The following is a 144,179-nucleotide window of genomic DNA, read 5'->3' as shown; positions in this document are numbered from 1 at the left end:
CACATCTTTTTCTCTATCTTCTTGTTATAGGGCAGACTGGCTCGTACATGCACATGCATCCCTCGCTGTTGCCATTTCCAATACAAATTAGCTTTTAGTTCTAACTTATGTCAGTAGACTCGCTATGGAAGCACTAAAAACTAGAACATGACTGACAGGGAGAAGCTGCAATCGAAGTGGAGGCACGTGAACAAGACCACAAAACTGTGCATCCTTAAAGTCCTACTGAAAGCCACTACTAGCGACCACGCAGTCTGATAGTTTATATATCAATGATGAAATATTAACATTGCAACACATGCCAATACGGCCGCTTCAGTTGACTAAATTGCAATTTTAAATTTCCCGCAAGGTATCTTGTTGAAAACGTTGCGGAATGATGACGCTTATGTTGACGCGTGCTTGTGACGTTATTGGTTGTAGCGGACATGTTCTCCCAGCACAACTCACGGCTAAATGTAGTCTGTTTCATCGCATAAATACTCAGTATTTTGGACATCTGTGTTGCTGAATCTTTTGCAATTTGTTCAATTAATAATGGAGACGTCAAAGAAGAATGCTGTTGGTGGAAAGCGGTGGATTGCAGCTGCTTTTAGCACCGAAACACAGCCGGTGTTTCTTTGTTTGTTGTGAAGCTTTAACACAGAGCGGTCAAGCGAACATGTTTCTCTACGTCAACCAGCAAGTTTTTGGATGGGAAAATTGTGATATTAAGTCGGCTCTTACCGGAGACTTGAGCGGATTATGCGACCTCCTCCTGTAGCTGTCAAAAAGGCAGCTGTGATCTTGGCTCCTATCAGAGACACTGGCCTTCACAGCAGCCCTCCGACTTTCAGGTATGACTTTATAATCTCACTAAAACGCTATTAACACAATAAGCAGGTAAGGGATTTTCCAGAATTATCTTTGTAAATGTGTTTAATAGTATCTGAATCCCTCCCACTGCGGTCGCCTGGAGCCGTCGTCTTTTCTTTTCTTTCTTTTTTTTTTTTTTGTGCTTCACTCTAAATTTCCTCATCCAGAAGTCTTTCATCTTCGCTCAAATTAATGGGGAAATCGTCCCTTTCTCGGTCCGAATCGCTCTTACTGCTGGTGGCTATGATTGTAAAGGATGTGAGGAGCCCTACAACCCGTGACGTCACGTGCACATCGTCTGCTACTTCCGGTACAGGCAAGGCTTTTGTATTAGCGACAAAAAGTTGCGAACTTTATCGTCGATGTTCTCTACTAAATCCTTTCAGCAAAAATATGGCAATATCGCGAAATGATCAAGTATGACACATAGAATGGACCTGCTATCCCCGTTTAAATAAGAACATCTCATTTCATTAGGCTTTTAAGAGATGGTCAGAAAGTAGCTTGAAGATGGTCTGCAAAATTTTGACCAAAGAATCACCAGTAAACTTTATGTTCACCACAGGAAAATTTTTTAAATGTACAAAAACAAAAATCTTAATGTGACTCTTTTAAATGCAGATTTATTAGAATTATCATCATAAAAAAGTAGAAATACTGATGCTTAGCATAGAAGAGGACACCTGTGTAGTTTTTTTTTTAGCACAAATCTGGAAAAAAACTTTAATTTCTAACATGCACCTGCTTCAGGTAAAACCTGTTATTTTAATTGTATTGCACTTTGGAAAAAGTGTAGTTCTGTGTTAGGTAAGGACTTTGTTTACATGTGATAAATGTTTGTGATGAATTCTGTTTGTGTGTGATAGTGTTTGTGTTAGTTAACCCACACATCCAATCATAACTAACTTTTTCCTTAGCATAGCAACTTAGCTGCACTTCCGATTGGAATATTTTTTTTCACGGTTTTGCTTGTAAATGTTGATGGTTGCAATAATAACATTTGTGCGTAATTTTCCTCAACATTTGATGCTTTTAAAAGTCCTTAGAAATACAATTTTCTTTGGATGCAGGTTTTAGCACATGCTGCAAGAAAGGGGGATAATGGGACTGTTTCGCTACTAAAATAAAGATTGATTTGTGCCTTCCTCGATGGTTACCTGCAGTGAACCTTGTACAAACCATGTCGCATACAAAATAAATCGAAATAATCATTTCTTGAATTATCACAAACACAAAGGACAGAGCTTCAGCTGCATTTAAGAAGCTTGCAAAATAATTTCAGCACACTTTTGCCAAATGAAGCTACGGGGTGCTTGGTATAACCACGTGTTGTATTCTGGTGCAATTTGATCTCACTCTTTTCTTCCACTTCCTGCACAAGACTTCCTTGGATGTTCATTCTTTTTGAGCTCTCAGTCGTTGAGCTTGTCCTGAATTTAGCTTGTCTTTTAATACTTTATGTAGGACTTATTGCAATCAATACATTTTTACAACAACACTCAAGAATTATTTTATTTAAATGTACACATTTTCTACAGAAACAGCCAGATATTGTAATTCCTCCGATAGTTGCTATTGCTTCAATGGTGCTCAGTCTCTCTAGGGGGACTTTATTATAGTCACACAGCTTATTCTCTATTATTATAGTCACACACCTTATTCTCTACTATTATAGTCACACACCTTATTCTCTATTATTATAGTCACACACCTTATTCTCTATTATTATAGTCACACACCTTATTCTCTATTATTATAGTCACACACCTTATTCTATATTATTATAGTCACACACCTTATTCTCTATTATTATAGTCACACACCTTATTCTCTATTAGCTTGCTGTACATTCTAAAAATAAAATAATTACAATATTGCACTTATTTGCTATGACACCTAGAATTCCAAACCTACGAAGTTAATGTTTTATTCAGATAGCTTAAGACCTACATTAGATTGATTTGGTTATGCACAAAATGTATTAAAGTGCGCAACTTTTACTGTATGTGAAGCTGTGAATTTAAGGAATTATCCACTTCAACTAATAAACACATCGTATTAGATAAAAACCCTTTTGAGACACTGGTGATTTAAGGCTATATAAATAAACATTGATTGATTGATTGATTGATTGATATGTGGACATCAACCTTCGTACGGACAAAAGACGGAAATAGGGCTGTGGCTACAATGTGACATATTGAGGTATCAAGCAAACTAACCTGTACAAATGTACTGTACATACAGTATATAACATTAGATTAGATCAGATTAGATAGTACTTTATTTATTCCGTCAGGAGAGTTCCTTCAGGAAAATTACAATTTTCAGCACAATCCCATTCAAGATCAGACAAACATTACAGGGAGACAGAACAGGATCGCTGACGGGTCTGCCGGCCTCCAGCGCCCCTTACAAAAAGAAAGATGAGATACAGGTAAACGGGGCTAGGGGTAATGGGAGAAAAAAATACAAGATTAAAAGAAAATTAAAAAATCGGTCTTAGCCTGGGCCCTGGAGAGGGGGTGCGGACTGAGGCCAAGGGGAAAAAACAACTCATAGCCATAGAACACATCCCTCTTCCATGTGTGTAAGAGGGAAACATCAAACATCAAAGAACGCAGAGGACATTAAAGACATCAAAGCAGCAGATACAAGCAGACACTTCTACATACAGCTATGAATAAAAAGTAAAAGAAACATATCCACTGTGGTGGCCTCTGCGGTGTTCCACGCCATCGTCCGCTGGGGTGGAGGGAGCATGGCCAGAGACAGGAGCAGACCCAACAAAGCAATCAAGACAGCCAACTCCACTCTCGGCCAGTGTCCAGTCCGCATGGATGAGCGAGGATACGTCCAAGGTGACTGAGGTGTCCGACACCTGCTCACCCAGCCAAGACACCGCGAAGCCTCTCCGTCCCGGCGCTCAGTGCTAGCTCCGCAGTCCTGTCCCCCTCATCCAGTCTCTCCAAACAGACTCTGGTGTAGCAGAGACCCAGCAGCTGGTCTCCATGGCCTAAAGGCTCCCAGGAGGCAGATCCAGAAGTTAACAAAAAAGCACCACAGAGGTCACGAAAGTGCCACCCCTTGTCACACAGTCCCAAAGGGTCCCGGACCAAAAGGCAAAAAAATATATATATTTAATAACGCATGAAAACAAGAGGGAAACACAAAAGGATGACACAAGAGCACAGAGCTCCTGCCAACAGCTTGTTTGATCATTTCACTGAGTTCTGTTAGAAAAAAAACAACAACAAAAAACATGACGTTGGCAAAACCAATGTCAATCAATCAATCAATCAATGTTTACTTATATAGCCCTAAATCACTAGTGTCTCAAAGGGCTGCACAAACCACTACGACATCCTCGGTAGGCCCACATAAGGGCAAGGAAAACTCACACCCAGTGGGACGTCGGTGACAATGATGACCATGAGAACCTTGGAGAGGAGGAAAGCAATGGATGTCGAGCGGGTCTAACATGATACTGTGAAAGTTCAATCCATAATGGATCCAACACAGTCGCGAGAGTCCAGTCCAAAGCGGATCCAACACAGCAGCGAGAGTCCCGTTCACAGCGGAGCCAGCAGGAAACCATCCCAAGCGGAGGCGGATCAGCATCGCAGAGATGTTCCCAGCCGATACACAGGCAAGCAGTACATGGCCACCGGATCGGACCGGACCCCCTCCACAAGGGAGAGTGGGACATAGAAGAAAAAGAAAAGAAACGGCAGATCAACTGGTCTAAAAAGGGAGTCTATTTAAAGGCTAGAGTATACAAATGAGTTTTAAGGTGAGACTTAAATGCTTCTACTGAGGTGGCATCTCGAACTGTTACCGGGAGGGCATTCCAGAGTACTGGAGCCCGAACGGAAAACGCTCTATAGCCCGCAGACTTTTTTTGGGCTTTGGGAATCACTAATAAGCCGGAGTCCTTTGAAGGCAGATTTCTTGCCGGGACATATGGTACAATACAATGGGCAAGATAGGATGGAGCTAGACCGTGTAGTATTTGTCCAATTAAACCTCAGTCATTTGGTCACATTTTCCACACACCTCTTGAAAAGGCTTGCAGGCTTTCTCTTCCTGGCTTCACGGTGGCAGAGGGGTTAGTGCGTCTGCCTCACAATACGAAGGTCCTGCAGTCCTGGGTTCAAATCCAGGCTCGGGATCTTTCTGTGTGGAGTTTGCATGTTCTCCCCGTGACTGCGTGGGTTCCCTCCGGGTACTCCGGCTTCCTCCCACTTCCAAAGACATGCACCTGGGGATAGGTTGATTGGCAACACTAAATGGTCCCTAGTGTGTGAATGTTGTCTGTCTATCTGTGTTGGCCCTGCCATGAGGTGGCGACTTGTCCAGGGTGTACCCCGCCTTCCGCCCGATTGTACCTGAGATAGGCGCCGGCGCCCCCCGCGACCCCAAAAGGGAATAAGCGGTAGAAAATGGATGGAAGGGCTTTCTCTTCCTGGTCTGTGCCTGCCGACAACACATTTAAATTGAATTATAGAACAAGCAAAATGTTTAGTTGAGATGTTTGAGGACTCTGTGGTCTACTTGCCATGCTTGGATTTGAGCAGCACACAGAGGGGACAATGAGCATCTGCGGGAGGATTGTTAATGTCATCCACCAGAGGGAGCACTTGTCGTCTTTTTGGCACATTTGTGACTGTTACAGCTCTCCCGTCCAAAGGCAAAACCTAGTAACTCACTTCTAGCTGATTTTGAGAAAACAAAGGAAAAGCAATCTATCTTGATGCTGTCTTACAAAGATCTACAAAGTCATCAAACGTATAGGATAGGATAGGTTTTTATTGTCGTTGCATAAGTACAACCAAACTTTGTTTTCAGCACAAACCCGTTCAAGATTAGACAAACAAATAGTGTACAGGGTTACAGAACAAGAACACAAAAGGTAAAAGACTGGGGAAGGATGAGTAAAAAAATACAATCCAAACTGGACTCCTAAGGGGGCCCAGTTCGGAGTGAGAAAAAAACCTCCATAGCAAAGCACATATACATATTACAACATACATCTACAGATATCTAGCAACAGTGGGAATGTAGTTCAAGGTCATGGTGGTAGGTCGGTATAGATGTTTTCTTGAGCTTTCATTTTCTTGCCGATTGAATCTGCTCTCATGAACCTGTGCCCTTTCTCCAGATATTTTATCACAATCTCGGGTGGGCCCCATTCTGCGTTTGCACATTGGGCAAGAGCCGTGTACAGCGTCCAGTTTTTATTTTGACCTCCACAGTTATCTGCCCAAAAGAGTATGCAAGGGGAAGAATCAAGAACAATACATTTAATGAAGGTGCTTGCAACGGCCTGGGCCAATCTCCCAAATATCACATAATCAGGTTGACCGTCGGCCCCCATTCGTGCAAATGTCTCATTAAAGACAATAAGGCGACTGACAAAGAAGCTCCCATTGGTCCCTTGAGATACTAGGTTTTTCTGTTGTATCTACGCGGTTATGTGGTAGTTGCTAGGTCCTGCCATGCGCGTAACAGCTTACTTCCATCCATCCATCCATCCATCCATCATCTTCCACTTATCCGAGGTCGGGTCGCGGGGGCAGCAGCCTAAGCAGGGAAGCCCAGACTTCCCTCTCCCCAGCCACTTCGTTTAGCTCAATGGTTCCCAAACTTTTGCAGGCTGGCGCCCCCTTGGCTCCCCAGTGAATTCCTAGCGCCCCCCCCCCACAGACACATATGGAAACAAACACCTCTTTCATAAATAGGCCTACTTTAAGACAAAAATGACAACATTGAAGGTATGAAAAGCAATTTACCCTCTCACGTATTCATTTTCTTCCATTTACTCACAGAAAATGGTGGCGGACGTGATCTACCACACAATGACACATGCGCGAACACGCATATATGCACACACACACACACACACACACATGCACACACAGGTACAAAGTCATATACATTGGTAACAATATATATGAGTGAATGCACCACCCTAACCAGCTCAACACAACACAACACGGCGCGTTCCGGCGAGTCCCCAATTTCATGTTGACTTGAACTCAAGATGATGTTGACCGCCAGAATGCGGTTTTTATTATAAGATAAATTTCTGAACATTACAAGCTTTAAATTACAAACCTGAGTTTTTGCTTTTGTAGTCTATGCTGTCGGATCTGACTGGGCCGGAGCGGCGTGTGGTAACCGGACCCTGATGCGTCGTCCACTGACTCGTCCTGCTGCACGTGTTGTGTGCAAATCGTCAAACAAACGTTCGAACTTCTGACTTCGACTTCGGACTGCCGCCCCCCTACCGCCCCCTTCTTCCTCACCGCCCCCCCAGATCTTTCCACCGCCCCCAGGGGGGCGGTACCGCCCACTTTGGGAACCACTGGTCTAGCTCTTCCCGGGTGATCCTGAGGCGTTCCCAGGCCAGCCGGGAGACATAGTCTTCCCAACGTGTCCTGGGTCTTCCCCGTGGCCTCCTACCGGTTGGACGTGCCCTAAACACCTCCCTAGGGAGGCGTTCGGGTGGCATCCTGACCAGATGCCCGAACCACCTCATCTGGCTCCTCTCCATGTGGAGGAGCAGCGGCTTTACTTTGAGTTCCTCCCGGATGGCAGGGCTTCTCACCCTATCTCTAAGGGAGAGACCCGCCACACGGCGGAGGAAACTCATTTGGGCCGCTTGTACCCGTGATCTTATCCTTTCGGTCATGACCCAAAGCTCATGACCATAGGTGAGGATGCTTACTTACGGAACAAATTACAATATCGCATACACTAATGTAAAGCATGTCACCTAGGAACTCCAAAATTATTGTCAGCTCAGTTTTGACCAAAATTGAGTTACTGGGTTTTGCCTTTGGACGGGAGAGCTGGTAGTTCTTCACAACACTACAATCACATTAGAGCAGGCCTGGGCAATTACTGTAGTTTGACTCGGGGAGCAAATTTAGAAACACACACACGTATATGTATGTATGTATGTATATGTGTGCTTGGATCCTATTTTTAGGAACACTAATAAAAAACCTTCCAATTACGTCTGATTGAATGCTAAAAACGTTATGACAAACCGCTTTAAAATAACGGAATGGAATTTTAATTTTTTTAAGGGAATGTACAAGAAAATAAGGAATGTGGGATTCATAATATTAACTATGAAGGATAAAACACTGAATATTGACAACATAGGAACGTCACACCCCGTCTCGATCGACATATCTTACAATCAAGCGAAACGCAACAAAAATGCAACAAACACAGTGAAATATGAACTCCAAGGGTAAAATAACCCCACCTACAATCTGATGTATCACTAAGCTTTAAAACTTTCTTGAAAAAATCTTCTTCCGCGTCTGTCCCTGACACCCAGATTTCAGATACAACAATGAAATAAAAGTACCCTCGGTTCTCCTTGCTTTTATAGCTGTGGTTTATTTACAGTCAATTCTACGTTATTTAACCCCTCGTCCTGTCTTTCAAGCCTTCCTACCTTCTTAAACTATATAGGCCCCGGCGAGTCCGAAAGAAAAACTTCTTCTCCTATGACAAACCCTGTTTCCACATGAGTTAGGAAATTGTGTTAGATGTAAATATAAACAGAATACAATGATTTGCAAATCCCTTTCAACCCATATTCAGTTGAATATGCTACAAAAACAAGATATTTGATGTTCAAACTCATAAACTTTATTTTTTTTTGCAAATAATAATTAACTTAGAATTTCATGGCTGCAACACGTGCCAAAGTAGTTGGGAAAGGGCATGTTCACCACTGTGTTACATCACCTTTTCTTTTAACAACACTCAATAAACGTTTGGGAACTGAGGAAACTAATTGTTGAAGCTTTGAAAGTGGAATTCTTTCTCATTCTTGTTTTATGTAGAGCTTTTAAGTTGTTTAACAGTCCGGGGTCTCAGTTGTCGTATTTTAGGCTTCAAAATTTTCAGTGGGAGACAGGTCAGGACTACAGGCAGGCCAGTGTAGTACCGGGACTCTTTTACTATGAAGCCACGTTGTTGTAACACATGGTGTGGCATTGTCTTGCTGAAATAAGCAGGGGCGTCCATGATAACGTTGCTTGAATGGCAATACATGTTGTTCCAAAACTTGCATGTTCCTTTCAGCATGAATGGTGCCTTCACAGTTGTCAGCACGGCGGCATGCAGCAGGACGGATGTTAAAATAAAAATATTGGATGTTTGCATCTGGAAGGACAAGAGAGACATGCATTACAGTTAACACATCACTGTGCAATGTACAGTGCTCATATTTACACACATCGATATTTTGTCTTTCAACTGGGATGGCGTGGCAGAGTGGCTATGCCAGCAACCTGAGAGTTCCTGGTTCAATCCCCACCTTCTACCTCGTCACGTCCGTTGTGTTCTTGAGCAAGACACTTCGACCTTGCTCCTGATGGGTCCTGGTTAGGGCTTTGCATGGCAGCTCCCGCCATCAGTGTGTGAATGTGTGTGTGAATGTGGGAATAGTGTCAAAGCACTTTGAGTACTTTGAAGGTAGAAAAGCGCTATACAAGTGTGACGGTCCACAACTGTATGTGGCAAAATGCAGCTCCACACTGCTGTCGCTTCAACATATCACTGGCACCAGGTGGATTATGAATTTCTTTTATTTAAGTGTCCTGCAAAACAGTGCAAATTGTGAGACTGTGAGTCCACTTGGGTCACGGGATTCTCAAAAAACGGAAATGCTGATTATCGGTCCTACTTGACACCGACCTCTATTTAATAATACAACTCTAACATTTGACAACCAAACAATTAAACAAGGCGACACGGTAAAGAATCTGGGTGTTATCTTCCACCCAACTCTCTCCTTTGAGGCACACATTAAAAGCGTTACTAAAACGGCCTTCTTTCATCTCCGTAATATCGCTAAAATTCGCTCCATTCTGTCCACTAAAGACGCCGAGATCATTATTCATGCGTTTGTTACATCTCGCCTCGATTACTGTAACGTATTATTTTCGGGTCTCCCCATGTCTAGCATTAAAAGATTACAGTTGGTACAAAATGCGGCTGCTAGACTTTTGACAAGAACAAGAAAGTTTGATCACATTACGCCTGTACTGTATATACCTTTATATACATATATACATACATATATACCTATACTGTATATACCTTTATATACATATATACATACATATATACCTATACTGTATATACCTTTATATACATATATACATACATATATACCTATACTGTATATACCTTTATATACATATATACATACATATATACCTATACTGGCTCACCTGCACTGGCTTCCTGTGCACTTAAGATGTGACTTTAAGGTTTTACTACTTACATATAAAATACTACACGGTCTAGCTCCATCCTATCTTGCCGATTGTATTGTACCATATGTCCCGGCAAGAAATCTGCCTTCAAAGGACTCCGGCTTATTAGTGATTCTTAAAGCCCAAAAAAAGTCTGCGGGCTATAGAGCGTTTTCATTTCGGGCTCCAGTACTCTGGAATGCCCTCCCGGTAAAAGTTCGAGATGCTACCTCAGTAGAAGCATTTAAGTCTCACCTTAAAACTCATTTGTATACTCTAGCCTTTAAATAGACTCCCTTTTTAGACCAGTTGATCTGCCGTTTCTTTTCTTTTCCTCCTATGTCCCACTCTCCCTTGTGGAGGGGGTCCGGTCCGATCCGGTGGCCATGTACTGCTCGCCTGTGTACCGGCTGGGGACATCTCTGTGCTGCTGATCCGCCTCCGCTTGGGATGGTTTCCTGCTGGCTCCGCTGTGAACAGGACTCTCGGTGCTGTGTTGGATCCGCTTTGGACTGGACTCTTGCGACTGTGTTGGATCCATTATGGATTGAACTTTCACAGTATCATGTTAGACCCGCTCGACATCCATTGCTTTCGTCCTCTCCAAGGTTCTCATAGTCATCATTGTCACCGACGAGTTTTCCTTGCCCTTATGTGGGCCTACCGAGGATGTCGTAGTGGTTTGTGTTGTGGTTTGTGCAGCCCTTTGAGACACTAGTGATTTAGGGCTATATAAGTAAACATTGATTGATTGATTGATTGATAAATAACACATCAACAATCACCAATTAGTTTACACAGTAAAAGTGTTATTGTCTTTGAAATATCACTCTAGGATACAGTTTTGGTCAATACCAATTAGCGAACTTTTTTATGTGTCTGTTACTAAGTACTAATCAAAATATAAACAGTCAATATTCACTAATTAGTAATCAATCCCGGACAATACAAAAACGTGTCTCACCAGTTTGGAGGCGTCACAGTTCTGAGCACTTCCCACAGGTGACCGTACATACCACTTCTCGCCAGCAACAGGCGCTGTTGCAACACTTCAATCAATCAATCAATCAATCAATGTTTATTTATATAGCCCCAAATCACAAATGTCTCAAAGGACTGCACAAATCATTACGACTACAACATCCTCGGAAGAACCCACAAAAGGGCAAGGAAAACTCACACCCAGTGGGCAGGGAGAATTCACATCCAGTGGGACGCCAGTGACAATGCTGACTATGAGAAACCTTGGAGAGGACCTCAGATGTGGGCAACCCCCCCCACCTCTAGGGGACCGAAAGCAATGGATGTCGAGCGGGTCTAACATGATACTGTGAAAGTTCAATCCATAGTGGCTCCAAGACAGCAGCGAGAGTCCCGTCCACAGGAAACCATCTCAAGCGGATCAGCAGCGTAGAGATGTCCCCAACCGATACAGGCGAGCGGTCCATCCTGGGTCCCGACGAGCGGTCCATCCTGGGTCCTGACGAGCGGTCCATCCTGGGTCTCGACTCTGGACAGCCAGTACTTCATCCATGGTCATCTGACCGGACCCCCTCCACAAGGGAGGGGGGGACATAGGAAAAAGAAAAGAAGCGGCAGATCAACTGGTCTAAAAAGGAGGTATATTTAAAGGCTAGAGTATACAGATGAGTTTTAAGGTGAGACTTAAATGCTTCATTCATATTTTAATCAAGCATAAGGGTATTCTGTTTTCTACACCGTTACACAAGTTTAATCCATTTACCATTTATTTCACTACTACTGTACTCACCGCGGATGAGGAGCAGAGACAAAATGCTACCTGAGTCCCCTGTTGTTGCTGTCAAACTCAAATGGGGGGATACTGTCATAGGAGCAGTGACTCATTCAGAAAACCAGGCATTTTGTTTCTCAAATCGCAGACCACCTTCCTCTCTGCAACGACTCTGTCTTCCAAGAAGTTACTTCTTCTGATAAATGTTTGAGAAACTACCCAACTCTTTGATTGATTGATTGATTGATACTTTTATTAGTAGATTGCACAGTACAGTACATATTCCGTACAATTGACCACTAAATGGTAACACCCCAATAAGTTTTTCAACTTGTTTAAGTCGGGGTCCACGTTAATCAATTCATGGTAAAAGTTGTGTCACACTGCGTCGGTAATGCCTTTAAACTGGCCTCTGCTCAGTAGTTTTGGCACAAAAACCAGCACAGGATAGATGTAGACCCAAGAGAAAGCGTCACACTATTGACTCAGGTCAGCAAATACAGGCTGGGGTGGAAAAAGGCCAGGATGAGGCAACATGTTGCTGTTCAGATAAAAACAACTGGGGGATCAATATATATTTTAGTTGGCTGCCCACAGTACCGAGTGAGGATCTGTGGCACTGCCTTAAGTTGATCTAAGTCCTATCTAGCAAACTTTCTGTGTAAATGTTGCGGGTGTAGGATCCTGTACTGCTCCTCGGTCATGCAGGGTCTCGCAGGGCTTCATTTAAGGACAGAATCAGAAGTACTTTATTAATACCTGAGGGGAAATTAAAAATTTTCAGCACAATCCCATTCAAGATCAGACAAACATTACAGGGAGACAGAACAGGATCACTGACGGGTCTGCCAACTTCCAGCGCCCCTTGCAAAAAAGTTGAGAAACAGGTAAACGCTGGGGATGGGGGGAGGAGGGGTTAAGTAAGAAGAAAAACGTGTTCAGTCTAAGCCTGGGCCCCTGGAGAGTCATATAGAGCAGTGGTTCTCAAACGGGGGTACGCGTACCCCTGGGGGTACTTGAAGGTATGCCAAGGGGTACGTGAGATTTTTTTTTAATTTTCTAAAAATAGCAACAATTCAAAAATCCTTTATAAATATATTTATTGAATAATACTTCAAAAAAATATGAATGTAAAATGCAAAAATACAATATTCAGTGTTGTCAGCTAGATTTTTTGTGGACATGTTCCATAAATATTGATGTTAAAGATGTCTTTTTTTGTGAAGAAATGTTTAGAATTAAGTTCCCAAGTTTTTAGTTATTTGTATATGTATTTTTCCAATAGTTGAAGAAAGACCACTACTAATAAATCAGAAACTGATGACATAGTGCTGTATTTTACTTCTTTATCTCTTTTTTTCAACCAAAAATGCTTTGCTCTGATTAGGGGGTACTTGAATTAAAAAAAATTTCACAGGGGGGTAGAAAAAAGTTTGAGAATCACTGATATAGAGGAGTGGTCCTCATGGTCATGACTGAGAACAGCTATCATATCATCCAGACTGGTATCTCTCCAGGGATTATCTTTAAAAGCTAGAGCAGGGGTCGAGAACATTTTTGGCTGAGAGAGCCATAGAAGCCAAATATTTTTTCCATTCATTTATTTTTTAACACTGAATACAACTACATGCGTGCATTTTTGAGAAAGCCCAACATTTTTAGAGTATCATATGTCTCTTCTTCTTTTTAATAACATTGTTATTCTGAGGCTAAGCAAAAATAAATAAAATACTTCTTACCATTAATGCAATTTCTTGAACAGGTGCGGTAAAAACCGGATGGTTGGATGAAAATTATTGAGAATGTTTTATATTTTGAACGTTATTTCTGACACTGTGATTACCAGCAGAATTATTCATTACTTATCGTGTTAAGCAATGTCAGCTAAGATTTATCTGAGAGCCAGGTGCAGTCATCAAAAGAGCCACATCTGGCTCTAGAGCCATAGGTTCCCTACCCCTGTCCTAGAGGATATAGACAGGGGCTTTCATAATGACTGTTAATGAGGAAAAATTAAAAAAAAAGTGCACTTCCCCTTTAGGGCTTCACGGTGGCAGAGGGGTTAGTGCGTCTGCCTCACAATACGAAGGTCCTGCAGTCCTGGGTTCAAATCCAGGCTCGGGATCTTTCTGTGTGGAGTTTGCATGTTCTCCCCGTGACTGCGTGGGTTCCCTCCGGGTACTCCGGCTTCCTCCCACTTCCAAAGACATGCACCTGGGGATAGGTTGATTGGCAACACTAAATTGGCCCTAGTGTGTGAATGTTGTCTATCTGTGTTGGCCCTGCGATGAGGTGGCGACTTGTCCAGGGTGTACCCCGCCTTCCGCCCGATTGTAGCTGAGATAGGCGCCAGCGCCCCCCGCGACCCCGGAAGGGAATAAGCGGTAGAAAATGGATGGATGGACTTCCCCTTTAAGGATTGTGCATAGTATAGGGCCACTACTAGCTAGTAATTACTGGTTCAACACTACTACAACAACAAAAATACAGTATATTATAGTTGTTTTCTGCAACACTTTGTACAATGCATTTTGGGGAGGATGGTACAACTAGTTAGTAGCGTTGCCTCGATACCAATAATTTGGTACCGTTACTGGTAAAAAAAAATGTATATCGATACTTTTCAATGCTTTTCGATACTTTTCCAAATAAAGGGAACTTTGAAAAAGTGTACATTTTGGCTGTAGTTTAACAGAAAATATTGCAATACAATACTCTAGCCTTTAAATAGACTCCCTTTTTAGACCAGTTGATCTGCCGTTTCTTTTCTTTTTCTTCTATGTCCCACTCTCCCTTGTGGAGGGGGTCCGGTCCGATCCGGTGGCCATGTACTGCTCGCCTGTGTATCGGCTAGGGACATCTCTGCGCTGCTGATCCGCCTCCGCTTGGGATGGTTTCCTGCTGGCTCCGCTGTGAACGGGACTCTCGCTGCTGTGTTGGATCCGCTTTAGACTGGACTCTCGCGACTGTGTTGGATCCATTATGGATTGAACTTTCACAGTATCATGTTAGACCCGCTCGACATCCATTGCTTTCCTCCTCTCCAAGGTTCTCATAGTCATCATTGTCACCGATGTCCCACTGGGTGTGAGTTTTCCTTGCCCTTATGTGGGCCTACCGAGGATGTGGTAGTGGTTTGTGCAGCCCTTTGAGACACTAGTGATTTAGGGCTATATAAGTAAACATTGATTGATTGATTGATATGTTTCATATTGCACTCAAAGAACAAGTTTAGAATGTTAAAATATAAATTAAAGGGCATTCAATCAATCAATGTTTATTTATATAGCCCTAAATCACAAACTTCTCAAAGGGCTGCACAAACTACTACGACTACGACATCCTCGGAAGAACCCGCATAAGGGCAAGGAAAACTCACATCCAGTGGGACGCCAGTGACAATGATGACTATGAGAAACCTTGGAGAGGACCTCAGATGTGGGCAACCCCCCCCCCCCTCTAGGGGACCGAAAGCAATGGATGTTGAGCGGGTCTAACATGATACTGTGAAAGTTCAATCCATAATGGATCCAACACAGTCGTGAGAGTCCAGTCCAAAGCGGATCCAAGACAGCAGCGAGAGTCCCGTCCACAGGAAACCATCCCAAGCGGAGGCGGAACAGCATAGTAGAGGTGTCCCCAACCGATACACAGGCGAGCGGTCCATCCTGGGTCCCGATGAGCGGTCCATCCTGGGTCTCGACTCTGGACAGCCAGTACTTCATCCATGGTCATCAGACCGGACCCCCTCCACAAGGGAGGGGGGGACAGAGGAGAAAAAGAAAAGAAAATTAAAAAAAATCGGTCTTAGCCTAGGCCCTGGAGTGGGGGTGCAGACTGAGGCCAAGGGGGGAAAAAAAATTCATAAGTATCAAATCAAAAGTATATCATCAGTGGTCACTCGAAGCCAGTATGACGATCCTCCTGGTGGGAGGGTGAGGGGGGGGGGCGGACAGACAGTCACCACACGATCCTTGACAGATCCGGGTCAGGGTCCAGTGGCATGGAGTCCAAGACGACTGGGGACCCTTTTCTGCTGCAGCCTTCAACTGCCATCCCAGCCCTTGTGACGCTCCACAGGGTTAGCAATTATCCTCCGCCTGTTCTACCGTTGAGGTCTTGGGTTGTTATTTCCCCATAACTGGGCCCTCATGGATGCGGGGGTGCCTTCTTCCGCCATCGCAGCCGTTGTGGTAGTTCTTACATCTACCATCTTCCGCCTGCTCCGCCGTTGAGGTCTTCACCGTATCCCTGACTAGGGGGCAGTCAGGTACTAGGCCTTTGCCAAGGGCCACCTCGGGTAACAGTAGTAAAGGGGTTGACCTCTTAGTGCCCCAAGACCCCATAGAGGAGCCCCCACTGCTGGATGCACTTTAACGTCATGCCCAGGACATAGCTAGCATATAGTAGCAGTATGTGGTCCTTTAAAGGCCTACTGAAATGAGATTTTCTTATTTAAACGGGGATAGCAGGTCCATTCTATGTGTCATACTTGATCATTTCGCGATATTGCCATATTTTTGCTGAAAGGATTTAGTAGAGAACATCCACGATAAAGTTGGCAACTTTTGGAAAAGCCCTGCCTTTACCGGAAGTATGTGCGCGTGACGTCACGAGTTGCAGGGCTCCAAACATATTCACATTGTTTTTAATGGGAGTCACCAGCAGTAAGAGCAATTCGGACCGAGAAAGCGACAATTTCCCCATAAATTTGAGGGAGGATGAAAGATTCGTGAATTAGGATATTGATAGTGAAGGACTAGAAAGAAAAAAAAAGAAGCTGCGGCAGTGTGAGCGTCCATCCATCCATCCATTTTGTACCGCTTATTCCCTTTCGGGGTCGCGGGGGCCGCTGGCGCCTATCTCAGCTACAATCGGGCGGAAGGCAGTGTACACCATGGACAAGCCACCACCTCATCACAGGGCCAACACAGACAGACAACATTCACACACTAGGGCCAATTTAGTGTTGCCAATCAACCTATCCCCAGGTGCATGTCTTTGGAAGTGGGAGGAAGCCGGAGTACCCGGAGGGAACCCGGGTCGGGTTAGGACGGCGTGGCGCAGTGGCAGAGTGGTCGTGCGCAACCCGAGGGTCCCTGGTTCAATCCCCACTTAGTACCAACCTCGTCACGTCCGTTGTGTCCTGAGCAAGACACTTCACCCTTGCTCCTGATGGGTGCTGGTTGGCGCCTTGCATGGCAGCTCCCTCCATCAGTGTGTGAATGTGTGTGTGAATGGGTAAATGTGGAAGTAGTGTCAAAGCGCTTTGAGTACCTTGAAGGTAGAAAAGCGCTATATAAGTACAACCCATTTATCATTTAACCCACGCATTCACGGGGAGAACATGCAAACTCCACACAGAAAGATCCCAAGCCTGGATTTGAACCCAGGACTGCAGGAACTTCGTATTGTGAGGCAGACGCACTAACCCCTCCGCCACCGTGAAGCCCGCAGTGTGAGCGTTTCAGATGTAATTAGTCACATTTACTAGGATAATTCTGGAAGATGCCTTATCTGCTTATTGTTTTAATAGTGTTTTAGTGAGATTTTAAAGATTGTAAAGACATACCTCGAAGTGGGATGGCTGCGGTGAACACGAAGTGTCTCACTGAGACAGTCTCAGAGAGAAGCCGAGAAGCCAAGCTCACAGCTGCCTTTTAAACAGCTGCTGCAGGACGACGAGTATTCCAATGATTTCTGCTGTGAGAAATGTATCACAATTTCCCCATCCAAAAACATGCTGGTTGACTTCGAGAAAACATGTTCGCTTGACCGTTCCGCTTCACAACAAACAAAGAAAGACAGGCTGTGTCTCGGTGCTACAGACAGCTGCAATACACCGCTTTCCACCAACAGCATTCTTCTTTGATGTCTCCATTATTCAATGAACAAATTGCACAAGATACAGCAAAACAGATGTCCAAAATACTTTGTAATTATGCGGTTCAAGCGGACGACTTTGTGGTGCAGCGCTAATATTTCCTGACAGTCCGTGACGTCACGCGTACGCGTCATCATTCCGCGACGTTTTCAACAAGAAACTAGCGGGAAATTTAAAATTGCAATTTAGTAAACTAAAGCGGCCGTATTGGCATGTGTTGCAATGTTAATATTTCATCATTGATATATAAACTATCAGACTGCGTGGTCGCTAGTAGTGGCTTTCAGTAGGCCTTTAACAGCATTCGTTTTCTTATGCCCCTACCATGAATTGATTAACGTGGACCCCGACTTAAACAAGTTGAAAAACGTATTGGGGTGTTACCATTTAGTGGTCAATTGTACGGAATATGTACTGTACTGTGCAATCTACTAATAAAAGTATCAATCAATCAATCAATCAAACCCTACAAAGTTGTTATCTTGGTTAAGGCAGTTTTGAAACAGATGGTATATTAGATGTTACTACTAGATAGTGCAAGTGTACTGATGTTGTCACAAGTGGTTACAGTAAGTCGCACGTTTGATAAACTTCACTTTTTACACTTTGTTGTTTCAAACCACAACTTGGCCGTGTTCGAGTCGTGCCGCTTTGTTCGAGAACGACGCCGTGTTTTATTCATTTCTTTAGTCTTTTAGTGCGTTAACTTGTGTAGCTGCTCTTGCTGCTAACATGTTGGAAATAGCTACCAAAAATGTTCCTCACTGCTTTTTAAAACAACATCCTCTACTTAAACTACACATTTAAATTCCCCCAGCACAGGAAATGGCTAAAATATAGTTTTTATAGGAAATAAATACGTACAAAAATTATAGTAAAATGTCACCAATATTTATTCAACACAACCGAAATCACAGTGGCTGATAAACACAAACGCAACAACTTTTTATTATCCAGCCACCCATTTCCTACCGCTTGTCCCTTTTGGGGCGGCGGGGGGGTGCTGGAGCCTATCTCAGCTGCATTCGGGCGGAAGGCGTCGTACACCCTGGACAAGTCGTCACCTCATCACATTGCCAACACAGATAGACAGGCAACATTCACACTCTTGTTGTGTTTATTTTTCAAATGTTTTTATTGAACAACAAACATACATTTATAACACACATAAGTCAAATAACTTTCAACATCAAGGAAAGAAAATGCAGATAGTTACTAATGTATATATGTGTGTGTGTGTGTGTGTGTATATATATATATATATATATATATATATATATATATATATATGTATATATATATATATATATATATATATATATATATATATATATATATATATATATATAGTGTGTGTGTCTGCCTCACAATACGAAGGTCCTGCAGTCCTGGGTTCAAATCCAGGCTCGGGATCTTTCTGTGTGGAGTTTGCATGTTCTCCCCGTGACTGCGTGGGTTCCCTCCGGGTACTCCGGCTTCCTCCCACTTCCAAAGACATGCACCTGGGGATAGGTTGATTGGCAACACTAAATTGGCCCTAGTGTGTGAATGTTGTCTGTCTATCTGTGTTGGCCCTGTGATGAGGTGGCGACTTGTCCAGGGTGTACCCCGCCTTCTGCCCAATTGTAGCTAAGATAGGCGCCAGCGCCCCCCACAACCCCGAAAGGGAATGAGCGGTAGAAAATGGATGGATGGATGGTGTGTGTAGGGGGGGGGTGTATATGTAAGCAACCCGAGCGTTCCCTGGTTCAATCCCCACCTAGTACCAACCTCATCACGTCCGTTGTGTCCTTGAGCAAGACACTTCACCCTTGCTCCTGATGGGTGGTGTTTAGCGCCTTGCATGGCAGCTCCCTCCATCAGTGTGTGAATGTGGAAGTAGTGTCAAAGCGCTTTGAGTACCTTGAAGGCAGAAAAGCGCTACACAAGTACAACCCATTTATCATTTTACAGATAGAGCGGTGGTGTTTGGGGAAGGTCCAGCGTGACTTCATCTTGGGTGATCTTTCGGTGGGGAAAACAACACAGAGAAAGACCTTTGGCGTGTGTTTCGTTAGTCAGTCTCACTCATCTCATTGACTTCTCGTCGACTGTGATACACTGAGCGGTCCACCGCTAAGCACCCTCTGTTTGAACTAGTTTAGTATTTAGCCACAAAACGTGACTTGTGAAACAGGAAGTGTGGAACAGAGAGTTGACATGATGATTCAACACAATGACTTACTGCCATGTCTGAGATGTTCGTGAGAGAAATGCCCGCTGGGAATTTGTTGACTTTTCTGTGCTCACCTACTAAACTTAGGACTTTGTGTTTTTTTTCAGGTTACATTCCATTTGGATACAATATACACAGTATCCATCCATCCATCCATCCATCCATCCATTGTGCTTTGCAAAAGTAGTGAAGGGGTGAGTACTTCTTTTAATTTACTTTACCTTATAAGATTATTAATTGACACCAATACAAAAAAAAAACACACTTTCACATGTAATGAAAAATTTATTTTTTGCAAATTCTCGCCAAAAAGGCAAATTCAATTGACATTGATTGTATTTTCTAAAAAAAAAAACAATAAAATAATGAAATACAGTATACAAAGTGGATGAGGACTATTGCAAGGCGTTCATATTAATCTAAATTAGGCCTGTCTGTCACGATTGTTTGGTGACAAATCCCAAGATACAGAGATGGAGGCAGGCATGGAATGTGAAAACATGATTTAATTAAATACTAAGACAAAAACAAAACCAGTGAGGATGAAAGATTCGTGGATGAGGAAAGTTAGAGTGAAGCACTGAAAGAAAGAAAAAATAAGGCGGCAGTGGGAGCGTTTCAGATGTAATTAGACACATTTACTAGGCTAATTCTGGAAAATCCCTTATATGCTTATTGTGTTAATAGTATTTTAGTGAGATTATAAAGTCATACCTGAAAGTCGGATGGCTGCGGTGAACGCCAGTGTCTCTGAGAGAAGCCGAGGAGCCAAGATCACAGCTGCCTTTTTGAGCTGCAGGATGAGGTCGCGTAATCCACTCAAGTCTCCGGTAAGAGCCGACTTAATATCACAATCTTCCCATCCAAAAACTTGCTGGTTGGCGTAGAGCAGTGGTTCTCAAATTTTTTTTTGTCATCCCCCACTTTGGACAAGGTGGAGTTTTCGAGCCCCACCTGCCCCCATCGACCCAACAGAACGCTAATGCCAAGCTTAACATTTTCAAATTTATTGAACATCTGGTAACATTCAAGTTGTATACATTCAAACTCAATAACATCAAGTTCAATAATAAATAAAATAACTACTCTGCCAGTTTTCTTTGAAAGAAATCAAGTGGCTTATTGACGTGATTGGGGTGTGTGGTCTCAAAATGTATTTTTAATTTGTTGGGTCTCATGGTGTCTGCTGCTAGCGGTTTTATACACAGAACACACGGGGGTCTCTCCTCTGCCCCCGCCACCGTTGCCGTGAATCTAAGAGCAAGATACCCTTCGTCATATTTTCTTTTCGGTTGGCTTTTTGCTTGATGAAGCCCGTCAGATTTTTGTTTCTCTGCAGGCGCTGGCTCTGGCTCTGGCTCTGGCTCGACCACCTTTGAGGTGCGAGTCAAAAATGTATCCATTTTGTGTAATTGTGGTCCACACATTAGCCTGCTACCCATCCGCGTGAAAGATTGTTCCACTTAGCCCCGCCCCATTAGTTACTGTTGCTATGTCTGTCAAACTTTCGCTCCTACCTAGAAATGTAAAGCCTAGATGAAAAATAAGTAATTTACATTTATTTATATAGCGGATTTCACAGACAGAATCACAGTGATTTACAGTGTGTATAGAAAATGAAAGCATAGTAAAAAAAAAAAAAATCTAAGAATATAATAAAAAATAAAAATAACAATAAATTCTAGTGAAATTGCCTCCCGTTTCTTGCGCCCCACCTGTCATGTCTCTATTCCCCACCAGAGAAATGCTACATGTTCGCTTGACCGCTCTGTGTTAAAGCTTCACAACAAAAAGAAACACCGGCTGTGTTTCGGTCCTTAAGGCAGCTGCAATCCACCGCTTTCCACCAACAGCATTCTTCTTTGACGTCTCCATTATTAATTGAACAAATTGCAAAAGATTCAGCAACACAGATGTCCAAAATACTGTGTAATTATGCGATGAAAAGAGACGACTTTTGGCCGTGAGTGGTGCTGGGCTAATATGTCCCCTCCAACCAATAACCTCACAAACACGCGTCATCATTCCGCGACGTTTTCAACAAGAAACTTCACGGGAAATTTAAAATTGCAATTTAGTAAACTAAAGCGGCCGTATTGGCATGTGTTGCAATGTTAATATTTCATCATTGATATATAAACTATCAGACTGCGTGGTCGCTAGTAGTGGCTTTCAGTAGGCCTTTAAAAGCTAGCCACATCTGAGGTCCTCTCCAAGGTTTCTCATAGTCAGCATTGTCACTGGCGTCCCACTGGATGTGAATTCTCCCTGCCCACTGGGTGTGAGTTTTCCTTGCCCTTTTGTGGGTTCTTCCGAGGATGTTGTTGTCGTAATGATTTGTGCAGTCCTTTGAGACATTTGTGATTTGGGGCTATATAAATAAACATTGATTGATTGATAGAGTATACAGTACAGACAGGGTTGTAAGAACAATTTGACAAATTCCGTGGTCAAAAAATGGTAGCCCAAAAGGATCTTTGAAAGGCTGAAATCGTGGGTATCACAGCACCATATAACTATTACGATGGATGTCCTTGTGGCTTGTGCAGCCCTTTGAGACATTTGTGATTAAGGGCTATACAGGTAAACTTTGATTAATTACCTTTAACACTTTTTAAAATGACTATGAGTTAGAGTGTTTGGCCTATTATAACATCATTAAAACACACATTTAAAAACTTTAACTGCAACCTGGGTTTAAACTCCCGACATTCTGTTTTAAAATAAAGTCCTAGTCACACGCTCTACAAAATGTGGAGAGAAATGTATCTTAATATTCTGATCAGTGACATAGCGTGAAGTGTCCAGGAATACGTTTGGGTAAAATTTCAAATGAAGTTACATAACTTTTATGGACAGAATTTCTAGGCGCAGTCAAGGCGTTGAGGGGTTCCGGTTTGGTGACCGCAGGATTAGGTCTCTGCTTTTTGCAGATGATGTGGTCCTGATGGCTTCATCTGACCGGGATCTTCAGCTCTCACTGGATCGGTTTGCAGCCGAGTGTGAAGCGACTGGTGTGAGAATCAGCACCTCCAAGTCCGTGTCCATGGTTCTCGCCCGGAAAAGGGTGGAATGCCGTCTCCGGGTTGGGGAGGAGACCCTGCCCCAAGTGGAGGAGTTCAAGTACCTAGGAGTCTTGTTCACGAGTGGGGGAAGAGTGGATCGTGAGATCGACAGGCGGATCGGTGCGGCGTCTTCAGTAATGCGGACGTTGTACCGATCCGTTGTGGTGAAGAAGGAGCTGAGCCGGAAGGCAAAGCTCTCAATTTACCGGTCGATCTACGTTCCCATCCTCACCTATGGTCATGAGCTTTGGGTCATGACCGAAAAGATAAGATCACGGGTACAAGCGGCCAAAATGAGTTTCCTCCGCCGTGTGGCGGGTCTCTCCCTTAGAGATAGGGTGAGAAGCTCTGTCATCCGGGAGGAACTCAAAGTAAAGCCGCTGCTCCTCCACATGGAGAGGAGCCAGATGAGGTGGTTCGGGCATCTGGTCAGGATGCCACCCGAACGCCTCCCTAGGGATGTGTTTAGGGCACGTCCAGCTGGTAGGAGGCCACGGGGAAGACCCAGGACACGTTGGGAAGACTATGTCTCCCGGCTGGCCTGGGAACGCCTCGGGATCCCCCGGGAAGAGCTAGACGAAGTGGCTGGGGAGAGGGAAGTCTGGGTTTCCCTGCTTAGGCTGCTGCCCCTGCGACCCGACCTCGGATAAGCGAAGATGATGGATGGATGGATGGATGGATGGATGGTCTAGCTCCATCCTATCTTGCCGATTGTATTGTACCATATGTCCCGGCAAGAAATCTGCCTTCAAAAGACTCCGGCTTATTAGTGATTCCCAAAGCCCAAAAAAAGTCTGCGGGCTATAGAGCGTTTTCATTTCGGGCTCCAGTACTCTGGAATGCCCTCCCGTTAAAAGTTCGAGATTCCACCACAGTAGAAGCATTTAAGTCTCACCTTAAAACTCATTTGTATACTCTAGCCTTTAAATAGACTCCCTTTTTAGACCAGTTGATCTGCCGTTTCTTTTCTTTTTCTCCTATGTCCCATTCTCCCTTGTGGAGGGGGTCCAGTCCGATCCGTTGGCCATGTATTGCTTGCCTGTGTATCGGCTGGGGACATCTCTGCGCTGCTGATCCGCCTCCGCTTGGGATGGTTTCCTGCTGGCTCCGCTGTGAACGGGACTCTCGCTGCTGTGTTGGATCCGCTTTGGACTGGACTCTCGCGACTGTGTTGGATCCATTATGGATTGAACTCTCACAGTATCATGTTAGACCCGCTCGACATCCATTGCTTTCCTCCTCTCCAAGGTTCTCATAGTCATCATTGTCACCGACGTCCCACTGGGTGTGAGTTTTCCTTGCCCTTATGTGGGCCTACCGAGGATGTCGTGGTGGTTTGTGCAGCCCTTTGAGACACTAGTGATTTAGGGCTATATAAGTAAACATTGATTGATTGATTGAAAGTATATTTGCGATCAGTAATATCATCTTCTGTCACTTAAAAAATACAGAGGACCAGACCTCAGTGTCCTCAATAGTAGTTACGGCCATGTATGTGTAAATGTAGATTAGTTTCAATGTGGGACTTAAATGCTTCTGACCAAAGCTAACTGCTCAGTGGTTTTGTGGTTCCAGCGTCCGTCCTGAGATCAGTAGGTCGTGAGATCAAAGCCCGGCCGAGTCAAAGAGTATACAAATGAGACCCATGACCTCCCTGCTTGGCACTCAGCATGAAGGGTTGGAATTGGGGCTTAAATCACCAAAATGATTCCAGAGCGCAGCCACCGCTGCTGCTCACTGCTCCCCTCACCTCCCAGGGAATGGAACAAGGGGATGGGTCAAATGCAGAGAGTAATTTCACCACACCTAGTTAACCTTTAACTTCAACCAAGGTGGCATTTTTAACTGTTGTCGGTAGGCATTCCATTCCAAAGAAAACGCTCCAGAGCCTGCAGACTTATTTTGGGCTCTGGCAATCACTAATAAGCCGGCGTTCATGGAACGTATGTTTGTAGAAAAACTGTTGAAATATTTAATTGTGATTAATCGCATTGTCCGTACTTAACTCATAATTTATCCGGATTATTCACGTACAGATGATAATATAGGTAAAATATTTTAAGTATCTCAGACGGATCATTTTCAAGTTTGTATTGCCATCAACTTATAAGTGAAGAATTAGTTTATTAAACTACATTAAACTTTATGCTTTTTTGATTAGCTCAACACAAAATGAAAATAAACCCTGTGTTAAAGACACTCTATTGCTCATACCAGCACACATACTCTCTTACACTTGCTTGCCACTTCTGACAAAGACATACTTAAATAATGTACCTATTATGAATGACAATTAAAATAATTGCCTGGGTGTGCATGTTGGCGGGCTGCCTCTTCAGTTTTCAGGAAATCCAGGGCATGCAAATTATTAAGGACGGCCCATTGTACTAAACGCTATTGATAGGTTGCAGAATATGGGCTCTTGGCACCCAATAGGCAATTGTTTGGTTGACGTTGTTTGTTTCGCCCTTTCCGGCGTGGCGGTGGGGATGGGAAAGTGATGTACTGTGGCTGCGGCACCGGTGCATTTTCCCTCATACAATTTGGGCCCATTATTTTTGCATTAAGCTTGACAGCCCTAATCTAAATCTATCCATCCATCCATCCACTTCCGCTTATCCGAGGTAGGGTCGCGGGGGCAGCAGCCTAAGCAGGGAAGCCCAGACTTCCCTCTCCCCAGCCACTTCGTCTAGCTCTTCCCGGGGGATCCCGAGGCGTTCCCAGGCCAGCCGGGAGACATAGTCTTCCCAACGTGTCCTGGGTCTTCCCCGTGGCCTCCTACCCGTTGGACGTGCCCTAAACACCTCCCTAGGGAGGCGTTCGGGTGGCATCCTGACCAGATGCCCGAACCACCTCATCTGGCTCCTCTCCATGTGGAGGAGCAGCGGCTTTACTTTGAGTTCCTCCCGGATGGCAGAGCTTCTCACCCTATCTCTAAGGGAGAGACCCGCCACACGGCGGAGGAAACTCATTTCGGCCGCTTGTACCCGTGATCTTATCCTTTCGGTCATGACCCAAAGCTCATGACCATAGGTGAGGATGGGAACGTAGATCGACCGGTAAATTGAGAGCTTTGCCTTCCGGCTCAGCTCCTTCTTCACCACAACGGATCGATACAGCGTCCGCATTACTGAAGACGCCGCACCGATCCGCCTGTCGATCTCACGATCCACTCTTCCCTCACTCGTGAACAAGACTCCTAGGTACTTGAACTCCTCCACTTGGGGCAGGGTCTCCTCCCCAACCCGGAGATGGCACTCCACCCTTTTCCGGGAGAGAACCATGGACTCGGACTTGGAGGTGCTGATTCTCATTCCGGCCGCTTCACACTCGGCTGCGAACCGGTCCAGTGAGAGCTGAAGATCCCGGCCAGATGAAGCCATCAGGACCACATCATCTGCAAAAAGCAGAGACCTAATCCTGCGGTCACCAAACCGGAACCCCTCAACGCCTTGACTGCGCCTAGAAATTCTGTCCATAAAAGTTATGAACAGAATCGGTGACAAAGGCCAACCTAAATCTAAATTAATAAATAAATCTAAATAATAAATAAATTAAAAAAAAATATATATATCCTATTGTTTCTTATTTTTCATTACATTTTTTTGTATTTTTGCCAAATAAATAAATAGGCAGAAATAAAAATGTCAATAATAACAACAATTAGTTAATGCTTTACACCACCATTAATAATAACATGTAATATTTACATATTTTTGTCATTGTAAGCAAATTAATTTCACAGGTGCATCATTGGCTTTTTCCTTCAACAACAGCAGCAACACTACGAATCTTGGCAGACTTCACGAGAGATAACAAATACTACTTTGGGACAAGTGATGATCCAGAACTTCATGTTTTTAGCCAAGGTTTAGGATCTTTGTGCTAAGCAGATCCACCTTAAAACTTCTTAACAGCTGGAACACTTAAACTTCCTGCAGCAGAATTGCTAAGTGCTGAACAAGAAATACCGACGAGGATAGACTGACCATACGTCCTCTTTTCCCCGGACATGTCCTCTTTTACAGGGATGTCCGGGCTGTCCGGGCGGGGTTTCTTAAAGGCTCCAATGTCTGGCGTTTTGAGTCAGAGTTGGTTGCTTGTATTGTCAATGGAGGTGCAGGCTTAAGAAGGGGTTGGAGAAAAAAAAATCTGAATGTGTGCGCATGCAGCAGAATTTGTGAAGGAGGGGCACAGAGAGAGAGACAGTGGATTGGTTGTTGATTAAGACATATTTGCTCAGCAGCAATACAGGTCACACTGAGGGTGGGCGTATAAACAACTTTATGACTGTTACAAATATGCGCCACACTGTGAACCCACACCCCAACAAGAATGACACATATTTTGGGAGAACATCAACACCGTAACACAACATAACAGTACAAATACCCAGAATCCTTTGCAGCGCTAACTCTTTCGGGACGCTACAATATACACCCCTTCTACTCAACCCCAATTACGTCACATCAAATATTCCACTTTGAAAAATAATTTTGGTGGAAGATTTTACATATTTTGTGTGTTTGCCATAAAAAAAGTTTTGTTTGTCAAAAAAGGGCGGAAAACAAACAAACAAAAAAACAACATACAAAATTAAAACATTTTGAAATGCGGTATAGATCTGAAATTGATGTAGAGATTTAAGCATTAAATATAAAATGTATGTATGCCCTGGCACTGTGGTCCCCAACCTCGGGGCCGCGGCCCTGTAACCGATTGGTACCGGGCCGCACAAGAAATAAAAAAACACAATTTATTTTATTTGATTTTATTTTTTTAATTATAAAATCAACATAAAAACACAATATATACATTATATATCAATATAGATCAATACAGTCTGCAGGGATACAGTCCGTAAGCACACATGATTGTATTTCTTTATGAAGTTATGAAGTATGTAAGTTAATTATTATTTGCAAAAAAAAAGAATCAAATATCTTGTCTTGGTAGTGCATTCAACTGAATATGGGTTGAAAATGAATTGCAAATCATTGTATTCTGTTTATATTTACATCTAACACAATTTCCCAACTCAGGTGGAAACGGGGTTTGTAAAATGAGTTTGAGACCCCTGTCTGAGAGATCAACAAGTTAATTGTAATTAATTTGTAATTTATTATATGTATATATTTTTTGTGTACTGTGTTTGCTTTGGGCCACAATCGATTTAAATGCCGTACTTTCGTAAATAAAAAAATAAAAAAAGTTCCTCGTGACGTCACTAGTTCACTACTTCCCGTTTGTCGCCGCCTCCTTGGCGGTGTCAGCGGGTTTGATCTTTCGTCCTGTCGCGTCTGTTCAAGCAGAACTTCTTGGTTTTTTCCTTCAGGGAACAAACTAGGACGAATCTTATCGATAAGATGTCCGGCGACCGGGCTTGTCCAAGGTAAGTGAGGCTTAAGAAGTTGGAAAAAGTGGACGTAATGACTTCAGCAGGGCAGTGAAGTTAGGAGCAAGTTTGTGTGAAACTCGCTGTCAGTAAAAGCAAACAAGAAGTCAATAATTGAGCTGACTTTTGCCTTTAAATATATCCGCCAGCATCTTTTTTATCGTCATTTAGTTGACTTCGGACGGCTTTTAAAGAAGCTACGGTTTTAAAAATCAGTGCGGATATAATATAACATTTTAATGCGTTATTTTACGTGTCCAAAATTGAAAAATATTTAAAAAAGTGCTTTAACTTAGCATTTATCCACAGTGTACTTTACAAATATATGAATATTGATGTTACATTAATTAGTGTGACGTTGTCCAATGTTTTTAAAAGTACTGCCATGCAAAGCTGTTTAAATGAAAAAACACATTAAAGGTAGCCTATCTTATTTTATTTTTTTTCAACATGTATTAATCAAGTTATATTGTCATAGTTTATCTAAGCATGAGTGTGACATGAATGTAAACCAGCATAGCCAGTTCCCCTTTCTGTCAAGCTCCTTAAGATTTCGTAACCAACAAAGTCCGGGTTCATTATGTGTGTTGTCTTCATAATGTTGTAAGCACAATACCAATGGGCGCAATTTGCAAATTTAATGTTAAATCAAAGTCAAATCAAGTCAAATGTTTATTGGATTCATCACTATACAGTGTACGTCCACGACTAAACTACTGACTAAACTACTACCACAACTTGGTTTACTATTTATAAAATATAATAATGTAGGGTTACCTGAAACTTGAAATAGGCCACCCGGCCTGAATCCACACTTCCCTCGCCAAACACCTTCATTTCCCAACCCTCAAGCTATTATTCTGTCCACTAAAGACGCTGAGATCAATATCCATGCTTTTGTTACGTCTCGTCTCGATTACTGTAACGTACTATTTTCGGGTCTCCCCTTGTCTAGCATTAAAAGATTACAGTTGCTACAAAATGCGGCTGCTAGACTTTTGACAAGAACAAGAAAGTTTGATCACATTACGCCTGTACTGTATATACCTTTATATACATATATACATACATATATACCTATACTGGCTCACCTGCACTGGCTTCCTGTGCACTTAAGATGTGACTTTAAGGTTTTACTACTTACGTATAAAATACTACACGGTCTAGCTCCATCCTATCTTGCCCATTGTATTGTACCATATGTCCCGGCAAGAAATCTGCGTTCAAAGGACTCCGGCTTATTAGTGATTCCCAAAGCCCAAAAAAAGTCTGCGGGCTATAGAGCGTTTTCCGTTCGGGCTCCAGTACTCCGGAATGCCCTCCCGGTAACAGTTCGAGATGCCACCTCAGTAGAAGCATTTAAGTCTCACCTTAAAACTCATTTGTATACTCTAGCCTTTAAATAGACTCCCTTTTTAGACCAGTTGATCTGCCGTTTATTTTCTTTTTCTCCTATGTCCCACTCTCCCTTGTGGAGGGGGTCTGGTCCAATCCGGTGGCCATGTACTGCTCACCTGTGTATCGGCTGGGGACATCTCTGCGCTGCTGATCCGCCTCCGCTTGGGATGGTTTCCTGCTGGCTCCGCTGTGAACGGGACTCTCGCTGCTGTGTTGGATCCGCTTTAGACTGGACTCTCGCGACTGTGTTGGATCCAATATGGATTGAACTTTCACAGTATCATGTTAGACCCGCTCGACATCTATTGCTTTCCTCCTCTCCAAGGTTCTCATAGTCATCATTGTCACAGACGTCCCACTGGGTGTGAGTTTTCCTTGCCCTTATGTGGGCCTACTGAGGATGTCGTAGTGGTTTGTGCAGCCCTTTGAGACACTAGTGATTTAGGGCTATATAAGTAAACATTGATTGATTGATAAATAGGCCTTGATGCCATCTACGCAGTGTTGGGAGACTGTTTTGCTGTTAGATCGCGTCCAAATTTGCAAAGTGCGCGAGATTGGTGAAATCCTTACAACACCAACCTGCAGGCAACGACCAAAGAGAAAACGATATATTACCTTTTTTTTTTACATCCAAAATGGGGTGAGAAATGATACAACCCACACTTTTTTTTGGCGGTTCGCAATTATTAGGGCTGCGAATCTTTGGGTGTCTCACGATTCGATTCAATATTGATTCTTGGGGTCGCGATTAGATTATATATCGATTTTTTTTTTTTGATTCAACGCGATTCTCGATTCAAAAACGATATTTTTCCGATTCAAAGCGGTTCGCAATTATTAGGGCTGCGAAGCTTTGGGTGTCCCACGATTCGATTCAATATCGATTCTTGGGGTCGCGATTCGATTATTTATCGATTTTTTTTTTTCGATTCAACGCGATTCTCGATTCAAAAACGATATTTTTCCGATTCAAAACGATTCTGTATTCATTCAATACATAGATTTCAGCACGATCTACCCCAGTCTGCTGACATGCTGGCAGAGTAGTAGATTTTGAAAAAAAAAAAAGCTTTTATTCCCAAATGGAATAAACAGTAGAAAATGGATGGATGGGAGGGCCGCACACTGTAAAATCGAAGAATGCGTTTGCTATTTTTTATTTTCAAAACCAATAAAATAGGTAGAATTGTTTTACCTATAGGGCTCCCCTCAAGTGTATGCCATTTTTGATCAAGAAAACATGTTTTTATGGCCAAAACACAAAATGTAAAAAAATCTCCCTCAAACAAGTTTTCAAAATGTAATTAGAGCCCCAAATAAGACAATAATTCACAACAATTTAGATTTTTATGGAGGTGTAAAAGTGTAAAAAAATGTATGACTTATTTTTAACACTTTTTATGTTGTTTTTATTTTTTTTCTTCCAAATAGTGTTTTTAGTATGTGTCACGGGCCGTTAAAAAATTAGCTGTGGGCCGCAAATACCCCCGGGCCGCACATTGGACACCTCTTCTGTACCGTAATCGTACATTTTGCTATAACTGTAAAAATGGTAAGTGAATGTATAAATCGCATTAAAATAGTACATGGATAAAATAATATTTTAGTTGGCAAAGCAGGGACACTAACCCGCAAGATAAGTAAATAGAACACTATGTAAAAAAAATGAATGCAAAATGCTACAGTATTGTTTATAGGGCTGCGAATCTTTTGCCCGATTGTAGCTGAGATAGGCACCAGTGCCCCCCGTGACAATAAGTGGCAGAAAATGGATGGATGGATGTAACAGCTGCAGCAAAAAACAAAAAGGGCAGCATAAAATAGACAGAAGATACAGGCAGAAAATATACATTATAAACAAAGAGAGGTAGCTAACATAGAAGCGGACATAGAAACATTTACAGAAATAAGGCATCGATAATATTTTTTTTTCCCCCTGGTCTCGTTACTACCGTTTAATTCTGCACCGGTGCCATTATTGAATCAAGTTTTTCCCCTATCCCTAGTAAAAATTAGCATTGAGTTGACCGTGGGGGGCCGCTCCGCAATATTGTGTCAATCATATGCACAGTGCTTGTGGAAATACAATGATAGTTGTGTTAAAAATCTGTCTGTGAATGTTCTGATCTTCTGATAAAATGGCAGCGATGTAGTGAGCACAATAGCTGCCTGTCGAAGTTATGACCTTCCTACAGCTGATGTCATATTGAGACAGAATCAAGAGCGCCTCTGCTGGTTCTAGCAATACAGTGCACTCCGTTTTGCCTTAATTGATCTACAATCAATTCCGCACAGACGGCGGATTTTTCGACGTTCAAGTCGAAGGAGTTGAGTCGAATTGGAATACTCTACTTTGCAACAACCAAAGAGGTGCTGTAGATTCATATAAATTGTCAAAATGGATTATTTATACATCAACCTGTTTATATTATGCATGTGTAAATCAAATTTATTTTGCTTGTAAGGACCCCCACCAATGGACTGAACTAAAGAGTAGGATCCTAATGGCGGGCAGCAGGCAAAGCAGGATGGCTGCGTATGGTGCCCTTCTGCTCATAGGGGTGGGTGCTTGATCTTGGATCTGGAGCATGAAATACACTTAAGGCACTTACTCTAGGAGAACAGAATGTTGTTTCACCAGCGCGTTGTAATTTGTTTTGCAGTGTGTGTTCACGCCTACTCTGGCGTTGAGCCCCACCCTCAAGGACAAAACGTGTCCTTATGGTGACTACCCCACTGAGGCGGGGATATGTTGTAACAAGTGCTCTCCAGGTGATTTGCATCCTCCTACGCACTAGCAATTATCATACCATTATCTTTTTTTTGGGTCGACTTCAAAGTTTTGACACTTTTCCTGTTGTTCAGGTTTTAAGCTTGTGCACATGTGCCACGCTGAGGGGATGAGGAGTAACTGCACGCCGTGTCCTGCAGATCAGTACATGGACCAGATGAACTATTCCCCCAAATGTATGCGATGCAAGCAATGCAAAGGTAAGGAGACATTCTTAATCGGTGTAAAGCTACTGTATGTACCGTATTTTCCGCACTATAAGGCGCACCGGATTATATGGCGCACCTTCAATGAATGGCCTATTTTAATATTTTGTTCATATATAAGGCGCGCCGCATTATAAGGCCCATAGAATAGATGCTACAGTAGAGGCTGGGGTTACGTTATGCATCCTTTAGATCAATCAATGTTTACTTATATAGCCCTAAATCACTAGTGTCTCAAAGGGCTGCACAAACCACTACGACATCCTCGGTAGGCCCACATAAGGGCAAGGAAAACTCACACCCAGTGGGACGCCGGTGACAATGATGACTATGAAAACCTTGGAGAGGAGGAAAGCAATAGATGTCGAGCGGGTCTAACATGATACTGTGAAAGTTCAATCCATAATGGATCCAACACAGTCGGGAGAGTCCAGTCCAAAGCGGATCCAACACAGCAGCGAGAGTCCCGTTCATAGCGGAGCCAGCAGGAAACCATCCCAAGCGGAGGCGGATCAGCAGCGCAGAGATGTCCCCAGCCGATACACAGGCAAGCAGTACATGGCCACCGGGTCGGACCGGACCCCCTCCACAAGGGAGAGTGAGACATAGGAGAAAAAGAAAAGAAACGGCAGATCAACTGGTCTAAAAAGGGAGTCTATTTAAAGGCTAGAGTATACAAATGAGTTTTAAGGTGAGACTTAAATGCTTCTACTGTGGTGGCATCTCAAACTTTTACCAGGAGGGCATTCCAGAGTACTGGAGCCCGAAATGAAAACGCTCTATAGCCCGCAGACTTTTTTTGGGCTTTGGGAATCACTAATAAGCCGGAGTCCTTTGAACGCAGATTTCTTGCCGGGACATATGGTACAATACATTCGGCAAGATAGGATGGAGCTAGACCGTGTAGTATTTTATACGTAAGTAGTAAAACCTTAAAGTCACATCTTAAGTGATAGATGGAGCTGTGCTAAAGGGAATGTCAACAAAACAGTCAGATAGGTCAGTCAAACTTTATTAATAGATTACAAACCAGCGTTCTGACAACTCCGTTCACTCCCAAAATGAATAAACAGCTGTTTTATTGTTTTCCCCGATTCAATAAACATGTAAAAACAGTCTGATACTGTTACGGTAAATCAAACGTTAGTGCAATCACAATACAGTAACACTGGAAATAGTACAAAGCAATAATATATCAATAACTCAACATTGCTCAAACGATAATGTCACACAACACGACACACAAAATAAACATGTAAAGCTCACTTTATTAAGTTATTCCTCATCCACGAATCCCTCAAATTCTTCTTCTTCAGTGTTCGAATCAAACAATTGGGCGAATACGGCATCCAAAATGCCCGGCTCCGTCTCGTCTAAGTCGTCATTAAAGGAGTCAGTGTCGCTGCTGTTAATGTTACCCACTCCTAATGGGTCCTCTGCTCCAGCCTGCAACGGAGTTCGGTTAGCCACTTTGGACAGGGGGATTCAAGTCCATGCTTCAGGTTCAGCAGACGAACACAGGTTCAACCTTGGAGGAATGCATAATGATCCTTCCGGGAGTGAGCCGGCACCTACGACACTCGCTCCTAAGTTGTGTTCCCTTAAGGTCCGGCTCTCATGATGGGGCCAGCACCAAAGTGAGAAAGTAAACCCACCACTGTTCACTGTTGTTGGAGACCCTCCAGGTTATGCCACTACAAATTTGTAGTGTGAATTGCTTGAATATAATAAACATTATTTTCATAGAGGTCAAGGACATGGTCAAGCCCCCCCTCTATGTGGCTTCCCCTTTTTTATAAGCCAGGCAGTAGTTCAGACTTATATCTAGGGTTTCACCTGTCCGTCATTCCTAACAGGCGTAACCTGAGTCCACTTATCAGCAGCCAGGCTCACATAAGGGATGAATATAGGCTGTCAGGCCCAAGTAGTAAGGCCGAATTTTGTTTTGACGGTGGTGTGGTGGAACGTGAAGAGGTAGTTCATCTACAGTCTAACGTGTGTCCTATGTTGACATCTCTCGCTGCTGTTCTATTCCCGTCTTCTACTGTGTGACTGATCGCCTTGAGTTTAAACTCGGCACGCCTCCCGCAGTCGTATATCCCAGCATGCACCGCACGCTTCTTCTTCTACGAGAGAAAATAAAGTAGGCGACTGCTTACTGTAGTTGCGAGACCTCTTGTGGCATGTTTAATTCGGACACTGAAGAAGAGGGATTCGTGGATGAGAAATGATTCATTAAAGTGAGCTTTACATGTTTATTTTGTGTGTTGTGTTGTGTTGTGTGACATTAACGTTTGAGTAACGTTGAGTTATTGATATATTGTTATTGCTCTGCACTATTTCAAGACGTCGTTAATGGAGTCAGTGTCGCTTGCTGTTGTCTAGCAGTTCAGTGACAATTCCTGCTTTCCTGAAATCACGTCTCTCAATAGGAGCCATTTAGGGGTCTTTACATAAACACACAAATGGAAATGAAACGTCACGGCCTGGCGCAGTCATATATCCCAGCATGCACCGCGCACTTCTTCGGCGGCTGCTTACCGTAGTCGTGAGACCTATTGTGGCTCAATATTGGTTCATATATAAGGTGCACCGGATTATAAGGCGCACTGTCAGCTTTTGAGAAAATTTTCGGTTTTTAGTTGCGCCTTGTAGTGCGGAAAATACGGTAATAGTGTTACACTGAAATAGCAGCCTGGGTGTCATGTTCTGCAGTAACTTGGCTGGATGTGGTTACAAGGGGTGGTTGTTAGGGGTGGACATGTAATTGGTGGACCAACCAGGACACCTTCCATTAGAAATAGCATCAGCTATTGTTTAGATTTATGTGCAATGTTTTTACTTTATTTTTTATTTTTTACGCACTAAATGAGATATACAACTCGAGACTTGCGACGGGGGGGAATCCGGCCCATAGCTGCTGCCACCAGGGGCGCTGCTCAGTTTTCCGTCATATCAAATGGGGTGAAGTGACAAAGTCGCAGGATGTGTGGGGTGGGGTGAGAGGCCATTTCATCAATTCCCTTGTTCAGTCTTTGGAGAGCAGTGCAAAAAGAGGCTCTACTGTAAGACAGTTAGGGCAAGACAAAACAAAGAAGCAAATAGGAGAGGGAAGGGAAAATGTCCGCCCTCGATGAGTAACAGAGAGAAAAAAATGCATCTACTGATGTAATCTGCTAAATGTAATGCATTGAAAAGTTGTTGTCGATAGGAAAAAAAGGCCAAATAAAATTCAGGGAACTTGGAGAATAAGCAGGGATGCTCCTGGCAAAATTAAGACCCTAAATAGAATTTATTTTGATCCCTCCTACACACTGTATTTACAAACAATTTTCACAATATTTAATCAACTTGAAATGATAAAATCGTTTTTTAAATCAAACTTGAATTTAATTTTCAAAAAACAAAAACACAAAATAAATAAATTGCTCATAATAAAAAAAAATTGCAAAATAACAAATTCAACATAGTAAAACATAAATTTGCATATTTTCCTAAGACATCTGCGACCGGGATTTGATCCCAATTTGTTTGTTTACGAGCCCACAGGGCTGCCTCTGGCTAAATTGTTGCCCTAGGCCTAATTTTATTTGAAGGCCCCCCTCTTTCTATTACGAAAATAATTCACAGTTTATGTGAACCAATATTCATACATTTTTTAATGGAAATGTACTTTAATTTGAAGCATATGTTGTACGAAAACGAAATCAAAGTGAATACATTTTTCAGTAATTATTTTCTAGTAAAAAATAATAATTGTATTATCTTATAAATGATAAACCTTGTTTCGCCAGCCCCGACCGGGATTTGAACCCAGTACCTTTTTTCTTCAATCAATCAATCAATCAATCAATCAATCAATGTTTATTTATACAGCCCTAAATCACTAGTCTCTCAAAGGGCTGCACAAATCACAATAACATCCTGGGTAGATATGCACTATTTATTCGCACCCCGACAGCCATTGGGGATATTTAATAGCATATTGCAATGGTATTCTTATTAGTGACAGAGCAGTAAGCAGTCGGGAATAAATTAGTTAAATTTACTATGAAGCACCCTGTCATTCATTTTCCATGTTTTTCGGCATGCGAAATGAGGCCCGCCCACGAACCCTATGCACAGCGTGTGATCTGCTTTTAGGGAGGGGTGGCCCTGAAAAGGAAAAAAGTGTCAGATTTTAGAAGTTTACTCAACTTCAGAGAATACCAGGTGTCAATGGAGGGAATGCTGTATTTTTATACAGATGGTAAATATAGTGACACACTTGGTGGTTTCTGTTAGGGTTAATTAGGCGCCACTCATGTGATTCTATTTGAGCGGTGGTATTTACTTTTTAATTGAATGATGAGAGGAGGCTAGCAAGTTCAGTATGTTTTAACCACAAGGGGAGCCCAAGAAGCAATCAATTCTTGGCAATTCTTTCTGAATGTTTACATCGATTGTCATTGCTCCCTGCAGAGTCAAAGCAAGAAGTACAAGAGTCCAAATGTGAAAGACACAGAGACACTATCTGCCGCTGCAAGGACGGCTATTACCAATTCACCATCGACTCCGAGACGACCGAGTGTCGCCGATGTTCGCAGTGCGGCCTCGACGAGAAGGCAGTCCAAATATGTACGTTTTCTTAACAGTGGAATTGATCTCTTCCTCCTTTTGTCTGCTTAAGAATTGTTTTTGTGCAGGCACACCGAAAACCAACACGGTATGCAAGTGCAAGGAGAACTACCACCGAGTGAAAAGGAAGTGTGAGCCATGCAAGAAGTGAGTGTGTGTCTAAAAAGGGCGGCGTTTGTCCCCTCGTAACTGAGACGTTTGACGGGGAAGTGGTTTTGTTGAACCGAAACTCACATTTGCTCAATCTTTCCACCAGCGACAGGAGAAGAGAGAAGTCCGTTGATTCTAATTATGGCTTTCTTGACGGTTCGCGCATTTACTTGACATACTGCCTCCCGCTAATCCTGAAAATAAATACTAATCCTTACATTTTGTTATGTATTCTAGACAATATCTAATACAGTGCACAGTCAATTATAAAATAAATGCGCGTAAATAAATGTTTTTGAAGTGCTGTCAACCTTTCAAATGGTCATGGCTGACACATGCCTTTTTTTTGTGGCTGGGCAGCTTTGCTTGAGTTATATGAAATTGCTCGCTGTATTTACGTGATAGTTAAAACTGTGAAAATGTAAAATATTATTTTTGTATTATTGAATAGTTTGGGGATGTTCGGATCAGGGTGTTATTCTGTCGATTCCGATAACGATCTTCCATGAGTGAAAAGGGCCGATACCAAAAAGGGCCATTTATTAACTGTACATTTTCCCAAATATGTATGGCGAGTGCTATTAACAGTGAAACAATATCAACACAATATTTAAACTTGTTTCTTATTGTCTTTCATTACATACAATGGTTTGATCAAAACAAAGTCAATAGTAAACAATAATTAAACAAAAGTAAAAACTACTGTCTATAATCTCTTTAGTTTGTAAACATGAAAACAGAAATTTAGACTTATTGAAGCACTTTTTTCTTGTGTTATTTCAAGCTTGCTTATCAGTTAGGATGTCTGCTCCTTGCTACAGCTTACAGTGTGAAGCATGATTAGCCTCGCACTCCACTGATGATTATACTTGATAATGATACTTGGTAATGGTACTGAATATACAAAGAAATGTAGTTGATTTGCCACAGTGGAGGTGATTATATCAACTAAGCTGATTACCGCCTCTTATAATCGAGTGACTAAAAATAGATAAAGTATCAGTCAAAGGTGATTGACATTAATTTTGAAAGGCATCAATCGGCACGGGACAATCTCGCATTTTTTTTTTACAAAAATCATCTGATACTGAATTGAACGGCACCTTCTTAGTTATAATTTTTATATTACATAAATTACACAAGTTTTTATTATATTTTGTAATTATACATTTGTTCATTATATTTTTTGTAATAATTGTCTGCGTAGCTCTATATAACATTACATTAACTTTGTTAATTATTGATTTGTTTCAAATACAAATTTAGGAGTGTCAAACTTGTTTTAATTGATGTCATTGCAGCCACCTTGTGCCACAGTGAATATATATGAATATAATTGTACAATAGCTTCATGACATTATTACACAATCTCATATGCATTTAAGATATTTTTTTCTGTAACAAATAAATGGATCATTTTTTTATAAATCACAAGTCAGGTTGACAAGAAGATGTGTGGAGTATCTTGTTACATGATCAGATAAGGAAAATACAATACATGTTATTTTTTGCCAAATTTGAAAGAACAAACACATTTATCAAGAAAGAAAAAGTGTTGCATTGACACACATTATTTCCAGGCTTTTGCTGGCTGCATATCATGAACCTGGCAAATCTGGGCCCCCTTCCTTAAGTTTGACATCTGTAATAAACATTAAAAGAGCACTTGGGTCCATACAGTCTATTGTGTTTGCTGTTCTGCCATAATTTTAATATAAAATACTGCTACTGGTTAAAAAATATATACTTTTGAAGCTGACTTAAACTGAGATATACAAAAAAGGGGACAAACTTGCTAACGTGATTTCGTGATACCTCAATTTACAAGCACATTGCGCTTCATGACAAGTTGTAACTAAAAACACTTGAATCTCAAGTCACCTCCAACCATTGGAATTAATTGAAATCTATTTAAACCATGCTTGGCCCTCCCCAAACACCACCTTTTTTATAAAAATAAAACAAATTTTTAGATTTTTAAAATATTCTTTGAAAAACAATGCAATACAACTACAGTAGTTTTTTGAAATAATGTACTAATATTGTACAACATTTACATATGAGCGGCTTCTCTGTTCTATAACAATAGGAACGGTTATTGTTGTTTATGTTGCACATGAAGGTCTTTGAGCGACAGACTGGAGAGCAGAGTTGACAGAAAGCTGTGGTTGCGTACCAAATACATTGCTTGATTGTCCAATTTGTAGAGTCTGGACTAGGCGGAACAAAATAAAGCATGTCAAAGACTGGTTAGGTTGCTTCTTCTTATTTTCATGGATAAATGTACACCTTTTGAAGTTTTTGGCTGCAATGCGCGCAGGCTGTCTGCCACTTGTTTGATGAGAACTCGTTTAACCAGGAAGACATGGTTGCTTCTCTGATTCGGTTATCGTTTCTTCTCCTTCGCTTTTTTTTTTCTCAGTTCCGCTTGGCAAGATTGTTTTGTTCTGTGGACAGTCACCGCGTCCACGAGGAGACTTGTAACTCAAATTATGCTCGCAACTTAAAGCATCATAAAAAGCCGTAAGACAACACATAACTAAAAATACTCGTAAGTAGTACTTGTAAATTGTGGTACCACTGTAGTGACTTTAATTACTACTATTACTTTCCAATTGAGCCCAGGTCACAGTATGAATATTTAAATCATTTTATGATCTCAAAAACAAAACACTTCTTCTCTCCACAGTTGCACAACAGATTGCGAACATCTCTGCAAGTTGCTTCCTTCCCACAATCCTACAGGTGAGCACATAAGCCACAAAATTGTCTGTAAAACTAATTGATAATGTAAGATTTATTCTCCTCAGTGCATCATAAGTGAATCTTCAGGGATAAAGTCAGACATGTTAATATACATAATATACACACATGTTAAAAAAAGGCACTTTCATTTCATTTGTAACCATTAAAAAACAATCTATTAAAGGTGTGGTTCAGTTGGTGAAGTGGCCGTGCCAGAAACCTGAGGGTTCCTAGTTCGATCCCGGCTTCCACCATCCTCGTCACGTCCGCTGTGTCCTTGAGCAAGACACTTCACCCTTGCTCAAGGGTGTATGTGTGAGTGGGTGAATGTGGAAATATCGTCAAAAGTGCTTCGAGTACCTTGAAGGTGGAAAAGTGCTATACAAGTATAACCCATTTAAATATATTCATAATAAAAAAACAACTAACAAATAATGGTAAAAATATACAGTATATTTATGGAAATTAATACATCCAAAAATATGTATTTAATTTAGTTACATCAAAAATGTTTTTTCAAATATTAGATAAAACATTTTTTTTTAATAATACATTCATTTTTGCCTAAAAGTCCAGTCCAATCTAGTGTATAGTGGTGTAGATCTGCACTGCATCACACAGTATTTGGCTGCATTGATGCCACCGTCTGTCTTTAAATTAAGAAACTAACTTTTCTGCGTAAACTGATAGAGGGGAATCAAGGTGAAGGGGTATGCGGGGCTTTTGTAAAGTTTGAAGATTTCTTTGTCATTTAAAGGGGACCAATTATGCAAAAATAACTTTTCTTACCTGCTGGTACGAGGCATGGCAGAGATATTTATAAAACAATCTTGACGTCATTCATACTTCCTCCAAATGAGCTGTTTGGAATTTGCTCTATTTTGTGACAGTTTCTGACCTGTGACATCATCGAATTATCCACATATGGTATAAACTTACCCAATGTTCTTAAAGCCATAGCAGTCTGCACTGTAGTCAATAAGTTCCTTCTTTTTGGCTACTCTCTTGCTATGTGGCAGACTGTCTCGTACAGGGACATGCACCCTCCGCTATTGCCAATTCTAATAAAAAGTAGCGTAGAGTTCGAACTTATATCTGTCTGTAAACTTGCAATGGAAGGGCTAAAAAGTACAACCTGCGAGACGGGGAGAAGACTGTCAAAGTAGGGCTACATAAATAAGACGGCCCACAAAACGGTGCATCCTGAAGAGACGGTTAGAAAGCAGCTTGAAAACCTGCTGTAAATAATAATCTATTCAACTTTTTGACGGAAGAACAACCGTGGACTACAAGGAAGTGTTTTAAATGTAAAAAAAGTAATAATGATAATAATTTGACCTCTTTAAATATGTGGGTTATGAAATTAAACAATGACAATCAATGTTAAGAAAAAATAAATGTTGAGGTGTAGGTGCCCACCATCATGAAAAACTTTTATCAACTCTAAAGGCAATGTAATAATTCATATTTTATTTATAACTGTTAAAAAAAGCAAAGGTTTCAAAACAAAATATAAAAACTTTCGTAAAAATGGCTATGGTATTAAAACTGCATTATGCTGCAGTTTATTGCAGTATTCCTACTTGTCACACAAATGTAAACAAAAAAAGTTCCCCATGGTAAAACTAATAACAAACTATATCTTTGTCTTATAGTTTTGGAGGAGCGACAAAACGGATTCTTCATCAACGTACTAGCTGGAGTGGTGGCTGCGGCCTTTATCCTGCTCATGCTGGTCTTCTACGTGACCTACATCACCACCAAACGCTGTAACGAAAAGACGACCGTGGCCCCTCCGTTAGAGCTATCTGATGAGGTATAGTTAGTTTAGGGTCTGCTGCAAGTACACCATTCACATTTCAATTAGTGTAATGATAGCTTCTCAAGGAACAATACGATCGACGACACTTGTGTATCCCCAAGAAATGACGCTACCACCCAAATGCTCAACTGTAGGCAAAACAGTTATTTTATTACTGTCTATTTTACACGATAACGACTGACTAATTTTCAGTAAATAGTAAATCTATAGTGCTAATCTAGATGGACACAGACTACTCTAGCAGTACATCCATTTCTGTTGTATTGGCCTTTGAGATGATACACTGTATTGTTGCTGCAATAATGTGCTCAAAGCACTCAGATAATGTATGTGTATATGCTAGGGCTGGGCAACCATTAAACATTTTAATCGAAGTTAATTGCACTATTTCTCCGATTAATCGCGATTTACTGCATTGTATACACAAAGCCCAATAATGAATTCAAAAGTAGTGTGTAGTGCACCTTTATTGGAATATTCTCCCACATGAACAAAAGCGCCAAAACATTTGTTGTGCAAACACAATTTAAATCAGTCCTTGTTAAACAGTAGCAGTTAAATAGCATATTTTATGAAAATCAACTCAAAAAATGTAAATACAAACATTTAAGCTTATTGCCACTGCCAGGGTATTTAAGTTATCCTGTTTGTTATGGAAAATAAATATAATCTACATACAAATCTCTGAGCCACAATCATAACATCTGAACAGGCAATTTCTGAGGTAACAGCAGAAACATTTTTTCTATCAGGGATCTTATGTTTAAAAAACCTATATTATAGGTAGTGGGCTGTTTTAGGGAATTTTTGATCAAATTATCCGTAGTAGCAATATTAATAATGTTGTGTTTATTCTGCGTAGTGCACTTAAAATAATTATGACCATATCTAGGAATTGATATGATGGGAATTTTTCGATTGTTTGCTTGGTGCTTTGATAAACTGAACGCATCATATACATGGTACTATATTGTGATGTTATGAGCCAGGGAAATAAAGAACTACCCTACCCAGCATGCAACAGGAGTGAGGAGCATGTATAGGTTGTGTCGCCATGACGGCATCTTGTATGTTGTGATATGCACGCTCTGAAAGCAAACGTTAAGAACTCAGCCAACACTCCTGGTCTGCATTATTCATAAATAGACAGACAACACATATACTCCGCTGCTTCACAGGCCGCTGGATGTAGCCGGCAAAGTATTCCCATGCTAGCTAGCCGCTCTAGCAAGCACGCCTCATTCAGTCCAAAACGGCCCGATTTATCCACATCCAGAATTGTCTGGCGGTCGTAAGTGATCCCGGAGTGACCACGCTGTAAGCCAGCCATGAAATTTGCAGAATTGTCCGGTATTTTTGCCAAATGTTCCATCTTTACCAAGAGCCCCTCGATGCCGAAGTACATCCGGGAGATGCCATCTTGTTAAGAAAAGGCGTTAACAAAATAAAAGCATGTAAACAACATACGCAAATGTGCGATGAAATAATTGTCGGCGTTAATAGATTGATGAGTTAACGCGTAATTAACGCATTAATTTGCCCACCCCTAATATATATATAACATATCATGTTGTGGTTGCATCTAGGTGCAAATCCTGGTTAAGAAGACAGAAGAATCAAGCAGCAACAGCGACAACATGGCTGTTCCTCAGGCCACTGTCGTTGAAATGGACCCCTCCAAGTTGCCTGACTGTGTCCCTCTGGAAGTAAAGTGTGAGTGATTTTGGACAATAGTACATTTTTACATTAAAGTCCTACTGAAAGCCACTACTAGCGACCACGCAGTCTGATAGTTTATATATCAATGATGAAATATTAACATTGCAACACATGCCAATACGGCCGCTTTAGTTTACTGAATTGCAATTTTAAATGTCCCGCGAAGTATCCTGCTGAAAACATGGCGGAATAATGACGCGTGCGCGTGACGTCACCGGTGGTAGCGGACATGTTTTTCTAGCCCGATCCAAGCTCTAAGTAGTCTGCTTTAATCGCATAATTACACAGTATTCAGGGCATCTGTGTTGCTGAATCTTTTGCAATTTGTTCAATTAATAATGGAGATTACAAAGAAGAAAGATGTTGGTGGAAAGCGGTGTATTGCAGCCGGCAGTAGCCACACAAACACAGCCAGTGTTTCTTTGTTTAAATTCCCTAAAGATGACGATGAAGCTTTAATATGGAACAGAGCGGTCAAGCGAACATGGTTCTCTACCACATGTCAACCGGCAGGTTTCGGTGAGAAAACTGTGGTATTAGGTCAGCGCTTACCGTAGACATGAGCGGAGCTTGTGTCGTTCCTCCTGCAGCTGTCAAAGAGGCAGCTGCGACTTTCTTGGCTCCTCCGTGGCTTCACTCAGAGACACTGGCGGTCACCACACCCCTCCGACTTTCAGGTATGACTATATAATCTCACTAAAACACTAGTAACACAATAAGCAGATAAGGGATTTTCCAAAATGATCCTAGTAAATGTGTCTAACATCTGAATCGCTCCCACTGCCCTCATCTTTTTTTTTTTTTTCTTCTCGTCCTTCACTCTCACTATCCTCATCCACAAATCTTTCATCCTCGCTCAAATTAATGGGAAAATTGCTGCTTTCTCGGTCCGAATTGCTGTAGCTGCTGGTGTCCGTGATTGTAAACAGTGTGAGGATGAGAGAAGCTCTACAACCCGTGACGTCACGCGCACATCGTCTGCTACTTCCGGTACAGGCAAGGCTTTTTTATTTGCGACCAAAAGTTGCAAACTTTATCGTCGATGTTCTCTACTAAATCCTTTCAGCAAAAATATCACAAAATGATCAAGTATGACACAGAATGGACCTGCTATCCCCGTTTAAATAAGAAAATCTCATTTCAGTAGGCCTTTAATTTGTTTTTAGCGACACCTAGTGGTCACAACAATAGATTTAAAAAAAGCGCATGACATGGTAAGTTAATTGACATGGAGATGTTTGTTGTTCAATACTTTGTAATACTCTTCTGCCTTGGATACTTTGTATGTGTAAGTAATATGCAACTATATTTGATTCCCGTTTATATTAACAAATGTGTTTTAGACTGCAGTGTAGTTCCGTTATGGACGTGTTATGTGAGTCTAACTTGTGTGCTATTGCGTGCTTAGGTGTTGTGTAGTTGCTAGCTCCCAGTAGCCTATAGCTACCATGTTTACCTTTTATGTAAATGACTTCACTAGAATACAAGAAACGAGCAACCTTGTGTGTTTGTTGGAAGACATTTCGATGTTACCTGGCTGATGCAGGAGTGCTTGTATCGTTTCGATGTTACCTGGCTGATGCAGGAGTGCTTGTATCGTAGATTTTAGAAGCAAGTCAATATCACGCAATACTTATTTTGTTTTTTTTTGCTAATATCGGGCTGATATCAGTATCTGATAACATTTTGATTGATTGATTGAAACTTTTATTAGTAAATTGCAGAGTAAAGCACATATTCCATGCAATTGACCACTAAATGGTAAAACCCGAATACGTTTTTCAACTTGTTTAAGTCGCGGTCCACGTTAATCAATTCATTGTATAACTTCTGCAAACAACTTCAAGCAATTTCTCAGTCAGTTCACAACTTCACATTGATTAACAGCTTCAGGTAACATGTTGATTAGTTTGAGTGCATTGAATTGTGTACGTCTTATTATTCCAAAGGCAAGTATAGGCAGTGGAAGTGATGAGTTTGAATGTATTTTACTTTCCATCCTTTATATCACATCTATTCTTTCTTGTCTCACCAGTCGGCGACCTCATTAACATACTGCTGGAGATGGTTCCCGTGAGTCAGGTCAGGCAGCTCGTGCGTTCCCTCGGCGTGTCGGACATCGTCATCGACAGGGCTTTGCAGGACCACTGTTTCAGCATCAGGGAGGCTCACTACCAGATGTTCCGAGCGTGGGCCGAGATGAGCCCACTAAGTGGCAGCGGCAGTGGAGGTCGCAGCGGAATGCTGCACTCGGCAAAACTACAGGAGCTGCTGCACACTCTCAGAAAGATGCATCTGGGAAGGACGGCCGAGGAGCTGGAGAGAGTGTACAGCATTCAGTAGCACTCTCTTGTGTGCCAAGTGGAAATATTTTGGAAAAAAAACCTACCTGAATCCAAGGTTTTGTTCTCTGTGCTGAACTCAATGACATACTGGGAGATTAGTCCAAGATAGACGCAGTTGATGCACGCGGATCAAGGCGGCCTTTGTGTACAAATGAGCTCTCTACCTCTCAGCCTGGAATGGATTTAAAATACTGAGAGAGATCAAATGTCTCAGGACACTACTGGATTTAAAGCTGGACTAAGCTGAGCAGAGCGAACATGAAATGAGCTTAAAGTAACATACAGTGAAAACAAAAATGTGTTTTTTAGTAACTCACTTTTATTTGGTGAATGTGAATCTTTTGGCTGGAAATGACAAAAGAAGAGATATTAATTTAATCTTTGTTTTTATACCAACAACATGGGCTCGGGCTTCACGGTGGCAGAGGGGTTAGTGCGTCTGCCTCACAATACGAAGGTCCTGCAGTCCTGGGTTCAAATCCAGGCTCGGGATCTTTCTGTGTGGAGTTTGCATGTTCTCCCCGTGAATGCGTGGGTTCCCTCCGGGTACTCCGGCTTCCTCCCACTTCCAAAGACATGCACCTGGGGATAGGCCCCTCCCACCTCCAAAGACATGCACCTGGGGATAGGCCCCTCCCACTTCCAAAGACATGCACCTGGGGATAGGTTGATTGGCAACACTAAATTGGCCCTAGTGTGTGAATGTTGTCTGTCTATCTGTGTTGGCCCTGCGATGAGGTGGCGACTTGTCCAGGGTGTACCCCGCCTTCCGCCCGATTGTAGCTGAGATAGGCGCCAGCGCCCCCCGTGACCCCGAAAGGGAATAAGCGGTAAAAAATGGATGGATGGATGGAACATGGGCTCGTCCTCTCCTGTTTTGAATGTATTGAAGACTAGAACGTTGTAGTTTAGCGCCGTTTAACCCAAAGCTGTCAAACTGTAGTAAAGTAAATACAAAAGATATTTTTAGGTTTAAAAAAGGTACACATACACTAACTGTATATGTTTCACTTTTGCATCTCACTGCACATAAATGTGGTGCGTTCAAGGACCATTGCTTAAAGTTAGAAAGAGATGTCACTCGTTTTTAAAGATGAGGTGGCTTAAACCCCAGCAAATGCACTAGTAGTATCCATCCATCCATCCATTTCCTACCGCTTATTCCATTTGGGGTCGCCGGTGCCTATCTCAGCTACAATCGGGCAGAAGGCGGCGTACACCCTGGACAAGTCGCCACCTCATCGCAGGGACAACAATATCATAATAATGATTTATTATTATGATTTGGCTGCGATGAGGTGACGACTTGTCCAGGGTGTTCGCCGCCTTCTGCCCGATTGTAGCTGAGATAGGCACCAGCGACCCCAAATGGAATAAGCGGTACAAAATGGATGGATGGATGGATGGATTATGATTTGGCTAACGAGTAAAACACTATAAACTCTTTCACAGTTGTCTCCTACCGTAAACACACTGTCCATGTTCGTTGGTGTGGATTTTTGTTGACAAAAATGCACACTGATTGGCTTTTTTTCTTAGAAGAAACAATGCTCCTGTCAAATAAGCAATCTGTGTTAGCAGACAAGACAATCACTTTTCTGTGTTGTTGTCGCCGAAAACAAATCGTTTTCCACACTTTTTGTTGCCTTACTAGTAAGTAAAGCTGCTCTTAGACGAGGGGTCGGGAACCTTTTTGGGCGAGAGAGCCGTGAAAGACAAATATTTTAAAATGTATTTCCATGAGAGCCATATAATATTTTTCAACACTGAATACAATTAAATGTGTGCATTTTTAAGTAAGACCAACATTTTTAGAGAATAAGTCTCTTATTCTTTTTAATAACGTTGTTATTGGAGCAGTACATCTCGGTTGGTAGAGTGGCCGTGCCAGCAACTTGAGGGCTCCAGGTTCAACCCCCGCCTCCGCCATCCTAGTCACTGCCATTGTGTCCTTGGGCAAGACACTTTACCCACCTGCTCCCCAGTGCCACCCACACTGCTTTAAATGTAACTTAGATATTGGGTTTCACTATGTAAAGCGCTTTGAGTCACTAGAGAAAAAGCGCTATATAAATATAATTCACTTCACAATATAATTTACTTATTCTAAAGCTAACCAATAATAAATATAATACTTCTTACCATTAATGCAACTTCTTGAACAGGTGCGATAGAAAATGGATGGTTGGATTAAAATGCATGAGAATGTCTTGTCTTTTGAACGTTATTTTTAACACTGTGATTACCAGCGGAATTATTCATTACTTATCGTGTTAAGCAATGTCAGCTAAGATTTATCTGAGACAGATGCAGTCATCAAAAGAACCACATCTGGCTCTAGAGCCATAGGTTCCCTACCCCTGTCTTAGACCATCAAATGCCACCCTCAGAAAAAACAAATGATGCACAAGCCACAATTAAAAAAAAAAAAAAAAAATGCTAAAAACAAATCCAGTTTCAATGCGTGCATGTTATATGCTACGCTATGCTAACTTTTTTCGTCACTTTCCTTACAGCATGGTCCTGCTCACTCTTTGTAATGTTCTTTGATTGATTGATACTTTTATTAGTAGATTGCACAGTACAGTACATATTCCGTACAATTGACCACTAAATGGTAACACCCCAATACGTTTTTCAACTTGTTTAAGTCGGGGTCCACGTTAATCAATTCATGATGCACATTCCGTTTTTAGAATTTTAAAAAGTATGTTGGGACATAGTAATCCTGTTCCTATCCTTTTTACTGAAAGAAGCTAAAAAGTTCCAGGATCCTTTTCGAATGATGCATTACCTAAGAATTTTCAGGAAAAAAAAAATCATGTCAATGCAAAAAGGGACATAGAGGATTGCCACTTTATTTCCAGCTAGAAGGTATCCATTCTACACATAAAAATAAACTCATCTCTACAGACTATGAATCGTTTTGGGGTTAATTGTGGGTCTCAAATGTTCATTACTTTGGTTGGAAGTTTTTTTCTCGTATCAAACGCAGAGCAATATGATGCAGTACTTGGTTGCAAACAGCAGAGGCGCTGTTGTTTCAGTCTCAACATGCAGTTTTCCCGCTATAGCAAAGCATTGTTCTGCTTGGTAAAACAGTAAGAGTTCGGAACATGCGAACAGAGATTTTACGATTACCAAACATATTTTCTTCTCTACAAAACCACTCATTGCTTGGACTTTACTGACGCCAGGTCCGGCTGACAACTCACTCCTTAAATATGCGTGGTGGTCAAGCTAGCTCTGTTCTCAATGAGTCCTGGGCGCCATTCAGCCTTTCTTGAAGAAAAAAATGCCCTATGCATGTGTTTTCAGCTGTACGAATCGTTCAAATCGCGAAAAGGATAAACGTTTCTACAGAGTTCCTCGAGAAGTTATCAAAACTGGCGGAAGAGTGCAAGATTTTACAAACCGACAAGAAAAGCAGCACATACTCCAGTCCAAGGGAGCCGAGTCAAAGATTGCATGAGTTTGCAGCGATCACTTAGTTTGTATAATATGCTTTTAACTTTTATTCTCTCCCATTTGAAGTATTTTCTGGATTTTATTTGGATTTCTTAAACATGTTTGCTACATATGTTTTCGAAAAGCACCAAGCCGACAAGTGTAAATAAAATAAATCAAATGTGAGCAAAAGCCCAGAGTTCAGCTTTTACCAAAGGCCACAGTGATACATGCACACACAAAACGTTGACATCTATAGTTATATTTTGATAAAGACGGGGAAAAAGACGCTCCTCGTTAAGGGCGCATGCGACAGCAACAACAAACATGGCAGTAGACGCAAAGTTAAACCATCACATGCCAAACCATGTATATTTATCCGGGAGAGTTTTGATACCAATTTCCTTGACCCAGCCACACAAAAATATGTTCTAGACCTCTATGCTTTTCCAAGTTTCCATCTGTTTTGTCGTGTAGGATGACGTCTGGAGCACAAGATAGTTCGACATGTCTGGAAACGCGGCCTGAGGATAATCTTTGGTATTACTCGACAAATCTTTTTTGATTAATTATAGCATACTTGCCAACTTTGAGACCTACGATTTCGGGTGGTCGGGGTGGGACGGAGGCGTGGTTGGGGCGGGGGGCGTGGTTAAGAGGGGAGGAGTATAATTCACCAACTCGAGTATTTCATATATATATATATATATATATATATATATATACACACATATATATATATATATATGAAATACTTGACTTTCAGTGAATTCTAGCTATATATATTTATCTTATTATATATACAAATAAAAGAAATAGTTGAATTTCCGACGGCACCTATCAAATACACAGTAATAAAAACACAGTTGTTCTATTAACTGTACTGTGTTTGCTGGTTACTAAAAAAACAACAACACTTACCTTTCACTATTTGAGTAACCTTTGTTCTGCCATTTGCGTATTGGCGAGCGATCTCCGAATCCGGGAACATATATCACGGATTTGTTGTAGACCTCTGCAAATGAGAACGGGATGTTGCTTCCAGCTATCAGCATGGCCATCTTTGTCTCAGCATAAGTTACACCATCCGGTCTCCTTTTTGCGAGGTGCCCCATATAATACTGGGTTGTGAACGACGCTGCGCTGCGGACGCTTTGTGCTTCGCTGACCGTTCATGGCTGAGTATATCCGTTCGGCCGCCGTGTTCAATGGAGAAGTCTGTTCTACAAAATTTACAGGCAACATACCCCTTCCCCTTTGAACTCTCCTGGATAAACTGAGATTCTTGTTTCCAATCGTTGTGGAACTTGCAAGCGTATTTCTTCATTTTGCTCGTCGACGGTGTAATATAGTGGGTTGGAGTCAATAACCAGGCGACATGATGAAGTTACGTCTTTCATTGTCACTGACGTCCCACTGGGTCATTATTGTCACCAATGTCCCACTGGGTGTGAGTTTTCCTTGCCCTTATGTGGGCCTACCGAGGATGTCGTGGTGGTTTGTGCAGCCCTTTGAGACACTAGTGATTTAGGGCTATATAAGTAAACATTGATTGATTGATTGATACTGTGGGCTTCAGAACAGACTCCCTAATGCATGTTCCTTGACTGCACTTAAATGTAGAATATATTTACATTCTATTCTTTTCTATGTACAGTAGATGGCAATATTGTCCTCTTTAAAAGGGTCACAGCATTGCTGAGTCAGGTTCTCATGGAGCTGGAGGTTGCGTGGCCTCCAGTTCCGCCTGAATTTCAGGAGATTTTCGGGAGAAAATTTGTCCCGGGAGGTTTTCGGGAGAGGCGCTGAATTATCGGGAGTCACCCGGAAAATCCGGGAGGGTTGGCAAGTATGAATTATAGGGCTGTAGTCCATTGCAAATGTTTATTGTTTTGCTCGTATCTGCTTTTTGCAGGAAGATCTAACCCCCTTGCGTACTCCTGATAGTTTTCACGCTGCTTGCTGCACAACAGCCATCTTGGCTTGGTTGACCACCACTGCTTTTCATTTCCGGTAAGAAGTCACGTCATGGAATACTAGCAATTGTCAGTTTTCCCCTTTAAGGAAATGTAGCGAATGAGTATGTTGTCTTCAGACTGTCAGGAATGATAGTTCTACTTTGAAGTGAAAACACTATTAATACATATCTGACTCATATAGCTATGGTCAAAGGTAACACAGGTGCTAATCATTGCTCTTTATTGTTAGACGAACTGTTTCTTGTTAACCGTGGGAAATACTCGCCATCTGCCAATAGAGTTTCAGTTGATTCATAGGCTTTTAATGTCTAATTCCATACTGGACTTGTGTGGGGAATTTATATTAAACCATATCACATCTCATACATGATGATTGCCTAATATGAATCATGTGCGGATAGGTCCCGCCTCTTTTCTAACATGTCCTCCTCCGCCTTGATGGGATTCCTTTAGGCCCCTTAGTTACAGTGGGGCAAAAAAAGTATTTAGTCAGCCAGCGATTGTGCAAGTTCTCCCACTTAAAATGACAGAGGTCTGTAATTTTCATCATAGGTACACTTCAACTGTGAGAGACAGAATGTGGAAAAAAAAATCCAGGAATTTTAAAGAATTTATTTGTAAATTATGGTGGAAAATAAGTATTTGGTCAACCATTCAAAGCTCTCACTGATGGAAAGAGGTTTTGGCTCAAAATCTCACGATACATGGCCCCATTCATTCTTTCCTTAACACGGATCAATCGTCCTGTCCCCTTAGCAGAAAAACAGCCCCAAAGCATGATGTTTCCACCCCCATGCTTCACAGTAGGTATGGTGTTCTTGGGATGCAACTCAGTATTCTTCTTCCTCCAAACACGACAAGTTGAGTTTATACCAAAAAGTTCTATTTTGGTTTCATCTGACCACATGACATTCTCCCAATCCTCTGCTGTATCATCCCCTTCCATCCATTTTGTACCGCTTATTCCCTTTCGGGGTCGCGGGGGGCGCTGGCGCCTATCTCAGCTACAATCGGGCGGAAGGCGAGGTACACCCTGGACAAGTCGCCACCTCATCGCAGGGCCAACACAGATAGACAGACAACATTCACACACTAGGGACCATTTAGTGTTGCCAATCAACCTATCCCCAGGTGCATGTCTTTGGAGGTGGGAGGGGCCTATCCCCAGGTGCATGTCTTTGGAGGTGGGAGGGGCCTATCCCCAGGTGCCTGTCTTTGGAGGTGGGAGGGGCCTATCCCCAGGTGCATGTCTTTGGAGGTGGGAGGGGCCTATCCCCAGGTGCATGTCTTTGGAGGTGGGAGGGGCCTATCCCCAGGTGCATGTCTTTGGAGGTGGGAGGGGCCTATCCCCAGGTGCATGTCTTTGGAAGTGGGAGGAAGCCGGAGTACCCGGAGGGAACCCACGCAGTCACGGGGAGAACATGCAAACTCCACACAGAAAAATCCCGAGCCTGGATTTGAACCCAGGACTGCAGGACCTTCGTGTTGTGAGGCAGACGCTCTAACCCCTCTGCCACCATGAAGCCCTGCTGTATCATCCTTGTATCCATTTTGGTATAAACTCAACTCGTCGTGTTTGGAGGAAGAAGAATACTGAGTTGCATCCCAAGAACACCACACCTACTGTGAAGCATGGGGGTGGAAACATCATGCTTTCGGGCTGTTTTTCTGCTAAGGGGACAGGACGATTGATCCGTGTTAAGGAAAGAATGAATGGGGCCATGTATCCTGAGATTTTGAGCCAAAACCTCCTTCCATCAGTGAGAGCTTTGAATGGTTGACCAAATACTTATTTTCCACCATAATTTACTAATAAATTCCTACAATGTGAATTCCTGGATTTTTTTTTTCACATTCTGTCTCTCACAGTTGAAGTGTACCTATGATGAAAATTACTGACCTCTGTCATCATTTGAAGTGGGAGAACTTGCACAATCGTGGGCTGACTAAATACTTTTTTGCCCCACTGTATTCAGGTATTATTCACGGAATGAGGGCCACAACTTGTTTCAGTCCATTGTACGAGTCAAAACCTGCACAGACTTGTACACGGGCCAATGTCATTCCTCACACACTTTGTGCAATACAGGTTCATTTGTTTGTGTTTTCAATTCAAAATGATTCAGGTCAAATGTTCACCATGTCTGCAACATTGTTTTTGTTTGTGTGTTAGCTTTACATGTCAGTAAGTCTAAATAGTCTTCAAGCACGTCGCCTGTCAGCATTCCAACTTTAAGCTTGAAAAAAAAATAACATTTATGTGTTCATACATCATGTAAAATGTTCATTCGATATAGAATAAAATGTACATTTTGTATAAAAACTAGGGGTGGGCAAATTAGTGCGTTAATTATGAGTTAACTCATCAATCTATTAACGCCGACAATTATTTTATCGCACATTTGCGTATGTTGTTTACATGCTTTTATTTTGTTAACGCCTTTTCTTAACAAGATGGCGTCGCCCGGCGTGGAGGGGCTCTTGGTAAAGATGGAACATTTGGCAAAAATACCGGACAATTCTGCAAATGTCATGGCTGGCTTACAGCGTGGTCACTCCGGGATCACTTACGACCGCCAGACAATTCTGGATGTGGATAGATCGGGCTGTTTTGGACTGAATGAGGCGTGCATGCTAGACCGGCTAGCTAGCATGGGAATACTTTGCCGGCTACATCCAGCGGCCTGTGAAGCAGCGGAGTATATGTGTTGTCTGTCTATTTCAATCAATCAATCAATCAATCAATGTTTACTTATATAGCCCTAAATCACTAGTGTCTCAAAGGGCTGCACAAACCACTACGACATCCTCGGTAGGCCCACATAAGGGCAAGGAAAACTCACACCCAGTGGGACGTCGGTGACAATAATGACTATGAGAACCTTGGAGACGAGGAAAGCAATGGATGTCGAGCGGGTCTAACATGATACTGTGAAAGTTCGATCCATAATGGATCCAACACAGTCGCGAGAGTCCAGTCCAAAGCGGATCCAAATAATGCAGACCAGGAGTGTTGGCTGAGTTCTTAACGTTTGCTTTCAGAGCGTGCATATCACAACATACAAGATGCCGTCATGGCGACACAACCTATACCGGGCTACCGCGCATGCTCCTCACTCCTGTTGCATGCTGGGTAGGGTAGTTCTTTTATTCCCTGGCTCATAACATCACAATATAGTACCATGTATATGATGCCTTCAGTTTATCAAAGCACCAAGCAAACAATCGGAAAATTCCCATCATATCAATTCCTAGATATGGTCATAATTATTTGAAGTGCACTACGCAGAATAAACACAACATTATTAATATTGCTACTACGGATAATTTGATCAAAAATTCCCTAAAACAGCCCACTACCTATAATATAGTTTTTTTAAACATAAGACCCTGATAAAAAAAATGTTTCTGCTGTTACCTCAGAAATTGCCTGTTCAGATGTTATGATTGTGGCTCAGAGATTTGTATGTAGATTATATTTATTTTCCATAACAAACAGGATAACTTAAATACCCTGGCAGTGGCAATAAGCTTAAATGTTTGTATTGACATTTTTGGAGTTGATTTTCATCAAATATGCTGTTTAACTGCTACTGTTTAACAAGGACTGATTTAAATTGTGTTTGCACAACAAATGTTTTGGCGCTTTTGTTCATGTGGGAGAATATTCCAATAAAGGTGCACTACACACTACTTTTGAATTCATTATTGGGCTTTGTGTATACAATGCAGTTAATCGCGATTAATCGGAGAAATAGTGCGATTAACTTCGATTAAAATGTTTAATGGTTGCCCAGCCCTAGCATATACACATACATTATCTGAGTGCTTTGAGCACATTATTGCAGCAACAATACAGTGTATCATCTCAAAGGCCAATACAACAGAAATGGATGTACTGCTAGAGTAGTCTGTGTCCATCTAGATTAGCACTATGGATTTACTATTTACTGAAAATTAGTCAGTCGTTATCGTGTAAAATAGACAGTAATAAAATAACTGTTTTGCCTACAGTTGAGCATTTGGGTGGTAGCGTCATTTCTTGGGGATACACAAGTGTCGTCGATCGTATTGTTCCTTGAGAAGCTATCATTACACTAATTGAAATGTGAATGGTGTACTTGCAGCAGACCCCAAACTAACTATACCTCATCAGATAGCTCTAACGGAGGGGCCACGGTCGTCTTTTCGTTACAGCGTTTGGTGGTGATGTAGGTCACGTAGAAGACCAGCATGAGCAGGATAAAGGCCGCAGCCACCACTCCAGCTAGTACGTTGATGAAGAATCCGTTTTGTCGCTCCTCCAAAACTATAAGACAAAGGTATAGTTTGTTATTAGTTTTACCATGGGGAACTTTTTTTGTTTACATTTGTGTGACAAGTAGGAATACTGCAATAAACTGCAGCATCATGCAGTTTTAATACCGTAGCCATTTTTACAAAAGTTTTTATATTTTGTTTTGAAACCTTTGCTTATTTTAACAGTTAAAAATAAAATATGAATTATTACATTGCCTTTAGAGTTGATAAAAGTTTTCATGATGGTGGGCACCTACACCTCAACATTTATTTTTTCTTAACATTGATTGTCATTGTTTAATTTCATAACCCACATATTTAAAGAGGTCAAATTATTATCATTATTACTTTTTTTTACATTTAAAACACTTCCTTGTAGTCCACGGTTGTTCTTCCGTCAGAATGTTGAAAAGATTATTATTTACAGCAGGTTTTCAAGCTGCTTTCTAACCGTCTCTTCAGAATGCACCGTTTTGTGGGCCGTCTTATTTATGTAGCCCTACTTTGACAGTCTTCTCCCCGTCTCGCAGGTTGTACTTTTTAGCCCTTCCATTGCAAGTTTACAGACAGATATAAGTTCGAACTCTACGCTACTTTTTATTAGAATTGGCAATAGCGGAGGGTGCATGTCCCTGTACGAGACAGTCTGCCACATAGCAAGAGAATAGCCAAAAAGAAGGAACTTATTGACTACAGTGCAGACTACTATGGCTTTAAGAACATTGGGTAAGTTTATACCATATGTGGATAATTCGCTGATGTCACAGGTCAGAAACTGTCACAAAATAGAGCAAATTCCAAACGGCTCATTTAGAGGAAGTATGAATGAGGTCAAGATTGTTTTATAAATATCTCTGCCATGCCTCGTACCAGCAGGTAAGAAAAGTCGTTTTTGCATAATTGGTCCCCTTTAAATGACAAATAAATCTTCAAACTTTAAAAAAGCCCCACATACCCCTTCACCTTGATTCCCCTCTATCAGTTTACGCAGAAAAGTTAGTTTCTTAATTTAAAGACAGACGGTGGCATCAAAGCAGCCAAATACTATGTGTGATGCAGTGCAGATCTACACCACTATACACTAGATTGGACTGGACTTTTAGGCAAAAATGCATGTTTTATTTAAAAAAAAAAAGTTTTATTGGGCTTTGTGTATACAATGCAGTTAATCGTGATTAATCAGAGAAATTGTGCGATTAACTTCAATTAAAATTTTTAATCGTTGCCCAGCCCTAATAAAAACACTTTTTCTAAATAAAGTATGACAAAACCGAATGTCAACAAATAATGGTTACTTGATCTATTCTATTTCATTGTATTTAGTTAGTTAATTTGAATTCATTAGTTGTCACTTTGAAGAGTTCTGGGATCTTGTCATAGGAAAATAAAAGACATTTGAATATATTGTCGATGGAAATGTATGTCACAGCCATTATGTCACATCTCTTGCTGCCATGCAAGTGAATTGTTTTTAGCGGTCAACTCCCAGCAATGGACGGATCAAAAAAAGAGAAACATTTTATTCAGTGGTCCCCAACCTTTTTGTATCTGCGGACCGGTCAACGCTTAAAAATTTGTCCCGGGGGGGATCCTTTTTTTTTTTTTTCTTTGTCATGACAAAGAGAGGTTTTTGTGGTTTTTGCACTAATTGTAAGTGTATATTGTGTTCTTTATGTTGATTTGATACATTTTTTAAATTTTTTATTTTTTTTATTTTTTAAATAAAAATGAATAAAAAATTATTCTGCGGCCCGGTACCAATCGGTTGGGAACCACTGATTTTATTTACTTACATTTTTATTAATTTGCTGTTTTTATTGATGACTAGATAGATACATAGATAGTACTTTATTTATTCCGTCAGGAGAGTTCCTTCAGGAAAATTAAAATTTTCAGCACAATCCCATTCAAGTTTAGACAAACATTACAGGGAGACAGAACAGGATCGCTGACGGGTCTGCCGGCTTCCAGCGCCCCTTACAAAAAAGATGAGATACAGGTAAACAAGGAGGGGGAATAGAAGATTAAAACTAAAATTAAAAAATCGGTCTTAGCCTGGGCCCTGGAGAGGGGGTGCAGACTGAGGCCAAGGGAAAAAACAACAACTCATAGCCATAGTACACATCCCTCTTACATGTGTGTAAGAGGGAAACATCAAAGAACACAGAGGACATTAAAGACATTAAAGCAGCAGATACAAGCAGACACTTCTACATACAGCTATGAATAAAAAGTAAAAGAAACATATCCACTGTGGTGGCCTCCCTCCACCGATGGGGTGAAGGGAGCATGGCCAGAGACAGGAGCAGACCCAACAAAGCAACCAAGACAGCCGACTCCACTCTCGGCCAGTGTCCAGTCCGCATGGATGAGCGAGGATACGTCCAAGGTGACTGAGGTGTCCGACACCTGCTCACCCAGCCAAGACACCGCGAAGCCTCTCCGTCCCAGCGCTCAGTGCTAGCTCCGCAGTCCTGTCCCCTCATCCGCACCTCCTCCAGTCCCTCCAAACTCTGCAGTCCTGTCCCCTCATCCGCATCTCCGCCAGTCCCTCCAAACTCTGCAGTCCTGTCCCCTCCTCCGCATCTCCGCCAGTCTCTCCAAACCGACTCCGGTGTGGCAGACACCCAGCAGCTGGTCTCCATGGCCAAAAGGCTCCCGGGAGGCAGATCCAGAAGTCCACAAGGTAGGTAGACTAGGTAGTTGTTTTCCATTTTTTGTCAAATGAATACCGTATTTTTCGGACTATAAGTCGCAGTTTTTTTCATAGTCTGGCCGGGGGTGCGACTTATACTCCGGAGCGACTTATGTGTGAAATTATCAACACATTATTGTAAAATATCAAATAATATTATTTAGTTCATTGACGTAAGATACTAGACCAGTGGTTCTTAACCTTGTTGGTGGTACCGAACCTCACAAGTTTCATATGCGCCTTCACCGAACCCTTCTTTAGTAAAAAATAAAAGTTTTTTTTTTTTAAATTCAACACAAAGTTATGTTTTTGTTTTTTTTACTGGTGCACACAATGAACCGTGCATCAAGTCAAAAGACAGAGCAGAAAAAACAGCACTGATTTGCAAAGCACACTCCAGGCCTGAAGGGGCAACAGTGAGACTGTGGGCTGAACATCTCCACCTGCTTCCACCAGATTGGCTTGATTGAGTTCACCTGTTCACCTGCTCAGAGGACATGCTTAAAATGTTTGAGCTTCAGTCAGTCACCTTGTTGACATGCTGCTGAGAGGAAGGAAGACAACTCGTGTGTGGACTCAGAAGACACAACTGGTGAGAAAAGCAAAGCAAAGAAGTGTTTGGACTGAGGGGAATGTTTAAAGAAAATAATTTCACTGGGGAAAATGTTTAAAGGAGATAATTTCACTGATGTTTACACATTGTTTAAGTTGACTGAAAGTCAATTTAAAAGTTATCAGTGATTAAGTTTATTCTTGGATTGTTTGAATTTAATTTCATTCATATTATTGGAAATGTTTGTTTATTCTTAAACCTAGTCCCTATCAGTGGAAATGAATTGTGTCTGGATTGATTTAAAAAGAAAGCAAAGCATTTATTTTGATGTATGTTTATGAAACAGTTTTATTTTCTGTTTGATTTAGGTTATCAAACTAATCGCCTATCCTACTATCCCACTAATTGGCTATTCTACAATTCAGCTAATCAACCCACCACTAATCAACTATTCTATTTAACTACAGACTATTCGACAATTCATTCATTTCATCCATTAATTTACGCCGATAACCCAGTTCATTTGATTGCTTCAAATCAAATATCAATAAAGCACAAGGAAAGAGGATTGTGTCCTTTTTGAGTCCCACTGGCCCTTTCAAGTTTGGGCACAGCTGCCAAAAACCTGAAGAACTTGACAATCACCTTGTTCAAAGAACACAAACACAGTGCATGAACTCACAAATCAAACACAATTAGAGGGGAAATTGTTTGAGGGTGTCCATACTACGGCGATAGGAAGACATTTTTATTTACGTGAGTTGGGTGTGTCTTGACCTCCGGGGCGGAGGCTTCGCCGAACCCCTGAGGCCGACTCATCGAACCCCCAGGGTTCGATCAAACCCAGGTTAAGAACCACTGGACTAGATGTATAAGATTTCATCAGATTTAGCGATTAGGAGTGATATATTGTTTGGTAAACGTATACGTAAACACATGTTCTATATCAGCGGTCGGGAACCTTTTTGGCTGAGAGAGCAATGAAAGCCAAATATTTTAAAATGTATTTCCGTGAGAGCCGTACAATATTTTCTAACACTAAATACAACTAAATGTAAATGTAAAAGCTCTCAATTTACCGGTCGATCTACGTTCCCATCCTCACCTATGGTCATGAGCTTTGGGTCATGACCGAAAGGATAAGATCACGGGTACAAGCGGCCCAAATGAGTTTCCTCCACCGTGTGGCGGGTCTCTCCCTTAGAGATAGGGTGAGAAGCTCTGCCATCCGGGAGGAACTCAAAGTAAAGCCGCTGCTCCTCCACATGGAGAGGAGCCAGATGAGGTGGTTCGGGCATCTGGTCAGGATGCCACCCGAACGCCTCCCTAGGGAGGTGTTTAGGGCACGTCCAACCGGTAGGAGGCCACGGGGAAGACCCAGGACACGTTGGGAAGACTATGTCTCCCGGCTGGTCTGGGAACGCCTCGGGATCCCCCGGGAAGAGCTAGACGAAGTGGCTGGGGAGTGGGAAGTCTGGGTTTCCCTGCTTAGGCTGTTGCCCCCGCGACCCGACCTCGGATAAGCGGAAGATGATGGATGGATGGATGGATGGGTGTGCATTTTTAAGACCAACATTTTTACAGTATGTCTCTTATTCTTTTTAATAACATTGTTATTCTGAAGTCAACCAATAATAAATAAAATACTTCTTACCATTAATGAACAGGTGCGGAAGAAAACGGATGGATGGATTAAGGTGCATGAGAATGTTTTATATTCTGAACGGTATTTTTAATACTGAATATCACCAGTATTATTCATTACTTATCGTGTTAAGCAATGTCAGGTAAGATTTATCTGAGAGCCAGATGCAGACATCAAAAGAGCCACATCTGGCTCTAGAGCCATAGGTTCTCTACCCCTGTTCTATATGTTATAGTTATTTGAATGACTCTTACCATAATATGTTAGGTTAACATAGCAGTTGGTTATTTATGCCTCATATAACGTACACTTATTCAGCCTGTTGTTCACTATTCCTTATTTATTTTAAATTGCCTTTCAAATGTCTATTCTTGGTGTTGGGTTTTATCAAATAAATTTCCCCTAAAAATGTGATTATACTCCAGTGTGACTTATATATGTTTTTTTTCCTTCTTTATTATGCATTTTTGGCAGGTGCGTCTTATACTCTGGACCGATTTATACTCCGAAAAATACGATATGCTGTAGTCGTATGCCTTCAGAATATTGCAATGCTTTTTTTTTTTTTTTTCATTAATAAGGGAAGGAACAGTGTATTTTGTTTCTAATGTTCAAAATAATTTGATTTGCTTCGTTATACCCAGATATAAATCAAATAAGTGTTCGATTTCATAAGTCCTATAGCACAGTGGTTCTCAAATGGGGGTACGTGTACCCCTGGGGGTACTTGAAGGTATGCCAAGGGGTACGTGAGATTTTTTTTACAAATATTTAAAAAATAGCAACAATTCAAAAATCCTTTATAAATATATTTATTGAATAATACTTCAACAAAATATGAATGTACGTTCATAAAGCGTGAAAAGAAATGCAACAATGCAATATTCAGTGTTGACAGCTAGATTTTTTTGTGGACATTTTCCATAAATATTGATGTTAAAGATTTATTTTTTTGTGAAGAAATGTTTAGAATTAAGTTGATGAATCCAGATGGATCTCTATTACAATCCCCAAAGAAGACACTTTAAGTTGATGATTACTTCTATGTGGAGAAATCTTTATTTATAATTGAATCACTTGTTTATTTTTCAACAAGTTTTTAGTTAATTTTATGTCTTTTTTTCCAAATAGTTCAAGAAAGACCACTACAAATGAGCAATATTTTGCACTGTTATACAATTTAATAAATCAGAAGCTGATGACATAGTGCTGTATTTTACTTCTTTATCTCTTTTTTTTTCAACCAAAAATGCTTTGCTCTGATTAGGGGGTACTTGAATTAAAAACATGTTCACAGGGGGTACATCACTGAAAAAAGGTTGAGAACCACTGCTATAGCACACGTGTAAGCAAACTAAAAGTGGTGTTATTGTCATTTTAGGGATCTAACAGAGTTTGTGGTTCTAGGTAGGTTTTATTTTGGGGTAAATGAGCTCCAAAGTCTCTTTGTATGCTGAAGGTTGCCGACCCCTGCCCTGGTGTGTGAATGTGAGTGTGAATGTTGTCTGTGTTGGTCCTGCGATGAGGTGGCGACTTGTCCAGGGTGTACCCCGCCTTCTGCCCGGATGCAGCTGAGATAGGCTCCAGTACCCCCTGGCACCCTGAACGGGACAAGCGGTAAAAAATGGATGGATGGAATTCTATTTGTATTGATTAAAAATAACTGAAAGATGTGCTTGAGAGAGGGAACAAAAAGCCAGAGCAAAGCTGACATCTAGTGGGATTTTTTTGGTATTGCTGAAATCAATCAATCTTTATGTATTGTTCAAGAGAGCAATTGTACAGTAAGTTTAGGATAACAAAAATGTAAAATTCTTTTTAATTAGGTTATTTTTAAGTTAACCGCTGTGTGATAAAACTAAGATAAAACTCCTCTCACTTTGTGATGGAGAGGGGACAGGAAGGTAGTCACACTGCCTCCCAGGAGTCTTTTATAGTTCCAAAATGCAAATGGTAAGGGATTACATTTAGAGTGGAACTGCACTTTTTGAGGGGATTTTTTGCCTATCATACACAATCCCTATGTGAAACAAGAACACATATCTGTTTTATGTATTTTAATTTGTAATATAAGGCAAGTATCAGGTGGCCAACAGTACAGTTTATGGGAGTATTGACTGATTGATTGAAACTTTTATTAGTATATTGCACAGTTCAGTACATATTCCGTACAATTGACCACTAAATGGTAACACCCCAATAAGTTTTTCAACTTGTTTAAGTCTGGGTCCACGTTAATCAATTCATGGTAAGTGTGCTATATTGAGCCTATAAAGCCCTGCAAAAAAATGTTAACTCTGTTTGTGACCTGAATATTAACCAAATATGAGCAGGATTCTTTATTGTAAGCGCTAATGCCGAGGAACTACTTTTAGTGGCACCGTGATTACAGAGCAGTAAAGAGATTTTGCAGCTATTGACATACTGAGCCTGTGAGCTGCTGCATTGCCTCTGAGTTGGTAAAAGTTAATTCTATATTATAAATCATGCCTTCCACCTGTATTAGTAGAAGATTGTGGACATACACGGATAAGATGGACAACTTTAACATTCAACCTTTACCCACAGATGGTGATAAAGACACAAAAAGACGGTTGTTTGCGCCCACTTTTTTTTTTTTACCAGCCAGAAGATAATGATTATTCTTCATCTAAACAGGAAGTTATAAAAATCTCATTAGTCAGCACCCCAGTGAGCGCAGATACTGTACAGTAAATTATTGTTTTATTATGGGTTTTTTTTTGTTTTTTTTTATTAATTTTTTTTTCTTTGTCATGAAAAAGGGACGTTTTTGTCATAAAAGTGAGGTTTTTGTGGTTGGTGCACTAACTGTAAGTGTATATTGGGGGGGGGGGGTCCTTTTTTTATTTTTATTTTTTTTTTTGTTATGAAAAAGGGACGTTTTTGTCATAAAGTGAGGTTTTTTTGGTTGGTGCACTAACTGTAAGTGTATATTGGGGGGCGGGGTGTCCTTTTTTTATTTTTATAATTTTTTTTTTCTTTGTCATGAAAAAGGGACGTTTTTGTCATAAAAAAGTGAGGTTTTTGTGGTTGGTGCACTAACTAAGTGTATATGGGGGGGGTGTCCTTTTTTTATTTTTTATTTTTATTATTTTTTTTTCTTTGTCATGAAAAAGGGACGTTTTTGTCATAAAGTGAGGTTTTTGTGGTTTGTGCACTAACTAAGTGTATATGGGGGGGTGTCCTTTTTTTATTTTTTATTTTTATTATTATTATTTTTTTTTCTTTGTCATGAAAAAGGGACGTTTTTGTCATAAAGTGAGGTTTTTGTGGTTGGTGCACTAACTATAAGTGTATATTGGGGGGGGGGGGGTCCTTTTTTTATTTTTTTTCTTTGTCATGAAAAAGGGATGTTTTTGTCATAAAAAACGTGAGGTTTTTGTGGTTGGTGCACTATCTGTAAGTGTATATTGGGTTTTTTATGTTGATTTAATGAAAAAAAATATATTTTTTATTTTTTTTATTTTTTTATAAAAATGAATAAAAAATTCTTCTGTGGCCCGGTGGTTGGGGACCACTGTTGTCGTGGATCCTTGCATATTTGCGAGTCAACATTTACAAATATTTGGTCAAGGTATATAGTTTTTGTCGTGCTGTCAAATTATGAAATGTTTTAAATAAGTGTTCTAACTTCTTTGGAGAAGCTGAGCCAACCACGGACTTTATTTCCAGCCACTGAAGCGCGGTTACACGTTAGCATGACGAGCATGCTAGACTCCGAGTCACTCTTTTCTATTAATTATCTTTCACAAGTGGTGAGTATACTCTTCATAATTTAGAATATGTTTCAGAAGTGTGTCAAAGGATATTCAAGGCTAATACCTCGATTATGCTTCTGGCATGTTAGCATGTTAGCTTGCTTGGTGGTGAGTAAAGAATGGCAATTGAAGAGAGAAATAGAAGGTTCTGGAACAGAATTAAATCGAATACAGTAGTACCTCTATTCATCAGCTCATTTGGTTCCCCGACCAATCAAATGAGTGTCGCCTAATTAAAATAATTGAAATCAATTTAACCTGTGCTCTGTCCTCACTTTATTTTCGGGTCTCCCCATGTCTAGCACTAAAAGATTACAGTTGGTACAAAATGCGGCTGCTAGACTTTTGACAAGAACAAGAAAGTTTGATCACATTACGCCTGTACTGTATATACCTTTATATACATATATACCTATACTGTATATACCTTTATATACATATATACATACATATATACCTATACTGTATATACCTATATATACATACATATATACCTATGCTGGCTCACCTGCACTGGCTTCCTGTGCACTTAAGATGTGACTTTAAGGTTTTACTACTTACGTATAAAATACTACACGGTCTAGCTCCATCCTATCTTGCCGATTGTATTGTACCATATGTCCCGGCAAGAAATCTGCCTTCAAAGGACTCCGGCTTATTAGTGATTCCTAGAGCCCAAAAAAAGTCTGCAGGCTATAGAGCGTTTTCATTTCGGGCTCCAGTACTCTGGAATGCCCTCCCGGTAACAGCTCGAGATGCTACCTCAGTAGAAGCATTTAAGTCTCATCTTAAAACTCATTTGTATACTCTAGCCCAGTGGTTCTCAACCTTTTTTCAGTGATGTACCCCCTGTGAACATGTTTTTCATTCAAGTACCCCCTAATCAGAGCAAAGCATCTTTGGTGTTGCGATCCGCTGCTCGTATCTAGACATATTAGTTATTTTTCCTTTCTGGTATCACTCTCCGTCAAGTGACTGTTTATTTCCCGTTTAGCCTGTCACCATGGTAACTCATCAGTCCACCTGCCAATCCCGGTCCACACACACCTGTTTTGTCTAATCACCCTCCTATTTAAGACAGCCTCTTTGTTCTTTTCTTCCTGGGTTCATAATTTGCTTTCACGCAACAAGTTACGCCTGCACTCTACATCGTATGTATATTCTCGCTAGCTTTTCACGCTCAGCCATTTGTTTATTCCAGCTCTCATGCTGTATGTTTTTGTTTTTCTCTTTAATGTGTCTATGTGCCAGTTTAGTTCTCATTTTTGTATATCCTAGCTTTTATGCTAGCGTCCTTTGTTTTATTCTACTAGCTCTAGCATTTTTGTTATATAGCTCTTTTTGTTATTTAAATAAATCTGTTTATCTTACCATTGCTGTGTTCAATTTTGACGCATCCTCGAGGGAATCGAACCCGGCATCACAATGCCGAACAGACGTAACATTTGGTTGAGAAAAAGAGATAAAGAAGTAAAATACAGCACTATGTCAACAGTTTCTGATTTATTAAATTGTATAACAGTGCAAAATATTGCTCATTTGTAGTAGTCTTTCTTGAACTATTTGGAAAAAATATATAAAAATAACTAAAAACTTGTTGAAATATAAACAAGTGATTCAATTATAAATAACGATTTCTACACATAGAAGTAATCATCAACTTAAAGTGCCCTCTTTGGGGATTGTAATTAGAGATCACTCTGGATTCGTGAACTTTTTCTAAACATTCTTCACAAAAAAAAGAAATCTTTAACATCAATATTTATGGAACATGTCCACAAAAAATCTAGTTGTCAACACTGAATATTGCATTGTTGCATTTCTTTTCACAGTTTATGAACTTAAACTCATATTTTGTTGAAGTATTATTCAATAAATATATTTATAAAAGATTTTTGAATTGTTACTATTTTTAGAATATTTTTTAAAAATCTCTTGGCATACTTTCAAGTACCCCCATTTGAGAAAACCACTGCTCTAGCCTTTAAATAGACCCCCTTTTTAGACCAGTTGATCTGCCGTTTATTTTCTTTTTCTCCTCTGTCCCCCCCTCCCTTGTGGAGGGGGTCCAGTCCGGTGGCCATGGATGAAGTACCGGCTGTCCAGAGTCGGGACCCAGGATGGACCGCTCGCCTGTGTATCACATATGCGGCCCTCTCCAAGGTTTCTCATAGTCATCATTGCCGACGTCCCACTGGGGTGAGTTTTTCCTTGCCCTTATGTGGGCTCTACCATGGATGTCGTTGTGGTTTGTGCAGCCCTTTGAGACACTTGTGATTTAGGGCTATATAAATAAATATTGATTGACAAAACAGCACAATTTAAACATGTAACATGCCTTAAAAAATCGTTTTTTGGTTTGTTTTGAATTTGACTTTTCTTCGAAATCCTTTTTAGTCGGTTCTCATTGACGTTTAGCTGTCTAATTAGATCCAACATGGACAATGTGCAGAGTTTCCGAAGAGAGTAAACTGGTCAATAAGGTTGTGTTAGCAACATAACTTTGGCTTCTGGAGAGCAGCGAGTAATGGCTATGAAATGTGAAGATTACCAAATTATAATGCCTGTGCAGCTTCAGGCGTGGGCAGGAAGTACAAACCCCATTTCCATATGAGTTGAGAAATTGTGTTAAAGACATGCACCTGGGGATAGGTTGATTGGCAACACTAAATTGGCCCTAGTCCAGGGGTCGGGAACCTTTTTGGCTGAGAGAGCCAAGAAGCCAAATATTTTAAAATGTATTTACGTAAGCGCCATATGATATATTTTTAACACTGAACACAACTAAAAGTGTGCATTTTTACGTAGGACCAACATTTCTAGAGTATAGTAGGTCTCTTATTCTTTGTAGTAACGTTGTTATTCTGAAGCTAACTTAGGAGGAGGCGTGGCCGGCGGGTCTGCAGCAAAGCGGGGTGTTGCCAGGACCGGCCTCGAAATCAGCAACAGGTGCATAAATGGCCCACCTGGGCCTTGTTATCTAATCACCTGTCGCTATGTTTATAAGCAGCAGCCAGGAGGAGAGACTGGGTTTGGGCTGGAGCCAGAGTGCGAGCGAGAACGAAAGAGAAAAAGACAATTGCTGGAAAGCAACTGAGAGACTTATTGAAAAACAAAACAATATTGTAACCCTGAAACAGGCTCTCATGTTGGTGCTTGGTGGTCTGAAGAACCCCCAGGAGGGCTAGCCCTACACCAGGGGTGTCAAACTCAAATACAGAGTGGGCCAAAATGTAAAACTGAAGGAAGCCGCGGGCCAAGGTTGAACAAATTAATCCTTTTAATAGGGACCCAAACAAGTTTTGCATTGAATATTGACCAAGCAAGGCTAATATAACTTTATAGTGACATGCAAAATCGAGTTTTAAATAATAATAATAATTAAAAAATATCAATGGCATATCAAATAAAATAAAAATACAGGTTGAATGCCTCTTTTCGGCAGTGGGTTTGAGTTTGGGCGGGGTTTGGTGGTAGCGCGGGTGTATATTGTAGCATCCCGGAAGAGTTAGTGCTGCAAGGGGTTCTGGGTATTTATTCGGTTGTGTTTATGTTGTGTTACGGTGCGGATGTTCTCCCGAAATGTGTTTGTCATTCTTTTTTGCTGTGGGTTCACAGTGTTCCGTATATTCGGAACGGTGTTACAGTTGTTTATACGGCCACCCTCAGTGTGACCTGTATGGCTGTTGACCAAGTATGCCTTGCATACACTTGTGTGTGTGTATATGAGCCGCATATATTATGTGAGTGGGCCGGCACGCTGTTTGTATGGATGAAAAGCTCACGTGGCGACATGTAGAGAACGCTTTTACGTCCCGCCCCCAATATTATTGTCCGGGAGAAATTCGGGAGGGGCACTGAACTTCGGGAGTCTCCAGAAAAATCAGGAGGGTTGACGAGTATGAGTATTAGCGGTGAATGCAGTGTAACAGCGGCGGGCCAGCTCTAATGTTCATTTGATATTGCCTCAAGGGCCAAATGAAATTACACGGCGGGCCAAATTTGGCGCGCGGGCCAGAGTTTGATACTCATGCCCTACCCTAACCAATAATAAATAAATTATTTCTTACCCATAAGGCAACTTTTTGAACAAGTGCGGTAGAAAAAAGGATGGATGGATGGATTCAAATGTATGAGCATTTTTATATTTTTAACGTTATTTTTAACACTGTGATTACAAGTGGAATTATTCATTACCTATTGTGTTAGGCAGTGTCAGCTCAGATTTATCCAGGAGCCAGATGGAGTCATCAAAAGAGCCACATCTGGCTCAAAAGCCATAGGTTCCCTACCCCTGATCTAGTGTGTGAATGTGAGTGTGAATGTTGTCTATCTGTGTTGGCCCTGCGATGAGGTGGCGACTTGTCCTGGGTGTACACCGCCTTCCGCCCGATTGTAGCTGAGATAGGCGCCAGGGCTGCCCGCGACCCCAGAGGGAATAAGCGGGTAGTAAATGGATGGATGTTACTATTGGTTCGAAATCAGAGAAGAATGTCAAGCTCGCAGTATGCATTTGAAAGGGGTAGGGGCAACTCAGTCAAGCGTACGGCGAAACATAATCCAGGCTTTGTTACACTGACAAAAATAATACATTTTCTCAATTTCTTGTCATTAATTTGCTATTCACAGGGCGTCTGGAAACGTAACTACCGCACGTTTCAAGAGGAACACTACAAAACAAAACATTTCTTTCCCACGTGTCCTTCAGACGTACTCGATGTTGTACAACAGTCCATCAGCGCACACCACGCCTCCACTAAACTCTTTTTATTTCAAATCAGTCACGAAAGCTTATTCGAGCAGCACAATCCAGTCATTCCTGTCCGTCCAGTTGTAAAAAAAAACGGCAAAGGGGAACACCGCAGAGGGGAGGTACCTGCTGGGAGAGGAGAAAGAGGAGGGGAAAATATCGGAGAAAGTGAAAAGAAACTAAAGATGACCGTGTTACATTGATGGATCCACTCAAATCCAGGTAGGTTTATTTGAAGCTGCGTTTGTTGTACTCTGACTAGAAAGTGCTTTGTTTTAAAGTCTACTTGTATAGTTTCACTGTGTTACATGACTTATGATTTATTAACTCACCCAGCAGGAAAGTATACCAGGAAGTTTTTTCTGCTTACACCATTTAGACGCTTGACTGTGATTTAAAGCCTGCGACACCGCGGCCTAGGGGGGTGTTTAGTTAAAGGGGATAAACGCGAGAAAGACGCCGGCCTTTTTCTAGTCCACAGGGTCGAAGTTCAAAATCTGTTTGGAGAAATACCAACATGACGCTACATTGTTTGTTTTTGTCTCGTCTGAGTAACATGGATTGTACTCGTCACTTCTCCAATGAATGGACAAACACAGTAGGCGCGCCTGTCCGACTGTATGTATCACACCCAAAGTCGCTTCTGATGTGTTGGTCGACTTAATTTATACATACAGTGGGGCAAAAAAGTATTTAGTCTGCCACCGATTGTGCAAGTTCTCCCACTCAAAATTATGACAGAGGTCTGTAATTTTCATCATAGGTACACTTCAACTGTGAGAGACAGAATGTGGAAAAAAAATCCAGGAATTCACATTGTAGGAATTTTAAAGAATTTATTTGTAAATTATGGTGGAAAATAAGTATTTGGTCAACCATTCAAAGCTCTCACTGATGGAAGGAGGTTTTGGCTCAAAATCTCACGATACATGGCCCCATTCATTCTTTCCTTGACACGCATCATTCGTCCTGTCCCCTTAGCAGAAAAACAGCCCCAAAGCATGATGTTTCCACCCCCATGCTTCACAGTAGGTTTGGTGTTCTTGGGATGCAACTCAGTATTCTTCTTCCTCCAAACATGACCAGTTGAGTTTATACCTAAAAGTTCTATTTTGGTTTCATCTGACCACATGACATTCTCCCAATCCTCTGCTGTATCATCCATGTATCCATTTTGGTATAAACTTAACTCGTCGTGTTTGGATGAAGAAGAATACTGAGTTGCATCCCAAGAACACCACACCTACTGTGAAGCATGGGGGTGGAAACATTATGCTTTGGGGCTGTTTTTCTGCTAAGGGGACAGGACGATTGATCCGTGTTCAGGAAAGAATGAATGGGGCCATGTATTGTGAGATTTTGAGCCAAAACTTCCTTCCATCAGTGAGAGCTTTGAATGCTTGACCAAATACTTATTTTCCACCATAATTTACAAATAAATACTTTAAAATTCCTACAATGTAAATTCCTGGATTTTTTCCCCCACATTCTGTCTCTCACAGTTGAAGTGTACCTATGATGAATATTACTGACCTCTGTCATCATTTTAAGTGGGAGAACTTGCACAATCGGGGGCTGACTAAATACTTTTTTGCCCCACTGTATGTTTGTTATGATGTCGTTCAAATTTTTGGATAATATATTTTTTTGTCAAAATGACAAAAAGTGATTCTTGCGTGCCTTATGACAAAAATTGTCGCATTGAAAATCTTACATTTTCCCTAACAGAAATGTAATCATTTTTGTTTAGATTTCATTTTGATTTTAAATGTCTCTCTGTTTTGGCTCTGTGAAGAGGATGTGAAATGTCCAAGGTCTACCCTGCCTGCTGATACAGGCTTCTACCCTTGGAGTGAGAAAAGGTAGCCTTTTCAAAAATATGTATAATATTTCAATGTCTGTTAGGCCGTGAATGCACACAGGCTGAGTCCTCAGGCGCAAGGAAGAAAAGTAAAAGAGACTGGAAGCATGTGTGTCCAGTTCAGTGGGGATGAAAACCTGTAAAAGTTTATGGGCTGAGTTACGTTTTGTGGCTCGATATTAGTTTTCTTTAGAGGAAGAAGTGGCAAAATGCCTCTTTTGATTGTAAAGGCCCTGGTCTTCAACATGGGGCTACCCATTTAAAGTTTGCACCAAACTATCTAATTTTTTTTCCAAAAATAAAAACGGTATAGTTATGTAAACATAGTGACTTTAAGAATTAAAATCCCCCAAATATACATTATGTCTGATCTATATAAAGATGTGACTAGTCTTTTTTTACAGTTAATAAGATATAAATATATTTTAATAATATCATATTAATACTATAAAAAAGTAACATATCTATATATCCCACTGGGTGTGAGTTTTCCTTGCCCTTATGTGGGCCTACCGAGGATGTCGTTGTGGTTTGTGCAGCCCTTTGAGACACTAGTGATTTAGGGCTATATAAATAATCATTGATTGATTGATATTTATAAATAATATAATATATTTTTGTCATTAGAACCGGTAAGCTGTTAACTTTGACTCTGTGGAAAAATAATAGTAGTAATGATAATTAAAAATAACAAATAATATTAATCATAAGCAAATACTTGTTTTTGTTTTATTTGCCCAAAAATCTGAGAACAATGTAATGTTGTCATGTCTTGGTGACTTTTTTGGACTTATGTTGGCTTTTTCTTTTGTGTACATGTTTTTAATTTCTGTCATCCGCCCTTATTTTCAGTATATTCCCTTCTTCGTGCCATACACAGGCATCCACACCTGCTGCCCAATTAGAAACCGGGACACACCTGCAATCGTTTTCTAATCAGTCTCTTATTAAAGTCTGTGGTTCTTTTTCATTTGTTCCGTGTTACCTATTTCTCTGCTTCACATTTTCGCCTCAGGCAAAATAAGTTCCTTGTCTTGTGCCCCTGTTAGTTGCACTCGCCTTCTTTTGTTCTTTTTTTGGCACGTTTTCTTTTGATAGATTAAAGAATATTATTTTGTACTCACCACCTGCCTGTCGTCTGCTGCATCTTGATGTCAGATCACTGAAGCTGCCTTTTTAATGCTTCAACTCCTGACACAATGAACAGACCTTGCGGTGACCTCGCAGTGACTCCCGCCCCCAAAGTCTGCTGGTAACTTAGTTATCCAGCCTGGTATGGTTAGGGGGCCTCCCTCTTGGGCTATATTTTCTGTCAGGTTCGCCCCTGACAGTTTGGTTTTGTTTTAGTTTTTCCTGTGTTTGTCTTTGTTTCCTGTCAGCGCTTTTATATTGGTCATTTCCTGTCTTTCTCCCTGAGCACCGTTTCCCCTCACCTGCGTGTGATTGGCACCTGGCCACACCTGGTGTCAATCAGCCCGATTCCTATTTGAACCTGTTTTGTCCTCCAGTCGAGTGTTGGATTATTGTCATGTCGATGTCGCTCTTGTCGTTGCCAAATGTCGCTCTTGTCGTTGCTACCCGTCATTTCGTGTCGTGTCGTGTCGTGCCGTGTCTTGTATTTGCAGCGTAGCGGTAAGCTATATCCGTTGGGTGTTTTTAGCTTACTGTTTTTTGTTCCCTGCTTCCAGTTTGTTTTGTACTACACAATATGACTTCTGTTTTCCTGCTAGCTTCCACGCTAGACCCTTTTTGTTTTTTCTAGCTCCCATGCCAGCTCCCTTAGTTTGTTATCCGCCCACGTGCGAGTCCTTTGTTTGTACCCTATGTTTAGTTTTTGTTTAAGCGTTTTAATTCAATCATGTTTTCTCACTCCATGCCTGCCTCCATCTCTGCATCTTGGGGTTCGTCACAAACTAAATCTGACGTTTTCGACGTTTTGGCCACATGGGGGGGCCCCTGACTTCTCCTCAAGCTTTCTCCCGCTCACCCCTCTCGCTTGTGAGTTTTCCTGTTGAGGTCTGGCGTCCGTCCTCTGGGGGCGGGGCTATTGGAGGTTGTGCGGCGGGAGTCTTCCAACGACGCCACCAACCTCTCCTTAAGTGGGTCCTCCGTTGACGTCAGCCTCATTTCCAGTGGGTCCGACGACGCCATTTGCTAGACCTGCAGCCTGCTACAGCTGCAGCCCAGTAGTTTGCCCGCCTGCTGAAGAGGTGGCCATCGGGCGCCTGCCGTTTTTGTCTGTTTTGGAGGAGCCTGCCTGGTGCCCCTAGTCCTTATCCTCCTCCTAAGTAGTGGGGGTGGCCAGTTCATGGACGTCTGCAACGGTGTTACGCCTGCTGCCATTACCTGACTGGGGCTCGGTGGCTTTAGGGACACCGGGTCTGTAGCTCCTGTGACGTTATCGCCACTTTTACCAAAGGGCCTCTCCCTCACTGACCTCTTCAGCGGCAGAGGCACGCACCCCACACGCATCAACCTTGTGAGGGTCCTGCACGGTACTTTGGCTTGGACTTCTGCAGCTTTGACCGCAGTCATCACGCCATCACCCTGATTCCCCCACGTTAGTTGCTCTCACTGTCGGGATCCGGACTCTTCCTTGCTGGCTTCAGCACGCCATTAGACTGTACAACTCCTCTCTGGGACGGGGGGTGGGGGGTATTAGGATGACAGGGGATGCAAAACATTAACAGTGCAATACGTTTTCATAACATGGTCACTACTGCCTACTTTGTCTTGTTATATTCTTATTTTACTGTTATATTGTTATTCCCATTGTTTTTATTCTTTTTGTAATATTTCTCTATTTTGTTTCCATTTAAACCCCCATTATTTACTTTTTACTTTTTTCTTTAAATTGATCTCAACTCTGTACACTGCTGCTGGAATTTTAATTTTCCTGAAGGAACTCTCCTGAAGGAATCAATAAAGTACTATCTATCTATCTATCTATCTATCTATCTATGTGGCTGGCGTGCCGGCCAAGCATCAAGGCCGCAGTTTTGCGACTCGTCCCCAAAGTCCTCCCATCGACGTCACTGGTTTCCCACTTGCTTATAGGTTTTTTTTCTTCCTTTTTGTGTCTGGGATCTGTTTTATTTTGGGGGCATCTTGTCACGCCCTGTTGACTTGACTGTTTTGGACTCATATTGGCTTTTTCTCTCTGTGTGATATTTTTTAGCTCCTGTCCTGTGCTCTTATTTAGTATATTTACTTCCTCCTGCCATGCACAGGCATCCACACTTGATGCCTGATTGGCAACCGGGACACACCTACAACCGGTTGCCAATCCGTCTCCTATTTAAGCTCTGAGATTTGAACCTTGGCAAGCATCGTTACTAATTGTGCTCTCCAGTCTCTCACAATTTATCTCCTCCATTAAAGGCCTACTGAAAGCCACTACTAGCGACCACGCAGTCTGATAGTTTATATATCAATGATGAAATATTAACATTGCAACACATGCCAATACGGCCGCTTTAGTTTACTAAATTGCAATTTTAAATTTCCCGCGGAGTTTCTTGTTGAAGACGTCGCGGAATGATGACGCGTGTTTGTGACGTTATTGGTTGAGCGTATATTTTAGCCAGCACTACTTACGGCTAAAAGTCGTCTCTTTTCATCGCATAATTACACAGTATTTTGGACATCTGTGTTGCTGAATCTTTTGCAATTTTTTCAATTAATAATGGAGACAATAAAGAAGAATGCTGTTGGTGGATTGCAGCTGCCTTTAGCACCGAAACACAGCCGGTGTTTTTGTTTGTTGTGAAGCTTTAGCAAACATGTTTCTCTACCACATGTCAACCAGCAAGTTTTTGGATGAGAAAATTATGATATTAAGTGGGCTCTCACCGGAGACTTGTGCGGAGTTAGTTGTCATCTTGGCTCCTCCATTGGCTTCTCTCAGAGACACTGGCGGTCACCGCAGCCCTCCGACTTTCTGGTATGACTTTATAATCTCACTAAAACACTATTAACACAATAAGCAGATACGGGATTTTCAACAATTATCCTAGTAAATGTGTCTAACATCTGAATCACTACCACTGCACTCACTTTTTTTCTTCTTCTAGTGATTCACTCTAACTTTCCTCATCCACAAATCTTTCATCCTCGCTCAAATTAATGGGGAAATCATCGCTTTCTCGGTCCGAATCGCTCTTGCTGCTGGTGGCTATGATTATAAATAATGTGAGGATGTGAGGAGCCCAACAACCCGTGACGTCACGTGCACATCGTCTGCTACTTCCGGTAAAGGCAAGGCTTTTTTATTAGCGACCAAAAGTTGCGAATTTTATCGTCGATGTTCTCTACTAAATCCTTTCAGCAAAAATATGGCAATATCGCGAAATGATCAAGTATGACACATAGAATGGACCTGCTATCCCCGTTTAAATAAGAAAATCTCATTTCTGTAGGACTTTAGTTAGCAGTTTTCAGTTCAACTTCATGTTTTCATTGTTTGGGTGATATTTCACTGGCTAAAATGAAGTCTTGGCTGGGCTGTGTTTATCACCTATTGAGGTCCTTAGCATACCTTCTACTTGTATCGAAACAGCAGGAGGACCAGCTGTATGTGGAGATGATATTTTGGGGAAAACGTTGAGGAGTGACCTTGCAATGTAAAACTCACGCTTGGTGGATTGCATATGCAGTAAATTTTGCATGAGTAGAAAACACTGACTTGACCCTGACTCAAACTTAACTAATGCCAATCTCTTCTCCTTTTGTCAGCTGACCTCCACTTGGCAAAGAGCGACCCTGAGGGCATCGCAACCCACCCTCCGATCATCACATATGCGCACCATTGGAGTTGTCTTCATCATTCCGCAACAATAAAATCAGAACAGTCACGTGATGCTGACATGTTCACAGATGTGGACCGCAACGTGCAGGAGAATACCCCAACTTTAGGTGCAAACAAAGGCAAATTCTATACATACGCTCATAAGGCAAGTAAAAGAATGCATAATCCATCCTGTTCCATATTTCTATGCTGCTGCATTTAACTTCAGGATGCTTTGACAAAATGGTAGAATGATTGGTATTCATTCCAGAAGGGGAAACTACAGGGTTACAGAAGACAATACCATAAACACAACAATAAATACAAACACTGGTCATCACTGACAAGTTGTCAGCCAGCAGATAAATGCTTGATGTCTTGAATGCTCGCAAGTATTGTCTTTTTTAGTCATGCTAATTACAGTTTTGGAAGAATGTTTCTTCATTGTTCTGATACAGCTTTTTCCCACACTTTTTATTATATTTACACTTTAAACCTGTGTTTGTATTATTAGTTGTATTAAATTTCAAGAAATATTTATTATCATTAATAATAGATTTTATTTGCAAAAAAGCACTTTACGTTGAGCAAAAAAACTCAGAGTGCCACAGTGTAAGAAAATAGTAATAATAAAGAAAATAGTAAAAATAAATAAAATATAAAACTAGAAAAGCCCAATAGCTAGAACCAGCATGCATGTCTATAAAAAGGCTTTTTCAAAAAGATGGGTTTTTAAGCCTTTTTTAAAAGCATCCACAGTCTGAGGTGCCCTCAGGTGGTCAGGGAGAGCGTTCCACAGACTGGGAGCAGCGGAGCAGAAAGCCCGGTCTCCTATAGTTCATAGCTTTGTCCGTGGGGGTTGGAGGTTAATGGTTATTATTATTATTATTATGGGCCTGCTTGCAAAACAATAGCAACTTTTAATGCTGCAAAGCGTTCCTTTTTAGAAATGTCAAATAACATGCAACAGTAGAAGTTTAAACCATGTTATTTATCATTTTGGTCAGTTTATTTGAGACTTTATTGACAAATTAATGGATTTAAACTGTAGATTTTCCCTGGCACTATCTCTAGCCATGACTCATGCTGAACAAAAACTATGTTGCCATTGTTTAGTAGAGCTCTGGAATGGTGCTGCAAACTGGAAGTATTAGTGCTGCACCCAAAGTAAAAAAGAACATTCATTTACCGGTACTAAAAATAAAAGAAGAATTCACTCTTAACACAAAGCTAAGATGCGGATGTTTAGTTCTGATAGCTTAGCAGATAATGATCTACATCGATTTGGTTTTAGCATTTTTAAAGCAGAAAATCTACATTGAAAATGATCTGTGTTGAAAAAAGTTTGGACACGCTTATTGTTATTTATATTAGTTCATATATTTTTCTGTTGAAAATTGTATTAAAATTTATTTTCAGATTATCATGAATAAGTAAAACAATATATAAAGTTGATTACACAAAAGCTAAAACATTTTATGATTTTGGCTTTTTGTTTTTTTACTATACCCCAAAAATACCCAGCAGTGACCTCAAAAACAAGGAATGTATCAAACTGTAATTATGGCATTCTGTTACACAACGGGGAAAGCGGAAAACAATTATAATATTTACATAAATTTGTTTATTTTATCTTTAAAAGTACAAAATACAAATGACTGTAGTAGTGTATATATAGTATTATTTTATTATTTTTGGTAGAAAATGATTGTGATTAGTTTCATTTTGAAAATATATTTTTGTTTGTTTTTCATAGCACTTGATTTTATAATAATATATTCTACATTTTATGTCACATTACTTACACATGTTTTTTTTATTAACATTTAGGGATAGACATTGCTATTATTTTATAATTAATGTATTTATAAATCATTGTTACTGTAATATATTTTTGTTTTTTTTCCTTTTATTTCCAGAAAGGGACAAGACCGATAATTGTCTTTGCGACCGTCGGTAAGGGAGAGACAGAAGGAGCCGCACCCCGAGAGTCGATCAGAAATGTTTTTTTCAACACTGGAGCATCAGACAGGAATCCAACTGTTGGGGTACAACCTTGTTTTGCTGTTACCACACTACACCAGCTGAAAAACAATATAAAAGTAGTTTGCAGTGTACCTCGTGGGTCAATACTGAGACCACATCAGTTTTTGACAAATATATGACCAGAACATAAAAGTAGTTCTATTTGTCGATGACACTACTGCATTCTGTACAGAAAAGAATGCAAAAGACTTAAGGAATACTCTAAGGACCAAGTAGACTTGTGTATAAACTATATACAAACCCCGTTTCCATATGAGTTGGGAAATTGTGCTAGATGTAAATATAAACGGAATACAATGATTTGCAAATCCTTTTCAACCCATATTCAGTTGAATGCACTACAAAGAGAAGATATTTGATGTTCAAACTCATAAACTTTATTTTTTTTTCAAATAATAATTAACTTAGAATATCATGGCTGCAACACGTGCCAAAGTAGTTGGGAAAGGGCATGTTCACCACTGTGTTACATTGCCTTTTCTTTGGTAACTGAGGAAACTAATTGTTGAAGCTTTGAAAGTGGAATTCTTTCTCATTCTTGTTTTATGTAGAGCTTCAGTCATCCAACAGTCCGGGGTCTCCGCTGTCGTATTTCACGCTTCATAATGCGCCACACATTTTCCATGGGAGACAGGTCTGGACTGCAGGCGGGCCAGGAATGTACCCACACTCTTTTACTACGAAACCACGCTGTTGTAACACTTGGCTTGGCATTGTCTTGCTGAAATAAGCAGGGGCGTCCATGATAACATTGCTTGGATGACAACATATGTTGTTCCAAAACCTGTATGGACCATTCAGCATTAATGGTGCCTTCACAGATGTGTAAGTTACCCATGCCTTGGGCACTAATACACCCCCATACCATCACAGATGCTAGCTTTTCAACTTTGCGCCTATAACAATCCGGATGGTTATTTTCCTCTTTGTTCTGGAGGACACCACGTCCTCTGTTTCCAAATATAATTTGAAATGTGGACTCGTCAGACCACAGAATACTTTACCACTTTGCATCAGTCCATCTTAGGTGACCTCGGGCCCAGCGAAGCCAGCGGCGTTCCTTGGTGTTGTTGATAAATGGGTTTTGCTTTGCAAAGTAGAGTTTTAACTTGCACTTACAGATGTAGCAACCAACTGTAGTTACTGACAGTGGTTTTATGAAGTGTTCCTGAGCCCATGTGGTGATATCCTTTACACACTGATGTCGGTTTTTGATGCAGTACCGCCTGAGGGATTAAAGGTCCGTAATATCACTTACGTGCAGTGATTTCTCCAGATTCTCTGATGATTTCACGGACCGTAGATGGTAAAATCCCTAAATTCCTTGCAATAGCTCGTTGAGAAATGTTGTTCTAAAACTGTTCGACAATTTGTTTACAAATTGGTGACCATCACCCCATCCTTGTTTGTGAATTACTTAGCATTTCATGGAAGCTGCTTTTATAGCCAATCATGGCACCCACCTGTTCCCAATTAGCCTGCACACCTGTGGGATGTTCCAAATAAGTGTTTAATGAGCATTTCTCAACTTTATCAGTATTTATTGCCACCTTTCCCAACTTTTTGTAACGTATTGCTGGCATCAAATTCTAAAGTTAATGATTATTTGCAAAAAAAAAAAAATGTTTATCAGTTTGAACATCAAATATGTTGTCTTTGTAGCATATTCAACTGAATATGGGTTGAAAAGGATTTGCAAATCATTGTATTCTGTTTATATTTACATCTAACACAATGTCCCAACTCATATGGAAACAGGCTTTGTATAATGTTGAACTATGCAAGTGTAAACGTGTAATGTTCCTAAAAGTACAATTACAACTTGGGGTAGTTTTACACCTTTGTATTGCATTACTATTGTTGTATATCCGTTGGTTGTGCCATTCTCCCAGGACAGAGTGACTGTAATGGGTGATGAGCCAAGAAGACGCCAAGGAGGAATCGTTGAACAAAAAGGTTTATTTGTTTCAGCGAGCCTCAGACTCGAACTGCAGCTTCCAGGAGAAACCTGATTACTTTTCCGATGTTCTCTCGGTCCACTGTCCCTAAATACCTTTTGCACGAAGACCCCCACTCTTCTTAAGTCTAGCCTTGGAGCCGGCTATTCTGGACAAAGCCCAATTTCTTGCTTGGCCAGTCAATCTATTTCTTCTGATTGGTTTGAGTCGTGTGACCTCCAATCACTATCCTCTACTGCTACTTGTGAGGGCTCCCTACCAGATGTTGCTAATGTGTTTACACGTCCTCTTAAAATCCAACTGCTGCTATCCTTTAAGTTCCCCGATGTCCGGGGGGCAAGAGACACCACTCTGGAGAGGTTGTGATGGACATCTGCACCTAAATCTATCTAAGGGTGTACTTCCTTGATAGGATGATCCTCTAAAGCATAGGTGTCAAACTCTGGCCGTGTAATTTCTCTTGGCCCTTGAGGCAATATCAAATTAACATTAGAGCTGGCCCGCCAATGTAACACCGCATTCACCGCTAATACTCTTACTTGCCAACCCTCCTGATTTTCCCGGGAGACTCCCAGAGTTCAGCGTCCCTCTTGAATTTCATCCCGGGCAACAATATTGAGGGTGGGCCTTAAAGGCACTGCCTTAGGCGTTCTCTACAACCTGTCGCCATGTCCGCTTTTCCTCCATACAAACAGCGTGCCGGCCCAGTCACATAATATATGCAGCTTATACACACACACACAAATGAATGCAAGGCATACTTGGTCAACAGCCATACAGGTCACACTGAGGGTGGCCGTATAAACAACTTTAACACTGTTACAAATATGCGCCACACTGTGAACCTACACCAAACAAGAATAACACATTTTGGGAGAACATCCGCACCGTAACACAACATAAACACAACAGAACAAATACCCACAACCCCTTGCAGCACTAACTCTTCCGGGACGCTACACTATGCACTCCCCGCTATCACCAAACCCCGTCCACCTCAACCCCGTCGCCGAAAAGAGGCATTCCATTTTCGTTTGAATTTTATTTGATATGCCATTGATATTTTTTAATTATTATTATTATTTGAAACTCTGTTTTCCATGTCACTATAAAGTTCTTTACTGTAAGCCTTGCTCGTTCAAGATTCAATGCAAAACTTGTTTGGGTCCCTATTAAAAGGTTAATTTGTTCAACCTCGGCCCGCTGCTTTGTTCGGTTTAAAATTTTGGCCCACTCTGTATTTGACTTTGACACCCCTGCTCTAAAGGATTCTGTGACCAAATACAAATGCATGCTAGTTCACAATCATATAAGAAAATGGTACACGGTATAATTTACCACACTATGTTCCTTGAAGGGGTAATTAGAGAAGACACAGAAACAGAAATGGTTCCCTATTGGGACATGAAATAACTGAACCAACCATTGACATGTTTTCTCTAAGGAGCAGAATCAGCTGGATGTTCTCAAGAAGGAGCTGGAGGCCTTCGCTGTGCCCAGCAACATTGCGTGGAGATGGAAAGAACAAAGTGATGGAAGCATGTTGGAAAGAAACTGGACCGACATTGTCAAATCTCACTTGGTGAGGACCCCTTCTGAAGTAAAAAAATAAGGTATTGTGTCATGGAGCAGCTCCTCTACGGACTGCAGGTGTCACACACACACAGACATTATCACAAGTGTGGTGAGCAATACTGTTGGTATCAGTCCAACATCAAGTAAACACAGGGCCACTGCTCTTCCTTTTTACTTGATCTTTTTTTTTAAGATAAAGGATTTTGTGACTTTGCCTTCGCTGATCAGAATTATAATGGGAATAAAAAAGATAAATGAATAATAAAATGCAATTTGTGAATAATTAAACACTATAAATATACAACAATGTCAGACGATATTATCAAAGTAATAAATTAACTCAAAATTGCAATTCCGGTTAGGAATTGGGTGTGAATGCTCTATGTGTGCAAGCCGCCGAAGTGCCAATACATGTGAGCGGAACTGAAATGTTCAAATATCCAGGGTGAATGGAGTGTGTGGATGGTAATACAGTTCGAATTGGATGAGACGTGTGGGATAAGGAAAGGAGAGGTTTGTATGTTGGTCATTCATTTTCAATGTAGCAAAATTCCAGGTAAATACAGGTAATCAGGACATTTTCGAAACCAGGAGACATGTTGGCTCTAATGTCCAGGGTGTGTGGATGTTGGAACCGTTCAAATCGAATGATAAATGTGGGACATGCAGTCCATTACATATTTCCTATTCATTGTCAATAGGAAGAAAATTACCGGAAATTCCAGAAACGTGAACTTTGGGAAAGGGAAAACATGTTTTGCGTTCGATATATCGGAAGAGAAGTGTGTGGATGTGAAAGGTCGAATTGGTTGAAAAATGTGAAAAGTGTACAAACCGTTTTTGTTTGCATTTAATCTTTTATATGATATTATTGAACTTAAGAATATCAAAAAAATAAAACCTTAATAATAGCATACTTGCCAACCCTCCCAGATTTTCCGGGAGACTCCCGAAATTCAGCGTCTCTCCCGAAAACCTCCCGGGACAAATTTTCTCCCGAAAATCTCCCGAAATTCAGGCAGAGCTGGAGGCCACGCCCCCTCCAGCTCCATGCGGACCCGAGTGACGTGTCGAGAGCCTGTTTTCACGTCCGCTTTCCCACAATATAAACAGCGTGCCTGCCCAATGACGTTATAACTGTAGAATGATCGAGGGCGAGTTCTTGGGTTCTTATGTGGGTTTATTGTTAGGCAGTTTCATTAACGTCCTCTCAGCGCGGCAACAACACACAACAACAGCAGTCACGTTTTCGTCTACCGTAAAGCAGTTTGTCTACCGTAAACAGCAATGTTGTGACACTCTTAAACAGGACAATACTGCCATCTACTGTGCATGCATATGTGACAATAACATCTACAGCTTTTAGAGCAATGGTTCTCAACCTTTTTTCAGAGATTTACCCCCTGTGAACATTTTTTTAATTCAAGTACCCCCTAATCAGAGCAAAGCATTTTTGGTTTATAAAAAAAAAGATAAAGACTTAAAATGCAGAACTGTGTCATCAGTTTCTGATTTATTAAATTGTATAACAGTGCAAAATATTGCTCATTTGTAGTGGTCTTTCTTGAACTATATGGAAAAAAAGATATAAAAATAACTAAAAACTTGTTGAAAAATAAACAAGTGATTCAATTATAAATAAAGATTTCTACACATACTGCGATGAGGTGGCGACTTGTCCAGGGTGTACACCGCCTTCCGCCCGATTGTAGCTGAGATAGTAACCAGCGCCCCCCGCGGCTCCAAAGGGAATAAGCGGTTTGTTGAGCGGGGTTGGAGGTGCGGGGGTGTAAAATATAGTCAGGAAGACTCATGGATGCAAAGGATTCTGGGTATTTGTTGTGTTGCGTTTATGTTGTGTTACTGTGAGGATGTTCTCCCAAAATGTGTTTGTCATTCTTTTTTGGTGTGGCTTCACAGCATGGCGCACATTAGTAAGAGTGTTAAAATTGTTCATATCACAACCATCAGTGTACTCTGTATCACCCAGTATGCCTTTCAATCTTGTACGTGTGTTTGAGGAAGCTGCATACAGCATGTTGAAGGATTGGCAAACGGCTTGCACATGATGTAGAAAGTGTCAAAGGCAATGGCTTCACAGCACGCCCTTTCTCATTATCTGGATGAGCACCATCGGATATTCGCCAGAACGTTAGCGGCTTCCATTGCCTTCTTTATTTTGTGACACGGGTCAAACTATCTCTTTTAGTGGTAAAGGTCGCCGATTCCAGATATAAAACAACGGGCGGGTGGTGGGCGGTTGCCATTCTGATAAAATATTGGTTTAGGTGGATGACGACTTTAGTGATGCGATTGCGGATGATATAAATGCCTATCCGCGCATCTCTAACAGAGACTATTTGATATGCAGCTCATTTTTTTGTGACACTTATTGAAATATCTTGAGTGATATCATGCACACAAGTGCACTAACAGCTTGTTTTAAAATGTCTCTGACAATCTTGCACTTTCTGTTTTGAAATGACATGAACGTTTGTGCCGCTGCTTAATATCTGTTTAATAAATACACTTTTGCTGAATTGACTTAGTTGTGACTTCCCTCTCTGCATGAAAGTTTAAAATGAGCATATATTAATGCAGTATGAAGAAGAATGTTTTAATGTAGACACATGGAATCATCATACTGCTGTGATTAAATGCATTAAGTGTTCATTCAAGGCTAAAGCAAAATAACGAGATATATATCGTGTATCGCGATATTGCCTTAAAATATGGAGATATTAAAAAAAAGGCCATATTGCCCAGCCCTATTTGGAATGTTTGATGCTCATAATTTGTGGTGTTCCTGAGTTCAACCTTACTCGCACTGTCATCGGTGCATAATGAGGAAGTGCTGCGATGGCACTAACGATGTTTTGAGGGCTGCTGTTGAAATGTGAAGGTCAGCAAAAAAGTAAAATAAAAAATAGTTTTAGACTGTGTGACTTTACTTCTATAATATCCCTCTCAATCACTTGTTGTATTTGGCTGGGTCTGCATTCTTTTAGCACAAAAATGAGGCAACAATTGCTGCTTATTTTTTCATTTTGGTTACTACCGTTTAAGTGCCAATATGGAATCAGGTTTCAGTGCCTGTCCCTATTTAAGAAGGAGGAAAATTAGGGATCATTTGTATTTACAATGGTAAAAAAAAATAGTTTAATACGTAAAAAAAATCAAGTTCCTATTGATTATTAAATCCGAAAAACTCCCTGTGTTTTTACTGTTATTATCAAAGGTCAAGTGTTTTTACAGTGGTTAAATTTGTTTTTCACTTGTATGGCACTAAATAAAATAAATCAACTTAAAAAGTGAAGTTATGATGTGTAACTTTCACTAAGTTTTACAAAGCTTAACTTTTATTTATGGTAACTGTATAGATTTGTTTGTTAAACCACTATGTGTAACATATGCTAGCTGTTGTGGTCTTCCTATATTTTTATGAGCAAGAAAATTTCACTCTGAGTACCTTAAACTACTTTTACATGTGTTTAAAAGGTTCTATTGGGGCGGTTTAGCTCGGTTGGTAGAGTGGCCGTGCCAGGAACTTGAGGGTTGCAGGTTCGATTCCCGCTTCCGCCATCCTAGTCACTGCCGTTGTGTCCTTGGGCAAGACACTTTACCCACCTGCTCCCAGTGACACCCACACTGGTTTGAATGTAACTTAGATATTGGGTTTCACTATGTAAAGCGCTTTGAGTCACTAGAGAAAAAGCGCTATATAATTCACAATTGTTTCTTATTAGCCAATTTAGTCACTCATTTTTAAAATGGGGAGACATTAGGTCTGTGAATCTTTGGGTGTCCCACGATTCAATTCAATATCGATTCTCGGGGTCGCGATTCGATAATATATCGATTTTTTTTCCGATTCAACGCGATTCTCGATTCAAGGACGCTATTTTTTCGATTCCAAACGATTCTGTATTCATTCAATACATAGGATTTCAGCAGGATCTACCCCAGTCTGCTGACATGCTAGCAGAGTAGTAGATTTAAAAAAAAAGCTTTTATAATTATAAAGGACAATGTTTTATCAACTGATTGCAATAATGTACATTTGTTTTAACTATTAAACGAACCAAAAATATGACCTATTTTATCTTTGTGAAAACATTGGACACAGTGTGTTGTCCAGCTTATGAGATGCCATGCAAGTGTAAGCCACTGTGACACTATTCTTTTTTTTTTTTTTTTTTTTTTTTTATAAATGTTTAATACAAATGTCAATGAAATTATAACTAATAATGTTGTTGATAATATTCATTTTTGTTTCACTACTTTTGGTTTGTTCTGTGTGGTGTTTGTGTCTTCTCTCAATTGCTCTGTTTATTGCAGTTCTGAGTGTTGCTGGGTCTGCTTTGGTTTTGGAATTGGATTGCATTGTTATGGTATTGCTGTGTAGTGGTTTGTTGGATTGAAAAAAATAAAAAATGAAAAATAAAAAATCGATTTAAAAAAATAAATAAAAGAGAATCGATTGTGAATCGATAACGTATTCGAATCGATTTTTTCACACACCCCTAGGAGACACTAATTATAGATTATTAGGTTCAACAAACTCTTATCTAGTTTAGTTTTGTGAATTCCACTAGGGATGAGCGCTCTTACTTGACTCTTCTCTATCTTCGTTGCCAGGCGATGACTCAGCCGCAGCGTCACCAGCAGGAAGCTATGTGGGAGTTTGTGCAGACTGAGCTCAACTACATTAACAATCTCATTGTCATCCAAGATGTAAGAGGCTGGCTGTGTTACTTTTTATAAAACAATTATTTACACTCAATGCTTCCTGCAGTTGGTGATTGCAGCGCTGATCAACCTGCACCATTGTGGATTCCTCTTGGAGGTCAGTGCGCCTTACTTATTTTTGGGTGTCAGAACACATTTTCTGTTGCTCACCGAGCCATGTGATGAAACTAGAAGATGAGAAAAAACATTTGAATGTAGCACACAGCATGTTTCCACTGAGAAGGTGGAAATGAAAAAATCAGTCACTCATGTAACATCTAGGGCAGGGGTGTCAAACATACGGCCCGTGGGCCGGATCAGGCCCGCCAACAGGTTTTATCGGGCCCGCGTGACGAGTTTGCCAAGTATTAAAATGAGCTGCATTTTTTTTTTTTTTTTTTTTTTTTTTTTGATTTTTGAATGAAACTGCTGTTCTAAATGTGTCCACTGGATGTCACAATAGCAATTCTGTTAGGACTAGCAAGAGGTACAAAGTAAAGCGTGGAAACTTAAAGGGGAACATTATCACCAGACCTATGTAAGCGTCAATATATACCTTGATGTTGCAGAAAAAAGACCATATATTTTTTTAACCGATTTCCGAACTCTAAATGGGTGAATTTTGGCGAATTAAACGCCTTTCTGTTTATCGCGTTTTTTGCGATGACGTCAGAACGTGACGTCACCGAGGTAATACAGCCGCCATTTTCATTTTCAACACATTACAAACACCGGGTCTCAGCTCTGTTATTTTCCGTTTTTTCCACAATTTGTTGGAACTTTGGAGACATCATGCCTCGTTGGTGTGTTGTCGGAGAGTGTAACAACACTAACAGGGAGGGATTCAAGTTGCACCACTGGCCCGAAGATGCAAAAGTGGCTAGAAATCTGCCGCCAGACCCCCATTGAATGTGCTGGAGTGTCTCCACATTTTACCGGCGATGACAGACATGACACAGAGATGTATGGATAACCTGCAGATGCATTTGCAACGATAAATTCAACGAAATCACAAAGGTGAGTTTTGTTGATGTTGACTTATGTGCTAATCAGACATATTTGGTTGCGGCGTGACTGCCAGCTAATCGATACTAACATGTTACGCTAATCGACGTTAACACACTATTTACCGGCAGTGCTAAAGCAGACATGGCACAGAGATGTATGGATAACCTGCAGATGCATTTGCAACTATAAAGTCAACGAATTCACAAAGGTGAGTTTTGTTGATGTTGACTGCCAGCTAATCGATGCTAACATGCGATGCTAACATGCTAGTTACCAGCGGTGCTAAAGTAGACATGGCAGAGACATGTATGGATAACCTGCAGATGCATTTGCAACTATATTATGTTTACTTCCACCCACATTTAATGCGAAAAAAAACCTTACCAATCGAAGGATTTAAGTTGCTCCAGTGTCACAAGATGCGAAAGTCCTGATCGTTTGGTCCGCACATTTTACCGGCAATGCTAACGCAGCTATTCGGCCATGCTATGGCTATGAATAGCGTCAATAGCTATTCGCTCAATAGCTTCAGTTTCTTCTTCAATACTTTCATACTCCAACCATCCGTTTCGATACATGCGTAATCTGTTAAATCGCTTAAATCGCTGAAATCCGAGTCTGAATCCGAGCTAATGTCGCTATATCTTGCTGTGGTATTCGCCGTTGTTTGTTTACATTGGCAGCACTGTATGACGTCATAGGGAAATGGATAGTCGCATCGCAAATAGCGAAAATCAAGCACTTTAAAGCTTTTTTTAGGGATATTCGGGGACCGGTAAAATTTTTAAAAAAACTTCAAAAAATACAACAAGCCACTGGGAACAGATTTTTATTGTTTTTAACCCTTTTGAAATTGTGGTAATATTCCCCTTTAAAAGCTGCCGTTTTATGTCTTCCGCTTCAAACACATCGTTATTTGGCACCCTTACTCCCCAATAATGTGTTTGTGTGGGTTTTAAGAATGGTCTTGTGTACTCAGATAATCAACTTTTTGTCTTGAAAATCAACTTTTACCTTGAAAATCATTTTTTCTCTTGAAAATCAACTTTTACCATTGCACGATGCCTCGTTGTCGTCCTTTTTCTATAATAATAACATTGATAATAATAATAGATGGATAAAACGTTTTTCTATAAATCCAAAACGCTTCGGAATATTAGAGGCGGGACATGGACCAAACCGGTCAAATAAGGTGTCCACCAACGGGTTCTACGATTACCGCCACGACAGGCACCAACTAAGGTATGAAAATATAGTGAGAAAACTTAACCCTTTTGGATAGTTTTACCACCGAATCTTACGGTTTATTGACAAATGAAGTATTTGATACCTCGAAGAGTTCACATGTTCTTTATCCAATCCCAGAAAGCCTGTGACTTAAAGTTTAATCCTGGCTTTGTAGATAAACTGAGACCATGTCTAAATATTGCTCATTTGTAGTGGTCTTTCTTGAACTATTTGGAAAAAAAACATGTAAAAATAACTAAAAACTTGTTGAAAAATAAACAAGTGATTCAATTATAAAGATTTCCACACATAGAAGTAATCATCAACTAAAAGTGTCTTCTTTCTTAACATTTCTTCACAAAAAAAGAAAACTTCAACATCAATATTTATGGAACATGGCCACAAAAAATCTAGCTGTCAACACTGAATATTGCATTGTTGCATTTCTTTTCACAGTTTATGAACTTACATTCATATTTTGTAGAACTATTATTCGATAAATATATTTATAAAAGATTGAATTGTTGCCATTTTTAGAATATTTTTGAAAAATCTCACGTACCCCTTGGCATACCTTCAAGTACCCCCAGGGGTACACGTACCCCCATTTGAGAACAACTAGTCTAATCTACTGGTAACAAAGTCATGTGCAAGTGTTTCTAAATCTTGAGCTGACATGAGCCCTCTAAGTCTTGTTACATTTTTGAGGTGATAGTAGGCCGATTTTGTTACTGATTTGATGTGACTGTCGAAATGTAAATCAGAATCTAAAATTTAATACCGTTACATCTCTACTTTCTAGTGTAGTAAATACGGTTGAGTGTGCTATTTGCATTTTCTCCTCCCAATATTGTGGGCGTTCTGATGATCAACATATGATTTGCATATTAATGAAGACAGGGACACAAAATGGATTAAACTTTGCACACGTTCAGTAGATCGGCTTTGCGTGTGCTCTCAATTTGCACTTGTTTTAGTACAGGCAAACCTTTAGTAAATCAGGCCTTTTGTCATGCCTGTTAATCTGGGTTTATGTTTGATCATGTCATGTTTTGTTTTTGGACTCTTGTTTCCCGTTTTTGCACTTCCTGGTTTTGTTGGTTTCCATAGTTACTCATTAGTTTCCACCTGGTCTCCATGTCACACCCCTGCCCTCAGCCCCACACCTGTTTCTCATCATCATAGTCACTATTTAAGTCATTTGTTTTCTGTTCCTCGGCCTGGGAACTTTGCTTATGTCTACTTGCTTACCTAACCATGCTGCTCCTACCTTCATGCCATGCCATACTGTTTTCTATGCTGTCAATACCACGTAAGTTTTTTGTTGTTTATGCCACAGTGCAAGTTTTGTTATTTATGCCAGTGCACGTTTTTGTTTCTTGTCTTTAGCCATGCCATTGTGCTAGTTTTGTTTTATAGCCAAGTTTTCCGCCCTCGAGCGTGCCATTTGTTTGCCTTTTGTTAGTTATAGTGTTTAAATAAACAATATGTACTCACATTCACGTCTCGCTCGTGCCAAATTCCCTCTGCATCGAAGAAAGCAAAACAAATCCAAGTCAAAGTCCTGACACCTTTTGTGTTTGAACTTTTGCCTTGACTTCCTGTTGTTTTTTGTTGTTTATGCCACAGTGCAAGTTTTGTTATTTATGCCAGTGCACGTTTTTGTTTCTTGTCTTTAGCCATGCCATTGTGCTAGTTTTGTTTTATAGCCAAGTTTTCCGCCCTCAAGCGCGCCATTTGTTTGCCTTTTGTTAGTTATAGTGTTTAAATAAACAATATGTACTCACATTCACGTCTCGCTCGTGCCAAATTCCCCTGCGTCGACGAAGCAAAACAAATCCAAGTCAAAGTCCTGACACCTTTTGTGTTTGAACTTTGGCCTTGACTTCCTGTGTTGTTTTTTGTTGTTTATGCCACAGTGCAAGTTCTGTTATTTATGCCAGTGCACGTTTTTGTTTCTTGTCTTTAGCCATGCCATTGTGCTAGTTTTGTTTTATAGCAAGTTTTCCGCCCTCGAGCGCGCCATTTGTTTGCCTTTTGTTAGTTATAGTGTTTAAATAAACAATATGTACTCACATTCACGTCTCGCTCGTGCCAAATTCCCTCTGCATCGAATAAGCAAAACAAATCCAAGTCAAAGTTCTGACCCGTTTTGTGTTTGAACTTTTGCCTTGACTTCCTGTGTTGTCAGGTGACCCCCGAGAAGCTTTTTTCCAACCTCTCCAACATCCTTCGCGCACACCAGCTGTTCTGGAAGGAAGTCATTTATCCCATGTTATGTGATGTCCGCTCCAGGGGCATACCCTTGGACCCCCTGAAGTTGGAGCTTGTTTGCCTGCAAGTGAGTTAGTTTGAAGTCACGACATGTATATTACCAATAACAGGAGAAAACATCCAGTTAAAGTTTCTATATCTGCAGTGGAATGAACGCTTCTCTGAGTACCACCAATACTGTGCAGAGGAAGAGAGGAATGTTGAGTTTGTGCACGAGCAGTTGGAGAGCAATCAACATTTCTCAACTTACATCCAGGTGAGCCTCCTGTCGCCGACCTTATGTGCCAAACACTACCGACAGTGTTAAATATTAAATACTGTAGCACCTAGGGGTGTAACGGTAAACAAAAATTTCGGTTCGGTACGTACCTTGGTTCAGAGGTCATGGTTCGGTTCATTTTCGGTACAGTAAGAAAACAACAAAATATACATTTTTTTAGTTACTTATTTACCAAATTTGCAAAATTTTCCACCAAAAATATTTTTCATAGTGGAATATTTGATGTGAAGTAATCATATCCCTGGATAGGTCAATAAGTATTTTGTATTTTGTACTTCAATCAATCAATGTTTACTTATATAGCCCTAAATCACTAGAGTCTCAAAGGGCTGCACAAACCACAACACAAACCACTACGACATCCTCGGTAGGCCCACATAAGGGCAAGGAAAACTCACACCCAGTGGGACGTCGGTGACAATGATGACTATGAGAACCTTGGAGAGGAGGAAAGCAATGGATGTCGCGCGGGTCTAATATGATACTGTGAAAGTTCAATCCATAATGGATCCAACACAGTCGCAAGAGTCCAGTCCAAAGCGGATCCAACACAGCAGCGAGAGTCCCGTTCACAGCGGAGCCAGCAGGAAAACATCCCAAGCGGAGGCGGATCAGCAGCGCAGAGATGTCCCCAGCCGATACACAGGCGAGCAGTACATGGCCACCGGATCGGACCGGACCCCCTCCACAAGGGAGAGTGGGACATAGGTGAAAAAGAAAAGAAACGGCAGATCAACTGGTCTAAAAAGGGAGTCTATTTAAAGGCTAGAGTATACAAATGAGTTTTAAGGTGAGACTTAAATGCTTCTACTGAGGTGGCATCTCGAACTGTTACCGGGAGGGCATTCCAGAGTACTGGAGCCCGAACGGAAAACGCTCTATAGCCCGCAGACTTTTTTTGGGCTTTGGGAATCACTAATAAGCCGGAGTCCTTTGAACGCAGATAGTGTTTTGTATATTGTACAGGATTGCTTATTATTTTTATTGGATAGTAGTCTGTTTATTTCATTGTTAGTTTTTCCTTTTGAACTCTTCTGTCATTTATTTCACCCCATATTTGTTCCCACTACCGCACCTTAAGTTGGAGTCTTTAATCTCGTTATATGCAAATATAATGACAATAAAGTTCATTCTATTCTATTCTATTCTGTTCTAATTGATAATAACATTGATTTTGATTCAATATTATGTTTTGAGCAATGACAGTTTGAAAGGAAAAAAAAAACCAGCTTTGTTTCATTAGTCAATGTTGCAACTTTTTCTAAATTACATTTAGCTTTTAATCTTTTTTATTTCATTTTTGTTTATGTTTTTGTTCATTTTAATAGTATTCGTAGAATGTGCCGTGGGCCTTTAAGACATTAGCTGTGGGCCGCAAATAGCTTCCGGGGCACACTTTTGACACCCCTGCTATAGATAATAAAAAATTAAATCTTGTTTTTAACCCCTTCTTAACCCTGAACGTACATTGAAAATACACGCAACCGTAACTTAAAATGCCGGACATTTGAGACATTTAAGAAACTCCACCCGGACAGTTCCGCAAAAGAGGACATGTCCGGTGAAAAGAGGCGGTATGGTCAGTCTATCGTAGCCCGGTCGCTGTTAGAATGCTGTGTGTTGTGCCTCGTTGTGTAATGTTTACACAACGTGCGGTACGCTACTTAATATGTTCGTGTGGAAACTCGTTCGGTTGGAGGGTCTTCCATGTTGTCCTAGCTCGGTTGCTGCTAGCATGTGTACTCATTCGTTACACCTCCAAACCGAACCGAAACCCCCGTACCGAAACAATTCAATACAAATGCACGTACCGTTATACCCCTAGTAGCACCTCAACTTACGAGCGCAATGTCACGAAGTGATGACGGCGTGCCGCCATGCCTGTGGAAAAAAAAAAAGGCAACAGGTATTTTGCAGAAGCGGTAAAGTACCGTTTTTAATTCATTAATACCGCAATAATTTATTAGTACCGCTATACCGTACAACCCTAATACAGACTTAAAGTCCTACTGAAAGCCACTACTAGCGACCACGCAGTCTGATAGTTTATATATCAATGATGTAATATCAACATTGCAACACATGCCAATACGGCCGCTTTAGTTTACTAAATTGCAATTTTAAATTTCGCGCGGAAGTACCATGCTAAAACGTCGGTACGGTATGATGACGCGTGCGCGTGACGTCATGCATTGTAGAGGACATTTTGTTACAGCACCGTTCACAGCTATAAGTCGTCTGTTTTCATCGCATGATTCCACAGTATTATGGACATCTGTGTTGCTGAATCTTTTCCAATTTGTTCAATGAATAATGGAGACGTCAAAGAAGAAAGCTGTTGGTGGGAAGCGGTGTGTTGCGGCCACCTTTAGCAACACAAACACAGCCAGTGTTTCAATGTTTACATTCCCGAAAGATGACAGTCAAGCTTTACTATGGAACAGAGCGGTCAAGCAAACACGGTTGGATTGGACCACACACACAAAGTACAGTGTACTATGCAGCAATCATTTCGACTGGTTCTGAAGAAAGGTGCGGGGCCGACCTTCAGGTTGTACAGGTACGACCATATAATCTCACTAAAACACTAGTAACACAATAAGCAGATAGGGGATTTTCCAGAATTATCCTAGTAAATTTGTCTAATAACTTTTGAATCGCTCCCACTGCCCTCGTCTTTTTTTTTTCCTTTTTTTTTTTTTTCCTAGTCTTTCACTCTTACTTCCGCTAATCCGAGGTTGGGTTGCGGGGGCAGCATAAGCGAAAGAAAATGGATGGATCGATGGCAAATCTCACTTTCCTCATCCAGGAATCTTTCATCCTCGCTCAAATTAATGGGGAAATCGTCGCTTTCTCAGTCCGAATCGCTCTCGCTGCTGGTGGCCATAATTATAAACAATGTTCAGATGCGAGGAGCTCCACAACCCGTGACGTCACGCCTACATCGTCTGCTACTTCCTGTACAGTACAGGCAAAGCTTTTTTATTGGCGGCCAAAAGTTGCAAACTTTATCGTGGATGTTCTCTACTAAATCCTTTCAGCAAAAATATGGTAATATCGCGAAATGATCAAGTATGACACATAGAATGGACCTGCTATCCCCATTTGAATAAGAGAATCTCATTTTAGTAGGCCTTTAAATGCTCTTTTTATTTGGTTATAAGTTCTCTTCTGGACATTTAATACAGCAGCAATGACAATCAAATGTTTTTTTTTTTCCCCCCAGTGGGTAGAGACTCATCCTCACAGTCGGCGCATGCGCATCGGAGACATGCAGGCCAGACCCCACTTTAGAATCACCAAGTATCCCCTCCTTCTAAAGGCTGTGCTCAAAAGCACCACAGACCCTCTTGTGGAGCGCCGCCTTCGCGGCATGGTGAGAAACTATAAAAGCCAAGTATTGTTCTTTCTAAGATGGCACATTACTAAAAAAGTATTTCTCTTCCTCTCAGTTATCCAGCATAAACATTTTTCTAGGGAGCATCAATGACTACCTGAGGCTGGAGGGAGAGAAGAGAGCGCTCTCCATCTTTTCGGAGAGGCTAGAGGGATACGAGATCGAAGGAATAAATGAGGAAATTGACCAGGTGAAATACAAAGAGCTTGCATAAAAAAACATGGAATAATTTGGATTAAATAAATACATACCCCGTTTCCATATGAGTTGGAAAATTGTGTTAGATGTAAATATAAACGGAGTACAATGATTTGCAAATCCTTTTCAACCCATATTCAATTGAATGCACTAAAAAGACAACATATTTGATGTTCAAACTCATAAACTTTATTTTTATTTTTTTTGCAAGTAATAATTAACTTAGAATGTCTTGGCTGCAACACGTGCCAAAGTAGTTGGGAAAGGGCATGTTCACCACTATGTTACATCACCTTTTCTTTTAACAACACTCAATAAATGTTTGGGAACTGAGGAAACTAATTGTTGAAGCTTTGAAAGTGGAATTCTTTCCCATTCTTGTTTTATGTAGAGCTTCAGTCGTTCCACAGTCCGGGGTCTCCGCTGTTGTATTTTATGCTTCATAATGTGCCACACATTTTCGATGGGAGACAGGTCTGGACTGCAGGCGGGCCAGGAAAGTACCCCTACTCTTTTACTTCGAAGCCACACTGTTGTAACACGTGGCTTGGCCTTTTCTTGCTGAAATAAGCAGGGGCGTCCATGATAACGTTGCTTGGATGACAACATATATTGCTCCAAAACCTGTATGGACCATTCAGCATTAATGGTGCCTTCACAGATGTGTAAGTTACCCATCCCTAGGGTACTAATACACCGACATACCCTCACAGATGCTGGCTTTTGAACTTTGCATCGATAACAATCCGTGTGGTTATTTCCCTCTTTGTTCCGGAGGACACCACGTCCACAGTTTCCAAATAAAATTTGAAATGTGGACTCGTCAGACCACAGAACGCTTTTCCACTTTGCATCAGTCCATCTCAGAAAGGGGACTCAAGCTCAGTTTACCTGGGGGCCACTGGATGCAGAAACTGGGTGAGGCTGGGCTGCAAGAAAAGATTTCTTTAAAAAATCTAACTTGCACTTATAAACAAATTCACCTTCTTTGAATGGCTTTCCCACCCTAGCAACATACTTGCAAACTCTTGCGATCTTTTCCGGGAAACACTCGAATATCAGTGCCCCTCCCGACAATCTCCCTGGGCGATCATTCTCCTCTTCATTTTTACCTGGACAACAATATTAAGGCACGCCCCGGACAACAATATTAAGGTCCGTGCCATGATGGCACTGCCTCTAGCGTCCTCTACAACCTGCCATCTCGTCCGCTTTTCCACCATACAATGCGCCGGCCAGGTCACATATTGTATGAGACTTCTGCAGACCCACGGAAGCGACTGCAAGACATACTTGATCAACAGCTATACAGGTCACACTGAGGGTGGCCGTATAAACAACTTTAACACTGTTACAAATATGTGCCACACTGTGAACCCACACCAAACAAGATTGACAAACACATCAATATAACAATTCACACCCCCGCCCCCTAATGTAGTCCGGAGGAGTTAGGGCTGCATGGGATTCTGGGTATTTGTTCTGTTGTGTTTATGTTGTGTTACGGTGCAGATGTTCTCCCAAAATGTGTTTGTCATTCTTGTTTGGTGTGGGTTCACAGTGTGGCACATATTTGTAACAGTGTTAAAGTTGTTTATATGGCCACCCTCATTGTGACCTGTATGGCCGTTGATCAACTATGTCCTGAAGTCGCTTACCGAGTCTACATAAGCCGAACACAACATGCGGCTGGTCTGGCACGCTGTTAGTACAGAATGTAGAGGACTCTAAAGGCAGTGCGTCCACGGTGCCCCCTTAGTATTGTTGTTTGGGTAAAATTCGGGAGAATGTTTACCCCTGGAGGGGCACTAAAAATTGGGAATCTCCCGGAAAAAGCTAACTAGCTTATGCTGCTATATTGACAAATTGAGCCGGTGAGCTCCTGCATCGCCTCTGAGGTGGTGAAAGGTCAAATTAATTTTCTCACGACTTGTATAGTAGAATGATGTGGTAAACCCATAAACCAAGAAATTGGTCAACTTTGACTTTTAACTTAGACCCGGAGATGGCGAGAAAGACACACAAAAAATGCTCGTTTCGCAGCCACTTTTTTGTTTTCATCATCCATCAGTCGGAATCCCAGTGAGAGCGGATATTGTAAAGTAGGTGCTTGCAGCTCCCTTCTACGTTACTATGTTCGTAGTTCGTAGTATTTCTTGTTTAGCAATTAGCAATACTGCTGCATGATGCTTGTGTTTCACTAAAGCTGGATCCGTTTAGCATACAGTTTCAAAAACTTGTAGCTCATCTTCTGTATATTCAGGCTCAAAAATATAAGGTTCTGGATCATCATTTGTAACACAGTAGTCATATTTATCTCTCATGAAGTCTGCCACACAGTAGTAGTAGTAGATGTTGTTTTTGAAGGGAAAAGAGAATGTTGTGATGCATCTGTGAAATTAATGCATGGCCAATCTGCTTAAAATGACCAAAATACTGAAATATTACATTTTAAAGGTGCTTGTCACTACATTACATATATGCACACAGTCTGTATATGAAATGTTGATGGAGGCATTTAGATGTTTTTGGAGCGCCTTATAGGCGGAATAGAATGACTCACATCACTTCCAATGTTAGCTGACTTTGTAAATGTTAGTTTGTGAGTAAGAATGCATAAACAAAAAAAAGAAAAACATGTGTGCTTGCCTCACATTAGGAATGTGAATGATAGGCAAAATTCCAAAAAAAGAGAGCAGTTCTCCTTTGAAGGGCCTCTTACACTGGCACTTGATTTATTGTTATGAACCTAAAAATGATGTTTTCACATCAAATTTTCACCAAAATAGACAAAATAGTAATTTGGGGCTTGTTTTCTTAAAAGTTTCAGCACATTTTGGAATGCCCACTTCTAGCTCAGAAAATATAAGCATAAGCCTGCTGGTGTCACCTGCAGACTCGAGGCAATTTCATTCTAAGATCTAAATACCACACAACAAAACTATGCAAACCATAAAATTGCATGAATGTACTATTAGCAGGTGTGTTGCATATAATTATTAAGAATTGATAACTGGTGCAAAACGCCTTATTTAAATGAAGTTTTTAGGTGTACTACATGGTTTTTACTACAAAAACAATAATTTACTGCAGATTGATGTTAGTATGCTCATACCTGTGGTGTTTTGCTATGTTGTAAAACATGCAGCAGATATACACCACTTTTTCTGGGCATTTTCGACGCAGTCCTGCAGTGCATCGACAATGGAAGCCACATTCGTACTGCACTGAAGGTGCGCTCAAGTATTGCAATACTTGTATTTATTATAAGAGATATGTTATTAATAATGGTAATAACGTGATCATTAGTGAAAACAGGTGTGAGGCTGAGAACAAGGACGTGACATGACAGGTGAAAACTATTGAGTTGGCATGGAGACGAAAACAAACTAAGTGCCAAGACAGAACTTAAATGTCCAAAAAACTAAACATAACCTGACCAAAACCAAAACAAACTTACAGGCGTGACAGCTACAAATGAGGCACAATAATGCAATATGTACGTACAGCTAGCCTAAACCTGCTCTGTGGCATAGTGGTTAGAGCGTCCGCCCTGAGATCGGTAGGTCGTGAGTTCAAACCCCGGCTGAGTCATACCAAAGACTATAAAAAAAATGGGACCCATTGCCTCCCTGCATGGCCCTCAGCATCAAGGGTTGGAATGATAAATGATAAATGGGTTGTACTTGTATAGCGCTTTTCTACCTTCAAGGTACTCAAAACGCTTTGACACTACTTCCACATTTACCCAATCACACACACATTCACACACTGATGGAGGGAGCTGCCATGCAAGGCGCCAACCAGCACCCATCAGGAGCAAGGGTGAAGTGTCTTGCTCAGGACACAACGGACGTGACGAGGTTGGTACTAGGTGGGGATTGAACCAGGGAGCCTCGGGTTGTGCACGGCCACTCTCCCACTGCGCCACGCCGTCCCCATTGGGGGTTAAATCACCATAAATGATTCCTGGGCACAGCACCGCTGCTGCTCACTGCTCCCCTCGCCTCCTAGGGGGTGATCAAGGGTGATGGGTCAAATGCAGAGGATTATTTCGCCACATCTAGTGTGTGTGTGTGTGTGTGTGTGTGTGTGTGTGTGTGTGTGTGTGTGTGTGTGTGTGTGTGACAATCATTGGTACTTTAACTTTAACTTTACTTTAAATAGCATGTTAGCATCGATTAGCTTGCAGTCATGCCCTGACCAAATATGTCTGATTAGCACACTCCACATAAGTCAATAAGATCAACAAAACTCACCTTTGTGCATTCATGCACAACGTTATAAGTTTGGTGGACAAAATGAGACAGAAAAAGAAGTGGCATAAATCACGTCTTAGCCAAGACATCCAGGGGGTTTACGTCGCTCGTCTGCGGGAACAGACTGCAGTCATCGCTTGCCGTGCTCCGTCGTCCCTGAATAGCTCACGCACTCCGGCAGATTCAGTGGTGGTCTATTTTCCAATATTGCAGATTTCTTTGACTTTATCGTTGGAAATGCTCCTGCTTTGAGTGTCGCAGGATATCCACACATCCTTGCCATCTCTGTCGTAGCATAGCTGTCGTCTGTACAGTGTGCGGAACAAACGGGGGACTTTCGCATCTTTTGGCCACTGTTGCAACTTGAATCCGTCCCTGTTGGTGTTGTTACACCCTCCGACAACACACCAACGAGGCATGATGTCTCCAAGGTACGGGAAAACAGTCGAAAAAACGGAAAATAACAGAGCTGATTCGACTTGGTGCGTGTAATGAGATTGAGAAAATGGCGGATCGCTTCACGATGTGACGTCACGGATGAAAGGTCATCGCTCCGACAGGCTATCAATTGAAAGGCGTTTAAATTGCCAAATTCGCCCTTTTAGAGTTCGGAAATCGGTTAAAAAAAACATATGGTCTTTTTTCTGCAACATCAAGGTATATATTGACGCTTACATCGGTCTGGTGATAATGTTCCCCTTTAAGATAAGGAAGCACAGGCTGTGGTGTCTATATATTATCACATTTACATTTATTTTTTTTTATCATAATTTCAATTGTAAAGAAATCATGGACCAGAGCAGGGGTAGGGAACCTATGGCTCTAGAGCCAGATGTGGCTCTTTTGATGTCTGCATCTGGCTCTCGGATAAATCTGAGCTGACATTGCTTAACACGATAAGTAATGAATAATTCCACTTGTAATCACAGTGTTAAAAATAACGTTCAAAATATAAAACATTCATTTTTAATCCATCCATTCATTTTCTACTGCACCTGTCGAAGAATAATGGTAAGAAGTTATTTATTTATTATTGGTTAATGTGGGGCTTGCAATCCTGGGGGCTCTGTAGACCACCAAGCACCGACATGAGAGCCTGTTTCAGGGTTTAAATATTGTTTTATTTTTAAATAAGACTCTCAGTTGCTTTCCAGCAATTGTCTTTTTCTCTTTCCTTCTCGCTTGCGCTCTGGCTCCAGCCCCAACCCCGTCTCTCTTCCTGGCTGCTGCTTATAACAGAGCGACAGGTGATTGGATAACAAGACCCAGGTGGGCCATCTACGGTCCTGGCACACCCCGCTTCGCTGCAGGCCCGCATGCCACGCCCCCTCCACAGTTAGCTTCAGAATAACAATGTTATTACAAAAAATAGGAGACCTGTTATACTTTACAAATGTTGGTATTACTTAAAAATGCACGCCTTTAGTTGTGTTCAGTGTTGAAAAAAATATTATATGGCTCTTACGGAAATACATTTTAAAAATATTTGGATTCTTGGCTCTCTCAGTCAAAAAGGTTCCCGACCCCTGGACCAGAGCAACAGAAACATGCAATTAAGTGATAAAAGTCATATTTTTGACATGTCTTTATCCACACTGTCTATGCGTGGAAATGGGCTCCAGTTTTGTAGAAGAAGTCACGCCATATCAAGTCTGGCGATAGAAAGGCGGTATTCCAAGTTTTTACAGATTACACAAAACAAATTGTAATTATAGACAATGACTGCCGTATTTATTTTCAGGAGCAAAAAATACAAGATAAATTGTGAGTGAAATTCCCGTCTTCTGGATGCTATGGGTATATTTGTTTATTTCACACTTGACAAAAGTGTTGGGACACTGATGGAGACACTTTTTTTTTTTTTGCTCACCTACATCGCATCCTCTCCGCAGCACATCCGAGATAAGTTCGATCTGACGTGCCCCATGGCGGGTGTTGGCCCAGGGGTGGTACGTAAGCTCCTCATTCAGCAGAACCTGAAGGTCCGGTTCAGAAAAGACAGCAAGGTGAGCCCTGGTGCTGGTGGATCCAGTTTGTTTCTTCACTCTACATCCAAACTAACCTCCTCTTTACGGCGCAGATGGAGGTGGTGGCTCTACTCTTCTCAGATGTACTTCTCATGACCAAACTGCAGAAGAAAAGCGAGCTCCTGAAGGTGGTTCGGCCTCCTCTGGCCCTCAACAAAATCGACTGCATTGCACTTAAGGATAACTGTGAGTCAAATCAGGCGAAAGTGGTAGAAAACTTCTGTTTCCATTGAGATATTTCTCCTCTCACAGGTTCTTTTCTTCTGGTCGAGGTGGGGGAGCTTTGTTGTCTTGTGAATGCCTATGTATTCACAACCAGCACCCCAGAAAGCTGCTACAAATGGGTCTCCACCATTAATGACGCAAAGGTAAAAACAATCTTTTAAACTTAAGACTTGATTTAAATATCTTTTTTTAACACTTTAATGATGTTAACTGTGGAACAGCTTGGAGGATTCCTTAAAATGTTCCAATTCCATTCACACATTTAAAAAACACTTTAAGACCACTGTCTTGAAAAAATATATCACTCTTGAATCAACATTGTAGTTAATTCTATGAGTAATGTTGGGATATAAATAATAATGGAAGTATAATTGTTTGTATATATAGTATATAATTGGTGCAAAAGTTTAATACGTGTGTAAGGATATTTCACATGACTTTTAATTGTGTATATAAAGTAAAGTACCAATGATTGTCACACAAATACTAGATGTGGCGAAATTATTCTCTGCATTTGACCCCCTGGGAGGTGAGGGGAGCAGTGGGCAGCAGCGGTGCCGCGCCCAGGAATCATTTTGGTGATTTAACCCCCAATTCCAACCCTTAATGCTGAGTGCCAAGCAGGGAGGTAATGGGTCCCATCTTTTATAGTCTTTGGTATGACTTAGCCGGGGTTTGAACTCACAACCTACCGATCTCAGGGCAGACTCTCTAACCACTAGGCCACTGAGTAGGCGTATATAATATATAATATAATATGATTGAACTCCGTTCATGTTGTGTATGATGTGTATTCATAATATGTTGTGCAAAGGACTTTTCAAAATTTTCGGAAGTTCATTTTGTACTTCACATTGTTTATAGGGTTAGGTGTAATAAGTTTTCAACTTTAGCCTAAACCCTTTCGGTCTGCAACATTTTCATTTTCATTTTCAATCAATGAATTTACAACTGTTTGTTTGTTTTGTTGACCATTGACCGAAGAACAATAAAAAACTTGAAAAAAAACAAAACAAGAAAATATGATTTAAAGTGCACAAGAAAGTGAAAAGGAAAATTTAGCTTTCTTTGACCACATGTCAGGTAATGATCAAATGTATTGAACTGGTCGGTATTACACATTAGTTTCACACCAGAGGGTTGCTTACTGCAGCAAGTGACATGGCTATAATTAAATAACCTGATGGTTGTTAGCTTTTGTAGAGTATAGGAGACTGCTGTTAATTGAAAAAAAAAGGTTCTATTGTAGCCTTATTTAAAGGCCTACTGAAATGAGATTTTCTTATTTAAACGGGGATAGCAGGTCCATTCTATGTGTCATACTTGATCATTTTGCAATATTGCCATATTTTTGCTGAAAGGATTTAGTAGAGAACATCCACGATAAAGTTTGCAACTTTTGGCCGCTAACAGAAAAGCCCTGCCTTTACCAGAAGTCGCAGACAATGACGTCACCCGTTGATGGCCCCTCACATCCTCACATTGTTTTTAATGGGAGCCTCCAACAAAAAGAGCTATTCGAACCGAGAAAATGACAATTTCCCCATTAATTTGAGCGAGGATGAAAGATTCGTGTTAGAGCATATTGATAGCGACGGACTAGAAAAAAAAAAAAAAAGGTATTCAGATGTTTTTAGACAGATTTACTAGGCTAATTCTGGGAAATCCCTTATCTTTCTATTGTGTTGCTAGTGTTTTAGTGAGTTTAATAGTACCTGATAGTGTGTCCATGGGTGTCTTGAGGACAGTATCTGATGGATGTCGACGGCAGCTGTATAAACGACACAAGCTCAGCTAATCTCCGGTAAGTGGCGACTTTTTACCACAATTTTCTCACCGAAACCTGCTGGTTGACATTCAGTCGGGATCCATGTTCGCTTGACCGCTCTGATCCATAGTAAAGTTTCACCTCCGGGAATTTTAAACAAGGAATCACCGTGTGTTTGTGTGGCTAACGGCTAAAGCTTCCCAACTCCATCTTTCTACTTTGACTCCTCCAATATCAATTGAACAAATTGCAAAAGATTCAGCAACACAGATCTCCAAAATACTGTGTAATTATGCGGTTAAAGCAGACGACTTTTAGCTGTGTGTGTGTGCAGCGCTAATATTTCCTAACAGTCCGTGACGTCACGCGTACACGTCATCATTACGCGACGTTTTCAAGAAGAAACTGCCGGGGAATTTACAATTGCAATTTAGTAAACTAAAAAGGCTGTATTGGCATGTGTTGCAATGTTGATATTTCATCATTGATATATAAACTATCAGACTGCGTGGTCGCTAGTAGTGGCTTTCAGTAGGCCTTTAACAGGATTAAGACTTGATAATGTCTTTATTTTTCCTAAGCTGCTGCTCAGCTAAAATCCACTGGTGTGGACGCTTTGTAAAGCGCTGTTCCACAGTCTAGACTTGAAACATTCTGGCATGAAATCACAAGACTCTGTTGGCATTTGTAATGATCCAGACACACGAAAATACAGATCGCTAGAAGTATTAAATTGCAATTACTCCAATATGAAAAAACAAACTCTAGTTTAAACGAAATACAAGCTATAAAATTATGAAATGATAATGCTGAATTGTAAATAGATGATGTGTGTAATATTTGTATTTCTGACAGCCCAAATATGTTAACCAGTACACAGACACAATATTCCCTCTTTTCCTAGCTTGTCTTCCTTTCTCACAGTCTTTTATGCGCAACAGTGCCAGTTTAATAAATAGTTTGATAAATCGCCTTGCGAGTACTAAATTATTTTGTTTTATTGCAGACTCCAACGTCCAAGTAGACATACAATCACTTACAGTGCATAAAATAATTAATAACTACACAGATAACTAATACAGAAAAAAAGGCATTATCACATAAAATTAAAACAGTGCTTGTGTATATTCCGTATAAGGCATCTAATAAATAAAAGCAGCAATAAAAAAATATATACTTAAAAAAATGTGTCTACACATTGTCATTCATTGCACCAATAAGTTATCTTTTTTTTTTTTTTCCTGCACCTTTCTTTTTTTTCAGGAAATTAACTTAATTCAAACATGAAAAAGTTATAATGTGAAGGAATAATTAGTATGGAGGGGTATGACTATAAGACATGTTTTTCCGACATGTTGAAATATGCAAATGTAACCACACGAGGTTCCTTAATATAACTTGTTAAACATGTGTAAAAAAAATTTAATCATAACCAACCTTTGAGTAGAACGGACCTAACTGTAGACCCTCTTATCCATATCACGTTTCCAGGTGACGCTGAGAAACTTGAGAGAGGCAGAGAGTAGAAGACAGTCGGATAGGAAAAGACTTTTTGTGGCAAATGATGAAATGTCTTTGGACATTGGCTGGAAAGAAAGACTACATGAGGTCCAACAAGAGCAGCAACAAAGTCAGTCGTGGAACCACACACATCTATCCATCCCCACTAGGCAACTAACCCTGGTACCAGGCGGGTATCCAGATGTGGATTACCCAATAGATGACCTCAACACCTCATACCGAACGGGACCATCCGATTTTGAAGGAGATTCACAAACTGTCTACTATCCTACCCGGAAAATTCCCAATCTCACGCAGTTGGAAGGGTTGTCTCCTGAGACTAAAGGATTCTCCACAAAGCCGAAGTCCCCCATAGTATACAGGAAGACAATAGTTGTTGAAAACCAAGACTACTCTTCTCAAACTTCAGGGCAATTGCGGTCAAAATCCAACAAGTCTTTCTCCGGCCATGACTCCGACCACAGCCTAAACACAAAGATTCTGACGATAAGTGACTTAAAGCCCACTCAGGACAGCTTTTGGACAACAAACGGCTCCAGAGGCTCACTGAACTCTCAGTCATTTTCCGAACCTGAACTGGTGACTTTAAGTTCCAATAAAAAGGAGGGGGTGAAAACCCATAGGAGCGTTTCCGATGTGACCACCGGCATTCTGGTTGGGTCTGCTTCACCGTCATCTGTGAACACACTTCTGGAAAGAGCCATGGGTAGAAGGAGAGACAGAGACGTGTCAAAAGGTATTTTGTTTAATGTAAGGCCCAGTCATCGTTTTACTCCGTTGTCGTCCTCGGCTGTTGTAGACAGAGACACAGAGTGGGAGAAGGGAGAAGAGGGCTCAAGGGCTCAAGCTCTCATGGCCAGTGGAAAATGGAAAGAGCAGCTGGTGGACGGAGAAGAAAATGACAATCTGGACAGGTGAGTACTACTGTAATGTGCATGAGTAGTTGGCGATATAAATATGAAATGAATGAATGGATCAACAACTGTGTAATATTACGAAACACAGCACAACAGGAAACCTGTGCTGTCTTGACGGCAGGCTTCTCTTGTCATGTTAATTTTTAATATGGCAGTGAGTTTAATTTCCTATTCTGTAGCTATTTTCTCCTCTGCTATCACAAAAGTCTAAAAAAAAAAAAAAAAAAAAGCAAAACCGGCAAAGTTTTAAAATTTTTTTAACATTCCTGACAGTTATACAAGTAAAAAGTGGACTAATTTATCACTGCATCATTAGACTAAATACAACTACAAACCCCGTTTCCATATGAGTAGGGAAATTGTGTTAGATGTAAATATAAACGGAATACAATGATTTGTAAATACTTTTCAACCCATATTCAGTTGAATGCACTACAAAGACAAGATATTTGATGTTCAAACTCATAAACTTTATTTTTTGGGGGAAATAATACATGTAATTAACTTAGAATTTCATGGCTGCAACACGTGCCAAAGTAGTTGGGAAAGGGCATGTTCACCACTGTGTTACATCACCTTTTCTTTTAACAACACTCATTAAACGTTTGGGAACTGAGGAAACTAATTGTTGAAGCTTTGAAAGTGGAATTCTTTCCCATTCTTTTTTTATGTAGAGCTTCAGTCGTTCAACAGTACGGGGTCTCTGCTGTCGTATTTTACACTTCATAATGCGCCACACATTTTCGATGGGAGAGAGGTCTGGACTGCAGGCGGGCCAGGAAAGTACCCGAGCTCTTTTTTTACGAAGCCACGCTGTTGTAACACATGGATTGGCATTGTCTTGCTGAAATAAGCAGGGGCGTCCATGATAACGATGCTTGGATGACAACATATGTTGCTCCAAAACCTGTATGGACCATTCAGCATTAATGGTGCCTTCACAGATGTGTAAGTTACCCATGCCTTGGGCAGTAATGCACCCCCATACCATCACAAATGCTGGCTTTATTTTCCTCTTCGTTCCAGAGGACACCACATCCACAGTTTCCAAATATAATTTGAAATGTGGACTTGTCAGACCACAGAACACTTTTCCACTTTGTATCAGTCCATCATAGATGAGCTCGGGCCCAGCAAAGTCGGCGATGTTTCTGGGTGTTGTTGATGAATGGCTTTGGCTTTGGCTTTGCATAGTAGAGTTTTAACTTGCACTTACATATATAGCAACCAACTGTATTTACTGACAGTGGTTTTCGGAAGTGTTCCTGAGCCCATGTGGTGATATCCTTTACACACTGATGTTGGTTTTCGATGCAGTACCGCCTGAGGGATCAAAGGTCCGTAATATCATCGCTTACGTGCAGTGATTTCTCCAGATTCTCTGAACCTTTTGATGATTTTACGGACCGTAGATTGTAAAATCCCTAAATTCCTTGCAATAGCTCGTTGAGAAATGTTGTTCTAAAACTGTTTAACAATTTGCTTACAAAGTGGTGACCCTCACCCCATCCTTGTTTGTGAATTACTTAGCATTTCATGGAAGCTGCTTTTATAGCCAATCATGGCACCCACCTGTTCCCAATTAGCCTGCACACCTGTGGGATGTTCCAAATAAGTTTTTGATGAGCATTCCTCAACTTTATCAGTATTTATTGCCACCTTTCCCAAATTCTTTGTCACGTGTTGCTGGTATCAAATTCTACAGTTAATGTTTATTTGCAAACAAAAAAATGTTTATCAGTTTGAACATCAAATATGTTGTCTGTGTGAACTGAATATGGGTTGAAAATGATTTGCAAATCATTGTATTCTGTTTATATTTACATCCAACACAATTTCCCAACTCAAATGAAAACGGGGTTTGTACAATAAAGTAGAATTACTTATCCTTTGATGATATATATAGGAACAAAAAGGTAGTATTGTACCACGTTTTCGACATATGTGGTGGCATCACAAAAAAAAGCAAAGAAAAAGCAAAACAGGCAATGTTACAAATAACATTTTCAAATTTGTGACTGGCATACAAAATTAGACACAAAACCAATTAAGTGCAACTTCTCGTCATTTGAAAACATCTGACATAATAAAAAATGTGCTGGTAGGTTGGCAACCTTTTGTCATTTTAATGTTAAATGTCGCAGAAGCTTTAATTTTCTGCTGTACAAAAAAATCGTTACACATTAATCATGTCATTAATTATTTTAATCGCACCTGCTCCTTTACCTTAACCGTGGATGGTTACCTGAAAGGTTGTTGTATGGTCAGTGATCAGGTTATTGTATAAACATACATCAGTGCAAAGAGGAGTGAGCAGATTCAGACTGGTGTACTCACTGGTAAATTTCACTTCAAAATAGACCAACTGGACTCTAGATAAAACTCAAGTTTTAGCAAATAAATGACGCATGTTTAAGTAGAACATTTGAAAAATGCATTTTTATTTTACACCGCCTTCCGCCCGAATGCAGCGGAGATAGGTTCCAGCACCCCCCGCGACCACAAAAGGGACAAGCGGTAGAAAATGCATGGATGGATAGGCAAAATTCTCAAAAATAGTGCATTTCTACTTTGAAAGGGTCATATTATGACTTTTTTTCAACATTTAAAACACTTCCTTCTTTGGTCAAACGCTGCACTTTTATTATGTTTTACAGACCATCTTCAAGCCAATTCCTGACCCTCTCTTCAGTTTTTGACCGTTTTGTGGGCGGTCTTATTTGGGAGGCTCCACTTCGACACTTTCTTCTCCCCGCCCTCTTTGTTGTGGCGGTAGTTTTTAGCGCTTCCATAGCAAGTCTAGTGACTGATATAATTTAGAACTGTATGCTACTTTTTATTAGAAATGGCAACAGCGGAGGATAAAGGCCTCACAAGAGAATAGAGAAAAAGGAGCTTATTGGCTTCAGTGTCGGCGAAAACCACGCAAATGTTCGGGACTTATCCCAAATACACATCAGCACATACCATTAGGTAAGAAAAGTTGGCTTTGCATAATTTTGCGAAGCTAAACGCCAGATAATGTCTCGTAATAGATGCCTTTTTGGGGTCCTCATACACTTGTTGGCGTTAACGCACTTTGTGGTTTTACACATTGAAATCCGAAAGGATGCGCATTTCCGGAAGTCCGTGCGTCCCCGAGATGCAGATTTTTTTTTTCTTTTTTTAACAACCCTGCCTTCTCTGGGTGTAAACTACCGTTTGCTTGTTTTTTAAATTTAATCAATTATTGCTTTCCGTCGATGTTTTGTTTATATTTGCCGAGTCCAATTTTCGTCCCTGTTTATTTCCTTTTTATTGGTCAACTTCAAAATAATGAACTTTGTAGTTAAATTTCTTATATTTTGATTTGCCGAAAGTTTTATCAATCACAAATACCGCATTTCCAGTAGTAGGACTCCTGCGTGTTATTGTTCTGGTCATGGCGAGCAAGAAGCCAAGCTTAATGGTCACTTATAACGATGAAAAGATGTTTTGTATGCCATGTAAACGGGCTAATAAAAAGAACACCTTTACCACCGGGTACACTGATTTTCTAAGATCCAGCCTCACCAGGCACCAAGAAACATCGTGTTACACTCTTCCTGCTTGTCAGCTCCCAGACCGTGGTCGAGGAGCGCAGGAGAGACGTCCCCTCCAGGGCCGATATATTGTCAGTGGTAACATTCTCCACTCTCCGGCAGTGGGTCCCTACAGTTCCACTCTTGGGTCGGAATGACGAGGCTGTCGATTTGTTACAACTTTTTATCTGTTTACCACAAAGCTAACCGGACATCCACCATGCTGTTAACACTCCTGAACAACTCCCTCTCCTAACTTGCCCACTCACTTACACACATCACTCTCCCCACATACCGCCATTCTTAAAGGGGAACACACAGCTTATTGCCATCACAAAGGCCGAGATGAAATGCTCGTTTCCAAACCCGGTTTCCATATGAGTTAGGAAATTGTGTTAGATGTAAATATAAACGGAATACAATGATTTGCAAATCATTTTCAACCCATATTCTGTTGAATATGCTACAAAGACAACATATTTGATGTTCAAACTGATAAACATTCTTTTTTTTTAAAACTTTAGAATATGATGCCAGCAACATGTGACAAAAAAGTTGGGAAAGGTGGCAATAAATACTGATAAAGTTGAGGAATGCTCATTAAACATTTATTTGGAAAATCCCACAGGTGTGCAGGCTAATCGGGAACAGGTGGGTGCCATGATTGGGTAAAAAAAACAGCTTCCCAAAAAATGCTCAGTCTTTCACAAGAAAGGATGAGGCGAGGTACACCCCTTTGTCCACAACTGCGTGAGCAAGTAGTCAAACAGTTTAAGAACAACCTTTCTCAAAATGCAATTGCAAGAAATTGAGGGACAGTAATATCATCAAAAGGTTCAGAGAATCTGGAGAAATCACTCTACGTAAGCGGCATGGCCGGAAACCAACATTGAATGACCGTGACCTTCAATCCCTCAGACTGCACCGTATCAAAAACCGACATCAATGTCTAAAGGATATCACCACATGGTGATATCCAGAAAACCACTGTCACTAAATACATTTTGTCGCTACATCTTTAAGTGCAAGTTAAAGCTCTACTATGCAAAACGAAAGCCATTTATCAACAACATCCAGAAACGCTGCCGGCTTCTGTGGACCGGAGATCATCTAAGATGGACTGATGCAAAGTGGAAAAGTGTTATGTGGTCTGACGAGTCCACATTTCAAATTGTTTTTGGAAATATTCGACATCGTGTCATCCGGACCAAAGGGGGAAGGGAACCATCCAGACTGTTATCGACGCAGAGTTCAAAAGCCAGCATCTGTGATGGTATGGGGGTGCATTAGTACCCAAGACATGGGTAACTTACACATCTGTGAAGGCACCATTAATGCTGAAAGGTACATACAGGTTTTGGAACAGCATATGCTGCCATCTAAGCGCCGTCTTTTTCATGGACGCCCCTGCTTATTTCAGCAAGACAATGTCAAGCCACATTCAGCATGTGTTGCAACAGCGTGGCTTCGTGAAAAAAGAGTGTGGGTACTTTCCTGGCCCGCCTGCAGTCCAGACCTGTCTCCCATGGAAAATGTGTGGCACATTATGAAGCCTAAAATACGACAGCGGAGACCCCGGACTGTTGAACGACTGAAGCTCTACATAAAACAAGAATGGGAAAGAATTCCACTTTCAAAGCTTCAACAATTAGTTTCCTCAATTCCCAAATGTTTATCGAGTGTTGTTAAAAGAAAAGGGGATGTAACACAGTGGTGAACATGCCCTTTCCCAACTACTTTGGCACATGTTGCAGCCATGAAATTCTAAGTTAATTATTATTTGCAAAAAAATAAAAAAGTTTATGAGTTTGAACATCAAATATCTCGTCTTTGTAGTGCATTCAAATGAATATGGGTTGAAAAGGATTTGCAAATCATTGTATTCTGTTTATATTTACATCTAACACAATTTCCCAACTCATATGGAAACGGGGTTTGTACATACAGGTGAGAATTATAAATTAAGTTTGTCATATGCATGTGTGCCTTGGCACAGCATTATCATCATTTCATGACAGAGCCCAAAAAACATTTTACAGTTTTATACTAAAATAAATACACCTACAACTTATTAAATGAAAATGTAGGAAAAAAATACCGGCAGCAGTAAAGTTTAGATCCATGAAGGAAAAAAGAAAGTGAATGAATGTTTATAACTGAATAAATGTACATATGCAAAAAAAAATGTGTTTTCTTTGTATTATTCTTTTTTTAATGAATTAAGTAACATTTATGACAACCTCTTTCCAAAACACAATATAGAATGTTAGATATAAAAGGATAATGCATATATTTATCATTTATTTTCAAAACGGTTACAAAAAAGTGGGACCCCAAAAAATTACTGTGGGACCCCATTTTTGTGACTTGATGGGGTCCCTGGGACACCATTTTGAAAATTCCAAGCGCCAACACTGCTTATACATACATCAAAACATTACCCGTATGTTGAAGCACAGTATGCCTGACTACGGTAGCAGTAATGCTCTGCAGTCCATCAAACCAAAGTCGTACTAAAATATCTTGACAGATTTTTGAGCACCGTGTATAATGTTCTCAATACGCAATATCACATCAAAGTATTGGCCTTGCTTGTTTACGTGTCCTTGCTAGCGTTATTTATTGGACAGGTTTCAATCTGCGGTCCACACGTACATGTATCTCTTCTACATGACTGTCACACTTATCATTACACCATGTATCACATAAAATTGCTTCGAGGTCGGTAAGCACAATTGCTTTAATACGTACATTAGGTGCACTGGGTAATGTCGATTTTTGAGGAAATTAAAAGATTTTAAGTGTGCATTATATTCCCAAAAATATGGTATGTATCGTTTTAGGCTTTTTAACTTTTGTGTGCATCTCTTCCTGTTTAGTCCTTCCTTTACAAACGGCAACAACGTGGACTCGTCCGGCTGCTTCTTAGCTGACACGGGGACGATGGACTACTTTCCGATAGGCATTGTGGAAGACGTCAGCCAATCGCTGGCGTACGGCGAAGTTTCCGAGCAAAACTACGAGCAATGTAGTCAGGTGTAGTAAAGACACTGTGCCACATCCTGTCGTACATTATCATTTTGGAACCTTTTAAATGTGGTTTACATTTGGTGTACATTCATGTAATTTATTGATGTTGTACTTCATATTTATATTACGAGTCATTTCACACCAAATCTGTGGTTTTCTGTCTTTTTTTTAAGGGCGGGGGGTAATTAAAACCATGTTTCCATTCTGTAAAGTCAACTTTCTTTATGTACAGTAGTAGCAGACATTGAATAAGATAATGTACAAAAATCTACAAAAAAGTCCACACTTAAGTGCAGTGGAAATACAAACCCTGTTTCCATATGAGTTGGGAAATTGTGTTAGATGTAAATATAAACAGAATACAATGATTTGCAAATCATTTTCAACCCATATTCAGTTGAATATGCTACAAAGACAACATATTTGATGTTCAAACTGATAAAACATTTTTTTTTCTCGCAAATAATCATTAACTTTGGAATTTGATGCCAGCAACACGTGACAAAGAAGTTGGGAAAGGTGGCAATAAATACTGATAAAGTTGAGGAATGCTCATCAAACACTTATTTTGAACATCCCACAGGTGTGAAGGCTAATTGGGAACAGGTGGGTGCCATGATTGGCTATAAAAGCAGCTTCCATGAAATGCTAAGTAATTCACAAACAAGGATGGGGTGAGGGTCACCACTTTGTAAGCAAATTGTCGAACAGTTTTAGAACAACATTTCTCAATTAGTTATTGCAAGGAATTTAGGGATTTTACCATACACGGTCCTTAAAATCATCAAAAGGTTTAGAGAATCTGGAGAAATCTCTGCACGTAAGCGATATTACAGACCTTTGATCCCTCAGGCGGTACTGCATCAAAAACCGACATCGATCTCTAAAGGATATCACCACATGGGCTCAGGAACGCTTCATAAAACCACTGTCAGTAACTACAGTTGGTCGCTACATCTGTAAGTGCAAGTTAAAACTCTACTATGTAAAGCAAAACCCATTTATCAACAACACCAAGGAACGCCGCTGGCTTGGCTGGGCCCGAGCTCATCTAAGATGGACTGATGCAAAGTGTAAAAGTGTTCTGTGGTCTGGCGAGTACACATTTCAAATTATATTTGGAAACTGTGGATGTGGTGTCCTCCGGAACAAAGAGGAAAATAACCATTTGGATTGTTATAGGCGCAAAAGTTGAAAAGCCAGCATGTGTGATGGTATGGGGGTGTATTAGTGCCCAAGGCATGGGTAACTTACACATCTGTGAAGGCACCATTAATGCTGAAAGGTGCATACAGGTTTTGGAGCAACATATGTTGTCATCCAAGCAACGTTATCATGGACGCCCCTGCTTATTTCAGCAAGACAATGCCAAACCACGTGTTACAACAGCCTGGTTTCATAGTAAAAGAGTGCGGGTACTTTCCTGGCCCGCCTGCAGTCCAGACCTGTCTCCCATCGAAAATGTGTGGTGCATTATGAAGCGTAAAATACGACAGCGGAGACCCCGGACTGTTGAACGACTAAAGATCTACATAAAACAAGAATGAGAAAGAATTCCACTTTCAAAGCTTCCACAATTAGTTTCCTCAATTCCCAAACGTTTATTGCGTTAAAAGATTTTTGTTGTTGAAAGAAAAGGTGATGTAACACAGTGGTGAACATGCCCTTTCCCAACTACTTTGGCACATGTTGCAGCCATGAAATTCTAAGTTAATTATTATATGCAAAAAAAAAAACAAAGTTTATGAGTTTGAACATCAAATATGTTGTCTTTGTAGTGCATTCAACTGAATATGGGTTGAAAAGGATTTGCAAATCATTGTATTCCGTTTATATTTACATCTAACATAATTTCCCAACTCATATGGAAACGGGGTTCGTACAAGCGGGTGTGTTGTGTCTTCACTTTTTCTCTTGGCATTTCTGTCCTTTGTCACGCTCATTGGACCTAGCGTGAAGAATCGTCTCCAGTGCAGAAAAGTGGAAGATTTGTGTCCTCTGTGGGGCGGAAGGAACAAACATGAGTGAGCACAATAACAGACTTTTAAGATGCTGTGCAACATCTGAAGAATAGAGTCACGTTATAGTAGCATTTATGGCGGCTGCCAAACGATTGTTGATCATTCTGTAGTTCACAGGAAGGTTGATCAGAAACTGATTATATTTTGAATGTATTAATTTATTTGTTTATAAATTAAAATGTGCTTAATTATTGTTTTATGTCATAATATACTTGTCATGTTTTGTGGTCACGTTCTGTTTTGTTTTGGATTCATTGGGCACTCTTGTTTGTTTTTGTCAACATGCCAACCCATCAGTTGTCACCTGTTTTATGTTCACGACTCACGCACCTGACTTGTCTGGACTCACGCACCAGTCATCAATGCACCTATTTAAGCCTGTAGTTGCCAGGCAGTCAGCCTGGCGACATCACCCTCTACGCACACTTGCTCCATGCTGATGATCCATGCTCTTTTCTCGTTCCCCGTAAGTTTTGTTATTCATGCCATAGTTTGCAAGTTTTGTTTTATGTCCATAGTTTATGTCGTGGTAATAATTGTATCTCCTTTGAGAGCCCCTTTTGTTTATACCCTTTGTTTTGTTTGTACTTTTCGAGTTAAAACTAAAAGATATCATTACCTTCACGCCATGTCCGGTTCATTCGTTTTGCACCACGAGAAAACAAACCGCACCGTAGTCCTCGCCTTGACAATACTGTAGCATTTTTATTAATATGTTATTTTAATGCGGGTGTTTTTGCATTTCTTCCACATTTTTACCATATTTATTAAAACATTTTTGGGGTTACTTAGACAAGACATGCATCATTTTATTTATTTTGATTAAAATGCTTAATGTTTCCAAATAGTGTTTTTGGGAAAAGCTTTGAATGCAGCGTAGTATGTAGTATATCTTTGTGGAGTTTGTTTTTTTGTGATTCCACAGTTCTTCAACATGCAGGTTTAAAGGCCTTCTGAAATGAGATGTTCTTATTTAAACGGGGATAGCAGGTCCATTCTATGTGTCATATTTGATCATTTCGCGATATTGCCATATTTTTGCTGAAAGGATTTAGTAGAGAACATCGAGGATGAAGTTCGCAACTTTTGGTCGCTAATAAGAAAAGCCTTGCCTGTACCGGAAGTAGCAGACGATGTGCGCGTGACATCACGGGTTGTGGAGCTCCTCACATCTGAACATTGTTTACAATCGTGGCCACCAGCAGCGAGAGCGATTCGGACCGAGAAAGCGACGATTTCCCCATTAATTTGAGCGAGGATGAAAGATTTGTGGATGAGGAAAGTGAGAGTGAAGAACTAGGAGGAAAAAAAAAAGGACTAGGGCAATGCGAGCGATTCAGATGTTATTAAAAAAATTACTAGGATAATTCTGGAAAATCCCTTATCTGCTTATTGTGTTACTAGTGTTTTAGTGAGATTATATAGTCGTACCTGTACAACCTGAAGGTCAGCCCCGCACATTTCGTCAGCACCAGTCGACAGGTGGTGGCGATGCCCATCTCTGCCCTTTGCAAGGGACCCTCTTCGAAACACGATCTTTCGAAATGATCGCTGCATAATACACTGTACTTTGTGTGTGTGGTCCAATCCAACCGTGTTCGCTTGACATCTCTGTTCCATAGTAAAGCTTGACTGTCATGTTTCGGGAATGTAAACAATGAAACACCGGCTTTGTTTGTGTTGCTAAAGGCGGCCGCAATAAACAGCTTCCCACCGACAGCTTTCTTCTTTGACGTCTCCATTATTCATTGAACAAATTGCCAAAGATTCAGCAACACAGATGTCCATAAAACTGTGGAATTATGCGATGAAAGCAGACGACTTATAGCTGGGAATGGTGATGGAACAAAATGTCCTCTGCAATGTGTGACGTTACGCGCACGTGTCATCATACCGCGACGTTTAAGCATGATACTTCCACGTGAAATTTAAAATTGTAATTTAGTAAACTAAGGCGGTCGTATTGTCATGTGTTGCAATGTTAATATTTCATCATTGATATATAAACTATCAGACTGCGTGGTCGGTAGTAGTGGCTTTCAGTAGGCCTTTAAAATAAAGCCAACAGTGCAATTTTTTGTGGTCTACTTTTTTTAGAAAAGTAGCAAAATTTTGGTACCAGTACCAAAATATTGTTATCGGGACAACACTAGCACCTAGTACCCCTTGAGAACAGACGCTGGCTTGACCACCACGCATGTCCAATGACCACCAAGCAATCGCGGGCATCGGCAAATGAAGTTATTAACAGTGCATTTTGAATTTACAACATACAAACGTCTCTTACCCACTGCTGATGCCTGTACAGCTGACCCACAATCAGAACCAAAAGAACGAGGAGAACGCTGAGACTGAGCGCCATCGATGTGTTGTTGAAAGGACTTGTTGACTCAGTTAGAGGACCTGTGATTTGTTTAAGGAGAATACAAATAACATAAATACATTTCATCAAAATTGAATTTAAAGGCCTACTGAAATGAGATGTTCTTATTCAAACGGGGATAGCAGCTCCATTCTATGTGTCATACTTCATCATTTTGCGATATTGCCATATTTTTGCTGAAAGGATTTGGTAGAGAACATCGACGATAAAGTTCGCAACTTTTGGTCGATAATAGAAAAGCCTTGCCTGTATTGGAAGTAGCAGACGATGACATCACAAGTGTGAGGGCTCCTCACGTCCTCACATTGTTTTTAATGGGAGCCTCCAACAAAAAGAGCTATTCGGACCGAGAAAACCACAATTTCCCCATTAATTTGAGCGAGGATGAAAGATTCGTGTTTGAGGATATTGATAGCGACGGACTAGGAAAAAAAAAATCAAGTTAAAAAAAAACGCGATTGCATTGGGACGGATTCAGATGTTTTTAGACACATTTACTAGGATAATTCTGGGAAATCCCTTATCTTTCTATTGTGTTGCTAGTGTTTTAGTGAGTTTAATAGTACCTGATAGTGTGTCCACGGGTGTCTTGAGGACAGTATCTGACGGAAGTCGACGGCAGCTGTATGAACGACACAAGCTCAGCTGATCTCCGGTAAGTGGCGGCTTTTTACCACAATTTTCTCACCGAAAACTGCTGGTTGACATTTGGTCGGGATCCATGTTCGCTTGACCGCTCTGATCCATTGGAAAGCTTCACCTCCGGGAATTTTAAACAAGGAATCACCGTGTGTTTGTGTGGCTAAAGGCTAAAGCTTCCCACCTCCATCTTTCTACTTTGACTTCTCCATTATTAATTGAACAAATTGCAAAAGATTCAGCAACACAGATGTCCAAAAACACTGTGTAAATATGCGGTTAAAGCAGACGACTTTTAGCTGTGTGTGTGTGCAGCGCTAATATTTCCTAACAGTCCGTGACGTCACACGTACACGTCATTATTCCGCGACGTTTTTTTAACAAGAAACCCCCGGGAAATTTAAAATTGCAATTTAGTAAACTAAAGCGGCCGTATTGGCATGTGTTGCAATTTTAATATTTCATCATTGATATATAAACTATCAGACTGCGTGGTCGCTAGTAGTGGCTTTCAGTCACGCTTCGTGGCGCGGAGTGTCCACTTTGTGGATGCACACACTACCAGTCAGCAGGATTGCAGGTAAGAATAACTTTTAATATAATAAAACAAAAGAACACTGGTGCAAAAAAGGGGAAAAACAAAGCGCGTGCCAATGCACGGAAAGCTAATGCTAAAACGTAGCAGGAAACAGAAAACATTAAACGACGTGAAGCTAAGGCGGAACTTAGCACAAAATAATCGAGGACACAGGAGACAAAAACGTGACGTGTTGCGAGAAGCAAGTCATGGACCGAGGACGAAGTAAGGAATCAGGTGGGCTCAAATACACAACAATGATTAGAAACAGGTGTGTGACAGGAGCCCGTGAGGAGGAACACACTACGTTGCCATGGTGACTAACACAAACAAGGATCGGCAGAGTCCAGAAACAAAACATGAACAAAGACATAAAAAAGGGCAAAACCATTAACGATTGTGACACTTTCAGTAGGCCTTTAATTGAATTAAAGTCATTTGATTTCTTCTAATTGAATTTAAATTACCATTCTGAGGAATGATGCGATGTGTTACGTTTCCCAGAAGGCCTTCTTTACTGTAAAAGCGACACACCCAGTCTCCAACACCCTCATCGTTCCCGTTTGTCATATAAAGAGTCTTTCCTTCCTGGATGGGTTCAACCAATGGTGTGCCGCTGGGGTCAAAGGTCACGTGAACCCACTGGTAACGGGCGACCTCGCTGGTGTCCGTCAGCTGACATGTCAGTGCCACTGTTTTCCTCCACGAGACGCTGCGGCCAACTATGCACACGTGCATGAGCGTTAATCAATGCATGAATATTGTTAAGGATTCATAAAAAGATGCGATGATTCACCTTTGGCGACGACGAGCTGCATCCTTCGAGACAGGCTTTGTCCTCCAACCACACCTGCACATCTGTAAATCCCCTCATCTTCAAAACTGACATTTCCCAGCCGGGCCGACTGGTCCCAAGCAGGTTTGGAAGCTGGCGATGAAGACGAAAAGGAAGGAGGAAGAGGACCAGAAGGTTTGTGCCAGCTGGTCTCAGAAGGGCTTAGTCCAGGTGAGAAGACACAAGGGAGGGTGGCTGCACGTCCCACAGCTGCGTACATCACTACATCATCTCGAGATGGATGGAGGATTCCTGCAGGGAAAGAATGAAAAGTGTAAAAAGTAATATTTTATTGGAAAAATTCAAGTATGTGTCACCTTTCACGGTTAAATCTGCAGATGCTCGGCCCTCCAAGCCTTGGTGGGCCACCACGCAAGTCCACTTTCCTGTCAGGCTCACGCTGGCTGTTTCCTCCACGGTCCACTGAGCCGCTTTGGGGTTCTCTCCACTTGTGGACACAAATGTGCTGTTGTTCAATCCCCACTGCACGCTGGCACCCACAGGCTGAGGCGACACGTCACAGCGCATGGAGACCTTCATCCCCGCCACGGGGGACACGGACGAGAAAGACACTGGAAAGAAAGAATATCATTTATTGTCTGTTTTTAGCCTTTCAAAAAATATGTTCATACATTTTTTGTACTTAAGCTGTTCATAATTCTTGTACGGCTTCTTTAAAAAATGCTACAAGAATCAGTAATGATTATTTTATAATTTGTGAAACATTTATGAAATTTATTGGTATTTTATTATTTCATTTATATTATAATATATATTTTTTTACTAATTAATCTGTTTAATAATTATAAAAAAATATTTATATACAAGTAGATTTTTTACATATAAAAAATACATTTTTTTAAAGAGCAAGTTCTTTGAAATATTTAGCAAAAGTTGTTATTTTTATTTTATCGGTTATGAGAGAATTTTCTTGTTATTTTTCCTTTTTAATGTGTGAAAATGTATTTTATGGACAGCACAGAGCAGGCATTTATATACTTGCTGATGTTTATAATTATTGTACAGCTCCTTTAAAAACAATGCTACAAAAATCAGTAATAATAAAAATATAGACATTTTTTAGTATTTTATAATTTCAGAAAAATGTATGTAATTCATTTGTATTTTTATAATTTCATTTACATTATAATATATTTTTTTTTTTTTTACAAATAACCTGTTTAATAATTACAAAAAATGTACTTACAAATTGTTGTTTTTTACATACAAAAAAATGTAATAGTTTTAAAGAGCAAGTTCTTTAACTATTTAGCAAAATAAAAATATAGCCATTTTTTAGTATTTTATAATTTCAGAAAAATGTTTGTAACTTATTTGTATTTTTATCATTTCATTTACATTATAATATATTATTATTTTTTTTTTACAAATAATCTGTTTAATATTTACAAAAAATTTACTTCCAAGTTGTTGTTTTTTACATACAAAAAAATGTAATGGTTTTAAAGAGCAAGTTCTTTAAGTATTTTGCAAAAATCGTTATTTTTATTTTATCGGTTGTGAGAGAATTTGCTTGTTATTTTTTCTTTTTAATGTGTGAAAATATATTTTCATAGACAGTACAGAGCGGTCATTTATTTAATTTTTTTTAGTGTTGGGTTAGTAAAACTGTATCGTAATCTAATTGAAAATAGTAAAAATATCTAGTAAAATATGTACATACATACATTTGTAATGCTGTTTTAGGTTGATTTTTGTTTTTTAGTTCCCGTCGTTCCTGTGAATTTTGTCTGGTTAAAAAAGACAGCAAGAAATAAAAATAAGTCAAATATAGATTTTTATGACAATTTTTCAAGTAATTTTTGAATTTGTGTTTTTAGTTGTTTTGTTGTTTAATTGATTTGCATTTGTTATCATTTAATTTACTTCATATAAATATAGTAAATGGAGTAAAAATATTTGATAAAATATAGCTGCGTACTTGTAATTGTAGATGTATGTCTTTTTGAATTCCCGTTCCTGCTGTCCCTATGAATTCTGCCTAGCAACAAGAAAAATAAGAAAGAATCTGTCAATTAGTTGTTTTTTTCTTGTTGTTCTTTTTTTTACATTTTCAAAAGTAATTTTGAAAGGTGATGTTTTTTTGCATTTTGTTTGATTTATTTTGCATTGGTGATTCTTTTCTTTTCTTTATATTATAGTATTTTTAAGATATTTAAAATAAATATAGTAAATACAGTAGAAATATTTAGTGAAATATGTACGTATTTGAAATTGTAAATTGTTGACGTTTTGAATTCCAGTTCTTTCTGTCCCTATGAATTCTGCCTATTAACAAGAAAAATAAGAAATAATCCGTAAAATATTGTTGTTTTTTTGTTCTTTTTATTAAGTTATCAAAAGTAATTTGGAAAGTATTTTTTGTATTTAGTTTTATCTAATTGCATTGTTATTATTTTATTTTATTTGTATTGTATCATTTTTAAGATATTTGAAATAAATATAGTAAATAGAGTAAAATATATATGTAAAATATGTAAATATTTGTAATTGTACATTTTTTTACGTTTTGAATTCCAGTTCCTGCTGTCCCTATAAATTCTGCCTATCAACAAGAAAAATAAGAAATAATTTGTCAAATATTGTTGTTTTTGTCACATTTTTAAAAGTAATTTTGAAAGTTTTTTTTTTTTTGTATTTTTTTGTTTGATTTAATTGCATGTATTATTACTTTATTTACTTTATATATTTTTTTAATTTTTAAGATATTTAAAATAAATATAGCAAACAGAGTAAAAATATGTATGTTTATTTTTGACTTTTTGAATTCAAGTTCCCGCTGTCCCTACGAATTCTGCATAGCAACAAGGAAAATAAGAAATAATCCGTCAAATATTGTTGTTTTTGTCAAAAGTAATTTTGAAAGTTGTTTTTTATTTGTATTTTGTTGTTTGATTTAATTGCATTTATTATTATTTTATTTACTTTATTTGTATCTTCATTTTTAAGATATTTAAAATAAATATAGCAAACAGAGTAACAATATTTAGTAAAATATTTATGTATATTTTTGACTTTTTGAATTCAAGTTCCCGCTGTCCCTACGAATTCTGCATAGCAACCAGGAAAATAAGAAATGATCCGTCAAATATTATAAGGTTGTTTTGTACATGTTGTATATTAATGTTGCATGTTTTATTTCTGTTTATAGATTCAAATGTTTTGCTAGTTTTTTTCAGGCCAGTAATCCATAAAAAGTGTGAAAAAACTGATACCGTATTTTTCGGAGTATAAATCGCTCCGGAGTATAAATCGCACCTGCCGAAAATGTATAATAAAGAAGGAAAAAAACCTATATAAGTCGCATTTTTTGGGGTAAATTTATTTGATAAAACCCAACACCAAGAATAGACATTTGAAAGGCAATTTAAACTAAATAAAGAATAGTGAACAACAGGCTGAATAAGTGTAGGTTATATGAGGCATAAATAAGCAACTGCTATGTTAACCTAACATATTATGGTAAGAGTCATTCAAATAACTATAACATATAGAACATGCTATACCTTTACCAAACTATCTCTCACTCCTAATCCATAAATCCCACGATTTAGCTCATTCTCTTACGTGTATGAGATAAATAATATTATTAGATATTTTACGGTAATGTAGGCAGAGGTGGGTAGTAACGCGCTACATTTACTCCGTTACATTTACTTGAGTAACTTTTAGGATAAATTGTACTTCTACGAGTAGTTTTTATGCAACATTCTTTTACTGGGGCGGCATAGCTCGGTTGGTAGAGCGGCTGTGCCAGCAACTTGAGGGTTGCAGGTTCGATTCCCGCGTCTGCCATCCTAGTCACTGCCATTGTGTCCTTGGGCAAGACACTTTACCCACCTGCTCCCAGTGCCACCCACACTGATTTAAATGTAACTTAGATATTGGGTTTCACTATGTAAAGCGCTTTGAGTCACTAGAGAAAAGCGCTATATAAATATAATTCACTTCACCTCACTTTTACTTGAGTATATTTATACAGAAGAAACGTTACTTTAACTCCGCTCCATTTATCTACATTCAGCTCGCTACTCGCTACTCGCTACTTTTGTTTATCGATCTGTTAATGTTTGTTTTGGTTAATGACAGAGCTTCAATGTAGAATCTACGCATGCCTGTGTTTCACCAATCACATGCAGTCACTGGTGACGTTGGACCAATCAAACAGAGCCAGGCGGTCACATGACCCGACTTAAACAAGTTGAAAAACTTATTGGGGTGTTACCATTTAGTGGTCAATTGTACGGAATATGTACTGTACTGTGCAATCTACTAATAAAAGTATCAATCAATTAATCAAAAGTGTAAAGGAAAAAAGCCACTTTTTATTTCAACCGTACTTCCCGACTGATCGCACACTTCCTGTCTTCACAATAAAAGCGCCGCTCCATTGCGCCTGCGCTAACAAAATAAGAGTCTCCGAAAGCCAGCGCAAACAAGCTAGCAAGCTACGGAGTTTGCCGCCGATGTATTTCTTGTAAAGTGTATAAAAACGAATATTGAAGCTGGACAAATAAGATGCCAAAAACCAACCACTTTCATGTGCTATTGGACAGAAAAGAACAACTTTTTTTCTCCTCCATTTGAAAACGTGGACGTCTGATTCCAATCAATGCAAGTCATCAGAATCAGGTAATACACCAACTTATATTCTTGTCTTCATGAAAGTTAGGAATCTATATGTTAAACATGCATGTATATTCATTAAAACACCTTAACATGTCAACAAAAACGGCAATATAAATAAATATAAATTATGTACTGTATATATAAATGTATATATATATGATATGTGTGTGTATGTATATATGAGGTAGATCACCTCGACTTGGTCATTTATTAAGTAATTGATTAACGTTGAAAAACTTATTGGGGTGTTACCATTTAGTGGTCAATTGTATGGAATATGTACTGTACTGTGCAATCTACTAATAAAAGTTTCAATCAATCAATCAATCAATCAATCAATCAATGAATGAATGCCTACTGAGCCTATGGAGCTGTTAAGTTATTGTGGCTAAATGTGCCTTAATTTTTTTTATTTTAATGTATTATTATTTAATATATATTATTGTTTTAGTTGCTTAAGAGATATTCCTGGCTCTGAATTTGCTCATTGCTATTTTTATGTTTTTGTGCATTATTTGTTGCGGTAATCATTAAACAAACAGGTTACTCATCAGTTACTCAGTACTTGAGTAGTTTTTTCACAACACACTTTTTACTTTTACTCAAGTCAATATTTGAGTGACTACTCCTTACTTTTACTTGAGTAATTCATCTCTAAAGTAACTGTACTCTTACTTGAGTACAATTTCTGGCTACTCTACCCACCTCTGCTTATAGTCTGAAAAATACGGTAATTGAAATACTACATGATGTAATGCAGGGGTGCCCATTACGTCGATCGCGAGCTACCAGTCGACCGCGGGGGGGGTGTCAGTCGATCTCCAGCCAGGCTTTTAAAAAAAAATATACCTAAAAATGAGTGATCATCAATCTTCACCAAGACGTCACTTAAATGACATTCACGGTACCGGAGGGTCTTGTGAGATGACGCTGGCTGCTGCAAGATCATTATTATGAAAATATGACCGAGAGGAAGGCGAGAAACACTTTTTATTTCAACAGACTCTGGCGCCGTACCTTCCGTCAAAACTCTAAAGGCCGACTGCACATTTCCTATCTTCACAATAAAAGCCCTGCTTCATGCTGCCTGCGCTAACTAAATACAGAGTCTCGGAAAACTGGCGTGCACAAGCGATCCCTCAGAAAGCTGGCGTGCACATCACTTGTGCACGCCAGCTTTCCGAGACTCTTATTCTGTTAGCGCAGGCAGCATGAAGCAGGGCTTTTATTGTGAAGATAGGAAATGTGCAGTCGGCCTTTATAGTTTTGACGGAAGGGACGGCGCGAAAGTCTGTTGAAATAAAAAGTGTTTCTCGCCTTCCTCTCTGTCCATCCATCCATTTTCTACCGCTTATTCCCTTTCGGGGTCGCGGGGGGCGCTGGCACCTATCTCAGCTACAATCGGGCGGAAGGCGGGGTACACCCTGGACAAGTCGCCACCTCATCACAGGGCCAACACAGATAGACAGACAACATTCACACACTAGGGCCAATTTAGTGTTGCCAATCAACCTATCCCCAGGTGCATGTCTTTGGAGGTGGGAGGAAGCCGGAGTACCCGGAGGGAACCCACGCATTCACGGGGAGAACATGCAAACTCCACACAGAAAGATCCCGAGCCTGGATTTGAACCCAGGACTGCAGGACCTTCGTATTGTGAGGCAGACGCACTAACCCCTCTGCCACCGTGAAGCCCTTCCTCTCTGTCATTTTTTCATAATAATGAACTGGCAGCAGCCAGCGTCATCTCACAAGACCCTCGGGTGCCGTGAATGTCAATCAAGCAAGCTACGGAATTTGCCGCCAATGTTTTTCTTGTAAAGTGTATGGAAGCTGGATGAATTAGATGCCAAAAACCAACCACTTTCATGTGGTATTGTACAGAAAGGACAACTTTTTTTCTCCTCCATTTGAAAATGTGGGCGTTATCATCATTACTGTCTGATTCCAATCAATGCAAGTCATCAGAATCAGGTAATACACCAACTTATATTCTTGTCTTTGTGAAAGAAAGACATCTATATGTGTTACACATGCTTGTATTATCATTAAACACATTTAACTTGTTTACAAAAATGTCTCTTTCATAAATAAATAAATATAAATGATATATATAAATGAGGTAGATCCCCTCGAGTTGGTCAATTGAAAAGTAGCTCGCCTGCAGAAAAAGTGGGGGCACCCCTGCTGTAATGGATAATAGTTACTATTTGAATAGTACTACCTGTGATGACTCTCAGCATGACCAAGCGTGTCTCGGACTGTCCTCCGCTGTTGAACGAGCACACAAACATGCCGCCGTCGTCCTCCCTGACGTCGTTTATGTGCAGACTGCAGTCGCCTCTGTCTAACTGGGGGTGAGGGCATCGCACACGCTGGGCTCCTCTCTGCAGCCATTTGTAGCCCCAGAACTGCATCCCACTCTTCTCCTGTCTCCACACGGTACTGCGGGCGGAGAGGTGCACAACACAATGGATGAAACCCACATTTCATTGCAAGAGGCTTCTTCCACACCAAACTAATCCAAATGGACACCACAAAATGTGTTCAAAGCTGAACAATAAGACTTTTATTAAATAAAGACAAATGTCTGATACCCTTGGTTGCGTTTCCAGGTGATGGCGGGAGATGAAGCGTTGCAAACACACGGGAGTACAACTTTGGAGTTGGACTCAGCAAACACCTGCTGTACTTCATGGCGACCCTCTAGGACAACAATGAGAAATTCTAAATATATCCATTTTCTACCGCTTGTCCCTTTCAGGGTTCAGCTGCACATGGGCACCATGGACAACGTCATTTAAAAGAATTAAAATGTAAATTACCTGTCATAGACCATGATATCAAGCCGAATACTAAACATTCCACCAGCATTTCTTCTCGACTGAAGGCAAAATGTATTTGGTGACGTCGAGTGATGAAATGTGTAATATATGCCGACAAACGGGGGCGGAGTCTTTGGTTGTTGCTCATCTGCTGTGTGTGTCAGCTTGGAAACTGCAAGCGAGGAGGAGACCCGGCCACATCCTCCCACGGATTCTCTCTCTCGTTCTCTCCACCGTGTCTACGTAAAGACCACTAACAAAAAGTGCAAAATATTGCAAAATAGAGTAAAATTTTCACACCTGAAGTGAAATGGTTAATGCGCATCAGCGTCGATGCCGGTCAGTCGTCTTTCACACCTGTTCTGACGTCATCACCAGTAAACGCCGCATAAAAGCATGCATGCATCTTGTAGAAACTGTTAAAAAAATTGTGTAAATTGTGTGTGAATTATCAGAAAACTTTCAGATTTCTTTTACTTAATTGAGTAGTTGAGAGCTGTCCTTTTTCAACCAAGCAAAGTCTTGGGGCATTCCGCTGTGTACGTTGGAATGCGACGAGAGGGGTTTTCTTTTGTCCTCAAAGACCCACCGAAGCTAAAACCAGGACGAGCCCAAGCCCGAAGCATCATCTTTCTTTTGTCTTCAATGTGACCAAAAACAATGACTGTTTATATACTCCCCATTCCTGTTTTGCCAAAGCTGAGACCAGGACGAGCCCGGACCCGAGGCATCGTCTTCTTTTGTCTTCAATGTGACCAAAAACAATGACTGTTTATATACTCCCCATTCCTGTTTTGCCAAAGCTGAAACCAGGACGAGCCCAAGCCCGAAGCATCATCTTTCTTTTGTCTTCAATGTGACCAAAAACAACAACTGTTTATATACTCCCCATTCCTGTTTTGCCGAAGCTGAGACCAGGACGAGCCCGGACCCAGGGCATCCTCTCCTTTTGTCTTCAATGTGACCAAAAACAATGACTGTTTATATACTCCCCATTCCTGTTTTGCCGAAGCTGAGACCAGGACGAGCCCGGACCTGAGGCATCGTCTTCTTTTGTCTTCAATGTGACCAAAAACAACGACTGTTTATATACTCCCCATTCCTGTTTTGCCGAAGCTGAGACCAGGACGAGCCCGGACCCGAGGCATCGTCTTCTTTTGTCTTCAATGTGACCAAAAACAACGACTGTTTATATACTCCCCATTCCTGTTTTGCCGAAGCTGAGACCAGGACGAGCCCAAGCCCGAGGCATCCTCTCCTTTTGTCTTCAATGTGACCAAAAACAATGACTGTTTATATACTCCCCATTCCTGTTTTGCCGAAGCTGAGACCAGGACGAGCCCGGACCCGAGGCATCGTCTTCTTTTGTCTTCAATGTGACCAAAAACAACAACTGTTTATATACTCCCCATTCCTGTTTTGCCGAAGCTGAGACCAGGACGAGCCCGGACCCGAGGCATCGTCTTCTTTTGTCTTCAATGTGACCGAAAACAGTGACCGTGTGTATACTCCCCATTCCTGTTTTGACATGTGTTGTTGCGTAAACATTGACTACCTAAATAAAAGAGGAGACGAAAACATTTTCGCCAGAGCTTGGTGCAGGAACTGTGCAAGGTGTACAGAGGCCATGTCTCTCCTCAGATCTGAGTCCAAATTGAAGTCTGTCTCTGTTTGATTCCTTGCCTTTTTGTCTTGTTTAATAGATGTCAACAGTGTTTGAACCTGACAGAAACACTCACTCTGTTGTCCATAAATGTGCTTACAATGTGGATTTAAAGCAAGAATGTTAGGCCTCAAATGTCAAATAAAACTTGTTTTTTGTAGCATTAACGGCCAGACTACAACATGTAATGATAACCATTAGGGTGTGAGAAAAAATCTATTTGAATACGAATCGTGATTCTCACGTTGTGTGATTCAGAATCGATTCTCTATTTTTTTTCTACTTTTTTTAATTTTTTATCAATCCAATAAACCATGGGTGTCAAACTCTGGCCCGCGGGCAGAATTTGACCCGCCATGTCATTTATTTTGGCCCTTGAGACAATATTAAATTAACATTAGAGCTGGCCCGCCGGTATTATACAGCGGCGGTGCATTCACCGCTAATTCTAATACTTGCCAACCCTCACAATTTTCCCAGGAGACTCCCGAATTTCAGTGCCCCCCCTGAAAATCTACCGGGGCAACCATTCTCTTGAATTTCTCCCGATTTCCACTCGGACAACAATATTGGCGGCGCGCCTTAAAGGTACTGCTTTTAGCGTCATCTACAACCTGTCGTCATGTCCGCTTTTCCGCCATACATTTAGCATGCCGGCCGGATTCTACACACACACAAGTGAATGCATGCATACTTGGTCAACAGCCATACAGGTCACAATGAGGGTGGCCATATAAACAACTTTAACACTGTTACAAATATGCACCACACTGTGAACCCACACCAAACAAGAATGACAAACACATTTCTGCACTGTAACACAACATCAACACAACAGAACAAATACCCAGAACCCCTTGAAGCACTTACTCTTTCGGGACGCTACAATATACACCCCCGCTACCAACAAAACTGGATTTTGCATGTCACTATAAAGTTATATAAGCCTTGCTTGTTCAATATTCAATGCAAAACTTGTCTGGGTCCCTATTAAAAGGTTAAGTTGTTCAACTTCGGCCCGCGGCTTTGTTCCGTTTAGAATTTTGGCCCACTCTGTATTTGAGTTTGACACCCCTGCAACAAACCACTACACAGCAATACCATAACAATGCAATCCAATCCCAAACCTGACCCAGCAACACTCAGAACTGCAATAAACAGAGCAATTGAGAGAAGACACAAACACCACACAGAACAAACCAAAAGTAGTGAAACAAAAATGAATATTATCAACAACAGTATCAATATTAGTTATAATTTCAGCATAGCAGTGATTAAAAACCCCTCATTGACATTATCATTAGACATTTATGAAAATAATAAAAAAGAACAATAGTGTCACAGTGGCTTACACTTGCATGGCATCTCATAAGCTGGACAACACACTGTGTCCAATGTTTTCACAAAGATAAAATAAGGCATATTTTTGGTTCGTTTAATAGTTAAAACAAATTTACATTATTGCAATCACTTGATTGCAATAATGTAAATTATAAAAGGTTTTTTAAAAAATCTACTACTCTGCTAGCATGTCAGCAGACTGGGGTAGATCCTGCTGAAATCTATGTATTGAATGAATACAGAATCGTTTTGAATCTGAAAAATATCGTCTTCGAATCGAGAATCACGTTGAATCGAAAAAATTGATATATTATCGAATGGCGACCCCAAGAATCGATATTGAATCGAACTGTGGGACACCCAAAGATTCGCAGCCCTAATAACCATAGAACAGGAAATAGAATGTATTGCAACATTGGCTGCTTATTGCCACCGTCTTCAATGCGGCAGTAGTTTTACTTTATTTTTATTTTATTAAACAGTGGTTAGCTTCTGCGCTGCAAATTATTAACCACACATTTTATTTCTTGAAATGTCCCTCGTTTTAGGAGCTATTCACTTGTATTTAGTCATTGACTTTACATCATACTCCTAATTATAGCATAAATAATTATATGTTGTCTATTCTAGTTCAAATATGTAAAAATTGAGAAAACATCTATTCAACAAAGATATTTCTGTTTTCCCCACGTAGAAGATCTTGTTTGAAGGGTCGGCAACATCCCAAGGATGCTTCAATTAGCAATTGAAAGTTGAATAATGCTTGTTTTCAGAATAAAATATGTATTTATGTCTTAAAAGTCCTGCTAATTTCCAGATATACAAATCTTAATTTAGGATGTTTTATCAAGTAAGATTAACAAGCTGCATGGACATATAATTTTACTAGTTTTTAGTATTTTTTCCCCCTAAAATGTTGTCTTATTATCTTGTATTTTGTCAGCTCTTTTCTGCAGTGTGTATGACAGTTGAGTTTGTTCAAATCCATTAAAACCATGTTTGTACAGTTAATAAAGGTACAGATTAATTCTCTTGCTTGTTCAAAGTTTGAACTATTTAGAAACCTGATTAAACTACTTGACTAAGCAACTACAATATGAAAACTTTTCTAAACTGCGCTTTATCATCATCGGTGGAGGTGTACCTAATGCAAATAAATATGCGTCACTCATCCCGGGAGGGGGAAGGGGGGGGGGTTCCTTCTTGCATCGTTCAAGTGGAAAAAGTTGAGTGTTGAGCGTGCCTATTTTTTTTTTTTTTGCAGATGGTTAATATTCAAATGATCTTTTCAGTATTCAACGTGTTGTTGATGAAAGTGAATGTTCCACTGACAGTTCCTGGCAAAGAATGCAGCAAAAAAAATGTGTATTTGATCATGTCAGTATTTTATATATATATATATATATATATATATATATATATATATATATATATATATATATATATATATATATATATATATATATATATATATATATATATATATACACATATATATGCATATATATATATATATATATAGACATATATATATATAATATATATATATTCATATATACATACATACATACATACATACATACATACATGTATATATGTATATATATACACACATATATATGTATCTATATATGTATATATATATATATATATATATGTATATATATATATATATATATATATATATATGTATACATACACATACATATATATAGATACATACATACACATACATATATATGTTATAAAAAAAATGATGTGAATTCATTGCAGGTAATAAAGTACTATTGGGTCATCATGGATGGATGGATGGATCATTTGTTTTGGTTTTTAATCAATTCAAATAAACTTTATTTATAAAGCACATTTAAAATTTACTACTAAGTGCTGTACAATAAATGTGTTTTATCACTGTGGAAAATGTATGAGCAATCATCAGATAATATTAATGGAGTAAATCAGTCATCCACTGCCCACTGCTAGGAGAATGTACTCCTTCATTGGGGTTTGTCTTATTGTATTTCCACCCAAAAGAGAACATTCGTCATAATTCAAACATAAAGATGTATGCAGTGTATTTTACTTTGAAAATATTCCACTGAGGTTTGTGCGCGTGCGTGGGTGCGTGCGCGCGCAATTGTCGTTCTGGGGACATTTGAAAGTCACTTTTAAAGATACATATAAAAGTAAGAGAATTAATGTAGAAAATATTGACTTGTTGAACGTATTCATTCATTATATGTGATTTGCATAGATAACAAATTGGTATAAAAATGATAAAATATTCATATTTATTATATATATTTCCTCTACATCCGGGGAATCAAGTTGCCCCGCGCGCAAGGCATTATGGGACAGTGTGTAAAGATGGCGGCATCACCCTCGGCCACCATGTTAAATTGTCAATATTAAATTGTCAATAAGTGGACATTTCCGATGTCACTTTGACGTCTAATTATTGAAACTAAATATTCATCTGGTTTTTTTGGCTACGAAGAGGCAGAAAGAGGTAAATGTTTGGCAAGAAGACGGTAAGCTAATGTCGTGTGCTAAATATGCTGGGTCAGCGTTAAACTGAATAACCTGCAGTCTAACTACACTTCAGTGTTTTATTACTATTATATACGTTTTTAAACATGTGTTTTTCTGTAGATGTTTGGGAGTTTTCTGCGAGCTGGGGCCTCCTTATGTCGCTCTACAGGAGTTTTAGTGGACTCAGCAAGGACCTTCACCACCGGTCAGTAAGAAACAATTCAAGATTACAATCAGCATTTCACTTTTGTAATTACTGCTCCATCTGCATCTTTTATTACATACAATAATCATCTACAGCAGGGGTGTCAGTCATTTTTGCTCAAGGGCCACATTACCATGAATTGATTTACGTTGACCCCGACTTAAACAAGTTCCATCCATCCGTTTTCTACCGCTTATTCCCTTTTTGGGGGCGCGAGGGGCGCTGGCGCCTATCTCAGCTACAATCGGGCGGAAGGCGGGGTAGTTGAAAAACGTATTGGGGTGTTACCATTTAGTGGTCAATTGTACGGAATATGTACTGTACTGTGCAATCTACTAATAAAAGCTTTAATCAGTCAATCAATCAATGGAGGAACATCTATTCCCAAGCGGGCCGGACTGGTATAATCATGGCAGGATAACTTAAAGGCCTACTAAAATGTGATTTTCTTACTTAAACAGGGATAGCAGGTCCATTCTATCTGTCATACTTGATCATTTCGCGATATTGCCATATTTTTGCTGAAAGGATTTAGTAGAGAACATCCACGATAAAGTTCGCAACTATTGGTCGCTAATAAAAAAGCCTTGCCTGTACCGGAAGTAGCAGACGATGTGCGCGTGACATCACGGGTTGTGGAGCTCCTCACATTGTTTATAATCATAGCCACCAGCAGCAAGAGCTATTCGGACCGAGAAAGCGACGATTTCCCCTTTAATTTGAGCGAGGATGAAAGATTCGTGGATGAGGATAGTGAGAGTGAAGCACTAGAAGAAAAAAAAAAAGTCGAGGGCAGTGGGAGCGATTCAGATATTAGACACATTTACTAGGATCATTCTGGAAAATCCCTTATGTGCTTATTGTGTTACTAGTGTTTTAGTGAGATTATATGGTACCTGAAGGTCGGAGGGGTGGGGCTACCGCCAGTGTTTCTGGTGAGAGGAGGTAAGAGAGTACGCAGCTGCAGGAGGACACAAGCTCCGCTCATGTCTACGGTAAGAGCCGACTTATTACCACCATTTTCTCACCGAAACCTGCCGGTTGACATGTGGTCGGGAACCATGTTCGCTTGACCGCTCTGTTCCATAGTAAAGCTTCACCTTCGGGAATGTAAACAAGGAAACACCGGCTGTGTTTGTGTTGCTAAAGGCAGCTGCAATACACCGCTTCCCACCTTCATCTTTCTTCTTTGACTTCTCCATTATTAAATGATCAAATTGCAAAAGATTCAGCAACACAGACGTCCAGAATACTGTGTAATTATGCGATGAAAAGAGACTGCTTTTAGCCGTGAGCAGTGCTGGCAAAACATGTCTGCTACAACTGGTGACGTCACGCGCACACGTCAACATAAGCGTCATCATTCCGCGACGTTTTCAACAGGATACTTTGCGGGAAATTTAAAATTGTAATTTAGTAAACTAAAGCGGCCGTATTGGCATGTGTTGCAATGTTAATATTTCATCATTGATATATAAACTATCAGACTGCGTGGTCGCTAGTAGTGGCTTTCAGTAGGCCTTTAAACAAGTTGATAAACTTATTCGGGTGTCACTATTTAGTGGTCAATTGTACGGAATATGTACTGTACTGTGCAATGTACTAATAAAAGTTTTACTCAGTCAATCAATCAATTAATGGAGGAACATCTATTCCCAAGCGGGCCGGACTGGTATAATAATGGCAGGATAACTTAAAAATAAAGATAACTTCAGGTTGTTTTTTTGTTTAATATTAGACCAATAACATTCTGAAAATTTACAAATCTTTTTTTTTTTTTTTTTTTTTACACGCACACCATCCATGCATCCATTTTCTATAGCTTATTCCCTTTGGGGTAGCGGGGGGCGTACCTCAGCTACAATCGGGCGGAAGGCGATGTGCACCCTGGACAAGTCGCCACCTCATCGCAGGGCCAACACAGATAGACAGACAACATTCACACTCACATTCACACACTAGGGCCAATTTAGTGTTGCCAATCAACCTATCCCCAGGTGCATGTCTTTGGAAGTGGGAGGAAGCCGGAATACCCGCAGGGAACCCACGCAGTCACGGGGAGAACATGCAAACTCCACACAGAAAGATCTGGAGCCCGGGATTGAACCCAGGACTGCAGGACCTTCGTATTGTGAGGCAGTTAATTGTATTCTATCTTCATTAGTTATTTACACTTTCTGAATAAATTATGTGATAATATTCATTAGTCCCAGGCTCTGGATCTTTCTGTGTGGAGTTTGCATGTTCTCCCCGTGACAGCGTGGGTTCACTCTTGGTACTCCCACCGCTATATTGGCTCTAGTGTGTAAATGTGAGTGTTAATGTTGTCCGTCTATCTGTGTTGGCCCTGTGATGAGGTGGCGACTTGTCCAGGGTGCACCCCGCTTTCCGCCTAAATGCAGCTGAGATAAGCTTCAGCGACACCGAAAGGGACAAGCGGTAGAAAATGGATGGAAGAGTTTTAAAGTGTTCCTGTTGGTGTTAATTTGCAATATATCAGAAGATGAAATTATTATTTTTTTACTCATTTTCCTTAACTGATGTACTAACATCATGTGGTTTATTCTGTACATATGTAGCATTGTTTACAACAAATCTTTGTGAATTTGGACTAATTTATCACACATGAAGTAAGAAGGGGATACATAATATTTCAAAATATTTATGTGCGCCTAGAAAATAAGTACAACACGGAATGCACGGATTATCAATTTGTATACTATCACTAATTAGCAGTAGAAGTAGGTAGTGTCCAAACACAGAAGTGTTACCTCTATCCTAACATAGCTCCGCCCCCTCTGAAGTCATGTGTGTGGTAGGGGACACAAACAATTGCTCTGGCGACATCCGGTGGACACATTTAGAAACAGCAATTTCCGTCATTCAAAAATTTCAGCTCATTTTTATTCTTAGCAAACTCATCTCCTGGACCGGAGGAAACCTGTTGTCGAGCCGTACCTTTGACACCCCTGATCTACAGTCTTCAATTGTAGCTATTGAGTAATTTGCTATTTTGGCTTAATAGTAATTGCATTATTAGCCAAATGAACATCTAATGCTGACATTTGCAGGTACAAGCTGCCTCATAAGGATGCACGCCATCCCTAAGCCTAAAGTGGTGGACAGATGGAATGAGAAAAGGAGCATGTTTGGAGTGTATGACAATATAGGAATCCTAGGTAAGTGCTTTAAATGTGTGTGGTCATGGTACCTTACTGGACGTTCTAGTTCTGCATCTGTATGTCAAACTCTGACCTGTTGTGTTGGAGTTTGCAAACGAGTCGAGTCTTTTGAATGGCTCTTTCAATTGAACGATGGTCCTGGAAAATGTAGCAAGTTACTTTTGATTAAATGTAACTAAGCTACAGGGGAAGCTAGCCATAGAGAATTGTAGCAAGCTACGCGGCAAAAGTAGCTTGCTACATCAAAGCTACATTATATAAATATATAACTTAATGTCCAACTTCCCACCAAACAAGAAAAATAGTCAGTTTAATTGTTTATCATATAAACACTAGCTAGAAACATGCCCTTTCTCTGGATTTTTAACATTTATTTTAATTCTTAAATGTGTATTCCATGTCGAGAGCCGTTTTGATTTGGTCTTACAAGGTAGACAACTACAAATGAATGTTTTGGGCATTGTTCTATCCAAACACATACATTTGCCTGTGGCCAAGTAGATGCAATGTGAGTTCCTGGACATTGTCCTCAACTTTTAAAACAAAAATCCAAAGAAGAGAATCCCTCTGAAATCTTCCACTAGTTTTTTATTTTTTTGAAATCACCCGCTTGAATATTCTGTCTTCTCTTCTCCGACTCCCCTGTCATCATTTGGGATGTGTGTGTTAGTTGTGATTTCCCTTTAACCAATCGTGACTCATCATAACAAAACAAATCCTCATGAATTTTCTTCTACGTCCACCAACCAATCATCATGGATTTTTTTTTCTGTATTTTTTTATACCCTGCCCTTGATCTTTGCAGTCCACTTTTCTCTTTCTCTTCTCGCTCTCTCTTCTTTTGTAGTTTGTAGCCAAGCTACATGAGTCAACAAATAGCTTAGCTGCGGAGAACGCTACTCTTTTAAAAAGTAATGAAGTTAAGCCACGTAGCTCTGCTACATTTAACGAGCTACTGCCAACACTGGCAAATTGTCCACTCCTCACATGCGTGCCACCTGACTGGCAACTGGACTAAAAAAAGAGTCAAAAGTTAAAGAAAACGATGAATTAACTTTTTTTTCACACATTTATTCAGTTCATTAATATATATATAAACACACCATCTCTATGGTATTACAATTTTGTAGTAACATTTTTATTATGTCCTAAATTTTATTTTAGTTGTATTGATAGTTTTATATTATTTCATGCATTTTATTATTACATATTGTTTATTTTTTTCTATATTGTTAAAATGCTACACATTTTTTTATGTGAAGGAAAATTCAAACAGGTGAAATCATGGACATCTGAAGCTCTTTTATGGAATGAAAACATAACAAAAAGTAAAATTATAGCCAATATTTCAGAATAATTCTTAACAATAAAATAATGTAAATAAAATTAATTTGATTGACATTTTATTGTATAATAAGTTGGGTTGGGCAGTTAAGCAAATTTTTTTTTCCATGATGGTGTCTCACGAGTCTGAAAATGCAATAAATAATCAGGGAGAAAAAAAGATAATGGGGCCATGCAACATGCATGCAAATTCCAGAGCTTATGACAGTGAAACAGATGAGGGCGAATGAGTGAAAAAAGACTCCTAGATGTTTGGAAAATAGAAGTGGTTGATACTAAACGCTAATATGCCTCATTGATAATTACTACACTCCAAAAAAAAAAATTTAAGGCATATGATTTTTGTGTTAACATAACCGCAGATGGAGTCACATATTTTGGCCAATAAAACAGAATCCACTGTTAAATGCAGAATAACAGGGAATTTGACATAAATGTACGTGAAAAGTCAGTGAAGAGAACAAACATTTGTTTGGGAAGATAATGTGTCGGGTAGGGCTCATTTATCCCGAAACTCTCAACAGCCTTGTCCCTGAACTAAACAATGTCGAGGCACCCACTTGAAACAGCGATTAAATTCCGAAACGATAGCTGAAAGGAACAATCTGTACCCACACAACACATCTCATCTGCTTGTGTTGTGAACGACATCATCGATGTGGTCGCAACTTAAAGGCGATTTCTATTTCTTTTTCTAGCCTCAAGTGAGTCGCCTCTTTACTCGTCAGGCTGAGAACAGCAGCGCAGCACACTTATTGCCTTCACAATAATATCTGGTCTGACTGCGCTAACTAAATAAAGGTGTCAAAAAAGTACTTGGCACAAGCATAATGTAATTAAAGCATTTATTGATACATTTACAAAATGAGTATGCTTTGACCTAAAATACTGGTCGAAGTTGTCGAAAGATGTATTGCATCAATAAATGTGGGGATTTTCGCATGTAATTAACATTTTTTTCAATTTTATTTTACACAAAAAGCACACACTCTATGGTAGTAAAGTAAATGTAAAAGATAAAGACAAAATGAAAATGGGAAAACTGAATTTTATATTGCAATTTTATTGCAATATGCTACACATATACACACATAGCTCGGTTGGTTGAGCGGCCGTGTCAGCAACTTGAGGGTTGCAGGTTAGATCCCCGCTTCCGCCATACTACTCACTGCCGCTGTGTCCTTGGGCAAGACACTTTACCCACCTGCTCCCAGTGCCACCCACACTGCTTTAAATGTAACTTAGATATTGGGTTTCACTATGTAAAGCGCTTTGAGTCACTAGAGAAAAAGCGCTATATAAATATAATTCACTTCACTTAAATGTATTGTTATTGCAATTATTATTTTAGTTGTTGTGATTTATTTGTTGCTAATTTATATCCAAGGTTTTAAAAAAATACTCGTTTTCAAATGAATGAATAATCGTGTAATTGTGATATCAATCAAAATAATTGTGATTATTATTTTTGCCATAATCATCCAGCCCTAATAAATAGTGTTTCCTTGATTACTAATGAAAACAAATAACTATAATAACGAGCCAGTCTTCTGAACAAGGAAAAACAAGAGTTACTGAAGATCCCTGTTCTTTTCGAGGAGCCATGAATCGCATCTCTATTGTGTGTCTGCAGGGGACTTTAAAGCCCACCCCAAAGACCTCTACATCGGTCCCTGCTGGCTGAAGGCCTTCAAAGGCAACGAGCTGCAGCGCCTCATTAGGCAGAAGAAGATGGTGGGAGACAGGATGATGACTCTGGATAGACACAACTTGGACAAGAGGATCAAATTCCTATACAGACGTTTCAATCGTACTGGAAAACATCGCTAAGAGGCCACAAACTAATCCCACCAGTTTGTCTTTTGTTTTTTTACTTTAAATATGCATAGAAGTAAAACTGGTGTTGACAAGGAGACTACTTGTATTGTTGTTTTCTTACATGTTATCACGGTTTAGTTTTCACATTTTAGCAGAATAACACTTGTGAAAAATTCTACAAATCTATAAAAAGGTCTGATTTCAAAACAATACACAAGTGAAACTCAAAGACTGAGAATATCGTGCAAAAGGCCACGCATGTCAGCAATTCAACTTCAAATGTGAAATCCACCGAGATATGCCGAGCCTTTATCTGTTCTTAATTTGATGTCATGGCTTACTAGTGAAGTGAATTATATTTATATAGCACTTTTCTCTAGTGACTCAAAGCGCTTTACATAGTGACACCCAATATCTAAGTTACATTCAAAGCAGTGTGGGAGCAGGTGGGTAAAGTGTCTTGCCCAAGGACACAACGGCAGTGACTAGGATGGTGGAAGCGGGAATCGAACCTGCAACCCTCTAGTTGCTGGCACGGCCACTCTACCAACCGAAAACAAAACATTTTCTGAAATGTTCAAGCTTTTCATAAACCATAATCATCCCAAAATATATACATTTGGACACACCTTCTCATTCAATGTGTTTTCTTTATTTTCATGACTATTTACATTGTAGATTGTCACTGAAGGCATCAAAACTATGAATGAACACATGTAACACACCTAACAAAAAAAAGACACTTCACCCTTGCTCCTGATGGGTCCTGGTGAGCGCCTTGCATGGCAGTTCCCACCATCAGTGTGTGTGAATGTGGAAATACTGTCAAAGCGCTTTGGGCTCCTTAAAAATGGGTAGAAAAGCACTATACAAGTACAACAAATTTACCATTTGTTGACGTATTATTTAATAAATATATACTTGCCCTTATGTGGGCCTACCGAGGATGTCGTGGTGGTCTGTGCAGCCCTTTGAGACACTAGTGATTTAGGGCTATATAAGTAAACATTGATTGATTGATTGATTGATAAAGGAATTTTGAATTGTTGCAATTTTTAGAAAAATTAAAAAAAATCTCACGTACCCCTTGGCATACCTTCAAGTACCCCATTTGAGAACCACTGACCTAAAGTAATCTCTCAAACACCGTCCTTTTTTCTTTAAATGTACCACTGTTTTCGATCCATCCGCTTGCTATCTTTTGTTTCCAATGTTTTGTTCACCTTTAAAAAAGGAAGAAAAAAAAACATCAGAAACAGCTATTTGACACAATAGTTGACAGTTTATGTCACTGCAGTGTGTAGAAATGATTACGTATTTCCTGTACATGTTTGTACCACTAGATGGAGCCAGAATACCGCTAGTGGGACCACCTGCGCTCAGTTTAATTCGGCCCGAGGGATAAGTATAACAATTGGTAAAGAAACTGCTGTTCTAAATGTGTCCACTGGATGTCGCAATAGCATTTTTTTTGTATCTTTGTAGATGATGCTACATATGTAAAAAAATAAATAAAAATAAACCACATTATGTTAGTGCACTAGTCGTGGAAAATGAGCAAAGTACATAAATAACTTGCTGTAATTATCCATCCATTTTCTACACCTTATTCCCTTTGGGGTTACGGGGGCGCTGGTGCCTATCTCAGCTACAATCGGGCGGAAGGCAGGGTACGCCCTGGACAAGTCGCCACCTCATCGCAGGGCCTGCTGTAATTAGATTTTGATATATTTTTGGTTTATTTTGATGGATTGAAAATTAACACCAATGAGTTGACTGATGAACATTATCACATAATTTATTCAGAAAGTATGAGTAGCAACAAATAAAAATACAACACAAACATGTAAGTGTAAAAAAAACAACAACATTATGATTTGTACATTTTCAGAATGTGCTTATTCTATTTTTAAACAAAGAAAACAATCTGAAGTTGTCTTTATTTTTAAGTTATCATGCCGAGAGTAGATTTTTCTGCATGTGGCCCCCCATCTAAAATGAGTTTGACACCCCTGATCTAAACAGATAACAGAGCATCCATCCATCTATTTTCTACCGCTTATTCCCTTTTGGGGTCGCTGGCGCCTATCTCAGCTACAATCGGGCGGAAGGCGGGGTACACCCTGGACAAGTCGCCACCTCATCACAGGGCCAACACAGATGGACAGACAACATTCACACACTAGGGACCATTTAGTGTTGCCAATCAACCTATCCCCAGGTGCATGTCTTTGGAAGTGGGAGGAAGCCGGAGTGCCCGGAGGGAACCCACGCAGTCACGGGGAGAACATGCAAACTCCGCTCTGGTTCAATGAGGGAAATGTGAATTCCAACACAAGTGAGTATCAAGGTAATTGTACTTTTCTACCATCAAGCACTGCGGTGACAGGGTCATGGTTGCATGAGTGCTGCCGGCACAGGAGTGTTGCGGTTCAATGAGGGAAATGTGAATTCCAACACAAGTAAGTAGCAAGATAATTGTACTTTTCTATTATTAAGTACGGTGGTTGCATAAATGCTGCCGGCACAGGAGAGCTGCGGTTCAATGAGGAAAATGTAAATTGCAACACAGGTAAGTAGCAAGACAATTGTACTTTTCTATTATCAAGCACTGTGGTGACAGAGTCATGGTTACATGAATGCTGCCGGCACAGGAGAGCTGTGGTTCAATGAGGAAAATGTAAATTCCAACACAGGTAAGTAGCAAGACAATTGTACTTTTCTATTATCAAGCACTGTTGTTGCAGGGTCATGGTTGCATGAGTCCTGCTGGTTACAGGAGAGCTGTGGTTTAATGAGGAAAATGTAAATTCCAACACAGGTGAGTAACAAGGTAATGGTTGCATGAGTGCTGCCGGCACAGGAGAGCTGTGGTTAAATGATGAAAATGTGAATTTCAACACAAGTAAGTAACAAGGTAATTGTACTTTTCTACCCTCAAGCACTGTGGTGGCAGGGTCATGTTTGTGTTGGCCCTGCGATGAGGTAGCGACTTGTCCAGGGTGTACCCCGCCTTCCGCCCGATTGTAGCTGAGATAGGCACCAGCGAACCCAAAAGGGAATGAGTGGTAGAAAATGGATGGATGGATAGTTCGCATGACTGTACAAATGCAGTGTGTAGAAATGATGACATATTTCCTGTACATGTTTGTACCACTAGATGGAGCCACACTTTGACCTAAACACTGTTTATTATGACTGTAGAAATGACATATTTCCTGTACATGTTTGTACCACTAGATGGAGCCACACTTTGACCTAAACACTGTTTATTATGACTGTAGAAATGACATATTTCCTGTACATGTTTGTACCACTAGATGGAGCCACACTTTGACCTAAACACTGTTTATTATGACTAGAAATGCATTGCATCATGTTGGCAGATGCTTCTAATATGTTGACTGGCTTTTTAATCACATAGTGCACCATGATGTATAGCCTACTGTATACAGTAGTATACATTACAAATAGGAGAATCCCATGTTTTACAGTCGAGTCAACAACACTCAGTGGGGGCATCCACGCATTGCAGTGACGTGCACCCCCCCCCCCCCCCCCCCCCCCCTCATCCTCACTCCCATCCGAGCTGCAGCACTGCAAAGTACAGTATGTGTGTGGGGGAGGGGTGGGGGGGTAGTACCGCACTGTGTTCTGAGTCCAAGTGGGGAAGACAAGGTTGGAGAGCATAGAGACGCATTACTGCAGCAGCAGCGTCACTTCCACGCACACACTTGGGGGGAATAACCATCAGATTTAGGAGCTTTGTGGGGAAAAGTGATCAATTCTGCATCCTTTCTGGAAAGACTTGAACGCTGGGATTGATTACATCTTTATGTGGTTTTCTTCACCGAACTGACTGCTTCTTCTTCTTGGCATCATTGCGACACTTTTTGGAACTCAACTCTTCTCATCCACCTCGAAAACAACAACAATCTTATATGATTCTTTGCGCTTTTTATTTGTTTCGCTTCAGTGTCGGACTTGGAAACAGTGCCTCCTCTGCTGAGTCAGCACTAACAGCTGCATAGAAGATGTGAGTTAATGCGGCGGATTTATTTATTTATTTATTTATTACTACCTTTAGTCAGGGGGTAAAATATACAACTAAAATGTTGATGTTTTCTTTTTAGTCGTGTTGAAAAAATGTCATGATTTATTGCCCGGAGTTAGTTAAAAATGGTGCAATGTGATTGTTGATTTGAAATGACTACTTTTGTGTATGAGAGCTAATTATTGTGGTTGTAGTTTTTGTTGTAATATTTTTATAGTGTAATATAGAATACATATAAAATAAAAATAACACTTTTTTTTTAATATATTCATTTTCATTTGTCCTTATATTGTCCAATCCCAAGTGAGGCAAACAAAAAACATTGAATATTGGAATTTCCATCCATCCATTTTCTACCGCTTATTCCCTTTGGGGTCGCTGGTGCCTATCTCAGCTACAATCGGGCGGAAGGCGGTACACACCCTGGACAAGTCGCCACCTCATCGCAGGGCCAACACAGATAGACAGACAACATTCACACACTTGGGCCAATTTAGTGTTGCCAATCAACCTAACCCCAGGTGCATGTCTTTGGAGGTGGGAGGGGCTTAACCCCAGGTGCATGTCTTTGGAGGTGGGAGGAAGCCGGAGAACATGCAAACTCCACAAAGAAAGATCCCGAGCCCGGCATTGAACCCAGGACTACTCAGGACCTTTGTATTGTGAGGCAGACGCACTAACCCCTCTACCACCGTGATAATATTCGTATAGTGTAATATAAAATAAAAATAACACTTTTTTAATAATTTTCATTAGTCCTTATATTGTCCAATTCCCAAGTGAGGCAAACAAAAAACATAGAATATGGGAATTTAATCCAAATATTTTATGATTATTTTTTTTTTGGGGACAGTAAAATGAACTAAATCATTCATGAAAGAAAAGCTCCAAACATCATTTTAGTGCAGAAGATTTATGATGCGACAGCTTTGGCGAAACCGGTGACGCTCAAAGCAAGTTTGGCCACAATATTAGGTACACTTGCACGATAAGAAATTCTGCCTTTTACTAAAATAATAATTTTGTGAGGTCTGTTTGAAATGGGGCAGCACGGTGGTACAGGGGTTAGTGCATCTGCCTCACGATATGAAGGTCCTGAGTAGGATCTTTCTGTGTGGCCTTTGCATGTCTTCCCTGTGACTGTGTGGGTTCCCTCCCACCTCCAAAGACATGCACCTGGGGTTAGGCCCCTCCCACCTCCAAAGACATGCACCTGGGGATAGGTTGATTGGCAACACTAAATTGGCCCTAGTGTGTGAATGTTGTCTGTCTATCTGTGTTGGCCCTGCGATGAGGTGGCGACTTGTCCAGGGTGTACCCCGCCTTCTGCCCAATTGCAACTGAGATAGGTACCAGCGCCCCCCGCAACCCCAAAGGGAATAAGCGGTAGGAAATGGATGGATGGATGTTTAAAATCGGGCAGCACGGTGGGAGAGGGGTTACTGCGTCTGCCTCACGATATGAAGGTCCTGCAGTCCTGGGTTCAATCCCGGTCTTGGATCTTTCTGTGTGGAGTTTGCATGTTCTCCCCGTGACTGCGTGGGTTCCTTCCGGGTACTCCGGCTTCCTCCCACCTCCAAAGACATGCACCTGGGGATAGGCCCCTCCCACCTCCAAAGACATGCACCTGGGTATAGGCCCCTCCCACCTCCAAAGACATGCACCTGGGTATAGGCCCCTCCCACTTCCAAAGACATGCACCTGGGTATAGGCCCCTCCCACTTCCAAAGACATGCACCTGGGGATAGGTTGATTGGCAACACTAAATGGTCCCTAGTGTGTGAATGTTGTCTGTCTGTGTTGGCCCTGTGATGAGGTGGCGACTTGTCCAGGGTGTACGCCGCCTTCCGCCCGATTGCAACTGAGATAGGCGACCCCAATAGTGGGGGTCCTTAGGGAAATTTTAGGGTGTGTTCGTTCACTTTTGTCTAAAAGCCCCAAATTTGGCACAGGTGTAGCTCAGAGAGTACTTAAATGATTTAGTTAGGGCGACCACGCCGGTGACCTTTGGGGTCGCCATAGCAGCCAATTAAATATGGCCGCCACTTGTGTCTCTAACATTTGAAAC

General features: G+C 40.5%; 5 protein-coding genes and 2 long non-coding RNA genes across 17 annotated transcripts in view; 6 read left to right on the top strand and 1 right to left on the bottom strand.

Annotated features, from left to right (window-relative positions):
- Positions 1-28,292: 28,292 nt before the first annotated feature.
- tnfrsf1a (tumor necrosis factor receptor superfamily, member 1a) lies at positions 28,293-49,171 on the top strand. 2 transcript variants are annotated; one of them, XM_061914908.1, is made up of 11 exons: positions 28,293-28,451; positions 32,151-32,225; positions 32,321-32,416; positions 32,519-32,627; positions 32,721-32,846; positions 37,314-37,469; positions 37,538-37,616; positions 40,309-40,364; positions 42,020-42,180; positions 43,773-43,899; positions 45,941-49,171. In XM_061914908.1, the coding sequence occupies exons 3-11, from the start codon at positions 32,360-32,362 to the stop codon at positions 46,246-46,248; spliced, it is 1,179 nt and encodes a 392-aa protein (XP_061770892.1). In that variant the 5' UTR covers positions 28,293-28,451; positions 32,151-32,225; positions 32,321-32,359; the 3' UTR covers positions 46,249-49,171. The 2 variants fall into 2 exon arrangements, with proteins under 2 accessions (XP_061770892.1, XP_061770891.1); XM_061914907.1 differs by lacking the exon at positions 32,151-32,225.
- Positions 49,172-50,407: 1,236 nt separating this feature from the next.
- LOC133561551 (uncharacterized) lies at positions 50,408-55,369 on the top strand. The gene is made up of 2 exons (XR_009808715.1): positions 50,408-51,710; positions 54,131-55,369. It is a non-coding gene; the product is annotated as an uncharacterized LOC133561551 (long non-coding RNA).
- A 3,837-nt stretch (positions 55,370-59,206) lies between these two features.
- Positions 59,207-114,247, top strand: plekhg6 (pleckstrin homology domain containing, family G (with RhoGef domain) member 6). Of its 9 annotated transcripts, none has more exons than XM_061914900.1 (16): positions 59,207-59,262; positions 66,711-66,846; positions 75,993-76,210; positions 77,964-78,092; positions 81,493-81,630; positions 86,262-86,357; positions 86,419-86,469; positions 90,778-90,927; positions 91,006-91,116; positions 94,367-94,516; positions 94,593-94,727; positions 100,887-101,000; positions 101,075-101,207; positions 101,274-101,389; positions 104,506-105,449; positions 111,892-114,247. In XM_061914900.1, the coding sequence occupies exons 3-16, from the start codon at positions 76,124-76,126 to the stop codon at positions 112,052-112,054; spliced, it is 2,517 nt and encodes an 838-aa protein (XP_061770884.1). In that variant the 5' UTR covers positions 59,207-59,262; positions 66,711-66,846; positions 75,993-76,123; the 3' UTR covers positions 112,055-114,247. The 9 variants fall into 9 exon arrangements, with proteins under 9 accessions (XP_061770884.1, XP_061770885.1, XP_061770886.1 ...); XM_061914902.1 differs by lacking the exons at positions 59,207-59,262; positions 66,711-66,846 and adding an exon at positions 69,467-69,619 and having other exon boundaries at positions 104,506-105,271; positions 105,335-105,449; XM_061914903.1 differs by lacking the exons at positions 59,207-59,262; positions 66,711-66,846; positions 111,892-114,247 and adding exons at positions 69,467-69,619; positions 108,110-109,434 and having other exon boundaries at positions 104,506-105,271; positions 105,335-105,449.
- Positions 113,238-126,031, bottom strand: LOC133561550 (protein sidekick-2-like). The gene is made up of 8 exons (XM_061914909.1): positions 125,973-126,031; positions 125,745-125,853; positions 125,372-125,592; positions 118,815-119,069; positions 118,459-118,749; positions 118,130-118,384; positions 116,351-116,466; positions 113,238-114,040 (listed from the first exon to the last, which is right to left on the bottom strand). Exons 1-8 carry the CDS (start codon positions 126,019-126,021, stop codon positions 113,945-113,947), a joined length of 1,392 nt encoding a protein of 463 aa, XP_061770893.1. The 5' UTR covers positions 126,022-126,031; the 3' UTR covers positions 113,238-113,944.
- Positions 122,940-127,631, top strand: LOC133561552 (uncharacterized). The gene is made up of 2 exons (XR_009808716.1): positions 122,940-123,150; positions 125,763-127,631. It is a non-coding gene; the product is annotated as an uncharacterized LOC133561552 (long non-coding RNA).
- A 3,678-nt stretch (positions 127,632-131,309) lies between these two features.
- mrpl51 (mitochondrial ribosomal protein L51) lies at positions 131,310-138,154 on the top strand. Of its 2 annotated transcripts, none has more exons than XM_061914895.1 (4): positions 131,310-131,507; positions 131,629-131,713; positions 134,785-134,892; positions 137,873-138,154. In XM_061914895.1, exons 1-4 carry the CDS (start codon positions 131,490-131,492, stop codon positions 138,067-138,069), a joined length of 408 nt encoding a protein of 135 aa, XP_061770879.1. In that variant the 5' UTR covers positions 131,310-131,489; the 3' UTR covers positions 138,070-138,154. The 2 variants fall into 2 exon arrangements, with proteins under 2 accessions (XP_061770879.1, XP_061770880.1); XM_061914896.1 differs by having other exon boundaries at positions 131,311-131,485.
- A 3,541-nt stretch (positions 138,155-141,695) lies between these two features.
- Positions 141,696-144,179, top strand: part of LOC133561545 (synaptobrevin-like) — a 12,838-nt gene continuing 10,354 nt past the window's right edge. The window contains exon 1 of the mRNA XM_061914894.1: positions 141,696-142,093. Within this exon, the coding sequence (XP_061770878.1) occupies positions 142,092-142,093 (2 nt within the window). The 5' untranslated portion in view covers positions 141,696-142,091. The remainder of the gene's footprint in view (positions 142,094-144,179) is intronic.

Source organism: Nerophis ophidion, linkage group LG11 (genome assembly GCF_033978795.1).
Source record: "Nerophis ophidion isolate RoL-2023_Sa linkage group LG11, RoL_Noph_v1.0, whole genome shotgun sequence".
Classification (NCBI taxonomy): domain Eukaryota; kingdom Metazoa; phylum Chordata; class Actinopteri; order Syngnathiformes; family Syngnathidae; genus Nerophis; species Nerophis ophidion.
The sequence above is the reverse complement of the archived record's forward strand: the minus strand, read 5'-3'. Positions and strand labels throughout refer to the sequence as shown.

Coding starts and splice junctions, on each gene's coding strand:
- mrpl51 (XM_061914895.1), top strand. Junction 131,714..134,784: donor AGCAAGGACCTTCACCACCG/GTCAGTAAGAAA, acceptor TGACATTTGCAG/GTACAAGCTGCCTCATAAGG. Junction 134,893..137,872: donor TGACAATATAGGAATCCTAG/GTAAGTGCTTTA, acceptor GTGTGTCTGCAG/GGGACTTTAAAGCCCACCCC.
- plekhg6 (XM_061914900.1), top strand. CDS start 76,124: ATGTTCACAGATGTGGACCGCAACGTGCAGGAGAATACCCCAACTTTA. Junction 94,728..100,886: donor TAAATGAGGAAATTGACCAG/GTGAAATACAAA, acceptor TCCTCTCCGCAG/CACATCCGAGATAAGTTCGA. Junction 105,450..111,891: donor GAAAATGACAATCTGGACAG/GTGAGTACTACT, acceptor CTTCCTGTTTAG/TCCTTCCTTTACAAACGGCA.
- LOC133561550 (XM_061914909.1), bottom strand. CDS start 126,021: ATGCTGGTGGAATGTTTAGTATTCGGCTTGATATCATGGTCTATGACA. Junction 125,854..125,972: donor GATATCATGGTCTATGACAG/GTAATTTACATT, acceptor TTGTTGTCCTAG/AGGGTCGCCATGAAGTACAG. Junction 114,041..116,350: donor TGTACAGGCATCAGCAGTGG/GTAAGAGACGTT, acceptor TCCGCCCCACAG/AGGACACAAATCTTCCACTT.
- tnfrsf1a (XM_061914907.1), top strand. CDS start 32,360: ATGGCGGGCAGCAGGCAAAGCAGGATGGCTGCGTATGGTGCCCTTCTG. Junction 37,617..40,308: donor AAGTGTGAGCCATGCAAGAA/GTGAGTGTGTGT, acceptor TTCTCTCCACAG/TTGCACAACAGATTGCGAAC. Junction 40,365..42,019: donor TCCTTCCCACAATCCTACAG/GTGAGCACATAA, acceptor TTTGTCTTATAG/TTTTGGAGGAGCGACAAAAC.